Source organism: Mercenaria mercenaria, chromosome 15 (assembly GCF_021730395.1).
Source record: "Mercenaria mercenaria strain notata chromosome 15, MADL_Memer_1, whole genome shotgun sequence".
In the NCBI taxonomy this organism is placed as follows: Eukaryota; Metazoa; Mollusca; class Bivalvia; order Venerida; family Veneridae; genus Mercenaria; species Mercenaria mercenaria.
The window spans coordinates 19,868,510-20,012,688 of NC_069375.1; the positions used below are offsets into that span (position 1 = coordinate 19,868,510).

Here is a 144,179-nt window from a genome sequence, read left to right on the forward strand (position 1 = left end):
GACGTTTTTGAGCGTTCCCGGCCAAACACTAAAGTCCACCCTTGCTCGGAAACCAGACCTCAACCAGGATGGCCACCACCCGGGCGTGCACACTCTCTACAACGCTTACCCGGTGGCACCCCAGTTTCTTCTACTGTTGCGGACTGGACCCCGACACCGAAACTCGCCATTTTACGTTCTGCCCAGACTTTGACGCACGCTCACGAAATAACCAGACCTTAACCGGGATGGCCGCTATGCCGGGTCCGCATGCATGGACCCCTGTACAACGCCCACCCGGTGGCACCCCAGTTTCTTCTACGGTTACGGCCAGGCAGTCAACTGCTGGAGGCGAAATGGCGTTTTCGAGCGTTCCCGGCCAAACACTAAAGTCCACCCTTGCTCGGAAACCAGACCTTAACCAGGATGGCCACCACCCGGGCCTGTCGGGCGTCCACCCTCACTACAACGCCCACCCGGTGGCACCCCAGTTTCTTCTACTGTTTCGGGACTGGACCCAGACACCGAAACTCGCCATTTTACGTTATGCCCCGACACGCTCACGAAATAACCAGGCCTTAACCGGTATGGCCGCTATGCCGGGTCCGCATTCACGGACTATTCAACGCCCTCCCGGTGGCACCCCAGTTTCTTCTACGGTTATAACCAGGCAAAATAATATACTCCTTATATATAACAAGAAATATCTTTAAAAATGATGGTCGGCGAATTATAATAAGGAAAGAAATTTATGAATTTTTCATCTAACATTCATCTTTCATCTAACATTTTTCAAATTGCAAAACAAAACACCGCACTTTAACAATTTGAATGGTTCTCTTTTAATTTTTCGCAAAGGTTTCGTAGGGTTGCAATTTTGTTTCGTTTTTCCTTAGACGAATTATTACAGCAGTAGTTTGATGAAGATTCAAGAAGCGGTTCATGAGAAGAGGTCATTAAACGTATTTATATTTTTAGCTAAATTAGTCCCTATCCCCATTTGTAACAAAATAGCAGGAGACCTTACGATATTGTTACACATCGAGTTTGATAAAAATCCATTACATTTTAGTGGTTAATGCGAAGAAAGGCATATCTACTTTTAGCTATAGTGGTCCCTAATAGGGCCCAAGTTCCTATATAAATAAATTTGGAAGAGGACCTTATAATGATGCTCCAGACCAAGTATGACAAAGATCCACCAAGCTGTTCATGAGACGCTGTATAAAGGCATTTCTAGTTTTAGTTCTAGCAGCCCCTAAAATGGGTTAAATGTCCCAGCTGAACAAAGTTGTCTGCGGGCCTAATAAAGATGCTACAAATCAAGTTTGATTAGAATACATGAGAAAAAAATCAATTAAAGGATGTTTTTTATTTATTATCTTTATTTATTTCTAAAATAGGCCAACTGATCCCGCTTTAACAAATGCATATTCGCTATTCGTGAATCTTTGGACAATGACGTCACACTTATAAAAAGTGAAGGTCAAGCAAAATATACAATTGTAATTATTTCAATATTTCTGTTTCATAAGCAAAGTTTGACCGTAGTCATATCACATAGATAAACTGTATGCAGCGTACCTTCATTTCGGTGTAATGAGATTCAGTCATTATATAGCATATATATAACAAAACAGATTTCAACTGAGTTCAATATTTGCATACCATACTAAAGAAAAATATTCATATATAATAAATCAGTTAAATAATTTATAACAAATATATCAAAGCAAACAAGTACTCATTTTAATATGCAATCTGAATAAGTCACAAAAGCAAGAAACCTTTTCATATACAGACGACAATTGTAACAAGGAAAATCTTTTAAAAAGCACTTCTCTGCATAAACGACTCTTATCACATCCTTATTCATGTGATACGCAGACCGTATTCAGCTCTTTCTTTAGTTTGATATATGTTGGTATTTGAACAGGTTTTTATCATATTTATTAAACTTACTTATCATTTTGAGATATATCAATATTCTTGCTAAATATACTGAGCCAAAGTTAGCTTTAAAACTGTGAACAGCGTCGTTTAGGATAAACGCCTTGTCTAAATTTCACTCAGCGTAGCACAATCAACAGAGTGAAAGAAATTGACACTCTCGTCCAATCAGGCAGAGTGTTGCATAAATCTTCCATTTTGATAAATTATCTATAATGCGTTATCAAGTAGTTTGATTTGCAAACTGAAGTCACGTGGCATAGGTAACGAAAACGAATTTAGACGGCGTCGCCGAAAAATAGTGCCCGGAACACATGCGAAACTATCAAAATATTTTCAATTCCACTTTACTATTTGGAATTCCCTACTTTTCGTTTTTATAAGGGGAAGCAATTCCGAGGAATTCTTTCTGATTAATTTCGTTTTTATGAACAATAACTTACAACGGGTAATACCGGTAGCTGTAAACTGCTGCAAATGCCAGCAGTTCTAGCAGTTAACTGCTGTAACTGCTAACTGCTCACTTCACACCGATTTTTGATGAGAGCTATGAGAAAGCGTGTGCGACGGGAGAGGCGAATTACGATAGTAATCACGATACAGATTCCGGTCTCAGAATGCAACATTGCTATTGGTACATTCAAACAACCAATCAGGACGTGAGGTTTTAAAGCCCAATTCGGAGTCTGGCGCATATGAATGCGCAGTTTTAAAATTGATCAATTTCACACGGAAGCGTTTTGAGACTGGTGTCCAAATTTCCATTTGAAGTATCTTGGACCGAGGATACCAGGCCATTTACTAAATATTCTGTTATATTTCTATCTCCAATCCAGGCCATTCACTTTATATACATATATTGTTATATTTCTAACCTCCCCTCCCCCGAAAAAAAATCACATTTATCAGAAACCACGTTAAAGTGACCTTTAGATATATTTTGAAATTATTGAATATCTTGATGTAAATACCCCGATAATCATTTTAATGTTGCTTTTTCGGCGTGCCGTATTAAGCACGATGTTATGACCTCGTATGACCTTATGCCGCCTGAATAATCTACCAATCGGATTGCTTGGTAAGGTATTCTCGGTATTTTCAGCCATAATGAGAGATTTTGTAAGAATGGCGCTGATTGGAGGAAAGACTGAAAATGCTTCACTCTGAGTCACGTGTGACACTGAGTGAAATGACAACGCGTTCGTTATCTATAACCTATATAAGTACAGCACCATCGGGTTGTATGCGTACCACTTGAACAGGTGTGCGTAACCAAATATTCATCTGCTCATCAGGACATATTTCTGTTTTGTTAAGTTTTCTTGTTAAGTTATTTCTGTTTTGTTAAGTTTCCTTAAGTTTTGTTTTTACAAAAAGGTTATTTGTTTTATACAGTCATTAACTCTTACCCTGCATTACAGCAACAATTTCTAACCAGTGCAAATCATTACGTAACCTGCAACAACATGTCCGATACTGTTAAATTTTAGACTCTAAATTTTAAATTAATCTTTCCGGTGAAAACAGTACTGTACATATTCTGAATGATAGACAAATTTGATAATAAGCTGAAGTAGGGTAAGGGTTCATGTTGCTTCCAACAATTCCAGAAATAAAATATAGAACGTATTTCAATATTTTTTGCTTACTGTTACCATCTTTTTAAGCACCAAAAGCACAAAGTGAGCTTTTGTGATTGTTTGGTGTCCGTCGTGTGTCCCTCTTCAATTTCTAAACACAGTCTTCTTCAGAACTACTGTCCTTATTTATACAAAACTTCACAGAGGCCCCTTTCAACATTGCCAAAAGATTTAAAATACAGGTTTCTGACCATATATTACTTGTGCTTCAGTTACATCACGCCGACCATCTTTTTAAAGATATTTCTTGTTTGTGTTGTGTTGACGTGAATGCACACTTTATCATGACCTTGATTACAAAATAACCAAAAAGCCCCGAGGCTAAAATACATCCATTTCTGCTTTTGTAATTTGACCACTCAAACACACGAGCTATACGTGAGTCTTCGCTCACTGGTCAAAAAGTGGGAAACAGTTGAGTTGACTGACTGACAACAATGCTAAAGGTTAGAAAATGGTGAAGAAGTAATGCCGACGACGGCCTGGTAGCAGCATGTTTCATGAACGCAGGTATGTTATAGCTTGATTACTTTAAAACTTGGTAAAAACTAGGTGGGATTCTGACATATAGTCATGTCAAACGTAAGAGTTGTGCTTGAAATGCTTCTCCTGACAAAATTTGAACCCTCGTTCAGTTCTCCTCAGGTCCGATCCTGAAATGAGCCGTGCCATGAGAAAACCAACATAGTGGGTTTGCGACCAGCATGGATCTAGACTGGTCAGGATCCATCCTGTTCGCTAACAGTTTCTCTAATTGCAATAGGATCTGAAAGCGAACAGCATGGATCCTGACCGGACTGTGCGGATGCACAGGCTGGTCTGGATCCGTGCTGGTCGCAAACCCACTATGTTTTCTCATGGCGTGGCTCAAATGATAACTTCCTTCAGTTTTGTTTTAATTTATGCATCTCTTCTGCTTTTTTTGCTGATTCGGTTTTTTATATTTCTCATTTCTGGCAGTTTTTAGGTCTTGACCTGGAACAGCAGCTACCACATGTTTTTTAATTTGTCATTATTACATTTAAAATTGTTGTTGCTATGTAATCTCATGTTCTGCTATGTGCTAGAAATGTGTTTAGGTTCGACTTACAAACTAGATCTCTTAATGCTTGTAGTTATTACAGTATTTGTCTTTCTGTTACAGGTCTTTTTTTAGCTCCACTATTCGGAGAATGGTGGGAGGGGGGGGGGGCGGGGGGGAACTATTCTACTCGCCCCGGCGTCGGCGTGACCTTTCTTAGTTAAAGTTTTTCGGCAACCTTTGTTTTTCTGTCATATATTTGTTACTATTGCTTATATCTTATTGTAACTTCACATAAACATTGTCCAGTATACAAACAAAGTACGTTTAGGGGCTGAGCCCATTATACCAAAGGTCAAGGTCACCAATGTGTTTTACTTAGGTTATTTATAAGGTTAAAGTTTTTCGGCAACCTTTGTTTTTCTGTGATATCTTTGTTACTGTTGCTTATATCTTACTGTAACTTTACATAAACATTATCCAGCGTACAAAGTATGTACAGGGGCTGGGCCCATTATTCCCAAGGTCAAGGTCACCAAGGTGTTATACTTAGGTTATTTCTAAGGTTAAAGTTTTTCGGCAACCTTTGTTTTTCTGTCATATCTTTGTTATTATTGCTTATATCTTACTGTAAGTTCACATAAACATTGTACAGCATACAAACAAAGTATGTGCAGGGCTGGGCCCATTATAACCAAGGTCATTTCACAAAGTTGTTATACTTGGAATTATTTTCATGTAATTTTTTTTTCGAAAGCTTCGTTTATAGACATATCTTTGATACTTTAAAAGATAATGACTTGAAATTAAAAATATTTCTTTATAATCAAACTGTAATTGTATTTTTGACAGAATTATGCCCCATTTGTACGTTTTTTTGCAATCTTTGCTTTCTGGATATAACTTTAATGCAATATAATATAAAGACTTGAAACTTAAAATGTATCTGTATTATCATCATCTGCATGTGCGGTAATAATCCCCATAACTCTAATTTGTATTTTTGACCAAATTATGCTCTTTTCATACTTAAATCTTTTAACAAACTTCGTTTTCTAGACATAACTTTGGTGCTATATAAGATAATGACTTGAAACTCAAAATATATCTCTACCATCATCATCTGCATGTGTGGTAGCAATCTCTATAACTCTAATTTGTGTTCTTGACAGAATTATGCCCCTTGGGGTATCTTCCCTTTAAAGTTTAGGTCCCTTATTGAGACATATATTCATTTTACTGTCAAATCCCCGAATAGTGGAGCGCGCTGTCTTACGGACAGCCCTTGTTTACTTTTGTTCCTGATAAATTTGTTAATAATACATAGTCAGTTCAAAAGCACCTGGGGTGCTTATGTTATTGTTGCGTGTTTTGCCGACTAAAAATAAATTTGTCTTCACTTATCTTATTAGCTCGACTATTCAAAGAATAAGTAGAGCTATCCTACTCATCCCGGCGTCGGCGCCGGCGTCACACCTTGGTTACGTTTTTCGTACCTGTTCATATTTGGACCAAGCCTTTTGAGATAAAGCTTTGAAACTATCAACACATATGTACCATCACCTTGTACAGTTTTAGGCAAGAGTACATAACTCTATCAAGGATTTTGACTGAATTATGGCCCCTTTTAAATATTTTGTGTAAACTGTTTCACATATGGCTTTAAATATTTTATCACTTGTTTATTATAACAATCTCTATCTGTAGTAGTCAAGAGTACATAATTTTGTCAACTATTTTGGCTGATTTATGGCCCTTTTAGTAGGTGAATTTTGATACAAGGCCATGTTTTGTCAAAATTGTTTGACATGTGGCTTTGAAACGAAACTTTGAACACTTGTGTATCATCATGATTTCCATCTACATGCAAGAGTACATTACCCTGTTAAATATTTTGGTGGAATTATGGCCCTTTTTGGACATATGTGCTAATAAGTTGTCATGTTTAAGAAAATATTATTTATTTGCCTCTAAAGTAAAAGAAATCGAAAAATTGAGCGATTTTCACTATATGCTCAATATAAGTGATGATGAAGATGACGACGGTGATACTTTTAAAACAAAATTGGAAGCAAGAAGATGTTCAGTTTAGAATAACTATTTTCAAATCAAATTGAAGAGGAGAAATTGGGGTATACTGTCATATCTGCTAAAATATTCACAAATTAAAAGACATATTTGAAATTAATCATTGCAAATAGTTTCCTATATAATCTATTAATAATTTTCAAGGGAGACAACCTACCATGATATGCAAAACTCCATCACAGTGTTATCTCCCCTGATCGGTATAGTATATTGTTTGGCAATGTTCCTGCGCGGAGGTTTATGATGTGCCAGTTCAAATATAATAATAGCTCGGGATGTACCTATGTATAATAAATAAAAAAAAATACATTTTGAATTCGTTATATATGTATACACATAACTTATACCTAGCCATTCCCTTATTTAATAATCTGTGCTATTAAACAGTAGATTTACAGGGCTTCAGTAATTAAAGTCTTTAAACCTTGAGGAGTAAAATGCGTTCAGAGCTGGGGGGTTTTCAACAGTATTTCAGTACAGATAGTCTAACCATCGTTCATGCAATCTCTAGCAGCTCAAGTAACTGCCAAATTCTACATTCAGACACGACGTATTAAATAACACAGCATCACAGAGAACATGTCACCCGTAGATCTGCGCTCTCCCTACAGAGATATTTCCGAAGTTTGGCAATAAAACAATTATTGACCGGCAAAACATTCAATAACTGTGTATGATTACATGATTTTCTCTATAAAGCACCGGTTCATAGTTTTTGTTGTATGACCGGTTAAAATTCAACACAGTATTTTGTCACAGTGGGCTACAGTCAACATTTGAAACACTCTAACTAATCAAAATTCATTTTTCATGCCTTTTGTCGAACACCGGGTAATAGTTTTTACTATTGACCGGCAAGGCATTCCTATTGTGTACACTATATGGTTCGTTGATTTATTATAAAAAGCCATGTAGAAGTTATTTATGTGGACTAATTTGAACCTTTGACTTTCAGATGGCGTTGCCGGTTTTAACCAGTATCGAGTAAGCGGCAGATCGGGAGAGGAAGGACTAGCAACGTTCTGACTGAGTGGTGCAAGTACAGCATACGTATCTAGAACTGCGGAGGTAATGTAACTTTTATGATACAGCAATATTAAATACTATTCTTTGGCAATTTTAAAAACTCACATTCAAATATAAATTATTGTGGTCATGGTCAACTTCTGCTCATGGTAAAATCCGAACTCCAACCTCACGTTCATTACCTAACACAGCATGTTAGAATATTACACGAATAAGGTAAGCAAATCTTAGCTTCTGTTACTCAGGCTTTAGCTAGACTATTCGAAAAATAATGGGTGCTGTTCTTCTATTGGGCGCCACACTTTAGTTAAAGTTTTACGTGCATTACATATATCCACATTCACAGTCATGGTGTGGATTGTAATTATCGGGGCTGAATTCAAAGACATGCAATTATAGCCCTCTTCCGTGGATTACAGTTTTCGTGCAAAGAACTATCAACTTACAAAATGGTTTTAGTTTTGTATGCAAAAAACGCCACATGTCATTAAACTTTGTTAATGGATGTGTATTTTCACAACTGTGTAAGCTCAAAACAGTAAACTAATTAATTTTAAAAAGTCTCAGATTCTCGTCCGATCCCTGTTCTATTAACATGATTCATTAATTAATCAATATTTTTAAGAAAATTCATTTTTCTTAGAGGTATTTTTGATGTTTTAGCTCGATTGATTTTTTAGCTCATCTGATTTTTTGAAAAAAAAATGATGAGTTATTGTCATCACTTGAGCGGTTGTCGGCGTCGGCGTTACCTGGTTAAGTTTTATGTTTAGGTCAGCTTTTCTCCTAAACTATCAAAGCTATTGCTTTGAAACTTGGAATACTTGTTCACCATCATAAGCTGACCCTGTATAGCAAGGAACATAACTCCATCTTGCTTTTTGCAAGATTTATGGCCCCTTTTGTACTTAGAAAATATCAGATTTCTTGGTTAAGTTTTATGTTTAGGTCAACTTTTCTCCTAAACTATCAAAGCTATTGCTTTGAAACTTGGAATACTTGTTCACCATCATAAGCAGACTCTGTACATCAAGAAACATAACTCCATCTTGCTTTTTGTAAGATTTATTGCCCCTTTTGGACTTAGAAAATCAGTTTTCTTGGTTAAGTTTTATGTTTAGGTCAGCTTTTATCCTAAACTATCAAAGCTATTGCTTTAAAAGTTGCAACACTTGTTCACCATCATAAGTTGACCCTGTACAGCAAGAAACATAACTCCATCCTGCTTTTTGCAAGATTTATGGCCCCTTTTGGACTTAGAAAATATCAAATTTCTTGGTTAAGTTTTATGTTTAGGTCAACTTTTTCTCTTAAACTATCTAAGCTATTGCTTTGAAACTTGCAACACTTGTTCACCATCATAAGCTGACCCTGTACAGCAAGCAACATAACTCCATCCTGCTTTTTGCAATAATTATTGCCCTTTTTGGACTTAGAAAATCATTTTCTTGGTTGAGTATTATGTTTAAGTCAATTTTTCTCATAAACTATCAAAGTTATTGCTTTAAAACTTGCAACAGTTTTTCACCATCATAAGTGGACACTGTACATCAAGAAACATAACTCTATTCTGCTTTTTGCAAGAATGATGGCCCTTTTTAGACTTAGAAAATCATGGGTAGGACAATATTTCTATTACACAAAAAAAAATCAGATGAGCGTCAGCACCCGCAAGGCGGTGCTGTTGTTTAACTCGATCCTTTAAAGCTATCCTACTCGACCCGGCGTCGGCGTCCTTCTGCGTCCGCATTTCTCTTTTTCTTTGTTATTACTTGATGGATTTGCTTCGAACTTAAAATAGTTGTTCCTCATCATCACCCACATCATACGGCACAAGGGTAATAACTCTGGCACCGCTATTTCATGAATTATCCCCCTTTCTACTAAGAATTTGAGGTTAAAGTTTTCGTGCACTTTCACTTTATCTCAGTTATTTCTGAATGGATTTGATTAAAACTTAAGATATTTGTTTCCCAACATCACCCACATCATATGACACAAGGTCCATAACTCTGGCACCAATTTTTCATGAATTATGCCCCCTTTTTACTTATTTTATGTAAATTTTGATGCATTTTTATTACATCTCTGTTACTTTACAAGGGATTTGATTCAAACTTAAAATAATTGTTCAGCATCACTACCTACATCATTTGACACAAGGCGAATATATGTGACACCAATATTTTATGAGACTATCCAGCATCGAAATAGTCGAGCGCCCTGTCTCCTGTGACAGCTCTTGTTAAAAATATCTATGAGGTCTTATCGTCATTTGATCGTCGGCGCCGGTTAAGATTTTTTGCATACGCCCACTTTTTCTCATACACTATATCAAATTAGATAACAGCAATTGATAATTTTAGCTTGACTACAGTCTAGTTATTCTACTCACCCTGGCGTCGGCGTCGGCGTCACACATTGGTTACGTCTCCTTCACCGAATGTTTCGGTGCTTTTCACAGCACTCTGCAGAGGTACGCTGACTGAGGTGATCAGCCTCAGCCCTGAACCACCAGCTAGCTCTTCCATGCACCGTTCTGACAAGTATTTTGGCCAAGTTATGCCCCTTTTGGACTTAAAAAATCCTGGTTAAATCTTTTACAAGCAAATTACTATCTCCAAAACTGATGCAAATTTTGAATTGAAACTGCACATGTGTTTTCGGGGTTATAAAACTAGTAGTAGGCGATAACATCAAGTCTCATATCTCTGGCATGCTTTTTGGTCAAATTGTCACCTTTTGGACTTAAAAAATCTTGGTTAAAGTTTTACATGCAGGAACATATAGCTATTACATACAGGAATATAGCGTTGAGACTTACTTTTTCTTTTTCTAAGTCAGTTTCCAATATCACTGGGTCAAGTCCTATAACTCTGACTTGTATTTTGGGATGCTCCCATTTAGACTTAGAAAATCCTGGTTAAAGATTTGTAAGAAAGTTACTTTCCCCAAAACTAATGCAGATATTGAACTGAAACGTCAGATGTGTCTTTTGGGTTATAAAACTAGGCAGTAGCATCAAGTCCTAAAACTCTGACATGCATTATGGCCATATCATGCCCCATTTTGAACTTTTACAATATGTATTTCATTATGTTTATTTTGAAACTCATTACACTACAACATGTAAATCTCGAAGCTGTGCTTTTGTCCGAGTCTGTCTTGGAACTTGGAACTTTTATTCCTGGAAACATTTTGTACTAAATTTCGATGAAAAAATAAATGCAAACACGATTTCTGACACGTTCATGTATGAGATCTAAATATTTTGGTAACAGTTGCCGAAATATTTAGCTCGGCTATACGAAGTAAGAGCTATCCTACTGACGTCTGCGTCCTTCCGGGTCCGCACCTTGTTTAAGGTTTTCATGCACTTTCTCTTTATCTCTATTATTACTTGATGGATTTGTTTCAAACTTAAAAAAGTTATTTCTCATCATCGCCCACATCATATGACACAAGGGCCATAACTCTCGCATTAATGTTTCATGAATTATCCCCTATTCAAAAATTACTTAGAATCTCTATTGGACTCGCCCGTGCATCGGCGTCGGCGCCTTCGTCGGCGTCCCGATTTTGTTAAGTTTTTGTATGTAAGCTGATATCTCAGTAACCACATGTGGGAATAGATTGAAACGTCACACACTTATTCACTGTGATAAACTGGCTTACAATGCACAAGTTCCATAACTCTATTTTGCTTTTTTACAAAATTATGCCCCTTTTTCGACTTAGACATTTTTTGTAAAGGTTTTGTAAGTAAGCTGGTATCTTAGAACCCACTAATGGGAATGGATTGAAACTTCACACACTTGTTCACTGTCGTCATCTGACATGCACTAAGCAGGTTCTATAACTTTACTTTGCCTTTTTTCAAAATTATGCCCATTTTTCGACTTAGCAGTTTTTGTATGTAAGCTGGTATCTCAGTATCCACTAATGGGTATGGATTGAAACTTCACACACTTGTTCACTGTCATGATATGACATGTACACTGTGCAGGTTCCATAACTCTACTTCGCATTTTGTTTTCAAAATCATGCCCCTTTTTCGACTTTTTTATGGTCAAGCTTTTGTATCTAAGCTGGTATCTCAGTATCCACTAATGGGGAAGGATTGAAGCTTCACACACTTGTTCACTGTCATGATGTGACATGCAGTGCAAAGGTTCAATAATTCTACTTTGCATTTTTACAAAATTGTGACCCTTTATCAACTTAGCTGTTTTTGCTTAAATTCTTACCCTTACGAAATGAGAAGGTTAATGTGAATGCTCAGTGAGTATAATGTGAATACAAAGTGAACAACAGTGTTCACAGGAAGTATTCGTTAGATGTTCGCAGCTTGCCGCGAATACAAAGTGAACAATTAAGCAACTGTTCACATTATGTTCGCAAGAAACTACCTGTTCACTTATAGTTCGCAGTGTTGTTGACTGGAACATGATAGGTAAAAGAAAACCAAATATGATGTAAAATTGAAGAAAAATACAAAAAACCTTCTCGCACATGGGGCAGTCATTACGGTGGACACAATGTGATCATAAACAGAAGTCACGTGATCACCCGCCCTGAGATTTGTTTTTCGAATCGTAAATGCATGTATGAAATTTCTTTGTGTTCAGTAAGTGTGCAGGCACTCGCTGGTGTAGTCGCGTGATGAAAATATCCGGAAGTGAAATACAGACTGCAAGACAAATGCTTCCAATAGTATAGAACTGAACATTAATACTTAAATTAATTCTTAAATTGATCTAATTAAGTTGCACCAAAAATGACAAAATATGTTTTTCTTATTGCATTATTAAACGTTTACATTATGCTAAAACAATATCCCTTAAAAAGAATATTTTACTTGCGCTATAAGGAACCTTTTGGTAAGCTAAATCTTGTTTCACTATCTAGCATCGAAATGGTCGAGAACGCTGTCGAGGTGTGTTGATACTGCCGCTGTCAAGTCAAGCTCCTTACAAAGTTAAAACCCTGAACATTTGGGCTAGAAGTAGGCCAATTTACACTCTCCTGGACCTGAGACAGAGTTGGTCTTAGGCTTGCGAAAGGGACACACAAAAGATGTTGCACACGATAACTAGTACCATCTGGATGCGAGTAATGCAATCTAAAAAACAATCTGGTTAAACAATGGAATGTGCTGTAAGGGGAAGTAATCGCTACGGAAAATTTGGTGGATAGATTCGTGTTTGTCCCGGGTACGTTTTCTAGATAAAACAGATAGATGCATTTTAAAGCGGTTTATATTCAATTGATTATTTATGATGCTTTTTAAACTAAAGATTTTCGCGAATGAGTCATTATTGCATAAAATAAATAAATGTGTGAATTGAATCTTCTAGCTCCTTAATGGAGACGGCTGGGTCTAAAACTTACCTAAGGTATCGGAAGTCAGTTAATAACGGAAACGGTCATGCATCTGTCTAGATTAAGCTCAAATTTGAGAAAATCTAAATTGTTATGAGACACTTATGCTGCCACTATCGTGCAACATACACAATATTTTAGGTCATTACGGTAGAGGCTTCGCTAGCTGTGCAACTAAGCCTTTTTGCCACATAATTTTGTCTCCTGAAACCAATATTTTACTTGAAACGACCGTATTTGCAGGCTTTGCACTCCCATAGCATTTCGCAAAATTTTATTTGTACTAGTTTTTTCAATGGTATCAACACATTTTTTTCAAAATCTGCTATCCTTTCCCCGGTAAAAAGCTTTTTTTTCATATGTAATACACTTGTTTACAGTTACTGTTGCTGTTATAATCTGACACATAATGTACTGTAAGTGCCACAGCTCTTTCAATGTTTGCATTGTTTTACGAAGTTATGCATTTGTTTTGGCCTTTGGTATAAATTTCTTAAACTTACACCAGTAACAGTGCTTTTGAATAGTCGAGCGTTGCTGTCCTTGTTACATATACATTGTTTCTTGATTGAAAACGATTCTAAACATTTTCGTCACACACATGATAACTGGTTATTTCTGTGGGTAGGTAATTTCTGAGATATTTTGCGGGTCTCTTCCAGCCGCAGAAATTAAATTCCCAAATATTTCGTAGTTTCGTACATCAGATCGCCCGTTGTCGCCTCTTTTTCCCTTTGTACTTGAAATTAGAGTATAAACAGTGTCAAAATGAATTAGTGAGTGGTGGTGAAATATATTTGTATTTTAAATGGAGATTTTAAATGTGTTTCAAGATATTGTGCAAAAACTGTTGAACTGAGTGCATGTACATTATCGTAATACATGTAATACATGGTATTTTAACATGTGTGTTTTTTAACTGTATTTTATGCATGAAATATTTTTTTTTTAAAAACACCTTGTAACTTGTACCTCACTATACAATGCCATGCCCCAAACATTAAAGCAACTCTTCATGGATAAACGCAGAAATCAAATTAACCTCTCTACAGAAATCCGCAGAAATTAAAATCGCAGAAATTAGTTTACCCATTTTCATGCCCAAAACTCAAAAAAATTGCACCCGCGGAAATAACCAGTTATACGGTGTACAAAATTCAAAAGTACTATTAAGGTTTTCATTTTAGCTCGACTATACGAAAGCCCGTCCGCTTAGCTCAATAGGGAGAGCGCAGATCTACGGATAGCGGGTTCGCGAGTTCGAGCCCTGGGTGAGGCAATATTCTCCGTGACGATTTGATAAAAGACATTCGTCCTTCACCTCTGGTTAGCAGTAACTTGGATTTTAAAAAATGCACAGAACAGGTTTGTATTGGTGCAGAATCCAGAAAAACTGGTTAGGTTAACTGCCCGCCCTTACATAACTGACATTTATACTGTTGAAAAATGGCGTTAAATGCAAAACAAACAAAGATAGACATACTTAGTAGACGGAGGGCTATCCTACTCACCCCGGCGTCGGAGTCTGTTCGTGTCCCCGCCATGGTTATGTTTTTTTTTTTCACATTGTCTTTTTTCTCCTTATCTCTGTTATTACTTGATGGATTGAAACTTGAAATAGTTATTTCTCATCACAACCCACATCATATGGCAAAAGGGCCATAACTCTTACATCAATATTTTTTGAATTATCCCCCTTTTTACTTAGAATTTAAAGGTTAAAGTTTTGATGCAATTTCACTCTATTTCAGTTATTTCTAAATAGATTTAATTCAGACTGAAAGTAGTCGTTCCACATCATCTCCCACATCATACGATACAAGGCTCATAAATCTGGAACCACTATTTACCTAATTATCCCCCTTTTACTTAGAATTTCAGGTTAAAGTTTTGATGCACTCTCAGTTATTACCAAATGGATTTGATTTAAACTTAGAAAAGTTGTTCAACATCATCACTCACACCATATGACACAAGGGCCAAAACTCTTGTACCAATTCCTTTTTACTTAGAATTTCAGGTTAAAGTTTTAATACACTTTCACTCTATCTCAGTCATTACTGAATGGATTTGATTCAGAATTGAAAGATTTATTCCATCTTATCACCCACATCATAAGACACAAGGTGCATAAATCTGACACCATTTTTTATGAATTATACTTCTTTTTACTTAGAATATTTAAGGTTAGTGTTGATACATTTTCACTCTATCTCACCTATTACCAAATGGATTTGATTCATACTTAAAACAGTTGTTCCACATCTTCACTTACATCATATAACACAAGGTGCAAAACTCTTGCACCAACATTTCATAAATTATGCATTATGTTTGCATAGAATTACACTTAATATATATATATAGTGTTTTGATACACTTTATCTTAACTCTCTTATAAATTAATACTTTTACACAGACTCTAGTTATTGTGCAATCTATTCATCTACAATTGAAATCATTAAACATTCCAATGACTGCTCCAGTTTCCTCAGGTATGCCCAGATTCACTATCCAGAATCGATATTGTCGAGCGCATGGTCTTCTACGACAGCACTTGTTTGTGTGTTGCCCCATACACATCCATATTGAAATAAAACTGACTGACATTTTTGTTTCCTTCATTTAAGTAGTACAACAAAATTCAATGTCATGAATCTGCTATCTATTTCAGGACAAACAACAAGTATCCCTCCCATCAGAACACTTCCTCCAGATGCCTCCGCCAACATCCTGGGGATCAACCAATCACAGCACAGCAAGCAGTGGGCAACAAGTGTACATGTGTCATATGAAATTACAAGATAAACTACTCAAAGTGCGAATAAATCGGGCCATAAAGGCCTACCGGGTACGCGTGCGCGTTGTTTTCAAACTTTTTCATTTATTCTTGTGTGTTTCCCCTATACAATACTTAGGAGTTTTCCAAAGTGCGTTGCCCCATACAATACTTAAAGGTTTTCATTTCTATGTGTGTTGTCCCATAAAAAACTTAATTTTTTTCATTTTTGTGTGAGTTGACCCATATAAAACATAAAATTTTTCATTTTTATGTGTGTTGTCCCATATGAAACTTAAACTTTTTTCATTTTTAGCACCAAACAATAAGATTAAGTATGAACACAAACACCTCAAACTAGGTGGCGGCAGGGGTTGGTAAGGAGGGTACGCGCGCGGCGCATTTTTTTCATTTTTTTTTTTCATTTTTATATGTGTTGCCCATTCAATACTTCATTTTTTATCATTTTTCAGTGTGTTCCCCATATAAAATTTAAAATTTTTCATTTTTATGTTTGTTATCCCATATAATACTTAAACTTTTTCATTTTTATGTGAGTTGACCCAAATAAAACGTAAAATTTTTCATTTTTATGTGTGTTGTCCCATATAAAACTTAAACTTTTTCATTTTTATGTGTGTTGTCCCATATAAAACGTAAAATTTTTCATTTTTATATGTGTTATCCCATATAAAACTTAAACATTTTCATCATACGCATGCGCGTTGTTTTCAAACTTTTTCATTTTCTGTGTGTTTCTCCTAAGCAATACATGTGTTCTCACAAAACTTAAACTTTTTCATTTTTATGTGTCTTGTCCCATATAAAACTTAAACTTTTTCATTTTTATGTGTGTTGTCCCATATAAAACTTAAACATTTTCATCATACGCATGCGCTTTGTTTTCAAACTTTTTCATTTTCTGTGTGTTTCTCCTAAGCAATACATGTGTTCTCATAAAACTTAAATTTTTTCATTTTTATGTGTCTTGTCCCATATAAAACTTAAAGTTTTTTATTTTTATGTGTATTGTCCCATAAAAAAAACATAAAATGTTTCATTTTTATGTGAGCTGACCCATATAAAACATAAATTTTTCATTTTTATATGTGTTTTGCCATATAAAACTTGAACTTTTTTAATTTTTTAGCACCAAACAATAAGATGAAGTATGAACTCAAACTAGGTGGCGGCAGGGGTTGGTTAGGAGGGTACGCGCGCGGCGCATTTTTTCATTACATTTTTTTCATTTTTCAGTGTGTTCCCCAATACAAAACTTAAAATTTTTCATTTTTATGTGTGATGTCCCATATAAAACTTAAACTTTTTCATTTTTATGTGAGTTGACCCATATAGAACGTAAAATATTTCATTTTTATGTGTGTTGTCCCATATAAAACTTAAACTTTTTCATTTTTATGTGAGTTGACCCATATAAAACGTACAATTTTTCAATTTTATGTGTGTTGTCCCTTATAAAACTTAAACTTTTTCATTTTTGTGTGTGCTGTCCCATATAAAACTTAAAATATTTCATTTTCATGTGTATTGTCCCACATAAAACTTAAACATTTTCATCGTACGCATGCGCATTGTTTTCAAACCTTTTTTTCTATTCTTGTGTGTTTCCCCTAAACAATACTTATGAGTTTTCCAGTGTTTCTGGTCCCGTTCAATACTTAAAAGTTTTCATTTTTGTGTGTTGCCCCATACAAATCCATATTGAAACAAAACTGACTGACATTTTTGTTTCCTTCATTTAAGTAGTACAACAAAATTCAATGTCATGAATCTGCTATCTATTTCAGGACAAACAACAAGTATCCCTCCCATCAGAACACTTCCTCCAGATGCCTCCGCCAACATCCTGGGGATCAACCAATCACAGCACAGCAAGCAGTGGGCAACAAGTGTACATGTGTCATATGAAATTACAAGATAAACTACTCAAAGTGCGAATAAATCGGGCCATAAAGGCCTACCGGGTACGCGTGCGCGTTGTTTTCAAACTTTTTCATTTATTCTTGTGTGTTTCCCCTATACAATACTTAGGAGTTTTCCAAAGTGCGTTGCCCCATACAATACTTAAAGGTTTTCATTTCTATGTGTGTTGTCCCATAAAAAACTTAATTTTTTTCATTTTTGTGTGAGTTGACCCATATAAAACATAAAATTTTTCATTTTTATGTGTGTTGTCCCATATGAAACTTAAACTTTTTTCATTTTTAGCACCAAACAATAAGATTAAGTATGAACACAAACACCTCAAACTAGGTGGCGGCAGGGGTTGGTAAGGAGGGTACGCGCGCGGCGCATTTTTTTCATTTTTTTTTTCATTTTTATATGTGTTGCCCATTCAATACTTCATTTTTTATCATTTTTCAGTGTGTTCCCCATATAAAATTTAAAATTTTTCATTTTTATGTTTGTTATCCCATATAATACTTAAACTTTTTCATTTTTATGTGAGTTGACCCAAATAAAACGTAAAATTTTTCATTTTTATGTGTGTTGTCCCATATAAAACTTAAACTTTTTCATTTTTATGTGTGTTGTCCCATATAAAACGTAAAATTTTTCATTTTTATATGTGTTATCCCATATAAAACTTAAACATTTTCATCATACGCATGCGCGTTGTTTTCAAACTTTTTCATTTTCTGTGTGTTTCTCCTAAGCAATACATGTGTTCTCACAAAACTTAAACTTTTTCATTTTTATGTGTCTTGTCCCATATAAAACTTAAACTTTTTCATTTTTATGTGTGTTGTCCCATATAAAACTTAAACATTTTCATCGTACGCATGCGCTTTGTTTTCAAACTTTTTCATTTTCTGTGTGTTTCTCCTAAGCAATACATGTGTTCTCATAAAACTTAAATTTTTTCATTTTTATGTGTCTTGTCCCATATAAAACTTAAAGTTTTTTATTTTTATGTGTATTGTCCCATAAAAAAAACATAAAATGTTTCATTTTTATGTGAGCTGACCCATATAAAACATAAATTTTTCATTTTTATATGTGTTTTGCCATATAAAACTTGAACTTTTTTAATTTTTTAGCACCAAACAATAAGATGAAGTATGAACTCAAACTAGGTGGCGGCAGGGGTTGGTTAGGAGGGTACGCGCGCGGCGCATTTTTTCATTACATTTTTTTCATTTTTCAGTGTGTTCCCCAATACAAAACTTAAAATTTTTCATTTTTATGTGTGATGTCCCATATAAAACTTAAACTTTTTCATTTTTATGTGAGTTGACCCATATAAAACGTAAAATATTTCATTTTTATGTGTGTTGTCCCATATAAAACTTAAACTTTTTCATTTTTATGTGAGTTGACCCATATAGAACGTAAAATATTTCATTTTTATGTGTGTTGTCCCATATAAAACTTAAACTTTTTCATTTTTATGTGAGTTTTACCATATTTAAAAAGTTTCAATTTTTCCAATTTTATGTTGTGTTGGGCCTTATAAAACTTAAACTTTTTCATTTTTGTGTGTGCTGTCCCATTAAAAACTTAAATTTTTTCATTTTCATGTGTATTGTCCCACATAAAACTTAAACATTTTCATCGTACGCATTTCGCATTGTTTTCAAACCTTTTTTTTCTATTCTTGTGTGTTCCCCTAAACAATACTTATGAGTTTTCCGTGGTTTTTGGTCCCCTTCAATACTTAAAAGTTTTCATTTTTGTGTGTTGCCCCATACAAATCCATATTGAAACAAAACTGACTGACATTTTTGTTTCCTTCATTTAAGTAGTACAACAAAATTCAATGTCATGAATCTGCTATCTATTTCAGGACAAACAACAAGATCCCTCCCATCAGAACACTTCCCCAGATGCCTCCGCCAACATCCTGGGGATCAACCAATCACAGCACAGCAAGCAGGGGCAACAAGTGTACATTGTCATATGAAATTACAAGATAACTACTCAAAGTGCGATAAATCGGGCCATAAAGGCCTACCGGGTACGCGTGCGCGTTGTTTTCAAACTTTTTCATTTATTCTTGTGTGTTTCCCCTATACAATACTTAGGAGTTTTCCAAAGTGCGTTGCCCATACAATACTTAAAGGTTTTCATTTCTATGTGTGTTGTCCCATAAAAAACTTAATTTTTTCATTTTTGTGTGAGTTGACCCATATAAAACATAAAATTTTTCATTTTTATGTGTGTTGTCCCATATGAAACTTAAACTTTTTTCATTTTTAGCACCAAACAATAAGATTAAGTATGAACACAAACACCTCAAACTAGGTGGCGGCAGGGGTTGGTAAGGAGGGTACGCGCGCGGCGCATTTTTTTCTTTTTTTTTTTCATTTTTATATGTGTTGCCCATTCAATACTTCATTTTTTATCATTTTTCAGTGTGTTCCCCATATTTAAAATTTAAAATTTTTCATTTTTTATGTTTGTTATCCCCTATAATACTTAAACTTTTTCCTTTTTATGTGAGTGACCCAAAAAATAAAACAAGTTTTTAAATTAAATTTATTTTTTTTTCCTTAAATAATTTTATGTGTGGTTTTTTTTTCCTTATAAAACTTAAAAATTTTTTTCATTTTTTTGTGTTGGCCCCTGTTTCCCCTATAAAATTTAATTTTTTATTTCATTTTCAATGTTTTTTTTTTTTATTGGTCCCAAACAAAATAAAAACTTATTAACCAAAATTTTTCATCGTTTTTACGCATGCCCCCATTTTTTTTTGTTCCTTAAATAAACCTTTTTTTTTCTATTCTATGTGTGTTTCCCCTAAATTTTTTTAAATTACTTAAATAAATTTTCAAAGGGGTTTTTATCTTTCCGTTCAATAAAAATTAAATTTAAAAGGGTTTTCATTTTTTGTGTGGTTGCCCCATAAAAAAATTAATTTTCCATTTTTGAAACAAACAATCCTTTAAAAAATGACTGACATTTTTGTTTCCTTCATTTAAGTAGTACAACCAAATTCAATGTCATGAATCTGGCTATCTATTTCAGGACAAACAACAAGTATCCCTCCCATCAGAACACTTCCTCCAGATGCCTCCGCCAACATCCTGGGGATCAACCAATCACAGCACAGCAAGCAGTGGGCAACAAGTGTACATGTGTCATATGAAATTACAAGAATAAACTACTCAAAGTGCGGAATAAATCGGGCCATAAAAGCCTACCGGGTACGCGTGCCCCGTTGTTTTCAAACTTTTTCATTTATTCTTGTGTGTTTCCCCTATACAATACTTAGGGTTTTTCCAAAGTGCGTTGCCCCATACAATACTTAAAGGTTTTCATTTCTATGTGTGTTGTCCCATAAAAAACTTAATTTTTTTCATTTCTGTGTGAGCTGACCCATATAAAACATAAAAATTTTCATTTTTATGTGTGTTGTCCTATATAAAACTTAAACTTTTTCATTTTTAGCACCAAACAATAAGATTAAGTATGAACACAAACATCTCAAACTAGGTGGCGGCATGGGTTGGTAAGGTGGGTACGCGTGCGGCGCATTTTTTTCATTATTTTTTTCACTTTTATATGTGTTGCCCATTCAATACTTCATTTTTTTTCATTTTTCAGTGTGTTCACCATATAAAATTTAAAATTTTTCATTTTTATGTTTGTTATCCCATTTAATACTGAAACTTTTTCATTTTTATGTGAGTTGACCCAAATAAAATGTAAAATTTTTCATTTTTATGTGTTTTGTCCCATATAAAACTTAAACTTTTCATTTTTATGTGTGTTGTCCCATATAAAACGTAAAATTTTTCATTTTTATATGTGTTATCCCATATAAAACTTAAACATTTTCATCGTACGCATGCGCGTTGTTTTCAAACTTTTTCATTTTCTGTGTGTTTCTCCTAAGCAATACATGTGTTCTCATAAAACTTAAAATTTTTCATTTTTATGTGTCTTGTCCCATATAAAACTTAAACTTTTTCATTTTTATGTGTGTTGTCCCATATAAAACTTAAACGTTTTCATCGTACGCATGCGCGTTGTTTTCAAACTTTTTCATTTTATGTGTGTTTCACCTAAGCAGTACATGTGATCTCATAAAACTTTTTTTTTTCATTTTTATGTGTCTTGTCCCATATAAAACTTAAAGTTTTTTATTTTTATGTGTATTGTCCCATAAAAAAAAACATAAAATGTTTCATTTTTATGTGAGCTGACCCATATAAAACATATTTTTTTTCATTTTTATGTGAATTGTCCCATATAAAACATAAATTTTTCATTTTTATGTGTGTTTTGCCATATAAAACTTGAAGTTTTTAATTTTTTAGCACCAAACAATAAGATGAAGTATGAACTCAAACTAGGTGGCGGCAGGGGTTGGTTAGGAGGGTACGCGCGCGGCGCATTTTTTCATTATTTTTTTTTCATTTTTCAGTGTGTTCCCAAATATAAAACTTAAAATTTTTCATTTTTATGTGTGGTGTCCCATATAAAACTTAAACTTTTTCATTTTTATGTGAGTTGACCCATATAAAACGTAAAATATTTCATTTTTATGTGTGTTGTCCCATATAAAACTTAAACTTTTTCATTTTTATGTGAGTTGACCCATATAAAACGTACAATTTTTCAATTTTATGTGTGTTGTCCCTTATAAAACTTAAACTTTTTCATTTTTATGTGTGCTGTCCCATATAAAACTTAAAATATTTCATTTTTATGTGTATTGTCCCACATAAAACTTAAACATTTTCATCGTACGCATGCGCATTGTTTTCAAACCTTTTTTTCTATTCTTGTGTGTTTCCCCTAAACAATACTTATGAGTTTTCCAGTGTTTCTGGTCCCGTTCAATACTTAAAAGTTTTCATTTTTGTGTGTTGCCCCATACAAATCCATATTGAAACAAAACTGACTGACATTTTTGTTTCCTTCATTTAAGTAGTACAACAAAATTCAATGTCATGAATCTGCTATCTATTTCAGGACAAACAACAAGTATCCCTCCCATCAGAACACTTCCTCCAGATGCCTCCGCCAACATCCTGGGGATCAACCAATCACAGCACAGCAAGCAGTGGGCAACAAGTGTACATGTGTCATATGAAATTACAAGATAAACTACTCAAAGTGCGAATAAATCGGGCCATAAAGGCCTACCTTGTATGTGTGCGCGTTGTTTTCAAACTTTTTCATTTATTCTTGTGTGTTTCCCCTATACAATACTTAGGAGTTTTCCAAAGTGCGTTGCCCCATACAATACTTAAAGGTTTTCATTTCTATGTGTGTTGTCCCATAAAAAACTTAATTTTTTTCATTTTTGTGTGAGTTGACCCATATAAAACATAAAATTTTTCATTTTTATGTGTGTTGTCCCATATAAAACTTAAACTTTTTCATTTTTAGCACCAAACAATAAGATTAAGTATGAACACAAACATCTCAAACTAGGTGGCGGCAGGGGTTGGTAAGGAGGGTACGCGCGCGGCGCATTTTTTTCATTTTTTTTTTTCATTTTTATATGTGTTGCCCATTCAATACTTCATTTTTTTTTTCATTTTTCAGTGTGTTCCCCATATAAAATTTAAAATTTTTCATTTTTATGTTTGTTATCCCATATAATACTTAAACTTTTTCATTTTTATGTGAGTTGACCCAAATAAAACGTAAAATTTTTCATTTTTATGTGTGTTGTCCCATATAAAACTTAAACTTTTTCATTTTTATGTGTGTTGTCCCATATAAAACGTAAAATTTTTCATTTTTATATGTGTTATCCCATATAAAACTTAAACATTTTCATCGTACGCATGCGCGTTGTTTTCAAACTTTTTCATTTTCTGTGTGTTTCTCCTAAGCAATACATGTGTTCTCATAAAACTTAAAATTTTTCATTTTTATGTGTCTTGTCCCACATAAAAACATAAAATGTTTCATTTTTATGTTTGTTGTGCCATATAAAACTTGAACTTTTTAATTTTTTAGCACCAAACAATAAGATGAAGTATGAACTCAAACTAAATGGCGGCAGGTGTTGGTTAGGAGGGTACACGCACGGCGCATTTTTTTCATTTTTTTATTTTTTATTTTTTTTTTTCAGTGTGTTCCCCCATATAAAACATAAAATTTTTCATTTTTAGCTCATCTGATTTTTTGAAAAAAAAATTATGAGTTATTGTCATCACTTGAGCGGTTGTCGGCGTCGGCGTCTGCGTCGGCGTTGCCTGGTTAAGTTTTATGTTTAGGTCAGCTTTTCTCCTAAACTATCAAAGCTATTGCTTTGAAACTTGGGATACTTGTTCACCATCATAAGCAGACCCTGTACATCAAGAAACATAACTCCAGCTTGCTTTTTGCAAGATTTATTGCCCCTTTTGGACTTAGAAAATCAGTTTTCTTGGTTAAGTTTTATGTTTAGGTCAGCTTTTATCCTAAACTATCAAAGCTATTGCTTTAAAACTTGCAACACTTGTTCACCATCATATGTTGACCCTGTACAGCAAGAAACATAACTCCATCCTGCTTTTTGCAAGATTTATGGCCTCTTTTGGACTTAGAAAATATCAGATTTCTTGGTTAAGTTTTATGTTTAGGTCAACTTTTTCTCTTAAACTATCAAAGCTATTGCTTTGAAACTTGCAACACTTGTTGACCATCATAAGCTGACCCTGTACAGCAAGCAGCATAACTCCATCCTGCTTTTTGCAATAATTATTGCCCCTTTTTGACTTAGAAAATCATTTTCTTGGTTGAGTATTATGTTTAAGTCAACTTTTCTCATAAACTATCGAAGCTATTGCTTTAAGACTTGCAACAGTTTTTCACCATCATAAATGGACACTGAACATCAAGAAACATAACTCTATCCTGCTTTTTGCAAGAATGATGGCCCTTTTTAGACTTAGAAAATCATGGGTAGGACAATATTTCTATTACACAAAAAAAATCAGATGAGCGTCAGCACCCGCAAGGCGGTGCTCTTGTTATGTGTGTTGTCCCATATAAAACTTAAACTTTTTCATTTTTATGTGAGTTGACCCATATAAAACTTAAAAGTTTTCATTTTTATGTGTGTTGTCCCATATAAAACTAAAACGTTTTCATTTTTAAGTGTGTTGTTCCATATAAAACTTAAATATTTTTCATTTTTATGTATGTTATCCCACATAAAACTTAAACATTTTCATCGTACGCATGTGCGTTGTTTTCAATCTTTTTCATTTGCTGTGTATTTTCCCTAAGCAATATATGTGTTCTCATCAAACTTGAAATTTTTCATTTTTATGTGTCTTGTATTGTGCCTTAAAAAACATAAAATGTTTCATTTTTATGTGAGCTGATCCATATAAAACATTTTTTTTTTTCATTTTTATCTGAAGTTCCCCATATAAAGCATAAATGTTTCATTTTTATGTGTGTTGTGCCGTATAAAACTTGAATTTTTTCAGTTTTAGCACCAAACAACAAGATGATGAACAAGTAATATACCGTGCACATGCAATGAAAAGTGACCTTGATATTGTATAAAAATTAAAGAGGTATATATTAAATGGTAACTTTTCAATGACGCCCGGTATGTTTCTGCATAGTGATTGGCATAACTTACTTAGTAATAAGTATTTTGGATAAAATAGTCTTGCAGATACCAAGTGATCATTTTATTGTAACAGAAAATATTGAGGTATTTCTTTAATACAAGGTAGTCCAGAAACCTGTAGCCTAAACACCAAACCTACTTAAAAGGTCCAAAGTTTTGGGTCTGCAATCATTTTCACAATGTGTATTGTATAAAAAACTTCAAAATTGGTTATGCTATGTCTCCCAATATAATGTATACAGTAGAATGCATTTAAGCTTTTGTTCAGTTCAAATATCTTCAAAGGGATCATGCCCCCAGACACTCTGCTCCAAAAGTTTTTTCCTCTTTCCAGGTTTTTTGTTTCAAACGGAAGTCCCAGTCTTCATTCTTGAACAGTAATGAAGATATTATTAAGAGTTCAAGGTTAAGTACAAATATGTTTTGTTGTGGTCTTTCTACAGATATTTTTATTTTTTATTTGTGTTTGAGCTGTGAGATTGTGTTGCTAATCATTCTGACCGGTGAGGAGATGCTTCTGCGAGGCAGTCTTATCTCCTGGACTGTACTGCGGACTGTACTGTTTCATAACTTGACTGTCAAACTTGGCAGTCTGATTACACTAAGAGTACAATATTATAATTGCTCAACTGTGTAACTGCAGCCAGAGAAAATCCTCAGCTGACAAACTTTATTGAATGCTGATTACTTCTGTTAATGAAATCTATGTTGTATCAATGATTCCAACTGTTTAAATGTAATATTGTATAAGAATGTTGTGTATTTTTGGACTAAATTTTAAGAAATATGGATGATGTGGTACAATAAAGGAAATAATTAGTTTAAGAATGTTTGTTAAAACAGCAATCTTTTGAAGAATAAAAATCTACAGTATTTATCATGAGGTGAATGTTAAATGAAAATAGTTACTAGGATATTGTTGTAAATGTAATGTTTTTGTGCATTGAATGATAATCAATGAATTACCTCGTACTATAATGTAGTGAAAAAATGTGCAATGAATGAATGCGAAAGCAATTATATTGTAAACACAATTGAATGAATTATTTTTGTAAAATTGTGTGAGTGAATATTGAATTCAAAATGTTTTAAGTAAATTGCATTTTAAATCACAACGAGCAGACAGTAAAATTACTGATTTTGTAAAGCAGTGGCAGGGTTAGTTTATTTTGTTAAAGACATTGGCATGGTATATAAGTATTTTTTGTTGTGTAACGTGGCAAGAACTGAGTGTTAATTTGTAAAACATAGTGGCAAGGTTAGTCAATTTATTTTTTGTAACACAAAGTGGCAAGGTATTTTTTAAGTGGATTTAATTTCTAATAAAGAGTTCTCAAGCTACAGTGGAAAATGCACAAAACTTGAGTATTAAAGTTTGCAATTTTTTCTTTCCATATAATGAGACTCCCAAGGCAAAATAGGATATAGTATATCCTGGTATTTAATATAGTATAGAAGGGTTGTACAGTAGCCTAATTTTTTCTTCAGTGAAGTGAAAGTTTTATAACGATACTTGAAATCAGTTACATAATTAGCCTGGTTCAATTTTAATCTGTTTTAGTATTAAGTAAGTTAATGGTATTGAGATATAAGATGGCTTAGAAAAGTACGTTTCGAAATAAATTACATGTGGCCAGTATCCAGTTTACAGTTTGTTTTTCAGACGTTAAAGCCAGTATTGCAGTAAAAATTAAAGTTTTGTAGCATTTTTAAATAACCAGCTCCTAACAGTATTTCCAGGATATTTGCCAGTATTGTGAAAATTGACAGTATCTCTTGATCACTTGATACCAATTAGATTTGAATATTGAATTTAGGTGATGTTTCTTTCTTTCATTTTTTTTTTTATTGATAATTTCAGGCATGTGAATGGTTGTATTCCAATGGCTGTGAGCATGAAATCACCTGGCCTTGTGCTGAAGTCATCTTCTGTGAACTGATCAACCAGATGTATACCTCTAATTAAGTGAGTATTGTGTTACAGAACTTATTTACATGGTTGGCTAAATCAATTGTCCAACTTACAGACACATGCCTTTCACCACATTTTTAGCTTGACTATTTATAGAACAGTAGAGACTATTCATAGAATAGTAGAGCTATTGGACACGCCCGTGCGCCGGCGTCCGCGTCTGCATCCCGATTTGGTTAAGCTTTTGTAAGTATACATATATAAGCTGGTATCTCAGTAACCACTTATGGGAATGGCTTGAAACTTCACACACTTATTAACTGTGATAAACTGACTTACACTTCACAGGTTCCATAACTCTATTTGCTTTTTTACAAAATTATGCCCCTTTTTCGACATAGAAAGTTTTGGTTAAGGTTTTGCATGTATGCTGGTATCTCAGTAGCCACTAATGGGAATGGATTGAAACTCCACACACTTGTTCACTGTCATGATCTGACATGCACTGTGCAGGTCCCATAACTCTACTCTACATGTTTTTAATTATGCCCCTCTTTTGACTTAGCAGTTTTTTGTTAAGTTTTTTTATGTAAGCTGGTATCTCGGTATCCGCTAATGGGAATGTATTGAAACTTGACACACTTATTCACTGTAATAAACTGACTTACACTGCACTGGTTCCATAAATCTATTTTGCTTTATTACAAAATTGTGCCCCTTTTTCGACTTGGAAATTTTTGGTTAAAGTTTTGTATGTAAGCTGGTATCTTAATTAGTACCCACTAACGTGAATGGATTGAAACTTCACCAACTTGTTCACTGTCATCATCTGACATGTACTGAGCAGGTCCCATAACTGTACTTTATTTTGTTTTTTCAAATTATGACCCTTTTTCCACTTAGCAGTTTTTGGTTAAGTTTTTGTATGTAAGCTGGTATCTCAGTATACACTAATGGGAAAGGAATGAAACTTCACATACTTGTTCACTGTCCTGATCTGACATGCAGTGCAAAGGTTCAATTACTCTACTTTGCATTTTTACAAAAGTATGCCCCTTTTTTCAACTTAGCAGTTTTTGGTTAAATTCTTATATGTAAGGTAGTATCTCAGTACCCACTAATGGAAATGGATTGAAACTTCATGCACACTTGTCCGCTGCCATGAGCTGATAAGCACTGTGCAGGTTCCTTAATCCTGTTTCCATTTTTTACAAAATTATGCCCCATTTTCAACTTTTGTATTCATTCAGTTCACAAGGCTGTTGAATAGTCGAGCATTGCTGTCCTCCGACAGCTCTTGTTAAAAATTTGTTTCACAGTAACTACTTAAAAGTCAATGATACCTTACATATTTTGATGAAATTGTTTGCTGTTTGATAGCTCCGGTTTGAATTCTTCTTGTCCGTAATTATTAGAACATTTACAACTGAAAGATTGTTTCCTCAGGTAAAGAATTATTTTGTGGGTATTGCTTACTCAAGTGATAGCTGTAGTGTCCTCGACATGTCTAAAGCGGTCCTCTACAGGGTTGTTGTATCTTTCTTATCTGTTTATCTATGTTAGTTAGTTGGATGTCGTTGTGTGTATTTATTGTCAAGCCCGCTTGCGGTGAGCTCGATATAGTCGCCACTTTCGGTGTAGGCGCGTGCGTCCATCCGATTTTGTCTGGACCATAACTTTGACATGCATAGACCAGTCTTGTTTATATTTGGTATGAATGTATACCTCAATGAGAAGGCGTGTCATGCGCAAACCGCATGTTCCTTTCTCAAAGGTCAGGTCACAGTTGGAGGTCAAAGGTCAAATTGAAGTTTGTCCGGAGCATTTCTTCTTCATGCATGGTGGGATTTTGATGTAATTTGACCTGAATGTTCACCATTATGAGACAGAGTGCAATGCGCAAGAACCAGGTCCCTAGGTCCAAGGACAAGGTCACACTTAACAGCTGGAGGGCTCGACATTCTGCGCTTGGGCATACTTGTCTTTGGTACATGTCTGCGCTACTGTGGTTATGATGTAGTGTAACTGTGATTAAGGAACGTAGCATTCCCTTTGTATATTCATCCTTGTTTTACTTTCCAATTCAACCTCCTCCTCCACCCCACTTTCTACCCCTTACCCCTTCCTCCCCATCTAACTATATTTTGCATAAAATTTAAATGTACTTGTTCGATTATTGAAGCAACCCGTCAGTAATATTTTTCCATTACAGCTTCTTTTTGTTGTGGGCCTACTTTGCAAATACATGGCTCTGAGGCTGTGTTTTTAGTGCTCTGTGCTTCCAAGAAATCTACCCTAACTGATTATTTTTATTTCACTGTCGAGCTAAGTGTAGAGACCTTGTCTTCTCTATCAGCTACAAGGCTTAGAGTTTCTCTTACTGAGTAATATTATTGCATCATTTCAGTTGTGTCTTAGCCAAGATAACTTGGACCTGCGTCACAGAGAGTCATTGATGATCAACTAGGTAGTAGGACACACTTCACAGATGGGACCTCTTTACATTATCTGGCTGGAATTTAAAGAGCCGAGACTACCATCAGGAATATCTTCCATGTAATAACACTAACCCTGATTGTTGCTACCATGACTTCCACACAGTAACATTGAAACGGAACATTGTTGCTGAGTCTACTGCACAGTAATGCTGATTAGGACATTGCTATTTTGTGTTTTCACGCAGTAACACTTATCCAGATTGTTGCTACTGAGTAGTCCACACAGGAAAAACACACAGTAACGCCGACTTAGGATGTTGCTAAAAAGTCTTCCATGCAGTAACAAGAACCCGAAAGTTTGTTTTGTTTTTCTATCATCTGGAAAATTCAGACAGATGATAGAAGTAATACCAGTCATGTCAATAAGCATAATACACTCTTTAGTATCTGTTAATATTAACACTCCCGATACTGAAAGCTCGGATCTGCTAAACATTGGAAAGAAAGCCAAGATTAACTATTTTGCAATTCACTGTGTGTGACATAAAGTAACATTTAGTTCGAAGGTGATTGTGAAAACTCACTGAATGTGACAGATGACAGTGAAAGAAAGACGGTTATACTCACTAGTAAAACTCAAATCATGTTTAAAAGTGACTGTAGGTATAGTAAAATTGAGAATACATGTTTTCATTGTTAAATGTCAAAAAATAAAGTGTAACTGATTGTTCCAATGTATTTATATCATTTGGTTGAAACAATTATCTAAAGACAAAAACTAGACCAACCTTTTGATTTTTGAGTGGTTAGTAGTTGCATACATTTCCCACAAAAGACCAAGGGATCCCCCTTTTGGAAGTCTGCAATCTCCCTTGATTCACACACACATGTATGCTGGCATTCATACAGTACAATGTGCTAAACGTACAGAACAAACCTGTTATGTATGCATTTTTACATTTATTATGTCTCCCACATGTAGTGAGGGTGACATATTGATTAAGTGCTGTCTGTCATAAAGTTTGTCCACCTAACTCCAACACCAGTGGGGGATTTACACCAAACTTCCCAGGAGCAATCATTTCAAAGCTTAGTTGTGCATATTGTTGGTATTTTCCCGATTGATGATTTTCAGCAGAGTTATGGTCCTTGATTCAGCAAATGTTATCTTTTGGCCACTTAAATTATTGGGTGGATTTCCACCAAATCTCACAGGAGTAGTCAGTGCCAAGCATCATTGTGCAAATTTTCCAATTCGATGATTTTCAGCTGGGTTACGGCCCTCAATTCGCCCAGTCTTATGTTTCGGCTACTTCCCTTATATTTTTGGGTGGAATGCCACAAATCCTTGCAGGCAATATCAGTACCAAGCCTCATTGTGCATACTGTCAGCATGTTGTGGTTCAGTGAGTTTCAGTGGAATTATGGTCCTTGATTGGTCTATTTTACCTTGTGCGGGCAACTACTCCAATACCACAAGGAGGAATTTCACGAAACTTCACATGAGTGATTATTGCCAAGCCTAGTTGTGCATAGCGTTAGTACGTTCCAGTCTGGTGTTTTCCAGCTGAGTTGTGGCCCCTGATTTGTCAAATTTAATGATGTTATAACCACCTATCCTAAATAATAGGCCGGATTTCCACCAAACCTTAGATTTATCATTGCCAAGTCTTATTATGCATATTATTGACATGTTCTGCTTCAGTGAAATTCAGCAAGGTTATAGCCCTTGAAGTGTCATATTTTATATAGCTTACACTACTTAATTGCTACATACAATAATGCTGAATTTCACCAAACCGCACAAGTAATTAGTGTGAATCATAGTTGTGCATATTATCATTTTCTGATTATATGATTTTCAGTTCTTTATAATTCTAAAGAAAAACATAAAATCTCTTTTATCAATTTCATCCTTGCTTCTTTAATTCTCTGAGCTGCCGTTTGGTAAAGTTTCAAAGCAAAGCAATCTAAATAGTGTTTGGTAGACATGGTAAATTTACAGACAAAAGTATGACCATGAAGGGGTATTCTGTTCTTCAAGTGTGTCATTTACATGCAGATCAGTGAGAAAATGTTGACACTTTGAGTATAAACAGGGTTTTTTGTCGTTTGACTTAGTAACGAAGTTGTTTTTTTTTACCCTAAATGAGCTAGCTTCGCAATAGACATAACTTAGTAAGGACAGAAAAAGTGGCCTCAAGAATGTTTAACTTTTTCTGTGACCATGTGACATTGTTTTTGGTTACCTAGTTTCAAACTAAACCTATAATCCATAGATACATTCTGACAAGAATTCATGTGGATCTGGAAGAAAATATGGCTTTTGGTGTATTATACAAGAAGTTGTTCACAAAAGTCTGTTTCAGCTCTGGTCATGCCTAAATGAAGTCAAGCAGAGTCATTTGAACAAATTGGAAATGGTCATTATGTCGGTAAATAGCTAAACATAGCTAATGTTTTCCTGTTTATATATATATATATGCACCGACTTTAAATAAAATTTGTGTCGTATTGTATTGTATGTATTGTATTATTATTCGAAGGATACTACCAATCAAGCTTGATGAAGATGAAACAAGCTGTTCATAACATGAAATTGATTTCAGTTTTTCTTCGCCACTAAAGGCATGTCAAATGGTGCTATCTGAACAGACATGAAAAAGATCTTTTGAAGGATACTACAGACCAAGTTTGATGAAGACATAAGTAAAGGTTTTTCAAGCACTGGCTGTCTTTAAAAGGTCAAAAGGCTTTTAATTTTTATGTTAAATTTTTATGTTACAAAACAGATAAAAATGCTGTCCAAATAGATATTACGCAGAATTACATGGTAAAAAAGCATATTACTTTCATTACTACACACGAACTTATACAGTTAGAACCCCCACCAAATTAGCTCAGTAGGTAAAAGTGTTGGTCTAAGGATCGCGGGGTCATGAGTTCGATCCTCGGGCGGGGCGTATGTTCTCTGTGACTATTTGATAAACAACATTGTGTCTAAAATCATTAGTTCTCCACCTCTGATTCATGTGGGGAAGTTGGCAGTTACTCGTAGAGAACAGCTATGTACTGGTACAGAATCCAGGAACACTGGTTAGGTTAACTGCCCGCCGTTACATGGCTGAAATACTGTTGAAAAACGGCATTAAACCCAAAACAAACAAACATATACAGTTAGAGCCATTATAGAAGCCCATCCACTTACGGGCACCAGTATCGGACCTGGGACCCAAAACATATGACCAGACTGATATAAAACCCTGTTTTCATCTTAGATATGTCCAAATGAAAAATACATAGCAAAATATGAGCCCCCTTCAAATAATACATATGTCTAGAGAAGGCCAGAATCTCGAGATTTGAGCCTGCGAGCAATGGGTTCACTTTCCGGACCGTTGTGAATTTTTCATTTTGGACATATCTAAGATGAAAACAGTGTTTCATATCAGTCTGGTCATATTTTTTGGGCCCCAGGTCCGATACTGGTGCCTGTGTATCCACTTAGCTCAATAGGGAGAGGCTTTTTTGCCCATTTTTGACTTAGAATTTTAGGTTCAAGCTTATGATAAAGTCTAATATCTCTATTACTATCAAAGCTTTTGACTTGAAACTTAAAAATACTTATTTACTATCAAAGTCTACACCAGGAGAAACAATCCCCATAACTTTGTTTGAATTTTGATGGAGTTATGCCCCTTTTTGACTTAAAATTTTGGTTCACATTTATGATAGTCAAATATCTCTTGATCACTATCAAAGCTTTTGACTTGAAACTTAAATAGTTAGTTATTTACTATCAAAGTCTACAACAGGAGAAACAATTCCCATAACTCTGATTTGAATTTTGACAGATTTATGCCCTTTTTTTGTTTAGAATTTTTTGTTAAAATTTTAAAAAGTTTTTACTGGCAAAACTCTAATCAAGCACTGAGAAAAGTCGAGCATGCTGTCTTACGGACAGCTCTTGTTATTTCATTGATTAATATTTACATTTGTCGTGAAATCACGAGTATGGTTATGATTTAACGTATTGATTATTCTCTAAAATATTAATTGCTTTGATATATGAAGTAAAGTTGCTCCTCATAAATTTAGGTCATACATGTGTTCTAAGGAGCTAATATTATTTTGCTCCAACATAATTAAATTATTGTTATATGCTCCTAAATATTGTTTGTATTATATAAGGTCTTTGAGGAGTAGTCATGTGATTTCATATTGTATTATATGATTTTGAATTCACGAAGAAAGCGTGCATAATTAAAAGTACTATAAAAGGTCTAGAAGTTAGATTTTTTGATGACATTACAATGTATTAGTGGTGAAAGAACTATACACTTGGATTTAAATGGATTTACGAATAAAAATTAATAAAAATTAAAAAGTTATAGTTATAATATTCATTGTGGAAAGGACAAGAAAGGAATATAATATTATTCAGTCTAAGATAAATCCAAATCCACCACAACATTCACCCTATTCTTTTTCTTTTGAACATTGTGGCATTCCTGTAATATGAACAGCAAAAGGAAATGCGCGAAAGTTACATCATCGCTACTTAGTGATTATGGACAGCTGTTTGGACGATGTCTGCAAGGTCAGGGAGAATGTTTCTTAGATATCATCGCAGTTGTTCCGTCTCGTGAACAGAATGACTCAGTGCACATAGAAGCTGATTTAATTGTTAAATGCAACAAAACGTGTGCAGTTGCAATTTATATTATCTTGTTTAATAATGTAAATATTTTTTTTTTTTGGTGTTTATATGAAATGAATAACAAGATTAGCAAATTAAAAATGAATAATTTTGCCGATCCTATTCCTTCGTTAATTTTACATAAACACTGAAAAAAGTCATTTCTTGAGTGCAACCATGAACTCAACAAATATTAGACCCTGGTGGATAGTTTTGATTTTACAGGATATTCCTAAATATCAATTCCAACCTCTTCAAGTTACTGACATTTTTTCTACATAAAACCTGCTCTCTCTTAAAAGAAACAGACAACTTCTCTACTCTTAAGTACTAACCCATTCTTTGAAAGAAACTGACCTCTCGAGATGAAACACTTGCCTGTTCTCTGCAAGTAACTTACAACTTCTCCACATGAAACACCAGTTCTCTGTAAGTAACTGACAACTGACAACTCAACAGTTCTCTGTAATAAACTGACAACTGCTTCTCATGAAGCACTCACCTGTTCTCTGCAAGTCATGACAACATCTCCACATGAAGCACCAGTTCTCTGTAAGTAACTGACAACTCAACTGTTCTCTGTAATAAACTGACAACTTCTTCTCATGAAGCACTCACCTGTTCTCTGCAAGTAATGACAACATCTCCACATGAAGCACTCACCTGTTCTCTACATGAAGAATCTCTGCAAGAAACTGACAACTTCTCTTATGAAATATTACAATTTATTTATTACTAATATTCTGTGCAGGTGATGTCTCCATCACAATATCTTCAGGTGTATATTTCAGGATCATAAACTAGAACATGGTATAAAGTAAAATAAAGTGTTTGTTTATCATAGTGTCACCTTTACTGAAAGGGCCAACTAAGTTGGCTTATGAGACACCTACATATTTTGAACATTATTACTTCCCAATTCCTATTCTTTTAATGCCAGGCACCAGGCAGGTAGGTAGGCAACAGGTAACCATTATTTTACTAGCTGGCAGCTCACCAACTAGTCTCTCATCAGTAACAAGACCCGCCCCTTGACAGGGCTTTAACCCCTGACCTACCAATCGCAGGGCAGGTGCCTTATTCGTTAGGCCACCGTAACTCTGTATAATTATGGTTTTGTTAATAAAGCTGAAATATTCCGAATTTTAGAACACCTGAGCCCTACTTGCTTTGGGCGAGCTGCAGTCACCTTTGGCAAAAGTCAAAACTTGACGATGATGTTCAATGGATGGTCTCAAAATTGCTTACAGTAGTTCTGCATATTCAGATAAAGTTTTTCTACAATTTAGAATTTGATTAAATCATGATTTTTTAGTTTGACTACTCTCGTCGGCATTCGCAGTAAAAGCTGTTGGTTAGTTTATGATAAAGTCTATTATCTTGACCACTATCAAAGATATTCAACCGAGACTTGGAATAGTTGCATATAGATAGCGACAGTGTGCACATGTATGACAACGGACAGTACTCTGTCAGCAATATTTTTAGAACATAAAATACATTAATTTCTTGTTAAATCCTATTTCTGACAATTACGTTCTTTACTTATTTGTCAAAGGTTTGAATATTGCTGAATGTACTAGAATGTTTTATTGACTCTATTGTTTTTATTACCTCCCTTTATGGCTCTAACTATAATATTTCATGTGCAGTATTACAAGTAGTGCCTTTCTAACGATGTAAGTACATATAACATCTATTTGGAAAGTTGTAGCATTTGTTTCCAAGATAAAAAATTTAAGCATTATGGACCTAATGAACCAAAATGTTTAAGTTAAGAAGTCATTAGACAGCTCTTATTTAACTTCAGATTACATTAAGAAAATTTGACAAATGAAAAAGATAATGTCATGTGCTTAATTTTTTGCTAGACAAATTTAAAAGAGGACCTCATGCAAGTTTAATCAAAATGGAAGTCTATGTGAAAATCTTAATTTTGATGGCATTGTCCCAATTGTAAACTTTTTTACAGATTAATTAATGTAGACTTTATTGCAACTTCCATTCCAAAGTTGTAAATAAACATAATGAGAATATATATGACCACAATTGCTAGACACATAACCAAATATTTTACTCATAGACCTATATATGTATATATAAGACTTATATATACATATATAGGTCTATGAGTAAAATATTTGGTTATGTGTCTAGCACCTGTGTATATGACAAGGTGCTTCTTTTCGAGATATTTGCCCAGGACAAGAGCATATTTCAGGTTGATTTTAAAACCTTATATAAAATAATTGAATGTGACATTTGTAATAACATATTACATCATAAGAAATATAGTCATAAGGATCAGTAGGCAAAAGCTGGAACAACTGATACGTAGGCCTATTAGACCTTCCTGGCAAAAGTCATGGTCTACTTAAATGACCAACTTTTACTTTTCCAAGATATCTGTCCGTTATGGTCTACTTAGATGCATTTAAATGTAATAGCATGCTTAATTATCAGCGTTAGTACATAGCCTTGTATTCAGATTTAGTGTGTTGATACCTACAGACATAGTGTAAATATCACGTTGCATCAAAACATACATTTCACCATCCGGGCCGAGGAGAAACAACAACAACAATCGACATAAAAAAGAAACAAAGATAATTTGGTATTTTGCAAATTAAAGGCATCAAATACTAAAAGTTGTAATTGTTAATCAGATTAATTAAGGTTTTGTCTATTTCCAAGGTTAACGGGTCTGAAAATATTGTTAACTGCAGCCGGGAAGAGACTAGTTCTATAAATAAACGTGGGACTTCAATATTTTACGATTTTGACATTTCATATAGTCCGACGTTTTATCGAAAGTATGAATTTCCCGGTAGAGCTTTCCGCAAAAGTTCTTGCGGAAGGTTTTACAAGTTCACGGTAGAAGTGACTTGAAAGCGATAGCTAAATACCAACAACGGACAAAGAAACCTAATTTACACATCCATTGAACATACTGTCTTACTGAAGATATTGAAGATCAGTCCGCACTTTGAAAATGAAATTTACATCCATTCACTTTCACAACACAACACGAACTGTCAAATCTTCTTTATTATAAAGATTAATTTTAGACGAAAAAATATTCTCACGGTCGGATTTGAAAAGAAATGCTGCCCGTTACTAACGTATTGTCTATGTAGTATGCATATGTTTATAATAGATGGGTGTAATCAGCATTTATTGGTGGTAATTTTATTGAAAGTTACTTAAATTAATTGTAAAGTCCTATCAAAGCAGTTTAAAAGGCTAGTCCACATGCGTTCGGCGTGCCCATGCGTTAAATAATGGCCGCAGATTTTTTACAAGTGTCGTAGGCTCAACGTATTTGTTTTCGTCTAAGCATGTATAATTGATTCTATATATTTATTCAGTGTTGTATTGTTCGTGATATTTCAATAAATTACGCTAGAAGTTTCTGTGAAATGCGTCGGGGAAGTGATTGGTGGTGCAGTTTTAGTTACGGTAAACCAATGTTTCACGTGTCTGAGAGTTTTCCTACATTACACTTCAATAAAATAAAGTCGTAATCTGTGCTATGCAAATGGCTGACATTCGATTAAACTTGACACAGGGACATGTTGAACGTCCAAATATTAAAAGGCGCCCTGTGCAAGTTTAATGTTATTGAACTAGGAAGAGACATCAACCATGTCAACAGAATTTTTAGAATGGGTTACCGGTTATTGTGTGAAAAAGAAATGCATAAACTTTAGTCTTTGCGATTTTATCTATTTTCAAGATTGGTTTTACATTCATTGTGTCTCTGTGTTATTTTGTTGATGAAAATACTCAAATCGTTGACCACTGTTAATATGTTCATCTGCATCTAGTGTTTGACATTTTATCAGGTAGAGCACACACGGTAATTAACAGATCATATATAAATCAATATATCACCTGTAAATTTAAATATCAACACATCTTTTAATCAATATATCAGTCGCTTCATAACCATTATTTTCTAATGCAAATAATTTCCGCAAAGAATTCAACGATGGAGACACAACAAAAAACTGTAAATTTTCATTTTATGATTAAAACAAATGTTTGACATGATGCGTTTGTAAAATAAACTGCATTAGCATATCTGTATTAAACCACATATGCATGTTTAACAGTTTCAAATGCTATGAATATGTCAAAATATAACTTATTCAACAGTCAGGGGTGTAACTGTTTTAAGTTATATAACCTATTTCAGTTACTTTTTCAAGCATTTTATAACCTGTATTAGTTATAAAATATATATATATAGTTAACTCAGGTAAGTTATTCCAAAAATGTCTTTTTACTGTTCTCGCAAAGTGACCTTTAAAGTGAAATTAGTAGCAAACTGAGGTTAATCAAATTCTCTTTTAGTCTGAGCATGACCTGATAAGCATAATGGGATAATAATGAGATATTAAGAGTTTTGTGACTAAAGCTTTTGCGTAAAACTTTATCAGCCTTGCGTAAAAAATTTTGCTGCATAGCTGGAAAGATAAAAGTTCAAGGATTCAGGAAATAACTGCATTAGTCTCATTCAAAATGAGGAATTGGCACAGGAGGGCTTTGTAATATTTTATGATAACTGAAACAAGTTATGAAAGTTTAACCAATAACTCAAATGGGTTATAAACTGCGATAACTTGAAACAGTTACACCCCTGACTGTTCAACTAATAATGTCGAAATTCTTCTCCTACTTTTCCAAGGTGAAGGTCACGATTGACTGGTTTAACATCGTCATTCAGTTTCATCAGCAGATTCTTAGTAATGAATAGCATCTCTTTGTCAGCATCAATCATGGCGCTTGTTAAAATAAATGATGGAAAAGTACCAGTCAACATCAAAATGCTTCCGGTGAATAAGAAAGGCAGAGAAACAAAACTGTAGACTTATTTTTGCTTTTTCTGGGATATATTTTATAATCCTGAAGTCCTTCACTTGTATAGTTCTTTGAAAATATGTCCCTAAAGGCAAAATTCGCAGCATTCAAAGTTGAAATTACCTTCACAAATGTGCAGGTGTAAACAAAAATAAACCCCGGATGTGCGTTTTATGGTGCGGATTTGACTGTGAATTTTTTTTTAAACAATTTTACTTAGTAATATATTGATTAAAAGATGTGTTGATATATAAATTTACAGGCGATATATTGATTTATATATGATCTGTTAATTACTGTGTGTGTTCTACCTGTTTATAGTCCAAATAATTGGACATTTCTGGACAGCGTGATAACTGTTTCCAAACACATATTCTGCATATTTCTTTAAGATTATTATTGCTAGCTATTGTTTACTGTTAGGTTGAAATAAAATATGTTAAAAGTTACTGGTGTTATTTGTTTTGATGTGGCAATGGTAATTTATTAATATGTTTTTTTCCTTCTTTGTAGGGCAGCGTGAAATTGAAAACTAACGGACAAGTCACAAGAGAGGTATACATCTGGTGGGAATGCATGCTCCAACTCGGTTCTGAAAATAATGAAAATGACTCAAAATTTCAAAAGTTATTTTTGATAATATTTATCAGAGCTGAGGAGGTTCGGTGTTCCTTATCAGATATTGTGGGTTTAATTCTAAACAGTGGTTGCTGAAGTGTTGATTTTCTTGCTACGTTTTTTTGTGTTTACAGTAAGCAGTGCATTAGTTTGGCATTATTCTGCTTTCTTGTATGACTAGCTAAATCAACAAATCAGTTCCTGTTGCTTAGAATAATTTGGTTTTGTATGAATACATGATTTGGTTTTTGTAGTATTGTTAGTGTCTTGTTATGATTTTGATAATAGTTTTAAAAATCTGAATACACAACTAGGAGGTTTATAAGTGACTGAAGAACTGTGTGCTAGTAGTATAATTTAGATTTATATATAAGACATACAAAACTGAATAAGTTAACATAGCTAAAATCATTTTTGAGCTATTGTGGTGTGACATTGTCCGTTCCTCTGTCAGTTGTTAGTTTCTGACTGTAGAACTGAACAGATTCATCATTATAATGTTTAGAAAAAGATATGTCAAGTGAAAAGAGAAACCTTTTGTTTAAACATTCTTTGTCAGGGGTTAAAAATTACACTTGTTGGCTCACATTGGAGTGAAACTTCCTGTAAATGCAACATAAGCTTTCTGCAACAGTTTTTTGAAAATTTATGAGAATATGTTCTTAACGTCCTCACGAAAAAAACAATAACAATGTTCAAGTTGGCAGACACTTCAAGATCATCATTAATAGGTTTATGTAAGTTGCTTGGTTATGACATCAAGATTGTGCTTCTCTTCTCAGTTAGTTTTTTTTGTCACCATCTATACAGTGAATATTTATGAGCTGGATGGACATAGAGATGTTTTGTTTTCCTTTATTTTATTATATACAAGTAACAACACTGTATATCCTTTACTTTCATATCTTTGTTATGGTTTTAAACTTTAACTAGGAAAGAGACAGAGTAGGGTGATGAAATAAATTATTTTACGAAGGAAAGTAGATTTTACTAGATCTAGTCCTACAAAGCAGTGGTGAAAAAATATTACACTCCTTTTTATTGCAGCCAGTTTGTCCTCCAGTCTATTATACTTTTTGTACTCTCCAATTTACAGATTGACAGGCCTTTGTTATGCCCCCCTTTGAAGAAGGTTGGGTGTGTTGTTTTGCAGATGTCAGTATGTTAGTCGGTCAGTCAGTCTGTCTGTCCGTAGGCCAATCCGTTTCCGGATGATAACTCAAGAACACTTGGGCCTAGGATCATGAAAGTTGATAAGGAGGGTGGTCATGACCAGCAGATGACTCCTATTGATTTTGAGATCACAGGTCAAGGTCACAGTGACCCAGAACAGTTAAACAGTTTCTGGATGATAACTCAAGAACACTTGAGCCTATTAGGGCCTATTATCATGAAAGTTTATAGGGAGGTTGTTCATGACCAGCAGATGACCACAATTACCCTGAACAATGAAACTGTTTCTGGGTGGTAACTTGAGAATGCTTGGGTCTAGGATCATGAAAATTGATAGGGAGGTACATCATGACCTGCAGATGACCACTATTGATTTTGAGGTCAGTAGGTCAAAGGTCAAGGTCACAGCGACCCGTAGCAATTAAACTGTTTCCGGGCAATAACTTGATAATGATTGGGCCTAAGATCACAAAACTTAATAGGAAGGTTGATCATGACCAGCAGATGACCCCTGTTGATTTTGAGGTCAGTAGGTCAAAGGTCAAGGTCACATTGACCCAGAACAGTAGAACATTTTTTGCCAAATAACTAGAGAATACTTTGGTCCAAGATCACATTTGATACGGAGTTTACATGTGACTGGTAAATGACCCATAATTATTGATTAGTCAAACATCCAGTGCACAGTGACCAAATAATTTCTGTTCCTTGTGCAATTACTGAATGCATCAAGGGGGGCATTTATGTTCTACAAGCTCTTGTTATATATTTGCTTTAAAGGATATTATGCAAATCATTTTTGTATTAACAAAGATATTATATTCTAACAGTGGGGCATATATTGTGACTAATGAGAAAAAATATATGACCATTTGTTCAGTTACTTTAAGCACACTCTACACAATCATGTACATGTGGTGTAGTATACCTCTCTTTGCTATAGTTAATGTGTTGATTTGCCAGTGTTCACTGTAATTGAAGTGTTTGTGGGTGTGAGACAGTGTCTAGGACTGTAATCTATAAAACAAGTAAGACCATTGCCTGATGTCCAGATTCTAATTGCTACTGTCAACATATTGCGAAAACAAAAATTAGAAAAGCTCGGAAATGTAGCTATAAATCTTCAATAAGCTTTTGTCAGGGAGTCTTCAGGTAGCAAGTCATATTTGAAAGGGTTGTCATTTTAATGTAATTATTATCAGTTGTTGTGAAATCGTCATATGCATGAAATTCTGTTGTTTAAAATAATGAGAACATTATAATTATGGGGATGTGAATTTGTGGATATAGGTGGGTATTTCACTTGTGTTTGTTGGTATTTACTTTTATGGATTGACTCAGCCAAGAAATCCAGCAAAATTGTTCTCCCACAAATATATAAGATTGTGTTAAGAAATATGCATGAGTTCCTTGCTGGAAAATTTGCAAAACTTGAGGATTGCAATAATAGTCCACAAAAGAATGAGTGCATATTTCTAAATACAAAGCTACTTATCTTATATACGTATGTATCTAGACTTGTAAGTATTACATAAATGAATTAAATTTGTTCCTTAGCATGGGTAAAACTTAAAACAAGCATGAGCCACTCAGTATGATATTTTTACATCCGTATTGAAAAATATTTCTTGTATGATGTTCCCTTGTATCTTAGTGTCAGAATAAGTATAGAATAATAGTAGTGCTTAGAAACAATTCTAAACTTGTTAGCCATGTTTTATCATCTCTTGTGAGGGCTGAAAGTTTGAAACTGAAAGATTTTAATGTGTACTCTCTGTACATAGGATTCATTAAAAATATGTCGTGGAAATGAAAGTTAACATAGTTCTTAAAACATGCATTACAAACGTAGTTATTTCATTATTTTTTTTAGGTCAGTTGCATATAACCAGAAATGTCAGTAATTTATTCAGGTGTGTCATGTCACAATTGTTTTGTAAATATTGACAGTGTTCAAAACTTGTTCAACTTTATATCTGCTTTAAACTACCCTTGCATGTAGTACAGAAATTACTATTTTATTAGTCTGCTAATTCAGATATCAAAATTTCATACATGGCTGTTTGTAGTCTGCAACATGTTCCCTTAAAATATCTGTTCATTGTAAGCTTTATGATCAAAGATGACAAGCAAAAGTTATTGCCTGTTCAACTTCTCAGATGATACATTTTACAACACACCTTATCAAACGTGACTTTGCTCCTTGCATAGAAGTTATCATTTGAATTGATTGTTTCATTTAGCATCCCCAACTGTCCTTGATAGTAGCTTGGTGCAAGATTTTAAGAGCTTGGAGACAAGTCTCGAAATGCTGTGGTATCAAAAATTTGTTAAGTTTAAAGGTAGTGCTTAGAAAAAATTCTTAACTTGTTACTGCATGCAGTTTGAGACTGATCTCCAGTTATAACCTTGGACCAAGGACTTTAGTGACTTGTACACGTTTGATCAGTTATGAAGAGGGTATAGATGGTATTTTAAAATCACTTGAAATAATTGTGATCATTCTTGGAAATGAAAACTATCCAGCACACTGATTTACCATTATGGATATTCCAGAAAGGAATTTTACAAAAAAAGGTGAGTTGACGAGGTCTTTTATTTCTTTATTCAGTGTAGGGGCTACATGCTGGAGGTTGGGCCAGTTTAAGTTGCACAAATTTTTACACTTTTATGTTATCCAAATTCTTGTATTCTAGTGCATTTCTAAGAAATAATCACAACTCCATAGTGTATCCCCAACATTGGTATTGTTTCTGTGAAGTGACTATAATATATGTGAGGTGCCTTGTCTTGCTAATAGTTTTAATATTTATATATAATGTATAATAAGGTAGTTCTGCGTGTTTGATAAACCAGAAGTAATGGCGTAATGTTGTTTATCCAGATAATGTAGCATTAAGCCTGGACTCATATATGACTTATATTCCCCTAAAGAACTATAGAAAAAGAAACAAGTAACTTTCATATAATAAATACAATTCGTTCATCAGCTGACTTTGTAAGCAAGACAGGAATTGTTTTCTTTAATATTTTGTTAGAAATAGAACAGACGATGTACATATTTTCTTGTCGCTGTCGTCAAGAATGTTATGTTATTTTGTTGCTCCGTAAGACATACAGTCATAACTACATTTTTTTAGCTCACCTGTCACAAAGTGACAAGGTGAGCTTTTGTGATCGCGTGGCGTCCGTCGTCCGTCGTGCGTGCGTTCGTGCGTGCGTAAACTTTTTCTTGTGACCACTCTAGAGGTCACATTTTTCATGGGATCTTTATGAAAGTTGGTCAGAATGTTCATCTTGATGATATCTAGGTTAAGTTCGAAACTGGGTCACGTGCGGTCAAAAACTAGGTCAGTAGGTCTAAAAATAGAAAAACCTTGTGACCTCTCTAGAGGCCATATTTTTCATGAGATCTTCATGAAAATTGGTCAGAATGTTCACCTTGATGATATCTAGGTCAAGTTCGAAACTGGGTCACGTGGGGTCAAAAACTAGGTCAGTAGGTCTAAAAATAGAAAAACCTTGTGACCTCTCTAGAGGCCATATTTCTCAATGGATCTTCATGAAAATTGGTCAGAATGTTCACCTTGATGATATCTAGGTCAAGTTCGAAACTGGGTCATGTGAGGTCAAAAACTAGGTCAGTAGGTCTAAAAATAGAAAAACCTTGTGATCTCTTTAGAGGCCATATTTCTCAATGGATCTTCATGAAAATTGGTCAGAATGTTCACCTTGATGATATCTAGGTCAAGTTCAAAACTGGGTCACGTGCGGTCAAAAACTAGGTCAGTAGGTCTAAAAATAGAAAAACCTTGTGACCTCTGTAGAGGCCATATTTCTCAATGGATCTTCATGAAAAATGGTGAGAATGTTCACCTAGATGATATCTAGGTCAGGTTTGAAACTGGGTTACGTGCGGTCAAAAACTAGGTCAGTAGGTCTAAAAATAGAAAAACCTTGTGACGTCTCTAGAGGCCATGTTTCTCAATGGATCTTCATGAAAATTGATCAGAATGTTCCTCTTGATGATATCTAGGTCAAGTTCGAAACTGGGTCGCGTGCGGTCAAAAACTAGGTCAGTAGGTCGAAAAATAGAAAAACCTTGTGACCTCTCTAGAGGCCATATTTTTCATGAGATCTTCATGAAAATTGGTGAGAATGTTCACCTTGATGATATCTAGGTCAGATTCAGAAGTGGGTCACGTGCCTTCAAAAACTAGGTCATTAGGTCAAATAATAGAAAAACCTTGTGACCTCTCTAGAGGTCATATTTTTCAATGGATCTTCATGAAAATTGGTCAGAATTTTTTATCTTGATGATATCTAGGTCACATGTGCTCAAAAACTAGGTCACTATGTCAAATAATAGAAATAACGACGTCGTACTCAGTTCAACACTAGGTCATGTGGGGATAGGTGAGCGATTCAGGACCATCATGGTCCTCTTGTTTCTTGTTGCTTTAATTTTTCTTGTCCCTCCGTTAAAATTCAAGACAGATTTTCAAGATACCATAACTTGTATACATTTGATCAACGTATTGCGATATTAGCCTACATCACATACTTACAAATGAACAAACAACACAATGTTGTTGTTGTCTTTTTTATATGAACTGTGGGAAACGCAGACCGACTGTTATTTATCTCATACTTCACAATTCATTATATCATTCCAAAACTTTTTAACGTATAATATAATATATAATCATACAAACAAGAAAACCATTTTACGAGTTAACTGCAACCCAAGATTAAATCCAATAAATTGGCAAATTTTCTGTCTTTCTGAAGATAAAATATGATACTAAGCCAATGACAGATTAAATAATTCTAAATAATGTCTTAAAATCAGCTTGAAGAGCGCAGATCTTTTAATCATTGGCAAATGTGTTAAAAAACAAGCGCATGGACCTATACATTTTGTTTCACCATATTATAGACGTATATTTATGATTGTCAGAAGTTTAAACAAAATGTACATCATGAAAAAAAATGCTATTAGCATAAATGTCATCAAAATTGTAATTTTCCTATAGACTACCATTTCGAAAACTTCAACTTTCAAACCAGTGTAGTACAAAATCAATGTACATATATTGACCATATTTCTTTTATTTATTTATTGTACTAAGTATATTCTGTAGTTTTAAAAAAAATCAGAGTTTAGTCAAATTCTACATTGTAGAAAAATATTTGATCCAAAATGTGCAGAACTACCTTAAGGCAGTATATTTTCTAAGAAGGCAGTATGATCTACAATCAGTGACTTAAGAGAATTATTTTTTAAGCTAGTAGGTTAATTTAGATGGTTTAAGTAGGTTAAAAGTGAGAGGTCTGTCAAAACTGTAATGCTTAGAAATTTCTGAGACATAACAGTGAACATGTAAGTACATTGTAGATAGTACATGCCAGATTGGGGCTCAGTAGGTTGAAAATGTTTAAGTTACAGACAGAAAAAGATTTGCAGTAAAGAGCAGACAATATTTGTGATCATGCTGGCTAAAACCATATTCTAATATATTTGTGTTTAACATCATATTTAACAGTATAACATTTATTCAATGCTGATCAGTTAGGCAAACCAGCATGACTAGATTCTTCTACAGTAAAAACCTGTTCTCAGCATTCAAGTTATGGGCAGCTTCATACAGGAATGAATGTATTAACCCATATCATGCCGGACAAAATTTGTTCTGCCTTTGGGACCAGTGTAGATCATGATCAGCCTGCACATCTGTGCAGTCTCAGGGGTCAAATTTAACAATAGTTTGTACTAGCTGAAATTAGCTAGTGTCCTTTTTGATCACTAGCTAAAATGAAAAGCTACCGGCTAAAGTTAATAATATTTAATTACTCTATTAATATTTTACTGGTCAAAACTTACTGACTGATCTCTGTTAGTAGCCAGTCACAAACAAATTTGTTTTCTATTAGCTTAAAATAGCTTGTGCCATTTTTGTTGAACAATAAAATATAAACATAAATGATAACATTCCTTTCATGAAGAAAAATGTGAACATTCAAACCAATTAGAGTTTATTAAAGCTCTGGAGACATTTTTGCTTGTAATATTATTGACTAGCTGAATTAGCCAGTACATTTCAAACCCACTAGCATTTAGCTTGTATGCTTGTCTAAATTTGAACCCTTGAGTCTGATCATGATCTGCACTGTTCGCCATTCATTCAGTATCTTTTTGGTAAGCACCCCTTTTAATAGTTAATGGTACTGTCCAAATTGGAAGATGGACAAGTTCATTATAGAAATGATAGAAACATTGATAAGTCTTATGCTTTTCCTACTAAGCTGAGTAGACTTGCAGCTTCTGTAAACTGAAAATTACATAAAAATTTTCCCATATAACATTCACAGATCAAATTTAAATCTGATTTGAAGGTATGTCTCTTTAATGTTGATATTTTGTTATCTACAGTAACTATTGAAATATGGCTTATGCTCCGCCACCTCCACCACCCTTGAAGCGACCTTACCCAGGAGATTGGGCTTCGCCAAGGCCAGCAAAGGAGCCAAGACCTCCTGGAACAGATGATTTCTCCGGCCCTGGAGGTCCCTGGGGTCCTAGTTACTCAGAATATGGATATTACGGTTGGGGAAATCCAGACTACTCGGAAAATTTAGGTTACCGTGGCAGTAATACGAGCAGTAACAATATCAGTGTTGATTTCACAGATGACTACTCAGCATTCTATGGCAATGGTAAGATTTTTTATTCTTAATAATTGTCACTTGTTTAAAAAGGAAGATGATACACATAATGTAAAAAAAACTTGGCAATTAAAATTAAGTGCTGAAAATAATTGATTTGATATACTGTAGAGCTATACACAGTGACCAAGTTATATTCATATCTCGAGGTTAAATTTAGTACAATTCTTGTTTTATTTGCAAGTTAATAAGTTTGCTTCATCATGTGTCTATGGCATTCTGGTTGTTTGCTTGCATCTTGTAATCTACTCTGTTCTTAAATGTTTTCATCGTGTTACCGCTGAAGAAGCTTAGATGTCATCTTCACTTGAATTCGGTGTTATCATGTGTTCTATGGAGATATTGAAATCTGTCTTGATCATGTTACCTCTGGAGATACTGAAATTTGTCTTCATCATTTTACTTCTGGAGATACTGAAATTTGTCTTTATCATGTTACCTCTGGAGATACTGAAATTTGTCTTTATCATGTTACCTCTGGAGATACAGAAATTTGTCTTTATCATCATGTTACCTCTGGAGATACAGAAATTTGTCTTTATCATGTTACCTCTGGAGATACTGCAATTTGTCATCATCATGTTACCTCTGGAAATACCAGTAATGAAAATTTGTCTTTATCATGTTGCCTCTGGAGATACAGAAATTTGTCTTGATCATGTTACATGTTTATCTGGAGATACTGAAATTTGTCTTCATGATATCTCTGGAGGTATTGAATAAGAACATAGCTACCTTTATGCAAAATACACTTTCCTAAAACCAATTGGAAACAAAATGTCTAATAATGAAGTTTAAACAGAAATAAGGGCTGGTATCTTGTGTCATAACATTACAGTTCATTCCATTTGGATACCTATGTGGAATATTTATCGCTACTATACATGTATGAGCAAGCATTGATGATATGGCCTTGGATTGCTTCTTTATCTCTTCAATGGTGCTTGTTCTTATTAACCAGGTTTTCAACGAAAACCAGAGTTATTAGATTGGGGTATGTCGTTGGTCGGGTGGGCGGGCGGCGGCGTCAAACTTGTGTTTCCGGTCAATAACTTTTGTTTCGGTAAAGATATTTGAATAAAACTTGGTGTGTATGTAGCTTATATCAAGACAAAGGCTGGGATTGATTTTGGGGTTTCTAGGGTCAAGGTCAAGGTCACTGTTACTTAAAATAGAAAAAGAGTTTCCAGTCAATAACTTATGTTTCGGTAAAGATATTTGAATAAAACTTGGTATGTATGTCGCTCATATCAAGACAAAGGCTGGGATTGATTTTGGGGTTTCTGGGTTCAAGGTCAAGGTCACTGTTACTTAAAATAGAAAAAGGGTTTCCGGTCAATAACTTAACTTAGGAATGAGCTATCATGATGAAACTTGGTGTATAGAAATTTTATATTATGTGGTAGCTTGGGATTGATTTTGGGGTTTCTGGGATCAAGGTCAAGGTCATTGTTACTAAAAATAGGGTTAGGGTTAGGTTAGGGTTAGGGTTGTGCTTTAAAGTGGTGCACTGTGATTCAGTATACTTTTTTATTCTTATGAAAAGTGTTGAAAACCTGGTTTCGTGGCATTGCCGCGTTTCTTGTTCCAAAAATGTACTAGTATCCAACTTTGCAAAAGGCACATTTGTATTATTGTTTTAACCTAAACATATTTTGAATGCAGGTGGAAGAGTCCTAGAGTTGTTGTAACACAAAATGTTTGCTTCAGTATCAATGCATGCTATGTATATCATCTGTTATTGTTATTTTAAGATGCCCCAAAACAACGTGGAGGGGGCAATCAGAGAGGAAATAAAGCAGGATTTGGTAGAGGACAGTTTCAGACTGCCATGAAGTCACCACAAGGCGGTATGCAAAGAGGTCAAGGTCACCAGAATAGGGGTCAATTTAGTAGAGGTCAGGGAAACCAGAATCGAGGCCAAGGGAACCAGAATAGAGGTCAGGGAAATCAGAATAGAGGTCAAGGCAACCAGAATAGAGGTGGCAACCAGCAGAACCGGGGAGGAAACAGAGGTGTACAGAGAGGACAGTTTAGGGGAAGAGGAAGAGGTGTGCAAAGAGGTAACATTGAGTTATATTTTAAAAGATATTTGAGCCATGCCATTAGAAAACCAACATAGTGGCTTTGCGACCAGCGTGGATCCAGACCAGCCTGCGCATCCACTGTTTGCTAATGGTTTCTCTCATTGCAAAAGGCTTTGAAGGCGAACAGCATGAATCCTGACCAGAGTGCGCGGATGCGCAGGCTGGTCTTGATCCATGCTGGTCGCAAAGCCACTATGTTGGTTTTCTCATGGCATGGCTCATTTAATTTTAAAACTAATAGTGATGTTGTGTAAAGGTCATATTTTTCCAAATTTTACCTACTGCGAACTTAGGTCTTGGGTATAGATAGAGTAAAAGCTGTAAAGAAGTTTTCTTGGCAAAAGTCTATGGTGAGTGTTTTATTGAATGAGTTGATACTGTAGTATGCATTACTATGCAGACCTGTGTAGTCTGACCTACACTGTTTATACTTCATGTTTTTGCTTTGCACAAGATATTATCTTAAATAATACATATTATAACACCATTAAGTAACTACTTAAAAATATTTTTGACACGATGGTATGGTAAAGTTAAAGAGAAGTCAATCTCGTTTCATAAAATGAATAAATGAAATACAAATGATTGATAAGTCTGTTATTGAGACATTATATAAATATTGCATTCCTGAGAGGGTGATATGAAAAATGTTCACCGCGAGATATATGAATATCGACCGAGGTGCCAGCCGAGGTCTATATTCATGTTTCGAGGGGTGAACATTTTTCATATCACCCTCTCAGGAATGCAATATTTATTTTATTATACAGAAAGAAGATTATAAGGGTCAAAACATTTACTGGAAAATCAACATAATTTATTTAACATTAAAAAGTAATTACTAACCAGATAATGAAGACAGAATTAAAGAGTATTTACTTGTTATGGCAACTTTGCTGTTTAATAAGACTTTTTTGATAGATTTAGACGGGGCGTTTACATATCGCTGACCCCTACAGTATATTTATTCTAATATTTCAACATTGCGTCAATCAGTAGGCCTAACATTCGAAAAACGGCGATAACTTTTTTTTTCTAAACAAAACATATAAGTGCGAGTACTCATTTTCTTAGTTAGATCATTTCCAATCTTATGGTGGTAGTTTCGATTCAATATTAGATGAAAAGTTGTTTTCGAAATATTTTGCACGTAGCATAAAAAAGAAAATTCGGCTGGATTCGCACATGCAAGAGCACCAGAAAAGGGTAATTTAATCCTTAAGTATAATTATATAAGCGCCTCGTCTGAAAATTTATCGACTCATTCTTTTAATAAATGCGTAAGTATCAATCTCTCAACGGGTGATAGGAAAAAATAATATCACATGCGCAGAAAAACAAAATAACGCTGTTGCGCATGTGATATGAAATCATGGATCATATCACCTGCGCAGAAATTGAAAATAACGGTTTTGCGCATGAGTTATAAAATCATTGGGGAATATGATATAATATTCAAGTTAAACTAATGGGAAATTTGCATTGGACATTTATGTGAGGTATAATAATATAAATTGCTTTTGGATATGACTGATGCAAAAAAATTTTCAGATAACCTTTAACAAGCCCAACATGTACAGGAAGTTGCCATATGACCTATAATTGTGTCAGTGTGACTCTAAACCCAACAAAAACAAAATAATGTACAGAACAAGTAATTGTGCGATTTGATGCAGCTTATATCAAGGCTTTAAAAGTATTTTTAAATCAGACTATATATAAGTCATTTATTTGTCCCTGTTAAGTTCTGTGCCTTTTACATTCGTTACAACATGAGAAATTAACTTGAAATCGTGGGTAGAACAAGCGGTGTTATGGTACAAGGATGAAAGTTTCACATTTAATTTCATACCAAATTTTTGTTTGCTTGATTTAACAACTACAGGGATGCCACCAAATGTGTTCAGTAATCCACGGGGTCGAGGCAGGGGAGGTAATAAAGCTGCAGGAGCTGTTTTGGCAGTTGTTCCCCCAGTGCATACTCTTGCCTCTGCAAAACCAGATGTTCTGGATATCCAAAATATGTCCATGGCAGAAAAGGTAAAAATAGATTTTGGATTTTGTAATTTTATGTTGACTGAACATTCCATTTTTTTGGTCATTGTGGAAACATCTAAACTTTTTTTTCATTTTGATTGAAGATACCATAATATTGCAATTTTTCATGGTGCGCTAAATTTTATATGGATTAATGTAGATAAATAGGTTTTGTCAAACCACAAAAAAAATTTACTTCCTTCTGTGCGTACATACCTCCCAAAATCTTGTATGTCCAACTCCTCCCACACTATTAGCCTCATTTGCATAAAACGTTAACAGATCAACAAGTTTGATGTTCCTATGATCATAAAGGAAAGAACTTTGCTGTGAATACTTTTACTGCAGTTATGGCCCTTTGATAGTTTTGCTGTTATAGAATGTTGAGAAAAATCTTAGATATCCAACTCATCTGACACTGTTGAAAGGATATGCTTGAAAGTTTCAGAGGTAAAGGATCTTGATGCAGAGATAACCATAAATAATGGATTTTCATCTTTGGTTATTTTTCCAGGAATATGGCCCTTTTTTATGTATTTCACAAAATAGGTCATAGTGAAGAAATTTTGGTGTTCAACTCATTATTATGCTCCCAAAGGGAGGCATATTAGTTTTCAACTGTCTGTCCGCTCGTTAGTTAATTCATTCGTCACAACGTTAACTTTTTGCATGAAGGCACTTCACTCATGAACGACTGCACCCAGGACCTTCAGACATCACATGCTGATAGTACTTATTGAGTACATGAGCCCTGTTGACTTTGGGGTAACCAGGTCAAAGGTCAAGGCGCTGTGGGTGCATTTGTCACCATTAGTGACAGCTCTTGTTTTCTGGTGGAATGGATTCTAAGTTGCTCAGATGCACATCCGTTTCTGAATACAATTAAAATTCTGCTTCAAACTTTTAGTTGATATATTTCTTCATATGAAGATGGTGTTTACTAAAATCTTTGCTATTTTGAGGATGGAGCAGTGTATTGGGTGCATCCATGTCCAATGGACACAATTCAAGTTAATTCTCAAATGTCATTGCAAGTTGTTACTGTCCTACTAGTACAAAACCATTCTTATATATAGGTTTGCATTTAACTTCAGTTGGAGCAACCTATAATTTTCTGTCCCACGAGTTGTTGAGTTATCGTGATGCAAACAATTGTCATAGGAAAATATGCAGTTGATCCGGGACAATATAAGGACAGTGCTATATTTTAAATGTCAATGAATTTCTGGTCTATAACTCTGTTATACAGTTTTCCTACATATTTGAGCTATAATTTTAAGGTCTTTTTCAGCTACACAGGTTCTGTCTGTTCCTGAGGAATGATGATTCTATCAAGATAAATGCTATACAAACCATCATGAATGCTATTACAAGTTCAAAACTCGGACTCAAGGTAAGAGTTGTCTGTTTAAGGCTCGAAGTTACCTGGATGTGAGGTTTATAAGACAGAGTTTGGAGATCAGTCTCAAAACTCCAGTATCTGATTGGTTGAATTTTAGCTTAAGTCTTGTATTGACCAATGAGAAAGCAGCATTGTGAGACTGGTCTCCAGACTCAACTTTAATTCCCTGGACCAAGGTTCGTCTGCATTTCTCAGTTTTTCAAGCTGCCTTAATTGATTTGTAGACCTTCTGGTAACTGTAGGAACTTTGATACAGGAACTTCTACATGAAATTTGATACCCACAAGAGACTTAATATCTACAGAAAATTTGATATCTGCAGGAACTTTGATCTTTACCACAAATTTGATATCTACAGAAAATTTGATATCTGCAGGAACTTTGATCTTTACCACAAATTTGATATCTACAGAAAATTTGATATCTGCAGGAACTTTGATCTTTACCACAAATTTGATATCTACAGATATAAATGTTAGAATACGTGCACCAACATTGTTTTATTTTCACTAGGCTGTTTACGAGTCTGAAGAGCTTGCTAAGGTAGCAGGAAAGGCAATGTATACTGGTGTTCTGAAGCTGGATGATGTGTTCCTGGCTCGTGCAATAAGGCCCAACAAGAAGGATCTGAAACAGGAAGTGTTCCAGAAAGCTCTCAATGTGATGCTGTCAATGACTGTGGCGGAGATATACAATCTAGTGGATCCTGGCACAGAAGCTATAAGGTATATTCATGGTGCATGGCTCATGCTGTCTGTTGTCATTAATAGTAATAATTTCATCAAATTTGTGAATATTGTTGGCTCACCTGAGAACATAGTGTTCCCAAATATCACATTCTATGAATAGGTGTCCCAAATACATTCTATGAATAGGTGTTCTAATACATAACAAGTAGGATTAGTAATGGTGTAGTTATAGTGATCTGTAATATCTTTGTCCCCATTTGGTCTCGTCTTACTTTTGGTTTCAGTACCCAAATAAGCCAGTTACAGCTGTAATGACATAAGGATGTAATAAGTAAAATTTAACAGTCCGCTGAAAATTGGAGCAGAATTTACTATATCTTAATGTGCACACTTCCAGTAAGTACGAACATGTGCGCCAAAATTCTGTTAAAATAGCATTATTGTACACAAAATTGTCACATATGAAATATGACTTTAAGTCGTATGACCTGATATTTTTCTAGGGAAGAATTGGACCGCCAGATGAAGGCAGAAGAAGAGATTAAGAATGAAGGTGACAAGGACATTGGAAGTGCCGAAGCGAAATCTCTGGTTGGTGGAGACGTCAAAACAGTCTTGATCCAGCTTATCAGTGCTATACAGGTAAGCTCTGTAAAGAGTCCAGTGCAAAATACTAGCATATGGAGTGAAATAGATTGAATGTTACATTACATGTAACTGTTTATCATATTCTTTATAAAAAAGAAAAGAAATCTGCAAATTTTTATTGCTTGTAACTTGATTATAGCTGTCAGCTGAAATTCTTGTTCAGGACAACTTTTATGAAAAGCTATAAGATCTGCAGCTTTGAAACTGTGCACATTAGTTTATCATTAATACCCAGTAGGTAAGTAAGGAAGTTAAGAATCAAAACTCTCTCTTGCATTTTGTTATAACTGTGACCCTTCTTATCCTGAACATTACTATTTTTGGTTTAAAATTTTCGTTTAGGTCCCTTTTAGATCACATAAGCATGAAATGGATGTACAGCTTTTAGAATCATTGAATGTCTGTCAGGGTGTCTGTCATCTGTCAGTCTATGTCTATCTGTCCAACCATCTGTAATCTTGCTGTCTAACGATCTATGGTCTGTCTGTCCTCAATGCCTTTTATTATCTGTCTTATTGTCTTGTCACCTGTCGTCTGTCTAGGAGCATTTGAGGCCCAGTGGTTAAGGTCCCTGACTTCAGGTCACTTGTTCCACACCTATGGGGGGTTCAAGCCTCAGTGAGAAAATATAATTCTTCATGTAAGTATCTACCTGGCTTATGAAAGTTGGTGATTTTACCCAGGTGTCTGCCAGTGACGAAATAATTCAAGGAGGGACACCTTGGGATTTTCCTCTATCCATGAAGAGGGCCTCTGGGCCCGAGTGGTTAAAGTCGCCAACTTCAAATCACTTACCCCTCACTCGGGACATTGAATTCTTCATGTGAAGAAGCAATCCAGCTGACTTATGGAAGGTCGTGGTTATGTACAGGTGCCCGCTCATGATGAAATAATGCACGGAGGGGCACCTGGGGTCTTCTTCCATCATGAAAGCTGGAAAGTCGCCATTTGAGTGTGATATCAAACCCAACAAAATAAATAAATCCATGAAAAGCTGGGAAAATGCCGCGTAACCTATACCTGATCCATAACCTTCTATAACTTTTTTCCCCTCATGTAATTGATTCATTCCATAAAGGTCTTTGAATTTTGTGGGTACTAATATGGGCATTTTATGGAATGAATGTGATTTGTTACAGAAAAAGAATGAAGGAACGGAAAATATCATCACGCTGTGTATAATCCGGTCTAAAGGTCTGATGCGTTTTTCACCATTCAAATATGATTTAAGTTAAAGTCCCAGGGAATATTTTTTTTTCTATCAATAATGAGATTCAATATGTAAAATGCCCATTTAAAGATACTCTCCCCTGGCAAATCCAAGCCTCATTTTCTGATGCATGATGGCCCTTAAAGAAAACCCTTTTCCAATTGCCCCCATTTGAACAAACCTGATAGAGGAACTCACCCGAATGCTGCAGACCAAATTTGTTTTATTCTGACCAGTAGTTTCAGAGGAGGAGATGTTTAAGTAAAAATGTGGATGATGGACAATGGACCTATGCCGGACCATCCACCCCATACTAATAGCTCAGCCTGAGCTAAAAATGAGTTGAACATACAAAATTTCTTCCCAGGGATTATCCTAGGTCAAAACTTTAGGGAAGATTGACTTCTTTCTCCACAGAATCTAGGGAGAAGTCGAGGAATTTAGGGAGAAGATTAGGATAGTATTTAGTTTTGCGCCTATATATCCACTTTCAGTGGGTCTTGCTATTATTTACAAACAGTAATAATTTAAGGAAATTTAATATTGCATTTTAATCATGAATTTCTAAATAAAGTACAAATTGAGCTATGGAAAAAGTTGCCTTTAAATTTTTAACATCCTTAGATGCTATCCCTCAAAGAATTCCAATCCCCATTTTTCTGATGCATGATAGCCCCTAAAGAAAACCCTTTTCCCCGAGAGAAACTTCCCTCTAGTAGCACTGAATGAATGAATAGAAAATATTGTCGCAATATACATAATCCCACCTGCATAACCTCTATTGATTTTGCCATAAAACAAAATCTTTACTGAAAAAAAAAATCAAACATCAGTATATAATAGTATTTACTGAACGAATGACGTGATTATATTCAATTCATAATTATCATAAACTCTATTTAAACAGGTTGCATTAATTACGTCTTTAATAACCCTATCACATAGTAATGCTTGTTTGCTCGATGCTTGAAGCGTCTTGGTGATCCAAATAAATGACAACACACGCAGAAACTGTTTACTCCAGAAAAACATTTAGGGGAAGATAATTATCATCCTCGCGAGGACGTAGACAGGATATTGCCCAATAACTGTACTAAAGCTCTGTCTTTCATATTTCTTAATATCTTGAAGGTATGAGTCAATTGTTGGTAAACAGATATAGTACTCAGATACAGTGAAGCTGTTATTATATAAATTTTGTTTGTTCTCTTTTTATTATAGAAGATGAAAACTATCCCAGATAGTCCAATTTCTGTCATTGAACAAGCATCTACTCAGGCTCATATACTTATCAAACATGAGTACCAGGTAGATATTACAAGAATGAAGAATGGCCGTCTCTACTGTAGAGGAAAGCTCAGTATTGGACCGGTAGTGATTGGTCGAGGGGCAGCAGTTACCAAGAAGCAATGTAAGACAGACACTTATGACAAAACACTGCAACGACTGAAAACTTTAGAAATTCCAGAATTGCTGGAATCTGTACCAGAGGAACCAATACCTGATACTGTAAGTAGCTCTGTGTCTGTCTGTTAAATTTAAATAGGTATAAATGTCTGGTATAGCTTAGTAGGTTGAATTGTCTTGTTGGCTAAAGAGGTAAAGCTGTCTGGTTAGCCAAGTAGGTAGAGCTGTCTGGTTAGCCAAGTAGGTAGAGCTGTCTGGTTAGCCAAGTAGGTAGAGCTGTCTGGATAGCCAAGTAGGTATAGCAGCCTGGTTAGCTAAGTAGGTAGAACTGTCAGGTTAGCCAAGTAGATAGAGCTGTATGGTTAGGCAAGTAGAGAACTGATGGTTAGCCATGTACGTAGAGCTGTCTGGTTAGCCAAGAAGGTAGAGTTGTCAGGTTAGCAAAGTAGGTAGAACTGTCTGTTTAACCAAGTAGGTAGAGCTGTCTGGTTAGTCGAGTAGGTAGAGCTGTCTAGTTAGCTGGGTAGGTAGAGCTGTCTGGTTAGCTGGGTAGGTAGAACTTTTGGTTAGCTAAGTAGGTAGAGCTGTCTGGTTAACCAAGTAGGTAGAGCTCTGTCTGGTTAGCTGGGTAGGTAGAGCTGTCTGGTTAGCTGGGTAGGTAGAGCTGTTAGTTAGCTAAGTAGGTAGAGCTGTCTGGTTAGCCAAGTAGGTAGAGCTCTGTCTGGTTAGCCATGTAGGTAGAGCTCTGTCTGGTTAGCCAAGTAGGTGGAGCTCTGTCTGGTTAGCCAAGTAGGTAGAGCTCTGTCTGGTTAGCCAAGTAGGTAGAGCTGTCTGGTTAGCTGGGTAGGTAGAACTGTTAGTTAGCTAAGTAGGTAGAGCTGTCTGGTTAGCCAAGTAGGTAGAGCTGTCTGGTTAGCCAAGTAGGTAGAGCTGTCTGGTTAGCCAAGTAGGTAGAGCTCTGTCTGGTTAGCCAAGTAATGCTGTCTGGTTAACCAAGTAGATGGAGCTTTTTGGTTAGCCAAGTAGGTAGATCTGTTTGGTTAGTCAAGTATTTAGAACTGTCTGGTTAGCTAAGTAGGTAGAGCTGTCTGGTTAGCCAAGTAATTAGAATGTCTGGTCGGCCAAGTGAGTAGAACTGTCACTTAGCAAAGTTTAGATGTATAAAAGGAGTGTGGTGAACAATAACAATCTTGTGCAACGTCACCTCAGGTTTGTGAATGAGTCCAGAATCAACCAGTCGCATGGTGCAGTTTTAAACTAGTCTCTAGTGTTCAGTTTTATTACTTTGTACCTTTGGCCTGGAGATTCGGAAAGCAGCATTGCCATTGATCAATTTCAGGATTGAACTCAGAATAAACATATCAGTGCCAGTATTCATCAAAGTTTTAAGCCTGAAGTTTAGACTTAGACTTAGAAATACTAAATTTTCTTTTCGCTCTTCCTTAACAGATAGTATAAACTGTGATAGGGTTTATGTGACATTCCTTTCTCCCAGCAATGAATCCTATGATTTATAAATTTATTAAATTAAATGTAGTTTTAAATTATATGAGAGAGCTTTTTCTACCTTTTGCTAAAAAAAAAAAATCAGCTGTCTCTGTGGTTAGGTTTACTTCTTGAATCAGTTGATCCTAACAACTTCAGGTTCTAACTGTGCCTAGTGGAACTGTATCATATGAGAAAACCATCCCAATTGCTAGTTAAGGTGATTGCATATACCTGAAACAATGCCTCTAGGATCACAGTAGCCTTTCAGTGGTCATCTAGATTGTAGTAATTCATTTTAGGTTCATTGTGATTTTATGTGAAGCAAGTTCTACAGCTTATATTAATCGCTCTTGACATCTTATTCCTGATGGACTGTATTGCCACGAGGGTACGAGATAAGAGAAACCAGTTTCCATTTTAATGCAGAGTGCCAATCAAGAGAGCTACTGATACCACTTTCATATCTCTGGTATGACACGGCTGGTATTGAACCCAAGACCTCCCTCACACAAAGCGGACATGTGATCATCTGAATTTGCAGTCTTTTTTACTTGCTTTGGACTTTGAACAAAGTTTATTTGAAGCTCTACATGTATTAATATAATTGCTGAAGAAGTTGAAGAACTGTTCATACTTTTCACTTTTCAGTTGTACAATTGAGGAAAGAACCATTGGTATTTTACAGCTGTAGTATTTAAAATTGATTGAAAATTTATTCTGAATATACATATGCATATTGTTTTATAGTGGATGGCAAACAAATCTAAAAGCAGTCTGCCATTGGAAGAAAAGTTTGCTGAATTGATTCGATGTTTGGGAACAATGTCGTTCCGAGAAAGTAATATCAATCAGATAGACGTTGCAGCAATGCAGAATGGGATCATCCCGATGGTCATTTTTAAAATGGATACAAAGAAAGCTGACCAGAGTAGTAATATTATCTGTGAACTTTACATGGAGAAAGTGTTCATCACGTCGAGTAAGTATACTGAAAACAGAGACTTTTATCTATGATAAAGATCAGCCTTGATTATCCACCCAGTTAAGGATAACTGTTGAATTTTAAACATATCTGTATTCTTTCTTGTTTATTATGTACAGCTTTATCCCTGTTTTTTCAACGCTTTTTGTGTTCCACAAATGAGTTTACATATATACATATGTGATATACAGCATTAAAATTACAGTAGGAAGATAAGTGACGTCTATCACATCTTCACAGAGAAATGGTCTTGCACAGGGTACTAGAATATGAATTTCTGAGCAGTGATTGATTCCTCAAGAAATGTTCTATTTGAAACTATATAGCTATATAAGCACTTGAATTTCTGACTATAGCTGAGGGGACATCGAGACGTGAGTGTATGGCAAATGTATATAACACTGCCTGGGAGGTGTTGACGTCGACAAGCGTTGATACCCTGATTACACAACACAAACAGATAACTGATGAGGAAATTAAAGATCCAGCATTACTTGATGTCATTATAAAAGGATCAGGTAAACACTTTACAATCTTAAATCGTCAATAGCACACCTTTCTTAACACTCAGACAAAGGTGATCTTAATATCATTAAATGATTTTCAGTGTGTTTTTTTAAACTCTCATCATTTAATAGAATTTGAGGAAGAGTTCAGAGGGTCAGTCTAACAGCACTTTAGGAAGCAGTTTGATGTAGTCATATGATCAAAGAAGTCTGTTTGAATATATGATTTACAGATGGTTTAAATGTCAATGAAGATTTAATGCTAATATGTGTTAATAGTCACTTAAAAAGTGGAAATATTTATTATACTCGCAGCTATAAAGTATATGGGAGCTATTTTGGGTTTAGGTATGTTCTGTCCATCTGTCTGTCAGTTGCTTCTATCTTTTTTATTGCTGGAAAGATTTCAATAAAAATAGCATCAGTAGTTCACCTCAACAAGATGACTTTTATAGCGCACATTCCAGGTCTCTAGGCAAAAGGTCATGGTTATACTTGAAGGCCAAAGGACATAGGTCAAATAGCTTAACTTCATGTCTGTTCCAAAACGTCTAAGCCACCTGGAAGATTTTCTTGAAATTAGCATTAAGCGTTTGCCTTTAAGACAATATGCAGAGCACACAACCCAGATCATTAGGTCCAGCGGTAACAGAGGTTAAAGGTCAAATAACCGTGTTTGCTCTATGTCTTCTGAAACAGAAGATTTTTATAGTACATGATTGTGCTAGCATCTGTAGTTAACCTTGTGCATATGACATGCAGAGCATACAACCCGGGTCACTAGGTTCAAGTCACACTTGGAGATCTCCTAAACCACTTCACTGAATTTTATAAGATTAGTATCAGTTTTTTAGCTCATCCATTCAACATGCATATTGCACATTACCAATATCACACTTAGCAGCAAAGTTCTAGTAGCTTAAATTTGAATATAAATTTACTTTCTTTGTGTCCAAGTGGTGTCTGGCTGGGGGTATTATTTGCATTAAGCTCTAGATTTACCTATTAACTTATTTTTGCAGGAAGAACGGTTGAATCTAACACAGCTGGACTGAGACGATTTGGGTACCAGATAAAAGACATCGAGGACCGCAAGCTCGAGGACCTGGTTATAATGGAGCACAGTGATTGGTCGAAAGATCGTGTGAGGAATGCATTCTGTATACTACAGTTCAGCTGTAATCAGAATGGCATGATTCTACAATGGGAAACAGATGCCATAAAGAATAGCTACAGGTGAACTGACTTCTGTATCAGAATACAGTGTAACCTCCTTTAACCTTTACACTGCTAAGTTTTGAATGGTTCATCATTAAATTTGGGTTGTTCCATTTATTATTTGTAGGGATGTTCACTGAATATTTACAGATATGCAGGCTGATCTTGATCTGCACTGGTCACAAAGGCAAAATAACTTGCTGCCAGAAGGCTAAAGGTTAATAACACCACTATAGAGCAAACACTTCTCTTCAGACAGATATTTACTTAACTTTTAGATAGAAATCTTCGTCAATAAACCTCTCAAGAGCAAAAATCTTTTGGAACAAACACATTTTAGTCTTCCTAGTCAGGTTCACTGTGGAGAGCTACACTGTATTTAACTAGATGAAAAAATGCATGCACCATACAGAAATAACCAAATTAGATAACTCTTGTTGAAATTATTGTTGTCATTTTTACTTGAAAAATTTGGTTGACATTTTGCATGCAATTTTCAAGTTGTATCCCAATAATAAATGACTTTACAGATTTACTGGATTTTAACTTTAAATCATACTGCACAAACATTTCAAAGCAGGATAACTGTTGCTTGAAATTATTTAATACTGTGGCTGTTTTTTCTGTCGGCAAATTTGGTAAAAGTTTTCTGTGTAAGTCATTATTGTTGCAATAGTGAAAATTCAATTTTGTAATAAATTATAATAAAACAAATCATAATAGCATAATTTGCTTACATATGTCTCGATTAGGGTTGAACACCGTTGCCCGTTATTGGTACAGTATCGAATAATCTCTTCAAAAAGTACCGGATTATACCGTTTCGAAAAGAACTGGTTCTGATTTCGATATTTCCTTAAAAATAATATTCTGATCAAATCTGTGGCAAAATAAAGCAGAAAATAAGCAAATATCATCATTGTTTACTGTGACACCGTTCTGTGTTACCTCCTTTGAGGTCAGTTGGTCAAAAGTCATTGTCACAATGACTCTGAAAAGTTAAAAGGTTTCCAGATGATAACTTGAGAACGCCTGGGCATAGGATCATAAAGTTTGATGCACAGGTGTAACATCACAAAATAAAGGTCAAATTCAACTTTGAGGTCAGTAGGTCAAAGGACAGGGTCACAGAGACCTGGAACAGTTAAACGGTTTCCAGATAATAACTTGAGAACCCTTGGGCCCAGGATCATATATTTTGGTACACAGGTGTAACATGATAAAATACAAGTCAGCTTTGACGTAAGTAGGTCAAAGATCGAGGTCACAGTGACACAAAACAGTTAAATGGTTTCCAGATGATAACTTGAGAATGCTTAGGCTTAGTGTCATGTCACCAGTAGGTTACAGGTCAAGGTCACAGTGACCCGGAAAAATTTAAAGGGTTTTTGGACAATAACTTCAGAATGCTTGGGCCTAGGATCACGAAACTTAATAGGGAGGTTGGTAATGACCAGCAGATGACCCCTATAGATTCCGAGTTCAAAAGGTCAAAGGTCATAGTGACCCCGAACATTTAAGCTATTTACGTACAATAACTTGAGAACGCTTAGGTCAAGGATCATGAAATTTCATAGGGAGGTTGATCATGACCACCAGATGACCCCTATTGATTTTTAGGTCAGTACGTCAAAGGTCAAGCAAGTTTGGCTTTGGCAATGACTCAATTTTGTGACAAGGCCATATTGTGGGGGTATAATTTGTCACTCTTGTGACAAATGAAATTTGTTTTAAAATTTTGACAAAGTGAAATAGCTTCAGTAACTACTGTTTGATTTCTTCTAATGTGTTCAATTTCAGTGCTAAGTATAAGTAACTATCTGCCTTTCTATGAAAAGGACAAGAAAAAATATGTATTTGTGAATAAAATACCCTTTGTTTGCCAATTTATAAAATGAAACTTAATCTATATATTTATGTATTTTTAGATGTGTGTTTTCTGTGCAGAAACAGCTTCTAGGAGAAAGTTACGGTCACAAAAAAATTCATGCACGAAATCTCGCAGCAACTGATGCCCTCTTCAAGCTGTATGAGACCCAGGATGTGATCAAGGTATTTCAACATTTCCTCATTGATATGTATTGCAGGCTTTATGAGCTTAAAAATCTTTAATGAGGCCCCAGTCTTCATTTTAGTTTAAACCCATAGTTTATGGTTGAGTGGTACACAATTTATTTAAGTTTAAACTCACAAGTTTATTATACAAGAAGTATGAACTTTATCTAGGTTTAAACCCACAATTTATGGTTGAGCAGTGCACTCTTCATTTGGGTTTAACACCCTAATTTGTTGTTGATCAGTGCATAGTTCATCCAGTTTGCTGTTGCTACACCTGTATTTGTTATTTCAACTCTTTTTATCCCCCGACGAAAGTCTGAGGGATATAGTTTTGGCGTTGTCCGTCCGTCTATCCGGAGCCATATCTAGGAAATGGTTGGGAATATTTATATAAAACTTCATATACATGTTCACCACTATGAGTTTTTGCAGCCCGCCAAGTTTCAGTAACACCAGAGTTATGGCCCTTAGAAGTTTCTAGTGTTAACTATATAGGGTACTATAAATATGGCAATTTCTGCATCATAACTTTTGATATATTTGACTTAAAACTATGAAACTTAAACAGACTTTAGATCACCATAATGTGGTTGTGTACACACAATTTTGTTCAGATTTATTTTGTAAATTAAGAGTTATTGCCCTTTAATTGTATAAAAATCCACATATTTGTACATAACAAACTTACATGTACCATTTGGTAGAATTTCATTAAATTTCTTTCATTCTTTTCCATGAACATCTATTGTAAACATGTTTGTGTACCCACACCTGGTCACCCCCTAACCTTGATCACAACCACGCCCCCCCCCCCCCCCCACCCCCCTCCCAAAAAAAAAAGAATAAAATAAAATTATTCCTTATTTTAGATTTTTTTCAAACAAACGTCATATACATGTTCACCACTATGAGGTTATGGGGCCCATCAAGTTTCAGTCTGATTGCCCAAGTAACACCAGGGTTGTGGCCCTTAGAAGTTTCTAGTGTTAACTATATAGGGTACTATAAATATGGCAATTTCTGCATCATAACTTTGATATATTTGACCTAGAACTATGAAACTTAAACTGAATTTAGAGCACAATAATGTGGTTGTGCACACACAATTTCGTGTGGATTTCTTCTGTAACTTCAGAGTTATTGCCCTTTAATTGTCTGAAAATCAACATATTAGTACATAACAAACTTACCATTTGGCAGAATTTCATTAAATTTCTTTCATTTCTTTTCCTGGTGTCACAGTCTGTTATTAACATGTGAAGTTGTTCACCCACACCTGGTCACCCACTTACCTTGGTCACATCCCCCCCCCCCCCCCCCCCCCCCCCCCCCACCCTAAAAAAAAACAATTTTTTTTTTCATGCTTTATTTTAGATTTTTTTCAAACCTTCCATGAATATTTATCAACATGCAAGTTGTACCATTCCCCCACCTCGCATTTCAATTAACTGCATTTAATTTTAAAAGCTAAGCTTATTACAGTAAGCATATCCCATTTAAAAAAAATTCTTTAGCCAGGATCAAAGTATCATACATTTATTATGTACTCTTTAATTAAACATTTGGTTTCTGTTAAATTGATTTTGACTAATGAAATTATTTGCTTCTTATTAACATCCTTAACTTTTTGCCGGATATATTTTTTTGCCATTCCTCACCACAAACCCTTTCGGCGGGGGATACCAATTTATCGATTTTGCTTGTTGAACTTGGTTATAAGAGAGAGAGTTCTAGTTTTGGATTTTGAATTTCAGATATCAACTAGAAGTGATGATGAGAACAGATGGATACCTTGGGAGACTATAACGGCTGCAGCTGATAAACTGAGAGATGAGAATATTGGAGAAGAACCTATCATCAAAAATGACGAGTTTGGAAATCCACTTCCAGATGCTTTCTTGATGAAAGTCCTTAAAAATAAGTTAGATGAATTTGTGAAGAATAAGGAGAAAGATGAACTTATCATCGGGCCAGGAATTGAGCTCACAGAAGGACGGGAGTTGAGGAGCTATGCCCATAGCTTCAAATTGAAATGTGACACAATGCAGTATCAGGGAAAGCCTTACTTATTGATTTACGAGAAACTAGGCTGGAAGGAACTTGTTGCTGTTCTTAAAGGTAGGGACAGGCCATATGGGAAATTTGTTCTAGTAGACAAAGCAGAGTTACCCAAGTATGAAGATGTGATGAAGAATATTATGAAAGATATACCAAAAATTGATGAAGAGTCAAATACAGAATCTGAGAGCACAAAAGAATCTGAGGGCACAAAAGAATCAGAGAGCATAGAAATGGAAACAAGTTGAGTATGTAATAAGTTACTGGAAACTTATAAAGGACATCCTGGAAAGTTTTAAGTATTTGGATGAAACATGTTTTGTAATAGGGATTTAAGAGTTGATTTAACTATGTTCTTTGAACATTGTATCTGTTGGGAAAAGTGTTTTATCATAGATTTTCTATTTGAACATTAGAAAGTTATTTTAGATAATTACAGAACATTCATTTTTTTAATATTTGAAAAATTTTCTCATCTTATTTTGGAAATATTTTACTGTACACATCAGTTTATAAAGTGGTTTTTATGTAATTGTTCATTTAAGTTTAATTTCTGTTCAAGAAACAATCATGAAATGATTGTTAAATCTGTGTACTATTGAAAATTTCCAAATGAAAAATCTGTGTTGTGAGTGAATGATAAATAAATTATCTAAAAGATTTAGTTGTTATTTTTAGCTTATTGGTATATAAAACAGTTGTGCATTCCTTCACTGATGTCCATATTGTGTATATTTATCCCATGCCTTTTTCGAAGAAAAAAATGGGACATAGAAATAGGCTGTGTCCTGTCCGTCCATCAGTTTATCCGTCAACCTAATCTTCCTGCAGTCCACCACACTTTGTGTCCGGTCAGTAACTCTGCCATCCTTGAAGGGATTTTGAAATAACTTGGTATATATGTTTCCTATAATAAGATGATGTGTCATGCATAAGGCCCAGACCCCTAGCTCCAAGGTCAAGGTCACACTTAGAGTATTTGGTTAACAGGGTCTGTTTTGTGTCCGATTGATAACTCTAACATTCATCAAAGGATTTTGAAATTATTTGGTACAAATGTTCCCCATGATGAGACGAAGTGTCGTGCACAAGACCCAGACCTGTACCTCTAAGGTCAAGGTCACACTTAGAAGCCAATGTCAGATACAAGAATGATTTTGTCCAGAGCATTTCTTCTTCATGCATGGAGGGATTTTGATGTTACTTGGCACAATTGTTCGCCATTATGAGACAGAGTGTCATGCACATGAACCAGGTCCCCAATTTAGAATTACTTCCCTTTGTTGTTACTATTAATAGCTTACATAGTAACTATTTTAGTACCGGTACTGGCCGAAGGGAAAAATTGAGACCTCTTTTCTGTAGTATAAGATGCATATTACATTCAAGTTTTAGGTGTATTTTGACCTATCGCTACCTGGTAAGGATTTTTGTGTGGACTTAGAAGGTTTTTTGTTAAGATTAACTTTCCTTTGTTGTTACTATAAATAACTTTTTTATGATTAACTGTAGGGAAAAGTCAAGACCACTTTTCTGTGGTACAACATGTGTTACTTTCAAATTTTAGGTGTATTTTAAGGTATCTCTACCTGGTATAGAGTTTTTTTTTTGCAGACTTAGAAAAGCAGAGCTTACTTCCTGTTGTTGCTACTATAAATAACTTATTCTTAAAACTTTTTAAGGATAACATGGTGTAATAGCCATATTTCATATCTTGTAACTGGATGGTAATATTTAAATGAAATTTGGTCACTTAAAGACATCCAAAATTAAAAACGTTTCACCAAGAGATTTTCAAATTTTATCATTTTTTGGGGAGATAATCAGTATTGAAGTTAACGGAGATAATCAGTATTGAAGTTAACATTGATGCCTATGAGAAATATATAATTTCTTTGATTATAAGGATCTGAACTTGAGTTTCAAGAAAATTTTGTGGTAGAAAACTGCATTATATGATTTTGATACAAATATCAAAAAGAAATCTAAAATTCCCCGTAGGGAAAAGGAGATTTTTTTTTTCTAGTTTTCAGGGAAGATAACTCATGAAAAACCAAAATTATCAGGGGAGGTAATTTAAAGGAAATTTTTGAGAACTTCTGTCACTATATAATTTGTCAATATGCACCTTGTTTCTATCGTTTGACATTTTCAAAGCTTACAATATCAAGTTGTATGTGCACTTTTGGTGAAATTGAGGCCTATTACGGGTAGTCATCCTTAACCTGGTTGTTAGAATTGAATGCGTTATTGTTTTGGCTTACTGTCTACTGTCTTAGTGTCTACAGAATACGTTTTACTGTTACATCTACATGATGGGTGTATATTGTGACATTCTGTCACTCTTGTTATTCTTTGTTCATGCCAAGATCTTGTATTGGCATGCAGTATGTTTTATGAAAAATGTCCTTGGGCAGGGGACGTTAGTAACTCTGTTGCAAATTTCTTGTTTAGTTTAGTTGTTGCTGCCTGTGGTTACCCATATAAATTATTCCTCAAGAAAAGAAGTCATTTTACCTCTAAATACAATGTTTAGGGAAGTAGGAGGGAGTCATCTCCCAGCTTGTTGGCTGGCCAATCATGCAGATGTTTTACCATGCTGTCAGTCGGTCATGTGGTCAGTTGATCCAGCACTACATTCAGTTTAAAAAGGATTCCAATGAAACTTCAAACAGGTAATCACCATGAAATACAATTGCGTATGACATAGCAGTATTGATTTCTTGGGTGGATGAAGTGGGGAGCACTTGGGCACTCATACCCTCTAAATTTGTAGAAAGTGGAGCCAACTAGCTTCACAATTTTAAAGATATTCCAGTGAGTCTTCATTTACGCGTTCTGCTTGAAGTGTTGTACAGTACATATTTATGTCTCCCCACACCCCTGACTTTGAGCCACATTGTTTTTGCCTTATCCATCACACTTCATTTTGGTTTCAGTAACTGGAGAATCATTTGACCTAGAATCTTCAAACTTCATAGGAAAATAGGGCTTACAGAGAAGATGACCCTTATTGTTTTTGGGGTCACTCGATGAAATGTCAAGGTCCCAGAGGCATGAACATGGAAAACCGTATCTGGTCACGCAGAGTAGCTGACTGGGGGGTCACTCAATCAAAGGTCAAGGTCACAGGGGTCAGAACATGGACTGTTGTTTCCAATCAATAACTTTAGAACCATTTGACGCAGAACCTTCAAACTTCATAGGTTGATAGGACTTGCGGAGTAGATGACACTTATTGTTTTTTGGGTCACTGGATCAAAGGTCAATGCCATAGGGGACTGAACATTGAAAACCAGTAGCTTCTGAATCATTTGACCCAAAACCTTCAAAGTTTGTTGCATTTCAGTCACTAAGCCAACCATCAGTGTCTCTTCGACTTTCCCTCCTGTCCCCAGTTGACTTCTGGTCTGTTACTACTATGCTTAAGGGGGAGACATGCTTTTCTACAAAAGAGTCTTACTGGTTGGACAAAGGCAGGGGCAGCTGTACACCCTTCCATTTTTAGCTCACCTGAACTTTGTTATGCCCCCCTTTGAGGAAGCAGGGGTAAATTGCTGTGCCCCAGTCGATCAAGTCAGTCAGCAGAGCAAACAGTTTCTGCCAAATATCTTTAGAAACACTTGACCCAGAACATTCAGTTGGTACCGGTATCAAGATAAGGCTTATGAAGTAGATGACCCCTGTGGTTTTGGGGGTCAGTAGGTCAAGGTCACTGGGACCTGAACAGTGAAAACTGTTTCTGCATAGTAACTTGAGAACCACTTGACCTAGAACCTTCAAACTTGATAGCATAATTGGGCTTATTAAGTAGATGACCCATATTATTTTTAGCTCACCTGTCACAAAGTGACAAGGTGAGCTTTTGTGATCGCGCAGCGTCCGTCGTCCGTCCGTCAGTCCGTTCGTGCGTGCGTGCGTGCATGCATAAACTTTTGCTTGTGACCACTCTAGAGGTCACATTTTTCATGGGATCTTTATGAAAATTGGTCAGAATGTTCCCCTTGATGATATCTAGGTCAAGTTCGAAACTGGGTCACGTGCAGTCAAAAACAAGGTCAGATCTAAAAATAGAAAAACCTTGTGACCTCTCTAGAGACCATATATTTCACAAGATCTTCATGAAAATTGGTCAGAATGTTCATCTTGATGATATCTAGGTCAAGTTCGAAACTGGGTCACGTGGCATCAAAAACTAGGTCAGTAGGTCAAATAATAGAAAAACCTTGTGACCTCTCTAGAGGCAATATTTTTCATGGGATCTGTATGAAAGTTGGTCTTAATGTTCACCTTGATGATATCTAGGTCAAGTTCGAAACTGGGTCACGTGCGGTCAAAAACTAGGTCAGTATGTCTAAAAATAGAAAAACCTTGTGACCTCTCTAGGGGCCATACTTGTGAATGGATCTTCATAAAAATTAGTCAGAATGTTCACCTTGATGATATCTAAGTCAAGTTCAAAACTGGGTCATGTGCGGTCAAAAACTAGGTCAGTAGGTCTAAAAATAGAAAAACCTTATGACCTCTCTAGAGGCCATATACAATGTATTTCATGAGATCTTCATGAAAATTGGTCAGAATGTTCATCTTGATGATATCTAGGTCAAGTTCGAAAGTGGGTCACGTGCCATCAAAAACTAGGTCAGTAGGTCAAATAATAGAAAAACCTTGTGACCTCTCTAGAGGCCATATTTTTCATGAGATCTGTATGAAAGTTGGTCTGAGTGTTCATCTTGATGATATCTAGGTCAAGTTCAAAAGTGGGTCACGTGCCATCAAAAAGTAGGTCAGTAGGTCAAATAATAGAAAAACCTTGTGACTTCTCTAGAGGCCATATTTTTCATGGGATCTGTATAAAAGTTGGTCTGAATGTTTATCTTGATGATATCTAGATCAAGTTCGGAACAGGGTCATGTGCGGTCAAAAACTAGGTCAGTAGGTCTAAAAATAGAAAAACCTTGTGACCTCTCTAGAGGCCATACTTGTGAATGGATCTCCATAAAAATTGGTCAGAGTGTTCATCTTGATGATATCTAGGTCAAGTTTGAAAGTGGGTCACGTGCCTTCAAAAAGTAGGTCAGTAGGTCAAATTATGAAAAAATGTTGTGACCTCTCTAGAGGCAATATTTTTCATGGGATCTGTATGAAAGTTGGTCTGAATGTTTATCTTGATGATATATAGGTCAAGTTTGAAACTGGGTCAACTGCGTTCAAAAACTAGGTCAGTAGGTCTTAAAATAGAAAAACCTTGTGACCTCTCTAGAGGCCATACCCTTGAATGGATCTTCATGAAAATTGGTCAGAATGTTCACCTTGATGATATCTAGGTAAAGTTCAAAACAGGGTCACGTACCTTCGAAAACTAGGTCAATAGGTCAAATAATAGAAAAACCTTGTGACCTCTCTAGAGACCATATTTTTCAATAGATCTTCATGAAAATTGGGCAGAATTTTTATCTTGATAATATCTAGGTCAAGTTCAAAACTGGGTCACATGAGCTCAAAAACTAGGTCACTATGTCAAATAATAGAAAAAACTACGTCATACTCAAAACTGGGTCATGTGGGAACAGGTGAGCGATTCAGGACCATCATGGTCCTCTTGTTTAGAGATAGTATGTCCAAGGACATGGCCACAGGGGCCTGAAATTTGAACACGGTTTCTTCTCAATAACATGAGAACCACTTGACCCTGAACTTTCAAACTTGATAGCATGATGTGCTTATGAAGTAGATGACCCCAGTTGTTTTTAGTGTCAATAGATCAAGTCAAGGTCACAGGAACCTGAACACCAAAAATTATTTCTGCATTTTTTATTTTTTAATGAGAAACACTTTATCCAGAACCTTTTAACTTGAAACCATGATTGGAGTTATGAAGCAGATCACTCTTACTGGTTTTGGGGTCAGTAAGTCGAAAGTCAAGGTCACAGGGGCTTGAACCTTGAAAATTGTATCTGCTCGATAACTTTCTCCAAACTTTAAAATTATTGGGCTTATAAAGTAGATGACCCCTTATGTTTAGGGACCAGTAAAGCAAGGTAATGGTGATAAAGGGATTGAAAATGGGACAACCCAACATGGGGGCATACATGTTTTACAAACTGCTCTTGTTCAGGGTGAGTTTTTTGTATGGGCGGATTGTCTTCTATCGTCCACAGCAAATCATCTTTCTCCAAGATATTTATTTAAAAATCTCATCTGAAAGTACTGGTGAGATTTACACCAAACTTGGTATGTGGCATCTTGACATGGACCTCTAACAAGTTTGTTAAAGTGGTTTAACTTGGCCTCTAAGAACTATAAACAGAAAAACCTTCTAACAAAACTTGCCCTCTTGAACCACTCAGCGGATCTTCACCAAAACTGGTCTGTAGTATCGTCATAAGGTCTTTTCCCAGTTTTGTTCAAATGGGTACACCTTGCCTCATTTAGGGGATGTTTGAAATAAAAGTAGAAATACCTTAAAACAACTTTTTATAAACTGCATGTTGGACCTTCATCAATCTTGAACTGGAGCATCATCAAATGGTCCTGAATGAGTTCAAATGGGGGCATTTAGCCCATTTTAAGGGCTGCTAGAGCTAAAAGTAGAAATATTTTAAATGACTTTTCCTCATGAATTGTTTCATGAAATTTAGTTTGTAACATCATATAAAGTTCTGTCCTAGACTTATTTGAATAAGGACACTTGGCTTATTTTAGAGACTGCTAGAGCTGAAAATAGAAATACCTTTACATGACTTCTTTTACACGCTTTTGATTGATTCTGTTCTATGCTTCCATTGGATATCTTACAGAGTTTATGCCCAGGTGGGCACATTGTATGCCGCATAAAGGACTTATTGCCTTGAACTGCTTGATTGATCTTCATCAAACTTTGTCTGCTGCATCTCTATATGGTCCTCTTCCAATTTTGTTCAAATAGGAGCACTTGGCCCATTTTAGAGCCACAATAGCTCAAAATAGAAATATCTTAAAATTACCATAAACAACTTGATGGATTTTTCATCAAACTTAGTTTGTAAAATTATTATAAGGTTCCCTTGGAATTTTGTTCAATTGTGAGTGCTTTGCCCCTTTTATTGGTTGTTACAGCTAAAAATATATAAAAACTATAAAACAAAGTCTTTTCATGAACTGCTTGATGGATCTTCATCAAACTTAGTGTGTAGCATCATTTACAAAGTCCTCTTCAAATTTTTTCTAATGGGGGTATTTTTCCCATATAGAGGCATCCAGTGCTAAATATAGATAAGACATGTCTTTTAAAAAGACAAACGGCATTGAGGTATGTTTGGTGCATGGAAAATTCAGAATTAAACCAGATGTACAGACAGAAATTATTTGGATATGCATATATGAACACCCAATTTATTTGCAAATATTTCAACTAAGCAGCAAATTTAAATGATCAATAGGTATCCGAGATACTAGTAGGTCAAAATGATTTGGCGTCCTGTGCTGATTCTGAAATAATTTCATGTTGGATCAGAAATCCCCATAAGTAACCCACTAGTACAATATCTCAATCTGCATACAATTAATTGTGCTAAAAATAAAAATAAATACCTAGAGGCTTTTGAATCACAAGTGACCTCAACAATTCTAATTACTCGATTAAGTTCTTTCGATTATAAATTACATGCAATTACTCCAGATTTTGTAATTAGCCCACCATATTCAAATCACACTGCGTCCGTGGTCCATCGTCCTTCCGCCTCTCCTCAGAAACTACTGGGGGAATTTGACCAAACTTTGTCAGAATGATGTATTGGTACCCTAGTTGTGTCCCCCTGAAAATCAGACTGGTTCAACAACTTTTGAGTGAGTTATGGCCCTTGGTTTATTTTTATAATTTACATAGATTTATATAGGGAAAAACTTTGAATATCTTCTTGTCCAAAACCACAGAGCCTAGGGCTTTGATATTTGGTATGTAGCATCATCTAGTGGTCCTCTACCAAGAGAATTCAAATTATTTCTCTGGGGTCAAATATGGCCCCGCCCCAGGGGTCACATGGTTTATATAGACTTATATAGGGAAAAACTTTGAAAAACCTCGTCCAAAACCACAGGGCCTAGGGCTTTGATATTTTGTATGTGACATCATCTAGTGGTCTTCTACTAAAAAAAATGTTCAAATTATTCCCCTAGGGTCAAATATGGCCCGCCCTGGGAGTCACATGGTTTACATAGACTTATATAGGGAAAAACTTTGAAAATCTTCTTGTCCAAACCACAAAACCTAAGGCTTTGATATTTGTAATGTAGCATCATCTAGTGGTTCTCTACCAAGTTTGTTCAAATTATCCCCCTAGGGTAAAATATGGCCCCGCCCCGGGGGTCACATTGTTCATATAGACTTATATAGGGAAAAGCTTTTAAAATCTTCTTGTCAATAACCTACAACATTCAAATTTGGACCACATGTATAATTTTGAGTGGCAAGATGAACCTTGACATGAGTTGACCTTGATTTTGACCTAGTGACCTACTTCCACATTGCTGTAGCTACAGCATTCAAATTTGGACCATGTGCATATTTTTCTGCATCGAAAAAACTTTGACCTTGACATTGACCTAGTGACCTACTTTCACATTTTTGAAGGTACAGGCTTCAAATTTGGACCACATGCATAGTTTTGTGTTTGGAAATGAAATTTGACCTTGATCTTGACCTAGTGACCTACTTTCACATTTCTCAAGCTACAGCCTTCAAATTTGGAACAAATGCAGTTTTGTGCACCGGAAAAAACTTTGACCTTGACATTGACCTAGTGACCTACTTTCACATTTCTCAAGCTACAGGCTTCAAATTTGGACCACGTGCATATTTTTGTGTTCCGAAATGAAATTTGACATTGATATTTACCTAGTACCTACTTTCACATTTCTCAAGCTACAGCCTCCAAATTTGGGCCACATGCACATTGTTGTGTACCGAAATGAAATTTGACCTTGAGCTAGTCTTGAAATTTGGACCATTCAAAAATGGCTCAATTGTGGGCGCCAAGATCACTCTGTGATCTCTTGTTAATTACAAAAAACTACCATTACATTCTTCAGGTTAGATAAACAGTCATCAGTTGTGTCAGACCTGGGATTTGATATGATCAAGCAAAACTTTCCTATAGAGAAGAAGTGTAGTAATAATGTTCTTGTATGTGGTTGTATTATTTTATATAGTAGAATTCCATAAAAGCCAGGGTCAAGGGGTGTCAGGGGTATTGCATACTGTGAAATCATTAATATTCGTGTCAGACTAATCTTCGTGGGTTTCAAGGTTGAGTCAATTCATGAAATTTAATCCAAACAAACAAGTAAAATTCCCATTCATTTTATGTTTAAAAATCGAAATCCACGAACTCATATCCCCATGAAATTGCCATTTTGACCAATACCACGAAACTTCATGCCCTAAAAATTAAATGATTTTACAGTATTTCATTACCTCATGTGAACCAACTCTTATTTTGATTGATTCTATTCTATGCTTCCACTGGATATCTTAGAGTTTATGCCCAGGTGGGCACCTTGAGTCTTCCTCCTCCATTAAAAGCTGCAAAAGTCACCACATGACCTACATTGTGACTCAAAACCCGAAAGAAATAAAAAGAAAATCTTGTAGATTTATAACAAAAGCCTAACAAGAGGGCCATGATGGCCCTATATCGCTCACCTGTTATCATTGCACTTGAGGACAAGAAGGTCCCCAGAAAAAATATCTAAGTCCAAAGGACAGTAACAACAAAGGGAAGAAATTTAACCTAAATGAAAAAAAATTCTTACAAGGTACAGATATGTCAAAATACACCTAAAAATTGGAGGTATCATCGATGTTGTACCACAGAAAAGTGGTCTCGGTTTTTCCCTACGGCCAATAATAAAAAAGTTACTAAATATAAGCTATTTATAGTAATGTAAAAGGAAAGTAATTAAAACAAAAATTATTGTAAGTGAACAAAAGAAGGATCTATCAAATAAATCTGTTGAAATAAATGAAATTTCAGATCAGTATCTTCATTAGTTACGAAGATATACCCATTTTAATTTGAAATAAAGGGAGGTAATTTGACATAAAATCAGTCCAGTTATCTACCCTGATTGGCTCAGTCCAACTGATGACAATACTGAAATTTCAAATAAGTACTATAAGTACTTACTGATATAAATCCATTTTGATTACAATCAAGGGAGGTAATCAGATATAAAAATAACTCTGAACCTATGCTTGGATCTGATTTGTCATGGAATCCAAGAATTATTGTTGTTGAAGTTATTTTGGAAGTTTGTATCAAATTAAACCATAAATTAATGAAGTCTCTATATGGCTACAAAAGCCATAATAGCCAATTTTGGACCTTTAAGGGGCCATAACTCTGGAACCCATAATGAAATATGGCCAGTTCAAGAAAGGAACCAAGATCTTGTGGTGATACAAGTTGTGTGCAAGTTTGGTTAAGATTGAATCATAAATGAAGCAGCTATTTTGCAGACAAGGTCAAAATAGCTAATTTTGGCCCTTTCAGGGGCCATAACTCTGGAACCCATAATGGAATCTGGCCAGTTCAAGAAAGGAACCAAGATCTTATTGTGATACAAGTTGTGTGCAAGTTTGGTTAAAATAAAATCATAAATGAAGCTGCTATTGTGCAGACAAGGTCAAAATAGCTAATTCTGGCCCTTTTAGGGGCCATAACTCTGGAACCCATAATGGAATCTGGCCAGTTCAAGAAAGGAACCAAGATCTTATGTTGATACAAGTTGTGTGCCAGTTTGGTAAAAATCAAATCATAAATAAAGCTGCTATTGTGCAGACAAGGTCAAAGTAGCTAATTTTGGCCCTTTCAGGGGCCATAACTCTGGAACCCATAATGGGATCTGGCCAGTTCAAGAAAGGAACCGAGATCTTATGGTGATACAAGTTGTGTGCAAGTTTGGTTAAAATAAAATCATAAATGAAGCCACTATCGTGCAGACAAGAAATTGTTGACGCACGCACACACGCACGGACGACGGACAAAGGGTGATCACAAAAGCTCACCTTGTCACTATGTGACAGGTGAGCTAAAAATAAGGCATCATATTACTGTGAAAGGATTTACATTTTTATCTAATAACTAGGTATTTCTGTCACAAAAATGTATATCTGCCCCTTATGTATACCTTTAGCTCTGGTGGCCATTTTGTTCAGCGAAGCAGAACGTGCCAGCGATATGCGCAACTAAGCTTGGTACTAATCGCTCCTGTGAAGTTTTGTCGAAATCCAGCCAGCAGTTTGACATGTGAAAGCAGGACAAGCTTAATGCGGACCGATGGACAGACAGACGCCGAAGGCAAAAACAATATGTCTTCCCCACCTATGCGGGAGACATAATTTACCTGTGTAAACCTTTAAGATCTATCAGTGAAAAACAGACTTCTAAATCCTGCAGTCTAATTCTATAGTAAGGTGCTATAATATTGGATTATTTGTAAAATGTATTTGTTACAACTTGTATCACCACAGAACCCTTATAACGCCATCTGAGTAGCTGCAGATGTTGGATCTGTTTTTCATACTGGCCAATTTTCTCATGTAAAGCAAGAAGCTAATCTGCTTGGTAGATAGTTAAACCACTTTTCAAACATGCATTGTTTAAGGAGGTAGGTGACCTTCATATTTGTATGTGCGCATGTCCAACCGGAAGCTAACGTGACGACTTACGATGACGTTTACGACAAACTAAATGTGTTTGTATATTCATTCTTCTGAAAACAAATCATGAACTTGTTTTCGATCTGATGCTTTATGGTTTAATAATGCAGAAATAATGGATAAATTGCCGCAGAAACGCTTCAAAACAATGCTGCCTTAAAATGACGTCATTGACGTCATGACGTTACGTGTCAGTTACCGCGCAAAATTAATAGCTTTTATCTTGAAAGTACGTAATTTTGTACATTTTCTTTATTTTAACTATTTTCAAATAACCATTATTTGCTGAAATATTTTTTATGAGTCTTTTGCTCTGAATAATAATCAATATTTTGCTTCTTTTATGTAGTTATATTGAAATGTTATGCGGAATGTAAGAAAATGGATGATGGCAACCGATGTTATTTGGAATATAGTTGGGTGAAAGGTTACTTGTTACCGCCATTTTCAAATAAAAAGTCTAGCCGTTTGATTTGTAATACCTATTTTTCAGGTTCCGTTGATAATTTGTTACTTATATACTAAAACTAAGATCTAAAATTGTTCAAATGTCAGTAGAAAATTGTTGTTTCATGAATTGAATTGATGTTACCATGGAAACGAAGCCCGTGACCTATGTATCTAAATGTAAAATTCAAAAGCGCTGACACTGGTCTATTTAAGAAACACAGTTCCGGCTTTTTATTTTCATTTCAACAATAGCCATGAGAATAATAGCAGCACGCTGAACGATTTTGCCATGAAAAATAGCAGACGAGGGGTACTGCTGTACGTATTCTAAGCTGTGAAATTTGTTTGAATAAATGCAAAAAACACGAAAATGTAACTTACGTTAGAAATAATATGTTTTAAAGCTACATCAACTAGAAAGATAATCTTATTCAATATTTTTTAAAAAGAAATTACGACAAACAGCAAGATATAAGTCACTTTAAACATCTCTGTTGCCATGGTTACTTTAAAATTTAAGAAAAATAGAGTACCATGTAAAGTGCTTGGTATTTTGCTAATAATATTACCCAAACATTTCATGTTGGTCATTAACAGAATGGCACTGAAGCCGTCGAAAACCCCTATTTTTATACATAGTTGTTTAAAAATGAGAGAAAATGCGTTACCATGGAAACACGAGCCCCGCGACATATACATTTTAAGCTTATATTAGAAAGATAACGTGCATACCAGTAAAATTATCAATTATGCAGACTTCTACAGATATCAGTGAAACTAAAATACACTGAAAAGTGTTAAATATCCGTATTTTCCTTCTTCTTTCAATATGAAATACCTTTGGAGGGTCATGTTCTTCAAACCTGGATAAAAATTGAACTTGAAGGGGCAGAGACAAACGAAATTGAGATTGTAGCAGTTAAAACTTCATATAACACGAAATACAAAAACATGCTGCGGTTCAACTAATTTGAATTTACCCTTGTAACAAGGTAACCTACCTCCTTAAGGACAGATAAAGGCGTTTCTTTTACTCCCTGTTTATCTATATGTAAAGAATTAATAACATCATCTATACAATTTATTTTCACATTCACATACAACATAAATCTATCATTTCTTGTTCCACCTATTCTTTGAGTAAGTGTAATGGCAATTTATCCTGAATGACTGTGACTTAATCAGTTATATAATATGATTGAACAGTAGCTTGTAAACTGCTAAAATATGTCATCTTTTTACAAGTAAAATATTCCTTTTTACAAAATATATTCCTCTAAAAAAAATATTGTGAAAAAGAACACTATCCTGTTGCAGTTTTTTTTTCCGTCATTTATGTAAATTAAATAAGTTCTTGTTCTTAAGTCACATTCACTATCTAAATCAGTTTTGAAGAACATAGTGAGCTAAACACATAAATTCCCCGTTATAAAAAAATCCTTAGCCATATCTTATCCTAAATACTTCCTCTCAGTCAAAAAGAATTACAAATTCCTTAATTCTTTACAATCATCAGATGTTTTACTTTTATTTCCTCTGAGTAAAAAAGAATCGTGTCCCGTCATCAGAAATTTACTCCTTCTTTCTATTGGTCAAACTGAATCTCCAAGTTCTTCATCATTTCCTATGGAATCTAGCTTTGTGACCTCAGAATCTGCACTGGTCTCTACCTCATTTTTGGATAAATCTTTAATGATTTTGTTCATTTCCTCATACTTCGGCAATGTTTCTTTGTTTACAAGAACAAATTTTCCATATGGCCTATCCCTTCCTTTCAGAATATTGACAAGTTCCCTCCAGCTTTTTTTTTCATAAAACAACATATATGGCTCACCCTTAAACTGCATTAAGTCACACCTTAAATTGAAGTCTGCTGCATAGTCCCTAATGGCATGTCTTTCAGCCATAGCAGACCCTGGCCCAATTATAAGTTCATCTTCATCTTTGTTCCCTACGAAATCATCAACTTTACGTCTAAGTACTTCCATCAAAAAATAATCTGGAGGAGGATTTCCAAACTCATCAGGTTCGATGATAGGAGGTTCTTCTAGAACATTCTCATCTTTCAGTTTTTCAGCCTCAGCTGTTATGGACTCCCAAGGAATCCAGTCATTTTCATCCTCGCTTCTAGCAGCTATCTGAAATAAAAATTCAAACCAGAACTTAATGCTTGTTTTTATGTCTCCTTCTTCCCTATGTTTCAAATACATAAAATACAAAAATATATGAAGTGTGCACAGCTCCGCAAGTTGTAGGTTCAACTCAAATGGAGTTCAGCGCCTTGTCAAATGTCACTGAATGATTTGCCAAAACATCAGCAAAACTGTACTTTCAGAGAGTTGGAAATAACACCCAGGTTTTAATCTATTCAGACAGGTAACTGATAACTGAAGTATCTTGGGAAAGTCATCAAGTGACCAATATTGTCTGACTGATACACAGGTGTACTAATACTTGTACTGATCAAGAAAATGGGACCTATACAAGCATGATCTGTTTGATAAACACATATCACAACCCATGATACTGTCCGTGGCAAAGGGGTATGTAATATTCTGTCTAAAGTAAGCTGTGACCTTGACATTTAAGTACAGAACTAGAAAATTACAGGGGTCACTAACTGATTATAGTCATTCACCCACAAGAAGTCTGAGGGCCACAGCCCCAAGTGTTCTCCATAAATTGATCAATAACCATTCCTTAATATTTGACATCTGAAGTACCATAGGCATAAAATTTGACTAACTGAAGTCTAAAATCACTACAAATATTAATCAAAATCAGTCACAAGGTCACTGTGACACAATGACATCAAAACCATTAGGAATACCTTGATAACCACATCAGTCTACCAAACAACTGATAAAGAAAATTATAAAAACTGAAATTACCCTGATCACATCCTGAGTTTCGTACAGCTTGAGTAGGACATCAGTTGCTGCGAGATATCGTGCATTGGTTTTTCTAGGCCCAAAACTCTGTCCTAGTACTTGTTTCTGTACTGACATTATACACCTAAAGGCATACAAATACATATTTTTAAATGCCATACCAATAATAATGGTTTTTAATTTATATACTCAGCTCCTGAGATACTGAATGCTTATATTAACGTTGTAAGTTCATAACTTCATGGCATTCTATATTGTTATATCATAAAAACTAATTATGTGTTTTGTTTTAAGCTAAATAAGGCATTATTAAAGTTTTTGGTTTAATCCTCAACCTTATGAAATTGTCCATCTTTTTAAAAAAAGTTTTTCATATAGCCATTTATTGAAACCTAGTGCCGCCTTTTGCACTGGCAGTTATTTTTTGACAAATCAACATAGCTTGAAGGAATATGGTAAAAGCTTTTAATAAGTTTTTCAATTGGCAATATAAAATAAGTAACCATACTGGATGGTGACCATATTATTATAACAAATCAGCTTGGTTTGTAGGAACTGCTTGAGGGTCAACAAGCAAATTCGATGAATTGGTATCCCCCGCCGAAAGGGTTTGTGGTGAGGAATGGCAAAAAAATATATCCGGCAAAAAGTTAAGGATTTTAATAAGAAGCAAATAATTTCATTAGTCAAAATCAATTTAACCTTTAGCATGCTAGATAAATTGTCGTCTGCTGGAAATGTCCTTTGCTTAAATTGTAAAGTTCATTCAATTTGCTCCAAAATTGGAAGAAAAATTGTCAGAGTAGCAAACAGCTTGGAACCTGATCAGACGCCGATTTAATCGGCGTCTGATCTGGTTCCAAGCTGTTTGCAAAGGCTGTTAAATTCGCCTGCAGCAGGCTAAGAGTTAACAGAAAACAAATGTTTAATTAAAGAGTACATAATAAATGTATGATACTTTGATCCTGACTAAAGAATTTATTTTGAATGGGATATGCTTACTGTAATAAGCTTAGCTTTTAAAATTAAATGCAGTTAATTGAAATATGAGCTTGAAGTTTAACTGGAACGAAATATTGTCTTTGAGTGTTTGGCACCAGGTGTTGTTTAACATGTACATTTGAACTTAAAAAAACAGATGTCCTTATGAGAACACTGGTAAGATATCTTGAACATGACTGAGGGCAAGGCTTGTGCAGTTACAACTTAACATGTTGAAGGTTTGAACATTTAAAAAAAAAAAAGGAATGGAAATATATATAACATGTTGAAGGTTTGAACATTTAAAAAAAAAAAAGGAATGGAAATATATATATATATATATATATATATATTTATTTATTTTTTAAGGGTGTGGGGATGCGGGGGAACGGGAGAGAAAACAAAATTTCACATGTTGATTATAAATATTGATGGAAAATTAACAAGAGCACCGCCTTGCGGGTGCTGACGCTCATCTGATTTTTTTTTTGTATAATAGAAATATTGTCCTACCCATGATTTTTTAAGTCTAAAAAGGGCCATCATTCTTGCAAAAAGCAGGATAGAGTTATGTTTCTTGATGTACAGTGTCCACTTATGATTGTGAAAAACTGTTGCAAGTTTTAAAGCAATAGCTTTGATAGTTTATGATAAAAGTTGCCTTAAACATAATACTCAACCAAGAAAATGATTTTCTAAGTCCAAAAGGGGCAATAATTATTGCAAAAAGCAGGATGGAGTTATGTTGCTTGCTGTACAGGGTCAGCTTATGATGGTCAACAAGTGTTGCAAGTTTCAAAGCAATAGCTTTGATAGTTTAAGAGAAAAAGTTGACCTAAACATAAAACTTAACCAAGAAATCTGATATTTTCTAAGTCCAAAAGGGGCCATAAATCTTGCAAAAAGCAGGATGGAGTTATGTTTCTTGCTGTACAGGGTCAGCTTATGATGGTGAACAAGTGTTGCAAGTTTCAAAGCAATAGCTTTGATAGTTTAGGATAAAAGCTGACCTAAACATAAAACTTAACCAAGAAAATTGATTTTCTAAGTCCAAAAGGGGCAATAATTCTTGCAAAAAGCAAGATGGAGTTATGTTTCTTGATGTACAGGGTCTGCTTATGATGGTTAACAAGTATTCCAAGTTTCAAAGCAATAGCTTTGATAGTTTAGGAGAAAAGTTGACCTAAACATAAAACTTAACCAAGAAATCTGATATTTTCTAAGTACAAAAGGGGCCATAAATCTTGCAAAAAGCAAGATGGAGTTATGTTTCTTGCTATACAGGGTCAGCTTATGATGGTGAACAAGTCTTCCAAGTTTCAAAGCAATAGCTTTGATAGTTTAGGAGAAAAGCTGACCTAAACATAAAACTTAACCAGGCAACGCCGACGCCGACGCCGACAACCGCTCAAGTGATGACAATAACTCATCATTTCTTTTCAAAAAATCAGATGAGCTAAAAATGAAAAACAAGAGGGTCTAATGTCAAACTGATAATTTTTAGAAATTTTTTGGAAGATTTTCCGATGTACAATCAAGTAACCCCTGGGGCGGGGTCAATTTTACCCCGGGGGTCATGATTTGAACAAAGTTTGTAGAAGTCTACTAGGAAATGTTAGATATCAAATATCTAAGATCTAGGCCTTCTGGTTTATTTCTAGCAAATTTATGAAGATTTCCCTATGTACAATCAAGTAACCCCTGGGGCTGGGTCAATTTGACCCTGGGGTGTCAAGATTTGAACCAATTTTGTAGAGGTCCACTAGGCAATGCTACATGTCAAATATCTAAGCTCTAGGCCTTCGAGTTTATTTTTAGAAAATTTTGAAGATTTTTCTATGTACAATCAAGTAACCCCATGCGGCAGGGTCAATTTGACCCCGGGGGTCATGATTTGAACAAATTTTGTAGAAGTCTACATGTCAAATATCTAAGATCTAGGCCTTCTAGTTTATTTTTAGAAATTTTTTGAAGGTTTTCCTATGTAAAATCAAGTGACCCCTGGAGCGGGGTCAATTTTGACCCAGGGGGTCATGATTTGAACAAATTTTGTAGAGGTCCACTAGGCAATGCTACATGTGAAATATCTAAGCTCTAGGCCTTCTGGTTTATTTTAAGAAAATTTTTAATGATTTTCCTAAGTAAAATCAAGTGACCCCTGGGGCAGGGTTAATTTTGACCCCAGGGGTCATGATTTGAACAAATTTTGTAGAGGTTCACTAGGCAATGCTACATGTGAAATATCTAAGATCTAGGCCTTCTGGTTTATTTTTAGAAAATTTTAAAGATTTTTCTATGTACAATGAAGTAACCCCATGGGGCAGGGTCATTTTGACCCTTGGGGTCATGATTTGAACAAATTTTGTAGAAGTCTATTAGGCAATGCTACATGTCAAATACCTAAGATCTAGGCCTTCTGGTTTATATTTAGAAATTTTTTGAAGATTTTCCTATGTAAAATCCAGTGACCCCTGGAGCGGGGTCAATTTTGACCCAGGGGGTCATGATTTGAACAAATTTTGTAGCGGTCCACTAGGCAATGCTACATGTGAAATATCTAAGCTCTAGGCCTTCTGGTTTATTTTAAGAAAGTTTTCAATGATTTTCCTAAGTAAATTCAAGTGACCCCTGGGGAGGGGTTAATTTTGACCCCAGGGGTCATGATTTGAACAGATTTTGTAGAGGTCCACTAGGCAATGCTACATGTGAAATATCTAAGCTCTAGGCCTTCTGGTTTATTTTTAGAAAATTTTAAAGATTTTTCTATGTACAATGAAGTAACCCCATGGGGCAGGGTCATTTTGACCCTGGGGGTCATGATTTGAACAAATTTTGTAGAAGTCTATTAGGCAATGCTATATGTCAAATACCTAAGATCTAGGCCTTCTGGTTTATATTTAGAAATTTTTTGAAGATTTTCCTATGTAAAATCAAGTGACCACTGAAGCGGGGTCAATTTTGACCCCGGGGTCATGATTTGAACAAATTTTGTAGAGGTCCACTAGGCAATGCTACACGTGAAATATCTAAGCTCTAGGCCTTCTGGTTTATTTTAAGAAAATTTTTAATGATTTTCCTAAGTAAAATCAAGTGACCCCTGGGGTGGGGTCAATTTTGACCCCAGGGGTCATGATTTGAACAAATTTTGTAGAGGTCCACTAGGCAATGCTACATGTGAAATATCTAAGATCTAGGCCTTCTGGTTTATTTTTAGAAAATTTTTGAAGATTTTCCTATGTAAAATCAAGTGACCCCTGGGGCAGGGTCAATTTTGACCCTGGGGTCATGATTTGAACAAATTTTGTAGAGGTCTACTAGGCAATTCTACATGTGAAATATCTAAGCTCTAGGCCTTCTGGTTTATTTTTAGAATTTTTTTTAAGATTTTCCTATGTAAAATCAAGTGACCCATGGGGCGGGGTCAATTTTGACCCTGGGGTCGTGATTTGAACAACTTTAGTAGAGGTCCACTAGGCAATGCTACAAGTCAAATATCTAAGCTCTAGGGCTTCTGGTTTTTGAGAAGAAGATTTTTAAAGATTTTCCTATGTAAAAATCAAGTGACCCCTGGGGCGGGGTCAATTTTGACCCCGGGGTCACCCCGGGTGACCAAGGCAAGTAGGCGACCAGGTGTGGGTGCGCAACTTCACATGTTTATAATAAATGTTCACAGAAAAGAATGAAAGAAATTTAATGAAATTCTGCCAAATGGCAAGTTCGTTATGTATAAATATGTGGATTTTTAGACAATTAAAGGGCAATAACTCTGCAGTTACAAAAGAAATCCATACGAAATTGTGTGTGCACAACCACATTATAGTGCTCTAAATTCTGTTAAAGTTTCATAGTTCAAGGTCAAATATATCAAAAGTTATGATGCAGAAATTGCCATATTTATAGTACCCTATATAGTTAACACCAGAAACTTCTAAGGGCCATAACTCTGGTGTTACTTGGGCAATCTGACTGAAACTTGACGGGCCGCAAGAACTCATAGTGGTGAACACGTATATGAAGCTTTAAATAAATATTCCCAACCATTTCCTAGATATGGCTCTGGACGGACGGACGGACGAAAGGACAGACGGACGGAAAGACGGACAACGCCAAAACTATATCCCTCCGACTTTGGTCGGGGGATAATAAATTGGCAATTCAGTGAGATCATTTTGAAATTGGATCATTGGTTTCAGAGAAGAAAAGCTATGTATATATATATACAGCCCTGTCTAATGGTCTTCATGTCTATTTTCCAACCAACAAGGTTTACAGGAATTTGGTTGAGGGTCATCAAAGGAAAGTTGCTTTAAACCTAAACTGTAATCAGGCCAACAAAGAAGACCATTTCTATTTTGGTTGCCATAGCAACCAGATTTCTGCATGGATGATCTAGATTTGAAGGACTGTGAAAAGAACTCACGAAAAGAACTCAGAGGGTCAACAGACAGATATGCAATGATCCTAAAAGCTCACCATAAGCATTTTGTGCTAAGGAACATGTAAGGTGAGCCAATAAAAAATTAGAACGGATCATAAGTGTAAGAATATACAGCTTGAAGTACCCTGTCAAAGTTAAAGGATGCTTCTAGCCAAATCTTACTGAACTCCATAATGTACTTCAAAGGCAGAAGATAAATATTATATCTCTAAGACAATGTGACAGATTTACCAAAGTATGAACGGACAACATTTCAACAAAAGTCCATCCTGTTCTTCCAGGCACAGGTGAGAAAAGCAAACTATGAAACTGATAAATAAATGTTTATGATATTTCAAAGTAACTGTCATCTTATTCATCTAAAATTTAGACAGACTCTGAAATGCTGAAATAACTTTTTACTTAATATAGCATTATGAAGAACCAGAGTGTTATAAAAAGTTTCAACAATATAGATTTACTGAAAAGGGAGTTTGAAACTGTTTCGGCAATTTTTCACAAATTTCATTCTTAAAAGATTGATGAAGACAAGCCCTGTTTTAAAACATGATACTAAAGATGTATGTTTGTATACATGCAGGATTTCATCTTTACCTAGAGGCAAGAACCTTCACATTTCTCTTAACATTTTTATTCCTATATAATGTAAAAATCTAACCTGTAGTTTCTCTCTATGGTATTTGTTTCCCATTGTAGCAGCATACCATTCTGATTACAACTGAACTGAAGTATACAGAATGCATTACGTATGCGATCTCTGGACCAGCCACCATGCTCAATGATAACGAGATCTTCCACCTTGTTGCCCTCAATCTCATTTAAGTGATACCCGAGTCGTCTCAGGCCAGGCGCGTTTGACTCTATTGTTTTTCCTACAAAAAAGAGGAACATTAGCACAGAGTTAGAAAAACTTCATCAACTCATTTTGTTTCTTTCCCTACATGAAGCAAAAAATGGAAATAGCTTCTTGATGGTCCATATCTCATAAATGCATAAATCTTTAAAAAGTACAGAGGAAATGACACAGATTTATTAAAGTTCAAGAAGGCTCTTAATGTCATGTTAAATACAGGATAATGTTGCTGTCCAAAAGGAGACTACATGTAAGTGAACAGTTAGAAAAATGCTACTTTCAATAACACACATGAAATTGTGAAGTTAAGGTCACAAAGGGAGATAATCAAAACAGTGCATTTTATAGTACTTTCTATTATGTTAATCAAATAGTCAAACCTATGACAAATACATGAGAAAACAATTATCAGACATCGTAGTTAGCAAGAAAATGATATATTTTATGTTTGTTAAAAAAACTGCAGCAGCCACATTTTAATTAAAGGCATTATGACCCTTCAAGGAATATAGGATTTTTTCAATGGCTCAAGGTACTTATAAGAAAATCGGGCTTGACGGTAACTGTTCAGATGGATGTGCAGACTGATCTTGGTCTGCACTGGTCACAAAGGCAGAATCCCTTTCTGCCAGCAGGAGGGTTAACCCTTGCTTATCTACCACAGTGAATATTACCTTGGTTAGGTCCATAAACTTGGATATCCAGCACATCATCATATAGCACGTGCATGAAAAATACACAACATAAGTTCTGTCTTTCAACCAGCATGGTCGACAGCTTGCATCTGCCATCTGTTCAGGATCCAGCTGTTTGCTTTCAAAGCCTATTGCAATTAGAGAAACCGTTAGCGAACAGCATGGATCCTGACCAGACTGCGCGGATGCGCAGGCTGGTCTGGATCCATGCTGGTTGCAAACTCACTATGTTGGTTTTCCCATGGCACAGCTCATATATTAACTGTTTATTTATATATTATTTATACCGACAATGATCGTAGGGAGTAAGATATTTACCTGTTCCTTTTATAACAACATCAAGTAATGTTGGATCTTTGACTTCCTCGTCTGTGATGCGTTTATGTTTTGTAAGGAGTACTTCCACACTTGTTGATGTCAAGGTCTCCAAAGCCTGTGCATAAACTCTACCCATACAGTCACGTCTCCATGTTCCCTCACCTGTTCAAATAAATTCCAATAAATATTAATTAGGTGACATGGTTCTGTATCAGTTTACATGATGTATTTTCATTCCCCTACCAAGGTAAGGCCAATTTTCTCTCTGAAGATAGAATAGAAGAAGCTACACATGAATTCAGACATACGGCTCAGATTTAAACCTTTACCCTACTATATTTCTAAAATGGACTGGTCCATCATTCAATATGGGCAGTACCACTTATTCAAAGGGGTGTTCACTGAAAATATACCGACTGAATAGTGAACAGTGCAGACATTGATCAGCCTGCATGGATGTGCAGGCTGATCTTGGTCTGCACTGGTCGCAAAGGCAAAATTACTTGCTGACAGCAGGCTAAAGGTTTAAAGAGGGCAGCTTATCTGTCAAGCAAGTTCTGTGTACTGGTATCTCCTGCCAACAGGAAAGAGGGAACATTTAAACAGCATTCTATTATTAGTAACAGCAACCAAGACCTTGACCAAAGCAGCCTAACATGTAAATGAATATTTGTCTTAATGAAAGCTACTTATAAAGCAAGTGTGGTTGCAATTCACCTTTCCTAAATTACAGAGTAAAAACCAGTCTTTTATATTAGTGACAGTAACCTTAACCCAAGCTATCCTTTCTAAGGCATTCATACACTAACCTTTAGCTTCCTGCAGGTGGCCAGTTATTCTGCCTTTGAGACCAGTGCAGACCAAGATTAGCCTGCACATGTTAACATGTGAAGATGTCAATGTTTTTGTTGCGACCTAGAAAGAGTGCTTTTATAGTGTATCGACTAGGGTGCTTATCAAATAGATACTGACTGAATAGCAAACAGTGTAGATCATGATCAGACTGCATGGATGTGCAGTCTGATCATAATCTGCACTGACTGCAAAGGCATAATCAATCATGTACAGCATGCTTAGGGCTAATATAATTTTTTTTACTGCATGTAGCATCATATTAAATAAAGAATTCTGATTAAAATAGACTCACATGAAGCAATTAACACTTTCTCCAGATAAAATTCACATATCATGTTACGGCTCTTTCCTTCTGTAGTTGTATCTGGTCTAAATATGAGCATTGGTATGATCCCATTCTGTATAGCTGCTACGTCTATCTGCATCATGTTACTATCCTTGAAAGCCATTTCTCCCAAACACTGAATGAATGCCGAAAACCTTTCCTCTAATGACAGACAGGTTTTAGATTCGTCTGTCAAACACTGTATTAAGAAAACATATAATTTAATAAATTTCATATAAGTTAAATCATATTAAATCCATATGATAGTTTGGAAGAATAATGATATAGTCTAGGTTACTAAGAAACAACACTGAACAAAAAGATTTTTTAAAGTATTTTTTTTACTACATACATATAGAAAAAAGTGACCACACCCCCTGGCAGCCACACCCCCTGGCAGCCACACCCCCTGGTAGCCAGACAATCAATATTTTCAGATCAATATAATATTTTATGAATCAGAATAATTTTAATCAGCTTGGTAGACATCCACACAAGACAATTTGTGTGAAATTACTTCAAAACCAAATACGCAGTTTAGGCAGATATGTTGTTTGTGTCAGTTTCTATTTTTAACTCTGCTGACCCACATGTGTAACCAAGTGGAAAGGTTTGAACAACTTTGGAAGAAGGCTATCCAAGGTACATCCGAACCAAGTTATACCAAGTTTCATCAACTTCCACCACATGCTTTCAGAAAGATGGGATGGGATGGGATGGATGGAAGGACAGTGGGTGATCAAGTAAGCTAAAAAAGAATAGTCTAAATAAAACAAGAGCTGCCCATGAGACAGCCAATGCTTGACTATTTGAAATGTTGTCCCAGGAACAGGAATATTACCCTAAATGTTAAAATATCATTAAAGTTTCAATGCAATGTCCGCATTAGCTTTGGAGATTAAACTTGCATGAAAAACTTTATCCAGGATTTTCTAAGGTCAAAAGGGGGCATAATTTGCCCAAAATACATGTTACAGTTATGGGACTTGATCTAGAACTAGACTGACAAAGAAAAAGAGAAAACAAGTGTCAAAGCTATATGCCTTTAAATAGTAGCTATATCTACTTGCATGCAAAACTTTAACCAGGATTTTTTGGCATAATGGGGCATAATTTTGCAAAAATGCACATCAGAGTTTTGGGACGTGATAACCCCACAAATGAAGTTTCAATTCAATATTATTATTATTATTATTATTATTATTATTATTATTATTATACCAGATTTATATAGCGCCCTTTTCAAGATATATGTATTAGTTTTGGAGACAGTTACTTGTATGCATTATAAATCTTCAACAAGGACTTTCTTAGTCCAAAAGGGGCATAATTTTGCCAAAATAAATGTCACAGTTACAGGACTTGACCCAGTGAGGTAAATATTGAAACAGAAAAAGAAAAAAAAACTAGAAATGTGTCCATAGGACACAGATGCCCCCGCTACATAACAAAGGACACAAATATTTTCCTAGGTCAGGGGCCATAACTCCTACAATACTGAATGAATCCGGACGCAAAACCCTAGGTGCACAACTGCACATGCTGACCAACATTCCTGTAAACTTTGGTGACTAGGTCAAATACTTTTGGAGCTACGCGCGATACAACATTAAAATGACCTATTTTTAACTATGTCAGGGGCCATAACTCCTACACGACTGAATGAATCCGGACGCAAAACCCCAGGTGCACAACTGCACATGCTGACCAACATTCCTGTAAACTTCGGTGACTCTAGGTCAAATACTTTTGGAGGTACGCGCAACACAACATTAAAATGACCAATTTTTTACTAAGTCTGGGGCCATAACTCCTACACGACTGAATGAATCCGGATGCAATACCCCAGGTGCACAACTACACATGCTGACCAACATTCCTGTAAAGTTTTGTGACTCTACATCAAATACTTTTGGAGCTAGGCGCGACACAACACTAAAATGACCAATTTTTACAAAGTCAGGGGCCATAACTCCTACACGACTGAATGAATCCGGACGCAATACCCCAGGTGCACAACTACACATGCTGACCAACACTCCTGTAAAGTTTTGTGACTCTACGTCAAATACTTTTGGAGCTAGGCACGACACATTCTCGGACGGCTGGGCGGACAAGAGCAAATCTATATGCACCCCCCCCCCACAAAGTGAATGCATAATAAGTCTCAAAGCTATATGCCTTTAAATAATAGCTATATGTACTTTCATGCAAAACTTTAACCAAGGTGTGATGCCAATGCCAGGGTGAATAAAACAGCTTAGACTATTCTTTGACTAGTCAAGCTAAAATAGATTGTATGCATATATCTGAGTTTAATATCATTTTTCAACAGTTTTCATTTGGGTTACAGCTGCCAATTAGAGCTGCTTTTGAGAAAAAGCGCATGTCTCCCACAACTGCCTTATAATCTAGATTGGCAATTCTTCTCTATTATGTATCTGAGTCAACCATGCACAAAGACCCGTATCACTGGAACCAGCATTTGTGATTTACCTACCTAACAATCTTACACATAATCCTTACAATAATCCACACTATCAAGACTTAAACACTTACAATATCAGGTACAGGTTCCTCCGGTACAGATTCCATCAATTCTGAAATGGGCAATGTTTTCAGGCGTTGCAGTGCATTTTGGTATGTTTCAGCTTTACATTTCTTTTTACTTATTCCTCTACCTCGACCAATCACTAAGGGTCCGACACTGACTTTCCCTCTACAGTAGAGAAGACCATTCTCCATTCTTGTTACGTCAACTTGGTACTCATGCTTGATAAGTATATGTGCCTGCGTTGATGCTTGTTCAAGGATACAGATAGGATTGTCCGGCAATCTTTTCATATTCTGAAATGAACAACACAACATTTGTTTTGTTTTTATTGAGTTTAACACCACACTGACGCAACTGTAGGTGATATGCTGACTTTCCAGCTTTGATGGTAGAGAAAGACCTCAGGTGAACTTATGTGTATTATTTCATCACAAGTGTGCACCTGGATAGAACCATCAACCTTCCGTAAGCCAGCTTGATGGTTTCCTCAATGAGAGAATTCAACTATTCACACTAGGGAGGGGTAAGTGATTTGAAGTCAACCACCTTAACCACTCAGCCATGCAGGCCCTGAACAACATAACATATTCATACAGCAACAACAGTTTTACTGTTACAAGAGCACAGGCTTTGTTTGTAAGAGGTTTTCTCAGAGAGGTGTCTATAATACATTTCGCTTGACTATACCAAAACCTCTAAATAAAAGGGTCATAACTTGGCAACATATGTATGTAACTGAGTTATTTTACTGCAATTTATTACAAAACTAGATGTGTGCTCACAGGACACTGGTGACCCTACTTCCTATCACTACACTGTTAAATGTCACTTGTTGAAAATAGAAGACTACATTAACTTTCATATTACTATATTACTGTGTGTTGGGGTTGTGAGCACTAGGGAGGAATTGTATGGATACATCAGGTAAACAAATTCAAATACTCAACAACATTCATAAAAGTTTCATGACTCAAGGTCACAGGTCACATACTTTTTTGAGATATATGGTACATAAACTTTTAGGACCTCAATAAATATTTTTGACAAAGTCAAGGGCTATTCTGGTAACTCTGGTCTTGCAGTGTAAAATCCCAAACGGATCCCCAGGTGCATAATTTCGAATGCTGAATAATACAGGAATTCTTAAGTTTATGTTTTCATGACACGAATATTCGAATACCGTTTCACTATTCGAATATTCGGAAAAAATATAACATCATAAGAAATAAATAAAAACCAAATGAAAGAACCAGTATGTTCGTCTATCTAATTAAAAAATTCGCTTTCATATACACGCGATAATGGCTTCTGTCGCTCTCAGACGTGTCACTTTGTATATTAGCGTGCCGAGATTGTACATCGCTATGGTGATGACATCGTACCCTGTAGTAAGTACCGCTAATTGCTTACCTTTAGAAATTTTATTGGTCCCCAACTGATGTAAATCCGTTACAAATCGCCTTGTTTTCTATAGGTGCGAACCGCATGTAATTAAAACTCATCAGAAAGCACTTGAACTAATAACTGGGATTTCAATCAAAGTCAATTTAAGATGTAGTTGAGTAAAGAAAAATACCTATTTTCATGTAAAACAGATCATCCTCCTGATAATAAATGTGTTTCGTATGGAAAAAAATAGTAGAACCTACTCAATATTCAGACAAAGGGTAAAGTTAAGCAAAATATATCTTTTATTAGACTCCCCCTACTCCACAGTCTTAATTTTACACCTCGTTTAATTGAAAATATTGTTCATGCTACTACATGAATCTACTGTCAAAATGCAAGCAATGCCGCCTGTCTTTTTAAAGAATTGCACACGATCATCTTATAGTAAGCCGGCTACATGTAATATATCAAGGTAAAACTAAGTAAAACCTATATTAATTATATGTAAATGAAGGCAAATTTATGAAAAGTATTTTATATTCAAAAAGATAAACAAGCAATGAGAACGATAAGTCAATCTTAATTCGCCAATGTCTGAATTACTTCCGGTGTAAACGAAAGTAGAATTAATGTAGATCGCTGCTAAGGGTACGATAAATTCGTAAGATTTTGAGTTGATTTGTTGATCATTGGATGACCGAATATTCGAATATTCATTCGGAAGGTTGACCGAATATTCGAATACCAAAATTGCTATTCGTTGCCATCCCTACAAGGAACAGAAAATATTTGGTCACTGTGCACAAATGTTCTACTGTTTTTGGTCAAAGTGACCTTGACCTTTGTTCTATTGGCCTCAAAATCAATAGGGGTCATCTGCTGGATATGATAAACCTTACATTTAAGTTTCATGATCCTAGGCCAAAGTGTTTTCAAGTTATTGTCCTGACACATTTTAACTGTTCCTGGTCAAAGTGACCTTGACCTTTGACCTACTGACCTCAAAATCAATAGGGGTCATCTGCTGGTCATGATCAACCTCCCTATTTAGTTCTGTGATCCTAGGCCCAAGCATTCTCAAGTTATAATCTGACCTCAAAGTCAATAAGGATAATCTGCTGGTCATGACCGAACTCCCTATCAACTTTCGTGATCCTAGGCTGCGTTCTTGAATAATCATCCGGAAACCGTTTAACTGTTCTGGGTCACTGTCACCCTGACCTCTGACCTACTGAACTCAAAATCATTAGGGGTCATCTGCTGGTTATGACCAACCACCATATCAACTTCAATGATCCTAGGCCAAAGCATTCTTGAGTTATCATCCAGAAACTGTTAAACTGTTCCTGGTCACTGTGACCTTGACTTTTGACCTACTGACCTCAAAATCAATAGGGGTCATCTGCTTGTCATGACAAACCTCTCTATCAGCTTTCATGATCCTAGGCTAAAGAGTTCTTGAGTTATCATCCGGAAACTGTTTAATGGTTCTGGGTCACTGTGACCTTAACCTTCAACCTACTGACCTCAAAATCAATAGGGGTCATCTGCTGGTTTAACCAACCATCCTACCAACTTTCATGATCCTAGGCCCAAGTGTTCTTGAGTTATCATCTGGAAACGGATTGGTCTACGTACCGACGGACTGACCGACATCTATAAAACAGTATACCCCTCCTTCTTCAAAAGAGGGCATGACAAAATTGATCTTATCTCATCATAGAGATATGCTCAATTAAGCTTACACTAGTGACTTGGAGCCCAAACTTGTTTGCCTGTTCGTGACCTGTTCACTTGAATATAATTACATCAAGCAAACTTGTACAAGAGGACCTGAGTAATATGAGCCACATGTTAAAAATGGCGAACCGATGCTAAAATTTTAGAAAGTAGGTCAGTAGGTCAAATTCATGGTCAATGAAAGTCAGTTTTAAGATGGGTGTGCAAAACTGAACATGTCATCAGTATTCTAAATTTCAAGGCTGTATCTTAAGAACAAGAAAGTAGGTCAGTAGGTCAAGTTTACAGTAAAGTGACCCTTAATTGCTTGGGGTCATCAGGTAATTATAATTAAACAGTCTAGGAAATAAGATCTAATAATTTTTAAGTATTTGTTCCTATATAACTCATATAACAAGTGACCCCTAGGGCGGGCCTCTTTTCATCCCAAGGTGGCATAATTTGAACAATCTTGTCAGAGATCCACTAGGCAATGCTACATACCAAATACCAAAGGCCTTGAACTCTCAGACAAGAAGATTTTTTTTCCCTGTATGTCTATATTAAATTTGGGACCCCAAGGGCAGGGCCTCTTTTCACCCCAGGGGCATTATTTGAACAAATTTGGTAGAGGACCACAAGGCAATGCAACATACCAAATATCAAAAGCCTAGGCTTTACAGTTTCAAGCAAGAAGATTTTTGAAATTGTTTCCCATACAAGTCTATGTAAAACTTGAGACCCCCTGCCCCCGTGACAGGGCCTCTTTTCATCAAAGGGTTATAATTTGAACAATTTTGGACCACAAGGCAATGCTAAATATCAAAGGCCTAGGTCCTGTGATTTAGACAAGAAAATTTTTGAATTTCGTTCCTATATAACTCTATGTTGAACTTGTGACACCCCCACCCTCCAGGGAGGTGCCTCTTTTCACCCCAAGGGCACAATTGCAATAATCTTCTTAGAGGACCATTACATGATACCACATGCCAAATATCAAGGCTCTAAGCCTTGCAGTTTTGGACAAGAATATTTTTTTAGTTTTTCCTTTCAGTTGCCATGGTAACCAGAGTTCTGCATGGAATTAAATTCTTTGAACAATTTTGAAAGTGGGCCACCCAAGGATCATTCCTGTGAAGTTTGGTTAATTCTGCCCACTGGTTTTCAAGAAGAAGAGTTTTTTATAAAATGTTGACAGACGGATGACGCACGACACACGACGACAATTGAGCGGTCACAAAAGCTCACCATGTACCTTTGGCTCAGGTAAGCTAAAAATATTAAGAAAAGTTACAGTATTATACAGAATGAGCAACTTTCATCCTGCAATGATAGATATGTCCCAGACAAAAAGACGCAGTCAAGCAGAAACAGTGGAACAAAGCTGAATAATGTCTATGGAAGGTTTCGAAGGATTCCAACCAAGTTTAGCAAACACCAGAGACCATCAAGTCACTGATTACAGATACAATGTGTATTTCTTTAATAGGTTTCTCTGTCTTTTGCTCTGGTGACCCGTAAGTGCAGTCATTTGAACATACTTGATAAAGGTCCATATTGGGATAGTTTTGAAAAAATTTAATACACATCCAGAGTGGATTAAAGGTTTACTATTTGTAGCTCTTGACACTACTAAGTGGTTCATGAGAAGATGAAGTTTATATGCTTTTCTATTTCTAGCTGTAGCAGCCCTTTTGTACGAATTTGAAAAAGGTCCACATAAGGATGTACACACTTAGCTTGTGGATATACATTAAGAAGTGTTTTAAGGGTTTCTCATTTTTAGCTGTGGTGGTCCCATTGTAAAAGCAGATACCAGTATTTTTGATGGGTCCAAATTTAGCAAATCTAAAATCTATAAATCAAGTATGTTCACAAGATTTATATCTGCAAGGTAGTTAACCTGCTTGTTTACGCTTTTTAATCAATTGTGTTTGCAAAAGATACACAGCATAAAATGTTTCCTATAAACAGGTATGTTTTAAATATCTACCATAAAGATTGATCACTATTTGGTGTATGGAGGTTTTAATACCTCTTTATACCTGTAAACTATGACAACTCTATACCTGTAACAAACACTACTTTACATATAATTTAATAACCTAAGTGTTTATTAAATTAACATACATGTCAAAGTTTATTAAATTAAACATAATTACAAATTTATCATATCATTCTAAATAAAACACTTAATATGTGGTTTTGTTCTGTTTGTCTTATACCGTATAGCAGGTTAATTCTGCGGGCTTTTATTTCTGCTAAATCTGCGGGATGAGGCTGTCGCGCAGAAATAAATTCCGCACATTTAAACTATCAGCAGAATTTTTTGATGCAGAAATAAACTATTTCGCTTCATATAATGACTCGTTATCTTCATCTCATGAGTTTTTTGTCTGCTGTCAAGTTATTCACACCGTATCAATTGTGGCTGATTGCTTTTGTTATTGTACAAATCTATTGTCTACGAATGAATGGTTACCGTTTCGGGCATGTAATCTTTACAAGTGTATATCACAAAACACTCTAGATTTATGAAAAGTTAAACTAATTAATGTGTGTTGTAACAGTTGTAAATGAATGGACTGTGAACAGACTATGTACTAGATTTTGCATTTGTATTTGTAAATATATCGTAAATTTTTCTACCAGCAGTGTTACATTTTATGAAAATGTCTTTCAAAATGAATTACCAGTTCCAGACCTACAGTAATTATTTTTAACTCTTGACTTTTTTATTATGCACGGTAATATCAGATTTAAACATAAAATCAGCTGCACCAACATCACTGTCCTAGATTCCGATCTAGATATGCCACCAAGACATAACTGACAAGAACGATATGCATTTGAGTCATTAATTATGACATAGTAAATGCGGTAGCTATTTCCCATGCACAGAATTTACTTCTGGTTTATGCAAACCGCAAAAAATTAATTCCTGCAGAAATAAAAAATGCAGAAATAAACTAGGCCCATTTTAGGACAAAACAGCAGAACTTTTTGCCCGCAGAATTAACCCGCTATATGGTAATTAAACTAAACTATTAAAAGGACAGTGCTGTTTAAGTTAAGTTCTGATAGATTAAGTGAACATCCAACTATTTTTATTCTTGTTCTCTGAAGGCCCCTATGTGCTATTAAGCAGAACCATTTGAATTTTCTTTGGAAAGGGTGCTGTAGACTCAAGTTTGGAAAAACATCCATTGTGTGGTTTATGAAATGCCACTTAAAGGTTTTCTCAACTAGTGTGTGAGTCCCTCAAGCGAATAAATGTAAGAAAGGTCCATCCAAGGATTTTACATATCAAGATTGGAGAAAATCCATCAAGCTGTATATGAAAAGAGCTATCCTAAAAGTGTTTCTATTTTAGGGTCTGATATCCCAATAAAGCAGCCAATTGAACAACAATTGGAACATTTTTGTGGAAGTTCCATCCATATATGCACCAAACCAAATTTGTTGAAGATCTATCAACCAATTCATGAAAAGGCATACATGTACGAACATTTTTTTCTAACTCTTGCCCTTGCCTTATCCTGCTGAATATTAGGAGTTGATAACTGTACTAAAGTCCTTATTTGACAGGCATTTCACTAAAATCACATTATTCTGGGTTTTAACAGCAAAGATTTAGTAGCAGTAAATTACTGAATTCATCCAAGTAATCTTCATTAAAATATACTGAATTCACCCCAGTAATTTTCCTTGAAGATATTGAATTTACTCCAGTAATTTTCCTTGGACAATGTTCTCAACATTTTTATAAAACTTACTGTTATAGCTTGGATAAGCTGAGTCAGAACAGACTCTGTTTCCCCACACACCAGGTTATAGGCTTCTTTATTTGCTATGTCATCTTTAATCTTCTTCTCTTCCTCTGCTTTTTTCATTTGCCGGTCCAATTCTTCCCTGAAAAAATGTTATGAGCAGCTCATAAACACATTTCTAGAGGGGAGATTTGATATTCCAAGCAAAAGAACAGTATTCATTAGAAAGGTGTTAACATGTTTGAAAAATACTTAAAACCAATAGACTTGTGTACATTCATTTGTAGATGCACACTTGGTTAACTTTATATGTTTTTCACAAAACCTTACAACTACTGTAGATTATATAATGTTTTTGTGACAATTTATTTCTGCTAACATTTCAAGATGAAAAAACTAATAAAATATTAACACTTATTATGCTGGGCACGCTTATGACTTTGCGACCAGTGTAGATCATGATCAGCCTGCAAATCCCTGCAGTCTGATCATAATCTGCACTGTTGGCCATTCAGTCAGTATCTATTTGGTAAGCACCCCTTTTAACAGCTTAAACACCTCTTTTAACAGTTAATGGTAATGTCCAAATTGAATAATGGACAAGTTCATTATAGAAATTAAGCGGGGTACCAGTTTACATTAACCTAATAGCTTGCAGTTCAACACTGTAAAATAATTCAATTTTATGAGCATGAATCTCACGCTATGGGCCAAAACGGTTGTTTCATGAGGATATGACTTTGTCGATTTATATTCTGCTCATAAAACTAATTGGATTATTACTCATTCAATTGTATATAATAGACTGTTCCATTATTCAATTTTGGACATACCACTTAATATCCAAAGAGGTGTTCACTGAAAATTTACTGTCTGAATAGCGAACAGTGATACTGGTCTGCACTGGTCGCAAAGGCGTCGCCAACAGGCTTAATATTTATTTTATGGATTCACTCAACCATGAAATCCACAAGAATTAGTCCACCACAAATATGAATCAATTCACAGTGACTGAAACTATGTTTTGACTGTTGAGTGGTAAGGCACTTAATATGTTTTCTATAGCAACATTAGTAATAAACTTTCATAATTTGTTTTCCTCCTTTTGACTTAAGCCCAGTAAATTATAGTTCTGAATATAGACCTATCATATAGCAGCAATGATGGCATAAGAGTCGAATAAAAATTCAACACATAGTTCAACACAGGTTTGCTGTGTTTAACCCTTACCATGCTAAACTTCTATTAATGAACTTGTCCATCTTCCAATTTGAACAGTACCATTAGCTGTTAAAAGGGGTGCTTACCAAACAGATACTGACCGAATGGCGAATATTGCAGATCTTAATCAGACTGCATGGACATGCTGGCTGATCATGATCTACACTTGCCGTAAAGGCAGAATCAATTGTGTCTAGCATGATAAAGGTTAAACCGAAACTCAAGTTACTTTTCAAATAGCCTGTGGGACCTCAATCAAATAGTTTCAACTTCAGACCTAAAGCCGCATTATCTCTTACTACTTTCATAAAAGTATCACAAGACACAAAGTGTAAATTCTTAGTAACAAGAGCTGTCTCTAATGGTGACAAATGCCCCCGCAGCACCTTGACCTTTGACCTGGTGACCCCAAAGTCAGTAGGGGTCGTGTACTCAATAAGTACTATCAGCATGTGAAGTCTGAAGGTCCTGGGTGCAGTGGTTCGCGAGTAAAGTGCCTTCATGCAAAAAGTTAACGTTGTGACGAACGAACAAACGATCGAATGGATGAACAGTTGAAAACTAATATGCCTCCCTTCAGGAGCATAAAAATGCAAAAGTGTTAACTTTTATCAACATAAATACTGCTTTGTCTCTGAATTCATGGATATAAAGCAAAAGCATTCCCAAATTACCATCAGTTCAATGTCTATAGGGTTATTTCTATTGAACAACAATAAACTCAGCCAATATAGTTTGCAAAGAGCTGTGTATTATTTTCACAAGTCATTAGAATTTTATGCTGAGAATAAAAGCAAACAGTAAAATGGATCTCTACAGCTGGGTTTCTCTGACAAGACTGGATAGCTGCATGCTTAGCAAGTAGCATTGTACTATAGTTCCCTTGCTGGATAATCTCTTCTTCATGAATTACTTTATAGTTAAAAATAATACTACTTTTTTAAAACAAAAACTGCATGTTAAACACCTACACCACCACCATCATGACTGAAAGACAAAGGGACAGACAAAAGTAAGAGAATTTTCAGACTCGAGCATGCTTCACCTTTGTCCAGCTGGCCTTAAGCTCATTGCCAACTATGCAATGAAGTCTGATGGTGCTGCCAAAGTGTTCTCTACAAATATTTTCATTCTCTGCCAATGTCACTGTCACCTTGACCTCTGACCTCCTGACAGATAATGATGTACCGACCTCAAGTAACTGACAATCCCAGGCCACAACAAGACATTAAGACATCAATCAGAAGCCATTCAATCTAAAGTTAAATGAATGTCATCTATTCCCCTTTGAAATTTAATTGCCACATGCCCAAGTGTTTTCTAGAAAATGCCCAGAATCCAACTTTTAGTCTCTGTGTTCCTGACCTTTGCTCTACTGATTCCAAAAATCTATAAGGGTCATTTTCTAAACACAGAAAATTATCCAATGAAGATTGACAGTTCTAGGTTAAATCATTCCCAAGTTACTGATCAGGACAATTTTCTGTTTCGAGGCCAGTGATTTAACCCTTACCCTGCTAAATTTCTAAAATGGACTGGTCTATCAATTAATTTGGGCAATACTATTTATTATTTGAAGGGGAGTTCACTGAACATTTACTCATTGAATAGCGAACAGTGGATGTGCAGGCTGATCTTGGTCTGCCCTAGCCACAAAGGTAGAATCACTTGCCACCAGCAGGCTAAAGGCTTAAATCCTGCAAAGCACTCTGGGTTATCTACATGACATTCACCCTATGTAGTAGGACCACTGTATGTCAAAGAATTCTTAATAATTAATCAAACACAACTATCAACCCACCGACAGATTGACTGTGAGCAAAACAATATACCAACTTTTCGTCAAAGGCAATATGATAAATAAAGTTAATTCAATCACATAACCAAGATTTCGACATTATTCAGATAGTATTATCAACCCATTACAAACAAACATTAAACACTGTGAACATACCTTATAGCATCTGCGCCGGGATCCACCAGATTATATACCTCATCTACAGTCTTTGTGGACAACACTTTGAATGCTTTCTGAAACACTTCCTGCTTTAATTCTTTTTTGCTTGGCCTGACTGCACGTGCAATGAACACATCGTCCACCATCAGAACACCTGTATACATTGCCTTCTCTCTAGCTTTAGCAAGGTCTTTAAAGTCATAATCAGGCTAAAGAATATGAAAAAATTCTGCTGAATACTTAGTATAATTTTCAAGGCTTAAAATCAATTAACACAAGAATGCTTTATAGAGGATGGGACTCTTGTAAAGTATATAAATCTCCAGTGGATAGACAATTATAAATCGTTTTACACCGTATGACCATATTGTGTTGGTGTGTCGTTAAACAAAACCAATATAAACAAAATATAAACACCTATAACCTTGAGATTGTGTTTTGAACTTATTTATAGACAACTCTTACCACGAGTTAAAGTTCTGAATTTCAGATAGCAATCATACTGGTCTGTTCAGTTATAACATTAAGACCATGTTTTGAACTTATATAAAGAGAGCAAAAGTTTTGAACTTATATGCAATTCTTACCTTCAGACCAAGTTTTAAACCTGCGATACCATTCATGATAGTCTGTACAATATTATCCCGGACACTTTCAGGTTTCTTCATATATTCACACAGTCTGTGTATCTATAATATAATTGAGCCATGCCATGTGAAAACCAACATAATGGCTTTGCAAGCTCAAGTAATTACATGCATTGGCATAACAAAAATCAAACAATAGCTGTCTCATAACAGTATGCTCTACTATTCAAAGGTTTGTCAGTAAAGTAGATTTCTTTCTTTGAATAGTTATGTTGTCCAAATTCAAGTAAGAGTTATGGAACTTGATTCTGTGATCTTGTGTGAAGTTTCAACTAAATATAATTATGCATATACCAGTAATTACAATGCAAAATTTTAACCTGCATTTTCCATGTCCAAATCTGGACAAAACTTTGCCAAAATACAATTTAGAGTTATCAGCCTCAATAAATTGTATAGTTTCTATTCAATATCTGCACTGACTTTTGTGAGAGTAATTTGTAAGCAAAATTTCAACCTAGATTTTCTATGTTCAAGAATAACATTTACCTTTTCTTTTGTAGACATATTCTCGATATCAGGAATATCTGGTTTTGCTGCTTTAGCGGGGGTGGGACCAGCAGCTGCTTTGTTACTTCCCCTACCTCGACCTCGCTGATCTGGTGGCATTCCTGTTAAAATGAAATAAAGCAATCAATACAGTTGTGGAATTATAAATTGGAAAAAACAAACAAACAGACAAACAAACAAACATTTTCTTGCACGTTTACAGCTTGAACATAATGCTTTCAAACTTATACAGGTTACCTTGTATCTTATTTTTTCTTAAACATAGAAATGGCGCCTATGGTGGAAATGATTAAACACTCATTAACTGTTGCTGTGATATTCTGTTTCAAGGCAGTTAACAAGGTATCATTAAATAACTGTATCTGAAGAGAGTTTTCATAATTTAGATGCCTATAGAATGAAGAGAATTTTACCTTTACTCAAGATTACAGTAATGGAAATTCTAGATGAATCATTTTACCTCTTTGCACACCTCTCCCTCTTCCCCTAAACTGTCCTCTGTCTCCACCTCTGTCTCCTCCACGATATTGTTCATATCCACCTCTATTCTGATTTCCTCGACCCCTGGCCTGCTGACCTTGGCCTCTATACTGATTACCCCGACCTCTGTTTGGGTTTCCTTGTCCTCTATTCTGATAAAATTGACCTCTGTCTGAGTTCCCTTGGCCTCTATTTTGATTAAACTGACCTCTGTTTAGATTCCTTTGGCCTCGTCCCTGATTCCCTCTACCTCTATTCCATCTGCCCCTATTTTGATGACCTTGACCTCTGTTTTGCATAGCACCTTGTGACTCATCCATTTGAAACTCTCCCTCTCCCAACCATGCATTGTTGCCATTTTCATTTTGAATCTGGGCTTCTGAAAACAAATCTAAAAATAAATAAATTTGCACACACTCAAATACTTCTTAATTCACTAACAGCTAATATAGTCAGCAAATTTCTGCTGAGATATTTAATGACTTGTTGATAAGGAAAATCTCAACCAGTTTACTGAGATTTATGACTTACTTCAAACCACTGAAGCCAAGGGAATGGTTAAAGTTTTCCATATTAGTACAACTTATGTGAAATGGTAGATATATTTTCTCCGCCTTCCAACCATTAAAGTTCAAACAAATTACTCTGCATTATTGGAAACTGATACCAGCCAGTAACAATGACATCATTAAATAAGAAGCTGCATTCAATAAACGCTTGATGCCCCTGGTGGCATCCTTGTCGATACAAAGCAACCTAAGTCCAAAATGAGGTCAAGGTCAAGATCCAACTGAGGTCAGGTGATGTCTGAAGATGAGAAATGGTCACAGGTTACATCTGCATTAGTATCAAGTCATTCTAATAAGGGGTATTGATGCTAGATGAAACGGGCCCATTTGGTTAACCAAGAGAAATTCATGAAACATATGGACAAGCAAGTCAAAATCAAATTTCGCCACCTCTGAAGTAGAGAGTCTGTACTAGGGTGAGTCAAGCAATATGAAACAAGACTAACACTTGTGTTTTATTAAATATGCACTGTCCTGTAAGAAAGAAAACATGACAAAATACTGAGAAGATAATGGTTATACTAAATCTAGATCCAAAATATAACATAATACAGCTCGGGTTCAAGTGTAAAGCTCTTCAGCATATTTTTTTTCTCATTTTCTGCTCTCAAATAAGATACCAACTTTATTTAAGTTTTATGAAGTATAAAACCTTTACCATTGCCATAAAAAGCTGTGTAATCATCCGTGAAATCAACTCCGGCACTGTCACTACCAGTATTGTTGTCACGGTAACCTGAATTTTCAGAGTAGCCTGGACTTCCCCAATCTCTATAATCCCTCGTATTGCTGTCTGGATCTTTCCAATCATAGTTTCTGTACTTTGAGTAGCTGGGGCCCCATGGAGATCCAGGTTCTGAGAAATTGTCTGTTCCAACAGATCTTGGCTCATACTCTGGCCTAGGAGGGGCCCAATCCTCTGGGTATGGTCTCTTCAATGGTGGTGGAGGTGGCGGAACCCAATCCTCTGGGTAGGGATGCTTCAAGGGTGGTGGCGGAGCCCAATCTCCTGGGTAAGGTCGTTCTGTGGGAGGTGGAGGTGGTGGAGCCCAATCTTCTGCGTAAGGTCGATTCACAGGTGGTGGTGGGGGCCAATCGCCTGGTCGATCATAGGGATATGGTGGGGCATAAGCCATACTTCACCTGCAGATAACAAGTATGTACATGTAATACAGAGTACCACAGCTTTGTCTAGATGAATTTACATCAACTGAACAAAATACAGTAGCTGAACATCCAGAATCAGTATGCAGTAGTAGGCCTGCACACTGAATGCAAAAGCTAATATGTTAACTACTGTAACCTGTAAAAGCTACAACATAACAGAGCCAAATAAAAACAAAAATATTAGGTACGCTCATTGTGCATCTATAAACTGTCCAAAATAATTTCTTCTGATTTTAAACTACCTGGAAAAGTAGTAAAGTAGTTGTTACAGTACTTCCTTTTTCGATTTATAACAGCCGAAAACTGACAAAAGTCATTCCACATTCTGACCCTTAATGTAATCAAGCTGAACTATCTGGAAACATTTTAGAAAGGTCTTTCTACAGAAGCTACAGGACATCAATTAAGATATCATTTACAACCTACAATATAAATAATAAGTACTGCAACAAAAGTTCTTTATTTTACCTTCATTCTTTAAATTACATATTGTGGAAAAAATGCAGGTAGGTTTTACTTCTGCCCCATGGTTATTTTTTAATGAAGTGAGCAACATTCAAAACAGACCCACAGGATTCGACCTTAATTTTTCAATGTTGGAGTTAGAATTCTGTCTCATTAAATCTGTTTACTTGAGACATCCTAGAAAAAATGATATTTACCGTTTTATTTTGTGTTTTATAATTGTTTAACAATAGTTTGATGTTTCTTTTAGTTTTATCAAAATTAATGCTGTAATGAATTCTCTGCAAACATTTTAGATAGTGGCCACAACACTGAAATTTGTCTGTACTTGAGCTCGTGGAAATACCATGAATTATACAAAATTTACAAAATATGGCATTGGTAAAAGTTGTTTAAAAATTGCAACACAGTGCAAAACATGGTCAACTTTAAGAATATACCAAGCAAATACTAATTTTTAAACATTTCTATTTGGGGTCCAATACCTTAAGTAAATAACAGCTAAAATTATATCAGATCATTACTTTTTCAATAAGAAATTGATTACCGGATGGCTAGAAAATCCCCTGAAGATTTGCTAACCGGACGGTCAAAATGCAGGCTAGGTATCCAGTTACCGGACGGCTAGGCGAAAACATACTGACATACATGGAGTTTAAAAGTGTTTTGGCTAAAAAACAGAGATTTTCTCATTTGTTAGGATATATAATGATTGTATTTGGAATGAGCTTTATTTATAAATGTATCTGAAGCCTCCAATGTTAGTGACAAATCATGTCACTGGTTACATACACACAGAAGGAAAAATTTCCACATTGTTTTGAATGGTAAATGGGTTGCATGTGGGGGGGAGATATTGACCTGTGCAAAAATTATCAAAATATCGTGACTTGCATACAATTAGTTGAACTACTGCTACAATTAGACTAATACTAATCCAAATAATAGGACGTTTCAGGACAGCGTGATAACTTTTGATGGTCTATGTCTCTGTCACTTCCAAACTTATTCTGCATATTTCTGTTAGGAAATCCACCAATATAAATCCGCTGGGAAAGTTTTCTGGTACATGTACAAAGTATTTGTAATGATTATATATCTGAAAACAGTGCTTTTTTCTGGCCAATTTGGGGCAGAAATTGGGCCCCAACCCTAAAGGCAAATAATATGTTTTTTTCCCCCAATTTCAAAGTTAAAACTCCCAAAGTTAAATTTATTGCCTTTTTTTCAACTTTTTCAAACAAGTCTGAAACCTTCAATATTTGAAACACAAAACAGTTTGTTAACAAAATGCATAATGATAAATTATGGCATTTTTTCCCTTAAATTGACATTTTTTTAAAAAAATATGACTTTTAACAATTCCCAATTTTAAAGGCATTTTACAACACATTTTTCCCAATTGTAAAGGCCCCGGCCACACTCCCAAATTAGTGGGGGAAAACACTGGAAAATGAATTTATGTTGACATTAAATTATAAACTTGCCTCACTGACATTTTAAGAATGTATATTTTGAGTTTTGTTTCTGCAATTTATTGTCAACGGCAGTTTGTTGTTTATTGATTGAAACCAATGTCTGGGTAGATATCTCCTTGCACCTGTCACAACATATTTTCGAAGATTTAAGTCTCTTATTTAAAAATATGGATTAATTTCAACCCATTTTAAGTTCTATATAAGTATTAAATTAATGTTTAATTTATATATGTTAAAGCAAGTAAGTCTGATGGTCTGACCTAGTATATATTATGACTTTTTTTGGCTTTTTAAATGTCTCTGTTTTGAAAATTTCCTAAAAGTAAAATGCAGATACTGGTAAGGCTTAGTGGGATGATAATTATAAACTTTATGATAAAGTAAGTCATCCTGATAAATTTTGATTTACAGTCAACTCGTCCCCTAGTCAACTCGTCCCCGATTTGGTCATTTCGACCCCCTCGGCGATTTCAGATGAGTCATTTCGACCCCCCTTTTCGGCCCCCCTTTTTAAAACGCATTTTTGAAAAAAAAAATCAAAGTATGATAAAAATATACATAAGTTTTCGTTCGTTTTAAGAACTTTTTGTTTAAAAAATGATCGATTTAACAAGGAGGATTTTCTGGGATTTTTTTTTGTTTTTGTAAGTCTGCTATGTTGGACAACATGATTACTGTTTAAATGTCCGTATTTGATGCTGCTTATTTTCAAACTCTTGAATAAGATTTAACTTTTTATTAAACCTTTTTTATTATAAATAATTTCCTCACTTCAATCAACTATTAACACATTTAATTCTACTAGGGGAATTTTTTTGACACATTTCATTCGGACAATCAACAACTTCTCGTGCAATTAAATACCATTAACACCTTCAAATCAGCCCAATCAACGCCTTTTAATGTGATTAATAACCTTTAACCCCTTTCGTATGCAGGGATATGCTCATTCTACTTTTTTTTTAGAAACCACTGTCTCCCTACTTTTGAAGTATTTTTTTTTTATTTTAATGACAAAAATGAATATAGGAGAGATCGTGTTTGTATACAAATTCTATTTTTAGAACTGATAAGACAGTGATCGGGTGGGCAGAAGCCGACCGTCCATGTTTTTTGTAAACAGTGATGTTTTTCTAACAGTCTAAACTTTCTTAAAACACAAATTACATAAATAATTTTTTGATCAATGGAAAGGTTATAAAACAAGCAATTTATTGATTACTTTTAATTGTTATTTCGAAATAAAATGGATTAATTATGAACGCTTAACTTACACTGTTTTTCTAAAGGTTGTGAAAGTCACTACGCCGCTTTTAAAATTATATGTCATTTAAAACGGTTATTCATTGAAAAAAGATATTTGGATACAAAAATATGAAGACTGTTAGTATTTCAAATCTTTTTGAATTTTGAAAATCCATAAATGAGCAAAAAAGTTATTAAAAATTAAAAATTCTGATTCAATACGCAAACGGTGTTAAAATCATTTGTTTTGCCAACCACCAGATAAACAGATGTTAACGCGTGACGTCACGGCGATCTCTCCTATAAAGCATGTTGGTTATTTTTAGTAAAACGTATGTGACAGATATTAGTTGTTTATTTATTCTTTATTGTATTTCTAATTAAAACTTTCTTTTGTTATGACTTGGGGTAAGGATTTATTGCTCTCTCTTTTCTTACTATGATTTTTAAAAAAATAGATTTTCTATTATATTATATTTTAATACTAAGGGCATTGTATTTATTTTAATTTTATTTTATTTCAGTTAATTGTCTTATATTTTCAGTATATTTCTTTTATTATTTTATCAAACCTAATTATTTAAATTTAACTATTTCCAATATAACTCCTTCAAAACTCACGATGATTTTAAATACAAGTTTTCAAAGTCAAAAATATCATTAAAAAAACAAAAATGCCTAAAATATTAAGGGGAACAAAATTACCAAAAGGGGGACAAATTGACCGAAAGGGGGACGAGTTGACCAAATTTTTTCATGAGTGGGACGAAATGACCAATTTTGGGGGACGAAATGACCAATTCAGAGACGAGTTGACTGGGGGACGAGTTGACTAGGGGACGAGTTGACTTGATACCTAAATTTTCAGTAAGGCTACAATTAGTCTATAATTCATCAACACAAGACAGACTTCTGAAAAGAAAGAGTGCTGCTGTGGGTAAATATTTTCCTTTCATAGGAGATGTCCCATGACAGTGTACCAATCATTAGCTAAATCTTCATTTGTATTCAATAGTGCCTGCCTCACTAAAACACGTTTTATCCGAAATTACAGTCATATCCGGGTATAATTTAACATTCAAAATTATAATAGAAAGAAAACGGCATTCATTTCACCCTGTTAATAAATAAAACCTTTTCTTACTTTAGTAAACAATCTAACACTTTATGTATTTATTCTTTATTATTCACACAATGCTACTTTTGATTATATTGTGTATTGTTGTTGTTGTTTTTGTCGGTGATACTGTAATTTTTACCGTAAAATTATGTTCCACCCAAATAAGGTTGAACATACCTAAAAGAGCACATGCCGCCCAACGCAATAAAATAATTAGTCTGACTGAGCCTTAGTGAAGGTAACAGTGAAGGTTTCATGTATACTAACGTATAAACACATCTGTGGATGTCTCTAACATGTTTTTGGTACCATAATTAACTATACATATGGTGACATATTTTTCATTCAAGCTAGGTAGCTATCACGAGGAGGTAAACTTTCCAGGAGATGTGTGCATTTTGAAAACATTTCAGCAATAATTAAATTTTTTTTAAATATTTTTATTTATTTCATGAAAATGTTTTAGCGCAATATTTCACGTTAATGCATGGAACTGCCACAAGATGCTTGGTGGCTATCACGATGATATTTTAAACTTTCCAGTAAAGTTGTACATTTTCTGAAAATATTATCGCAACGAATTATTTTTTCTAGATATACTTCTTATTTCCATGAAACTTCAGGCTATTGGGATAATCCTCAGAAAAGTTCGAAGTTTCCAGGTAAGTAAATAAGTTCCAAAGTCTTCTTCAACATTATAAGATCACCCAATTATTTAACACACTTTTTAAAGACACTGCAGTAGGTCTCGTTAGTTGAAACCTACTTTTAACAACCTTAGAAATAATATGAGCCGCACCATGAGAAAACCAACATGGTGCATTTGCGACCAGCATGAATCCAGACCAACCTGCACATCCACGCAGTCTGGTCAGGATCCATGCTGTTTGCTAATGGTTTCTCTAATTGCAATATAGGCTTTGAAAGCGAACAGCATGGGTCCTGACCAGATATAGCAACTTAATCACAGCATTTGCAATTTATGTAATCCTGATATTACAGTGATCTCTATATCAGCAATTACTTTTGTATTAATTATCCTTACCCATCATACAGTTTGTTTTTCTATACTGCTAGTCAATGTTAGGAACTTGACTTTTCCGTTTTTACAGCAGTAAAATTAGTTTCCACATGTTTAACACAGCCTTTACAATATGAGGTAAGTTTACACCAATTTATTTTAGCTCGATTGCGATGAAAGCATTTACTTCTTTGAACCACTCTATGAGGTTGTTGTTGAATATTGTTAATCTTTGCAAATTCTATCCAATGGCGTCAACGACTTTGTATATTTCCCTTGTATGTTTCTCCGTATTCCATCTTCCGACATTGCCAATATTGAGTGAATAAATTAAACTGGTCCCAGTTTGCTTTTGAAAGTCGTTTACCTTTCCCAAATAGGAAATTGCAATTCGGAAATGCAGATTATGAAAGCCATATGTTTAACATTCATATGTAGAATTGTTTCATAAAACTTGGTAGGAATTTTAATTACTATATTGAAATTCTGATACTTAAAGAATACTGGAATTCTGGCCGTTAGGCTTATATAGAACAGTGGTTCTTAAAATATGTTGTCAGTTATTTGCATGCTTTGGCAATCGGTACTGGTAAACCGCTTAGATGGTAGAAACCTGTCCGGAAAAATGATGACATAGCTGATCGCCACAGTATGACTTAAATAATTTTGAAAACCAAACAAACAGTATATCTTTCCATATTAAAATATGCTTTAACATAATACTAATCATGTTTTCAACCTGGCGCCGTCAACCATTATTTAATTTAGGTAGTTTTCATTTTAAGAACGGTATTCCAACACCTTATCAGAGTAAATCATCCGTAAAAATAATCAAAAAAGTGTAAAAGAAGTATCGTTTGTTTGGAAACCTGGACATGGATATGGCCAAGTCCCTGAAAGAATAGTACATATGTTTGAAGATAAAGTGACCAGAGAAGGCGAAAACCATAGAAATAATTGGTGGTCATAACTTCAAAGAAGACAACAGAGAATATTCTGTTAAACTGATGGTTTTGAAAATGCTGAATCTATTCAGTGTCCTGATTGTGAAAAACAAGTACTATGAATAAAACAATAGTTTAATCTGTCGACTGTACATAGTGAATGCTTAGGACCATAGACGTAGAAGGTGATTGGGTTACGGTGATGCTTGGTTTGCAAGTGCATTTAAAGTGAATGAGCCAAAAATCAAAACTTTAAGGTTCCTAAATATTTGAACTGAAAATGCAACTGTCGATGAAAATTGCCGAAATCGAAAAGGAGCGTTATCAATATTTTACAAATAACACTAATAAGTCAGTTTCATTTCGCAGTTTATTTACCCGTATATAATATTTACAGAAGTTTGAAATCATGTAACGTTACAATGTACAAAAATTAGATATCTGTTCCTAGAATTCAGTTTTACATATAAATAGCACATTTCGTTTCTTCACAGGACTATCCATGCACAGCAAGGAGTTTCCCTTTTCAAACAAATTCAGTCAGTAACTTGTTTAAACGTTATAAAGGCTTAAAATGGTCTCCATGGAACTTCTTTAATCACGTGACCTATCTTGTTTTCCTCTCCGTTGCCAATGGTAACAACATCTTTACAACTTTCTGTTTCCTTCACTTCATTTTCTGTGGTAGAATCACCGTCTGTGCTGTTATCTGAATACGACAAGCACGATTCACTGGACAAATTGCTTACACTGGAATTGGTACTGGAAAATTCTGAGGATGGACTAGAGTTAAGGCCCGCGTGCACAAACGACGACGTAAATTCCGGCAAATTTTGTGTGCTGTTTAGAATAGGTGAATATCCGGTAAGATTCAATTCTGGTAAGGATGTGTTAAAACTGTCACAATGTCTAAGCGGAGTCGACAGGCGATCTGTTTTTCCATAAGAGTTATCGCCCCTTGCATAATTTTGCAGATGAGTTTCTGATTGCTGTCGTCTGCTGCACATCAAGAATGAACTGTGTAAATGATTACTCAGAGATCCTGTTACTTTAGAAGTTGTCATCTTATTGCTTGCCAAATACGTCACAGCTTCCCGTGCACACGCTTTGTATCCTGTACTGAATGCTGCAGCCTCTGTCGCCATGGTTACAGAGCGTTGTTGTTGTTGTAACTGTGTGAGATGGTAGACGGTAAGCTCAAGAATATCGGCTTTGTCAACTCGAATCATAGGAGCAGTCTGAAAAGATGTCAGAGGTCACATATTAGAGGTTTTACAAAAGGCAATGTGACAGGGTTCAGTTAAGAACATTGCTTTTCAAGATCATTTATAACTTATCTAAATTATCACTACGTATCAGTAGTCTTATCTGTTCTAATACCATTGAAAATTATTTATATTTGTAATGTTTCATTTGACTAATGTACTCTTCAGAAATATGTTAAATCTGCCATTTTCTCACTGTATTGTATTGTTGTAATGGCTATAAACATTGTAATATGTTTTATGCTCAATAAAATTCGTATTCGTATTCGAATTACCCAATGTGTGGACTTGTAGACAGGCTCTAGATCAAACCGCAAGCATTCAAAATTATTTTGTTCGAAAGTTTTGTTTAGTTTTATGTCGCACCGACACAATTATAGGCCATATGGCGACTTTCCAGCTTAGATGGTGGATGAAGATCCCAGATGCATTATTTCATCACGAGCTGGCACCTGTGTAGAACCACAACCTTCCGTGAGCTAGCAAAATTATCTTAGACGAGTATCATTTATGTACAAGCTATCAAATGTATGTTAAATGCCATCTTGTCACCGATAAAAATATAAAAGAGTAATGATCTATACTAACATTTTGTTTGATTGTCTGTGCGATAAGCGACTTCAGCTGTGAAATACTTGTGTTCATTCTTTCCCGTCTCTTTTTCTCTACCATCGGCTTCCGTATCTGTGAATAGCAAACATACAGTCATTATAGTGGTAATGAAAAAATAATATGGCACACAAACGTTCTCAAAATATATGCGCGTAGTGAATTAAGTCGAATATTAAATTCTACTCCTCATATAATAAATTTTGCTCTTGTTGAATAATATCAATTAAAGCTACTCGCCCGCAGCTTGGGGAAAATTTTTCAACATGTTTGGTATAGAATGCATACGACAATGAAAAATGATGAAGTGAACGAAAATAAAAGTTACTGTAGATATTGGTAAAAATGCAAGAAGAATGCAAAGTCTCTGTATCATTATAACGGTTGCAACTGTTTTCTACTTTCTACACGGTGTTTTGATTATTTATAAGAATATCTCCGAAAAAAATCTTATGTCAATAAGTTTGTACTACTATATACTCTTTCAGAGTACTCATTTTTATGGATTTTTTAGATAAAATATTTTTCGCCTAAAATTTGTTAACGGTTACTTTAAATTGATAAAAAAAAACTTTCAAAATTGCTTGCCTTTCTGAAGTAAGACATATCCTCGCCGTGTGTATGCTTCGTTCCAACCATTTTTTTACTAATGAAGTACTGTCTATGCTATAGAAAGTAAACTGTGTTATGAAATTCTACAGCAACGTGTTATATTTATACTCGTGTTTTTCACGTGTCAATACCAAAGTGTGCTCTAAATTACTCAAGGATGTCCGTAATTAAAGGTAACAATTTATAACTCGCACAAAACATGCTTGTAAATTACGTAATACACGTGTCACTCAATTTAGCTTTCAATAAATGATTATCATTACTTTCTCACATTAAGTATCAATTTAATACTTCGCTACTTTTGAAAAGCACGTGCTCTCAATTTCTCAATTAAGGTTGTTAGATGCCCTGTTGTCCTTTAAATTAACAATAAAATTAATTTCTTTATATAATTAGATCTTTTTGAGGGGTTCCGGAACGAGGCTGTAATGGTGTATTTTGAAAATCAACGTGGAACTTTATTTCTAAATAGTGCTTTTGAAAGTGTTTTGGACTATTTTTTGGATTTATAATAGTGACAATTTGAAGAGTAAACTTGCTGGAATTAACTATTTGGTGTATTTTTGCAAACGTTCAGCCTATTTTGGATAAATTGTCAAAAAATGTCAACCGATAATGTGGGTGTAATCGATAATGGCGGCCAAGGAGGTGTATTCAGTAGTGGCCAACATGATTCTCGAGCAGACGAACAATGGAGTACTGTAAGATCACAAAGTAAGAAACGTAAATTTAGTAAAAACAGTGTATCTGAGCAAAATATGAACCTAGAAGAATTTAAAATGTTATCGATGGACGATAAATTGATTGCTCTTTTCTCTAACATGACATCAAATAATGAGTCCGTGCAAAACATGAACAATAAAATAGATCAATGTGTTAACCTAGTTTCTAGAGTACAAGAGGTAGAGACCCAGCTATCGGACCATGACATGAGATTGCTCTTGTTGGAGTACAAATCTATTGACTTAGAGGCACGTAGCCGGCGTGACAATCTCATTTTTGGGGGCATTTCGGAGTCGAAAGGTGAGAACTGTCTTGAGACAATTGCTAACTTTCTTTATGACCATCTTAGAATTAACTCCGAACCCTGCATGTCAAGAGCCCATAGAATGGGTAAATTCAAACAGGGATCTACGAGATCAATAATTGTGAATTTTATAGACTCAAAGGACACGGAATATATTATTTCTCGTGCTCATATGCTTAAAGGCAAGGATTATCACATAAACCGAGATTTCCCTTCTGAAATTGAAAGTGCTCGTCGTAAATTGTGGCCAAAATTCAAAGAACTGAAGCGTGACTTTCCCGATAGTAAGGTAGCAATAGTGTACCCCGCCAAGTTAATTATCGACGGGCACTTGTTTGCCGATATGTTCCCTCATTGGAACCGGATTATGCAGCGTGACCGCTTGACAATAGGCAAACCGCAATACTCGTCATATGATCCATATGCTGCACGTGCCGCCCGTGCTATGCGGAACTCCCGCCCTGGGAATGACACTGTTATCAATACTGGAAGTATTCCTCCGCGGAGTGAAACAAGTAGTGCAGGAATCACTCCGCCTGACAACGAGTCGAGCGAATCGCAGGGGTGTACCCGTGGAAATACATCGAGGTCACCACGACGTGGGAGACGGGAATCTCGCTCACCCCAACGCCGTATCATCAGGGGCAAACCACCGGAAAGGTCGAACACAAACGTTATCAACGACGGATCGTTATTCAATCGTCCTTGGGCTGGTAATTCGAAATCGAACTGTGAACAAAAAACCTCTACATAGGCCAACCGGGGGTTAGACAGTGAAAATGTGTGTAACACTCTAAAATTTGGCAGTTTAAACGTAAATGGCCTTAAAAGGAAATTGAACTACCCCGACTTTATTGAATATGTGAATAGTTTTGATGTGTTTTGTGTTTCTGAAAACTCATATTGACTCCACAGATAATGTTGATATTGAAAATTTTGTGTTTTTTGCCAAACATCGTAGTCAAAAATATTTCAGGAAAAGTGGTGGTATTGGTGTGTACGTTAGAAAAGACATTGTGTCTTATGTTAAGGTTTTAGAAAATGACTCTGAATATATACTTTGGCTAAGCTTTGACAAAAGTTTGACCAATCTGTCTGATGATTTAGTACTTGGTGCAATTTATTTGCCGCCTGAAAATAGTAGATTTTTTAATGCCGAAGACTTAAATGTTTTGAAAATGAAATCACAGCCTTTTGTAGCCGGTATAAGTTTGTCCAGTTGGCAGGCGATACAAATTCAAGAGTAGCTAAACTGAAAGATTTTGTGCAAGCTGATAACTTCCTCTGTGACTATTTTGATATTGAAGAAGAGTCACAAGAGTTTTTAAATAAATTTTTAATTCTTGAACGGTTGTCTGTTCCGCTAGAACGTAATTCCTGTGACCTCAGAACAAATACACACGGTTATAGGCTAATAGAAATATGTCGTAATAATAACTCTTTTTCTTTAAATGGGCGTGTTTTTAAAGATAGAGATCACGGTTCTTTTACCTTTAAAAATCGATCGGTCATCGATTTTGTCATGTCTACAGCAGATTGTTTTGAGTACTTTACAGATTTTGAAATTCAGGAAACGGACAGCCTTTTTTCTGATGGTCATTGTGCCCTCTCGTGGGAGATGAAATGCTCACGCTATGCTAAATCGGATGTAAACAGTAACGTTCAGAATGTCCAAACACCCAAACCAAGTTGGGATAGTACATTAAAAGAAACATTTTATTGAAAATATCGATTTAGATCAGCTATCTTTATTAAACGATCATCTCGATTCTGACCTAATCAATGAGCAAACTATTGAAAAATTTACTGATGATTTGAAAAATTTATTCCACGGTTCGTCGATTAAAACATTTCCGCAGAAAAATAGTAACTTGTCACGGAAGCCATTGAATAATAAAAAATCATGGTTCGGTCCAAAATGTGCTAAAGCTAGAAAAAATTATCACGATGCCAAAAATACTTACCGCCTAGACAACAGTTTTAATAATAAGATACGACTTCGTGACGCAAGTAAGCAATACAAACGTACAATGGATTTTTATATTAAAAGAGAAAAATTTTCTAATGCGAGCAAATTACGAAATTTAAGCGAAAATAGCCCTAAAAGGTATTGGAAATTTCTGAATAATTTAAATCCGAAATCAAAACAAAATCAGTCTCCAAGTATTGATGACTTTTACAAACATTTTAAAGAAATAAACTCAAACGTTTCGATGGACGGAGCCGAAAACCCTGATGATATTTTACATATTCCTGAAGAATCAAATTTGCTGTTGAACTCGAGAGTAACTGAAGAAGAAATTTCGAAATGTATCAAAAATCTGAAAATGGTAAGCATCTAGTCCTGTAGATAACATTATTAACGAATACATAAAATCTTCTAAGGACTTACTTATTCCTACATACACCAAACTATTTAACCACGTTTTTGACTCTGGAATTATTCCAGACTCTTGGTTAGAAGGTATCATTATTCCTATCTTTAAAAATAAAGGCGACCCAAAACTTCCAAGTAATTACAGACCTATAACAATACTGAGTTGCCTGGGAAAACTTTTTACTTCTGTTCTAAACCAAAGATTAACTAGTTACCTAGAAAATAATAATATTATGAATGAAAACCAAGCGGGCTTCCGAAAAGGATACTCCACCTCTGACCATTTATTTACCCTACAATCAATTATAGAAATTTTAAGAAAGAAAAAGCAAAAGCTCTTCTGCGCCTTCGTAGATTTTTCTCAGGCTTTCGACAAGGTCTGGAGGGTCGGTTTGTGGAAAAAATTACTTGGAAATTTTATAAATGGAAAATTTTTCAAAGTTATACATAATATGTACTCCAATATCAAGTCTTGTATATCACATAATGGCGTTTCTTCAGCTTTTCTCATCTCAGAAATCGGTGTTCGTCAAGGGGAGAATTTATCCCCTGCTCTCTTTTCCATCTATTAAACGATCTGCAGACTTACTTGGAAGATAACGGTACTGTGGGGGTGGAACTACACGACTCTCCTGATTTTTCACTTTGGCTTAAGCTGCTAGTTCTACTCTAACGCGGACGATACCGTCCTTCTTGCTAGTACTTCAACAGATTACAAAACTGTCTTGACTCATTTAATATGTATTGCAATACTTGGCGCTTAAATGTTAATGTAGCCAAAACGAAAATCGTCATCTTCGGTGCTCGTCAACTTCGAAATTTTAATTTCAAGCTAGGAGATAGAGAAATCGAAATTACAGATAAATATCACTACTTGGGTCTAACTTTTTCTAGCAGCGGATCTTTCCTCAAAGCTAGAAAGCATGTTGTCGAACAGTCTAAGAAAGCGATGTTCATGCTACTATATAAATCCAATAACTCAGATCTGCCGATCGATCTCATTATTAAGCTGTTTAATCATACAGTGCTACCTATTTTAACCTATGGCTCAGAAATATTCGGATTTGAAAACCTTGAAATCTTAGAAAAAGTTCATAATGATTTTCTACGTAAAATTACCAAAGCGCGGATTTCAACGCCTTTGTATATGCTTTTCGGTGAACTAGGTCGATACCCAATCTCTATTGTCGTAAAAACGAGAATGATCTCATTCTGGAACAGACTGATAACGGGCAAATCATCAAAATTATCTACGCAGCTATATTATTATATGTTAAGTCAACCAAATGTAGAATACAAATGGTTAAAACATGTCAAACAAATCCTAAATTCTGTTGGTAGGCCGGATATATGGTTGAATCAGAACTTAATAACCAGTAAATGTATACATAAATTAGTCAAGCAAACACTTGTAGACCAATATAAACAATCGTGGTCATCTGAACTTACGGAATCCAGTAAGGGACGTACATACAATGTTTTTAAAGACCAACACTGTTTCGAAAATTACTTTAAAGTTCTAGATTTAGATGACGCCCTGACATTATTCAGGTTTAGAACTGCCAATTTCAAACTACCGGTTGAAAAATTAAGATATGAGAACATCCCTTATCATGATAGAATCTGTAATATCTGTGATAAAAACGAAATCGGTTCTGAGAGTCACTATATGTTTCAATGTGACTTCTTTCAACAACAAAGAGCGCGTTTCTTTGAGGAATCGCAGTCAAATAGACAAAACGTATCATTTAAAATGTTACTGTCATCTGAAAACACACAAATTCTTAAACCATTGTGTAAATTTCTAGGAACCATAATGAATAAATTTCGCTAAAATGTCTGTTTTAGTAAAGCACCAATTCCACCACCGATTCATCTTACTCGATACCATTGTTATAATGTTTATTTGGTTTATTAACCGTCAGCTAATATTATTTTTTATGTATGTAACCGCCAGCATTTAACTGCAGTTTAATATTTATCTGCTGCTAATTGAAAGTAATCTAAACGATGGATAAATTTCTGTTGTTAAGCAATGTATCTATTATCCATGATGTTCATGGTTTTTAAATTATTTTCCAAATCGTTTATAGGTAAACTCAAAGTATATTTACTTACAAAAGTTTCTTCTAAAATCCACTTCAACTTTTACATTTTATATTTTGACTATATATGTTGACTATATATAGTTTGACCTTTACTATAATTGGAACAGAACTACTTTCAGTTCTTTATTTAGAACTACTTTCGGAAAACCAATCTGATCACGAGCGTAGCTGATTCAATATTGTATGTCTCTCCCCCCTTCTAAGAATAACGTAATTTCTTGTTATAGTTATCATATAATTTCTTTCTAAAATTATGAAATTTATATCTATCTTGTTCCGGCACCACTGTCAGTATATTATAAAGACAATGTGTTTTGTTTTATGCCCTTGCTGTATATGTATATGTACCAGGGTTAAAATAAAAGAATAGTTGAGTTGAGTTGAGTTGATTGTTCGTTTGATAATATGTTAGCAGAATCAAAATCCGTTTTATTAAAGATGCCTTCACTATTTATATAATATATTATAACATATTTTCATTTAATTTTATTTGAGTCTCTTTCACATGTATTCATACTTTTTTTAAAATATAATTATCATCTATTAGTTTTAGATAGACTGGTTTATACTGGGTTCTCACAGTAATTTGAAAAAAAAAACACGAAGAAATAAAATAGACAAGTATTCCATGTTTTCTGTACAGATAAGAGTTTCAAAGCTTTAAAATGCTAAAGGCTTTGGCAGTACTTCTAATCATTGTTGTTTTGTGTGTGTGTGTGTGTTGGGGGGGGGGGGGGGGGGGGGGGGGGGAGAACAAAAAGTTGTTTTTTTCTGGATATCAGTTTGTATTAAAAGTCATCACAGAGAGATAAACATTTTACAAAAACTCATTTCTCACTGACTGACATATAGGACAATGTAGCAAGAAAAGTTTCTTCTCTTCCGTGCATTTTAACTAAACGGACATGTACGCTTGGACATTATTGCATACTCATGTTTTAATGATAAGGCATGGGGTGGGAGTGAGCTACCCGATATCTTCTGTTACAAAGTCGGTTTTAAATAGTTAATATGTTCTAACTTATTCCCACCGTTTCAGCGTACACTTGTCGGCCGGTCAACTAACTTTTTTTCTGCTGGAAAATGATATGGTTATTTAAGCCTCTGCCATTAGAACGGACGCAGCGGTCCAGCGATAACTAGAATACGAATTCAGGGGTCGGGAGCTGGAGCCCCGTCTCCTCTAACTAAAATTCTCTAATATTGGAATGTGAGTTCCGATTGTGGGTGCTTTACACCTGGCACGCTAAAGATTCGAGGAAGCGTCTGTGCCTTGCCCTGCACTCCCACTAAACATTACCAAAGCCGTAACTTGGGAAAGGCCAATTTGTAGACAATGATTTTCTAGACAGTCCGGGGTTATGCCCCCTTGGAAAATTCACCACAGCTACATTTTGATGGGTATTTTGAGACATAATTTGTACTTAATGTTGCAATTCTAGTCATACAAAATATTTTCTATGCAAATCCTCATAAAACAATTTTAATGCAGAAATGTAGAAAAGAATACATGTACGCACTACATGTATGCACTACATTTACATACAGACAATATAAAGAGCATTTCTAAAGAACGGCAAACAAGTCTGATCAAGAAGGACCTTTACGTTTTTTTATTAGATATTTTGTCGTTGTTATTGTATTAAATGCTCTTTTACATTGAGTCTGAATGGCACGAAAATAACTTGGTATTATATATAGGGATATTTTTTATTTTAGGCGAAATAATTGCAAATATTATATACCCTTCTCAAATGCGCCCATTTGATTGGTCGAAAGGGGTGCACGCGCGAGTCCGCAAAAAGCGATATTTACCCGCAAAAGTAATAATGACTCCTGTGATATCACTTTTTCTTATATGTATGAAATATGGGCCAGTAAAATTTGATTAACAATATAACACTATATATATCATTTTACGTCCGCTTCAGAAAAAAGTCCGCTTCTGAAAAACACTCAGTCTTTCTGCAACATTATTAATTTTGTCGTCCGTGCAATTGCACATGTGCAGTATAGCGAATGGTGACACCCTGTCTGTGTTAAATTCACGGTCGACGGGCGCGGAAATGCGAGTTCGAGCCCCGCTCCTCCAGCTGAAAACTACTAGCATTGAAATAAGAGTCCCCTGTACGGGGTGCTCTGTCCCTGGCACGCTAACGACCAAAGGGAGCTTCTGGAACTGGAACATCTTCTGTATCTTGCACTATTCTTCCACTAAAATCTGTTACATTCTTCTTGAGAATTAAGCCGCCTATATAGGTTGCCGACTATATATAAACTTACATCAAACAAACGAATGAAATGCGACCCGCTCCTCAAAATAAAATACTAACGTTGGGATAGAAGTCCCGTGTGTGGGTGCTTTACACAGGGCAGTCTAAAGAAACAGGTTATTATTATTACATATATTATTTATTTCATTATCCTCCAATAATGAAGATTACACACACACACACACACACACACACACACACACACACACACGCACAAAAAGATAGCGCATACATATAATTATACAGAAACATAAACAAACAGAAATACACAAATATTTACACATTGCCAAAAGCCATTACAGACATTATATATCTCAATGATAATAATGCTGATCTTTTGTTTCTTTCGTTCATATATATATCACAGAATGCCTATAGAAAAATACGGTTTTACAATCTTTCACGTTAATATTACTTATTGTATATCCATTGAGAGCAACATCATCTATAAGTAGTCTGGAATTGGTGCGAACTATCCTTCCACTAACATTACTAGCAATCTTCTGGATGAATCGCCCTTATGAGTTACCGGCGGGGACTATAAATAAGCAACAAACCCGGAAATGAATAATAAATTAATGACTGATATATACTAGCAGATTTTACTCTGATTGAAAAAATCCGGAACAAAATCTCAGGTGCATAACTTCACATGCTGAATAATAATCCTAGAATGTTTCATGAACCTAGGTCAAATACTTTTTGAGGTATGTGCGACACAAACTTTTAGACCTTTTTATATTTTTTTTTACTACGCTTGGGGCCATAGCTCTGGTCTGGCTGAGTAAATTCTCTTACAAACTGCAGGTGCACAACTTCACATGCTGAAACGTTTCATAATCCTGGGCCAAATACTTCTGAGAAAATACGACAATAACTTAGGCCTTTGTGTGTGCATATTTTCACTAAGTCAAGGGCCATAACTCTGACCTTGCTGTCTGTGATCCAAGTTAAAACATAAGGTGCACAACGTCCCGTGTCGAGTAAAAACCTTTTGAGGTTTGATGACTCTGGGTCAAATACTGGGCACGACACAAATTCAGACGGACGGACGGATGGACAAAGGCAACTTTAAGTGCCCCTTCCAATACATGCCCCCCCCCCCCCCCCCCTCAATCAACAACAAATAAATCGGGGGTCGGGCAGAAAAAAAATCGAAGAAGTTATTCCAATATTAAAAAAGTGACTGGAATCAGAATTCGGTAGAATAATGGCTCTAACTTGAGTAAACGTATGTTCGAGCATAATTAAGCACGATTGTCATGTTTTAGATGCCATTTGGAACGATGTAATTTATTACCAGTTGTAGTATAACAGGATATTTTTAGTTTATTTTTAAATCAACAAGGTACTGGGATTATAAGTTACTGCACTTCTTTTAGAATAAGTAGATTGTTTACATTGATACATGTTTTTTTCTAGAAACGAATTTACTTTATTTACTGTCAACATGCCAAAATGATTGTCACAAGGTTTTATCAATGTTTATATCCTTTTTTTTTTCGGAAAGAGGCTCAAATCTGGTTCAAAACTGCTTAAACTCGTAACATAACCAGGAAGTTGGCGTATTTTGCTGAAGCCTGTTTGGCACTTTTCTGTGTAGAATATAAGCCATAGCAGACAGAGAATAGCTTGAGATAGGGATAGAATTTTTTTTTTTACAAATGGTTGGCCGTCTTTTGGGCAAGTGAATACTCTTTCAGAAAAATCTTACTTCAAAGCCCAGGTGCAAACCGTTTACGCACAGCGAGCGAGCAACGGCATAAAAACGATAGTATTTTCCGCACCAAAGTCTTCCCCCTAAAACACATCAAGTACATCGTGTCAGTTAAAAATAGCGTTACAAGCGGTCAGAATGTGCTAAATGTAAACTAACAAGACGTAATAAACATGTGTTCCGCCCCCATAGCCTAGTGGTAGAGCGTCCGCTTCGAGTGCGTGAGGTCGTTGGTTCGATCCCGGCGGCGTCATACCAAAGACGTGAAAAATGGTACCAGTAGCTCCCTTGCTTGGTGCTCAACATCAAAAAGGGAAACTGGCCTCTTCTCTCATACCCTCGAGGTGCCGAAAATGATTAATATAAGTTGTATTACTTCCTTCACAATCGACCTAAAATAAATAATGTATACACTTTTATACCCGGAATAAGTTGACGTGTTTTCGTGATGTTAGCTGTTTACAAGTATAGGGTTGTCAATAAGTTTTTGGTGAAATAGAAAATTAGACAGGTCTAGGGGCATATCCCCCAGAACATTTTGAAATTCAGCGCTTCATTTCCGCATTCTGGGGCATTTTAGGAGCATTTAAGAACACCTTTTCCACTGCCATATTACATACTATATACCCCTTATTTTCTCATTTTTATGAGCTCTAAACTTCACCTGTTCAGTTTGGGAAAATTAATAAAATTAAGTTTTCTTAAAGGTAAAATTCTTTGATTCTTTAAGATAATTAACATGAATATGAATTACGTTGGGGTCGTACGTAGCAGCAGCCACATACACTTTGAATGCGGTCCTAATGTTGTCTTTTCGAAAACATTTTCTTTCCTTCTTCTCTTCTTTCCTTTTGTAGAATTTTCCATTGTGTGGGGGGAGGGGGTGGAGGTGGGGGTCCGGACCCCCGGACCCCGCCTTTAGATCCGCGCATGCACTTAGAGGCCAAATGTCAGATACAAAAATGACTTTGTCCGGAGCATTTCTTCTTCATGCATGGATGGATTTTGATGTAACTTGGCACAAATGTTCACCACCATGAGACGGATTGTCATGCGCAAGAACCAGATCCCTAGGTCTAAGATTAAGGTCATACTTAGAGGTAAAATGTTAAATCTAAAAATGACTTTGTCCGGAGAATTTCTTCTTCATGCTTGGAGGGATTTTGATGTAACTTGGCACAAATGTTCACCACCATGAGGCACCCTTGATTTTAGAATTATGTCCGTTTGTTTTACTATACATAGATTATAATGTTACTTTTTTATTACTGGCCGTAGGGAAAAATCCACCTTTTCTGTGGTACAACATGCATGTTACATCGAATTTTTAGGTGCATTTTGACCTATCTCTATCTGGTAAAGAGTTTTGTGTGGACTTTTAATAGATTCTTTTTTTTTTTTCATGATTAATTTCCCTTTGTTGTTACTACAAATAACTTGTATGATAACTTTTTTATAATTGGCCAAAAAAAATCCATATGAAAACAAAAGTGTAGGTTTTTATACATGCAAATTTAAATCCAAGTATTTTGTTATAACATATTGTATATATAGTATAATATTGTTTATACATCATTGACAGATATCAGTTTATTATGGTATACAGCATTAGACAAAAATAGGTGCCTTCCAGTAGGGGACTTTGTATTGCATGGCAATACTTCATTTACTTGTTTTTATAGCTCTCTGATTTTCAGAAGCGAAAAATAATACTTTATCAGTTATGTTTGGTTAAAACTCTTGAACAGTTATGATAAAAAATAAAGTACTAGATCTATTGAAACTTTGAAGTGGTTCTTGTGTTATTCCACTGATTACTCTAAGGCTATAATGGCGTCTTTCCAAGGAGGGATATTACGAAGACCTTAACTGAATATAAAACTGAAGTATTTCCTGCCTGCAAACACACTGACAAAACCTTTCTTTGTTTACTTGCATGCAGCTGCTTAATTCAAATTGTTCAAACGTTTTCTGTACCAACTGTACTTAGCGTAACAGACACACTTTTCACAATCCTTTTTTTTTGTGACAGTTCAGTGTCAGTTTGAAGATACGCAGGAGATTTCAAAAATAGTTATTGAAACCATTAGTAGTCAGATACTGTATTCCAGTGAAAAGAAACCCAATAAAGAAAAAACGACGGAAACCCTCACAGGATTCTGTAGATGATGGTCAGAAGTATTTGATTCAAATGAAAATAAAACGACCTTCTCATTAGTTTGAACTTTATCAGTTTTACCTAAGAAGTAAGTCCATTTCTGTACATTCAACTGTAGTCCCAATCCGTGACTCTAGTTACCTCCCCTGACGGTCCGTCCACAATATATCAAACTGAAATGAAATGAAAGTGATAATTACGCAACGGGTTGGACTAATTCAACTCCAGCAGAAGACTTCGGTCTTTTAGATTCACTATTCTCGTTAGATTGTCTACATAAACACACTATATGGAAAGTTTTGTGTTTTTAGGACATATCTAGCATTCTAGGAGATTGCCCGTCACAAATATTAAACTGTCTACTGTATTTGTATTTGAAAGCGTTTTTGCCGCATGGAAATTGATTTAGTTCGCTCTGACCTAGTGTCTTAGTCTCATTTTAGAATATTTTCACATTGCACCGGCGATTTGGCGGGTTGGCAGTTGAAAAAAGTAAAATTTGCCAATAAATGCTGTAATGAGGCCATAAAAAATCAATATCCCTGATGTATATTTAAAAACTCTTTATTGTGGTAGGTGCAAGAATTCATTTTTTGAATTATGTGTATATTGAAAATACAAATTGGTCATTGGCATATGTTTTCGCGAAGGTTGGTTCTAAGAAGCAGGGGAACTGACTGAATTTCCACAGACCTGTAGTGATTTGAGGCTTCTGGTTAACCAGGAGCCCAGTTTTCTCAGTTGGTAGAGCACCTGTCTGGCATGGTTCGAGACCTGCACTGGCATTAACTGTCGGTGTCGTATAGGCGCGATCTCTGCTCGAAATATGAAAGCGTCTCCATGAAATTTAATAAATATCTTTGAACCATTTATGCATGATGGCAAAGTGGAATCTTTGATTTGGGATGCAGTATATAGACAATAAAACAATGAAAAACAAGTTCTGTAAAGGCCAAGAAGATGAAAGTTTGAAAAACTTTGGCGAAATTTATATATCCTCGCGTGACCAGTTTTGATGCCCTTAAGGAATTATTTGTCACCTTACAGTGCTAATACCTAATTTCAATGAATAAATGTCTTATTCAGATTTAACAAACCTTGAACTAAAGAAAGATATTACAATCTAGCCAAATTATCCATTTATTTTTCATTGAGCTGACATATTCAGCCATGCATGAAAGCAGCCATATTTGTTGAGAGGGACCTGAAACGACGCCTCTGATTGGTTGCCTTATTATATCTTTATAACACAGTGTTGGATCAAGTACAAGATAAATGTGATGGGCAACCTGTCTCTGCAATATGTAAACACATACATAAATGGGTTTTCTAAATTTTATTGCTATGTTTACCTCATAGTTACAACATAGTTATACAAACATGTACATGATTTATCTATATTAACTTGTTTTACTTTTCATTTACTCTTCAGTAGAACAGTGTTTACATAAAAATTCATTCAGGTTGGGGAGTGACATCTGTACTTCCTCTGTGGAACCTGAAATAAATAAATCATATTTAAACTAACTCATCCCCAACCATTCATGCAACTACCAGCTATATACATCCAATTAAATTTCAATTAATAGTATTATAATGCACTTAACAGACATAACGCGTACCATATGCTTAAGGGTGAAAAAAATACAAAAATAGACTAGCTTGTCACATGACTGTCACGTGACCAAATAAAGAAAACAATGAGCGTAGCAGACGGAGGCCATGGATTTTCCCACGCTCATTTTTGCAAAGAAAATAGCTTTAAAAGTTTAAGAAATTTTTGCATTAGCTAAAACAGGTAAAAATCTAATGTATTAGATCAAATTTGATAATTCTTACTTTTGCATCCTCACTTTCCACATAATTTTCGGAAGCGATAGATATACGTGTGTACTACAGCATTCCCATTCACGCAAAAATCCGCGTAATTCACGCATAAAAAGTCACTTGCGCGCAAGTTTTAAAATTCCATGGGTACAATGCATGCATAAATAATCTGACAGAAAATACATTGTTCGTCCATAAAGAGCCGAAATTCAAGTAACCAGACATTATTTTTGATCCGCACACGCAAATTACCGCATTACACACCGTTGACAATTTACTATGTGTCAAGACGTGTTGAATTTACATGCCGATAGCATAATTTAAGCTCCGCCTACTCCAGGTACTTGTGAGATTTTCGCGAGAACTGTGACAGCGAATCAAATTATTCGTAAAACTAGACGCGATAGTATTCAGCCAATCAACGACGCTTTTACATCTTTGACACTTTCCGATAATTGTCAACATGTACAATGTTTTTGGACGTTTTTTTCAACAAGTTGTTGAATAATTAAGTGGTCAGCTGGCATCTACTACACAGTTATTTGGTCTCCATTGTAAAAGAAAGACTCGTAAGCTGCTTGTTTATTAATATTTACAAAATGACCGGCAGACTGACTTTCATTGGGTAATTTTCTACAAATTACTTTTCATTTTTATTCGAGTCCGATACTGTTCCTGCTAAATAAGTATTACCGTCCGAGTTTTTATAATTTTTTGTTGCTATATGTTGCAGCAAGATATAGCAGCAAAAAAAAAATGTTATAAAAAATCGGTGGGTGATACCTACCAGCGTCTGCTTGAATTTTTGAAAACAGCTTTTTTTTTCAGAATTATGGAATAAAGAAAAACTCATTGCATGTAAAAATGATGTATCTAAGAAAATGAATGGTCACATCAATAGTTTTTATCCATAAACAAGAAAATTATAGCCATCTTTTAAAATTGCTTCACAAGCTTGCTGGGTGTGTGGTGGTGGGGATGGGGAGAGTTAGAAATGATAAATTTCTATTTTTCAACTAGAAGTCTCTTCACTTTTCTGTAAGGAGAAGTGACTTCTACGCTGTATCCCTGTGGTGCATGTGTAAAACAAACCAAGTCATTATAACACAGGCTGAATAAAAGCACTTCCCATATACTTCTTTATAATTTTTTTTTGTTGGAACATTTTCTTCAATTTGTATGGTTTGCACCCAACTTTTTTATCATGTACCCACATTTTCTGAAGTATGTGGGTACATGTACCCACTTTTCAAAAAGTCAGTGGGAATGCTGTACTATATTATAGTAATGTGTATAGTAAGTGACGTCAGCGATGTCGCTTGTGCGATCAGGAAAGAAAACAAAGATGGCGTCAAAATAGGTCATCGTCAAAACAGGACCCGCGACGATAACGAAACTGTTACAGTGTCTCAAAATTTATATATGTTTAATAGAAAAACATTTGAAGATACACCCGACATAAATAACAATGGTAACATTGAATATGAATTTGACATGCCTTTGGGAGTTATTATTTGACATGGGGATATTGAGGTGACCCAAGGAGCAACAAAGTGCTGCCAAACAAAGGAATCATCTGTTTCAACTTTTGATATGCTTATGAAGCTATCAAAGACATAATTATCATTATGTTATTGTTAACTGGTTGTCTGCCTAATACTCCAAAAAACTCGAGAAATTATGTGTTCAATCAACACATTAACAAACTATCCATGCCTGGAGGTTTTTTTTTAAGGTTTAAAGTTTTTCGGCAACCTTTGTTTTTCTGTCATATCTTTGTTAATATTGCTTATATCTTTCTGTAACTTCACATAAACATTGTCCAATATATAAAGTATGTGTAGGGACTGAGCAGGGGTTCCACTAGACCCGAAAACCCAAGAGTCCCAGGGCCCTTGGGCCCAAATTTTGAAGGGTCCTTTTCCAAAATACAGGAGTCCTGTCCCAACACGTCCATATAATTGACTACCGGTATATTTTTTTATTCAGTAATACGTAGATCTTTACCTATATAAGAAAACAATAAACCCAAGATCATGTTACAGCATAATCAAAATGTCAGTTTCAGGTCATATAGTCTCATATTGTAAACTAATATTTATCAGAATTCATGTTATTTTGATTAGGGTTTTCTTCAATATTTCATTTCATTTTTAATAACAGAACAGTGCTAGAACACTCTATAAAAAAATTAAAAATGTATCCAAAATGTACTATCCGGATACTGGTACATTTTCAGAATGTCATCTGAAAGTAGTTTTGCTCAGTTTATTTGGCAAACTAAGCTAAATCAGCGATAGTTCCTCAAATAATGATGCTACTTATCATTAAAAACTGCATTGAAAGTCATTTTTTTTAAGGAATTTTGGAAATATGCATACGACATCGGGTGTAATTAGACCCGTGAACGGACATTCTTAACTTATTTTTGCTTTCAAAATTCATCAAAATTTGTGAAGTTTCTTGTTGAAATTACGATATGATCACTAACAATGGTCTATTTTAAAGTTGGCATGAAAAAATCTTGCAGGGCACTTTTCACATGCTCGGTAATCAGCTGCTTACGATACTTTAATACTTGGCGCCTTTTTTGACAGTACACAGGATTCGCTTTATCAATTAATTTCATCACTTCATTGATTCTTGTTACCTATGTGCACTCGCAGTGACGTAACTTGCTGATAAAAAAAATCAGCGAGGCATGTCTACAGGAGAAAGGGCGGGATTTAGCAGAGATCAAAGGCAGAAAGGCAGGAGGGCATGACCGCGAGTGTTTATTTTGAATACACGTGTCTATCGTGGAAATAGTTTTACTGAAGGAAATTAATGCTAAGAGAAAGGATTATCAAAGAAAAATGCCCCCGGGTCCCGAAGGACGCACAGGCAAGTATTCTACCGGGTCCTTTGAGCGTCTTTTGAAAATCTCCCGGGTCCGGACCCGGGGTCCCGGGTCAAATGGAACCCCTGCTGAGCCCATTATATCCAAGGTCAAGGTCACCAAGATGTTATGCTTTGGTTATTTTTAAGGTTAAAGTTTTTCGGCAACCTTTGTTTTTCTGTCATATCTTTGTTACTATTGCTTATATCTTACTGTAAGTTCATATAAACATTGTCCAGCATACAAAGTATTTGCAGGGGCTGGGCCCATTATACACAAGGTCAAGGTCACAAAGTTGTTATACTTGGAATTAGTTAAATTTTTTCGAAAGCTTTGTTTATAGACATATCTTTGGTACTTTAAAAGCAGGGCTTTTTCAGGGGTTTTTGGGAAAAAGGCCCCTGGTCGTATTGGGAATTTTTAACGCAGTAAATTGTCAAATTTGGGAAAATATACTGACAAATTAAGTGAGTTTTTAATCAATATATATTAGTTTAAATTTTCAGTTTCAAGTCTTACTGGTAGACAGTAGATCCCCTTGTGAAATTTTGAGAATTTTTTTTTTTTGGATTGTGTTCCAGTATTGCCTAAAAATACAGTAACTCTTTATTTGTCATGCTAAAGGTTTTGTTTACAGTTTGTTTTCACCAAAGTTATAACTGAAATTATCCAAAAAGTATAATGGCAAAGTGCGCGTATTTTCGAGAGTAAAAACTGGGTCGCGAAAATATGTGACAATTGATTTTAATGGTATAAAAACTACCGGTCAACATGTTTTGGGTACTTTATTCAATTAATATTTGTGTTTTTATGCACTCTGAGAGGTTTTTGCATACAAATCATACATTTCTTCAGCAAAATCTTGTAATCATTTTTTGCCGAGGTTGCAGACAGTCATGTTACTAAAAATAGAAACGAGTTGGGTTTTTTCAACATTTTGTTTGATTTACTTGGCAAACAAAACTAATTGTGCAAGAATTATTATTGAAAAACAGGAAGTAACTGATTTCAGTTGGGAAATTTTTCATTGGATTGGGAATTTTTTGCTCCAGATTGGGAAAAATAGAGCATATTTGGCATTGGGAATGGGGCCGAATATCGGCCCCGTGAGATAGGGTGAAAAAGCCCTGAAAAGATAATGACTTGAAATTAAAAATATTTCTTTATAATCATCATCTGCATGTGTGGTCACAAACGCCATATTAACTCTAATTGGCTTGCGGAAGGTCCGTGGTTCTACCCAGGTGCCCGCTCGTGATGAAATAATGCACTGAGGGGCACCTGGGGTCTTCCTCCACCATTAAAAAGCTGGAAAGTGACCATATGACCTATCATGTGTCGGTGCGACGTTAAATCAAACCAAAAAAAAATAACTCTAATTGTATTTTTGACAGAATTATGCCCCTTTTGTACTTAAAGTTTTTTTGCAATCTTTGCTTTCTGGATATAACTTTAATGCAATATAAGATGAAGACTTGAAACTTAAAATGTATCTTTATCATCATCATCTGCATGTGTGGTAACAATCCCCATAACTCTTATTTGTATTTTTGACCAAATTATGCCCCTTTCATACTTAATTTTTTTTAACAAACTTCGTTTTCTGGACATAACTTTGGTACTATATAAGATAATGACTTGACACTCAAAAATATACCTTTACCATCATCATCTGCATGTGTGGTAACAATCCCAATAACTCTAATTTGTGTTCTTGACAGAATTATGCCCCTTGGTGTATCTTACTTTTAAAGACTTATTGAGACATATATTCATTTTACTGTCCAATCCCCGAATACTGGAGCGCGCTGTCTTATGGACAGCTCTTGATTGTTTTTTTTTGTGTATGAGATAGAGGCTGTATTTTTCAACTGATCTTCATGAAATTTTGTCAGAATGATAACCTTGATGAATTCTAGGCCAAGTTCGAAAATGGGTTATCTGGGGCCAAAAACTAGGTCACTAGGTCAAATCGAAGAAAAACCTTGTCAGGGTTTTTTTTCGGCCGTTTTTATAGCCGTTATTGGGCTATATTCCCAATGCCAAAAAGTATGTTTTTTTCCCAAAATGAGTGCAAAAATTCCCAATCTACATTCTGAAAAAAAAATCATCAAAATTGCACAAACATTGACTGAAATATGGATAATTTTGTAATGGCAGTATGTTCAAGAGGTTGTACAATGTGAAGCAAGTGTATGAGAAAGTGCTTAAACACATCCTTACTATATCCAATGGGACTAAATATTTCCCAATCTGGAACATTTACGCGTCAAAATTCCCAAATTTGGGGGTATAGGCTATGTTCCCAAAACAGCAAGAAAAAACCCTGCTTGTGTATGCGATAGAGGCTGTATTTTTCAATTGATCTTCATGAATTTTGGTCAGAATGATTACCTTGATGAAATCTAGGCCAAGTTCAAAAATGGGACATCTGGGTTCAAAAATTAGGTCACTAGGTCAAATAAAAGAAAAACCTTGTGTATGCAATATAGGCTGTATTTTTCAATTGATCTTCATGAATTTTGGTCAGAATGATTATAACCTTGATGAAATCTAGGCCAAGTTCGAAAATGGGTCATCTGGGGTCAAAAACTAAGTCACTAGGTCAAATCAAAGAAAAGCCTTGTGTATATGTGTTAGAGGCTGTATTTTTCAACTGATCTTAATGAAATTTTGTCAGAATGATTACCTTGATGAAATCTAGGCCAAGTTTGAAAATGGGTCATCTGTGATCAAAAACTGGGTCACTAGGTCAAATTAAAGAAAAACCTTGTGTACGCGATAGAGGCTGTATTTTTTAATTGATCTTCATGAATTTTGGTCAGAATGATTGCCTTGATGAAATTTAGGTCAAGTTCGAATATGGGTCATCTTGGGTCAAAAACTTGGTCACTAGGTCATATGAAAGAAAAAGCTTGTGTATGCAATAGGGACTGCATTTTACACCGAATTTTCATGAAATTTGATCAGAATGTTTCTCTGGATGAAATGTAGGTCAAGTTTGAATCTGGGATCAAAAACTAGCTCACCCGGTCAAATTAAAAAAAAAACTTGTGTAGGCAATAGGGGCTGCATATTACACTAGATATTTATAAAATTTAGTCTGAATAATTACCTTGATGAAATCCAGGAGGATTTCCAATGGTCATCTGGGATCAAAAGCTAGGTCACTAGGTCAAATCAAAGAAAAACTTTGTATGCCTTGAGGCTGTATTTTTCAATTGATCTTCATGAATTTTGGTCAGAATGATTTCCTTGATGAAATCTAGGTCAAGTTCGAATGTGGGTCATCTTGGGTCAAAAACTAGGTCACTTGGTCAAATCAAAGAAAAACTTGTGTATGCAGTAGGGGCTGCATTTTACACCGGATCTTCATAACATTTGATCGGAGTATTTGTTTGGATGAAATCAAGGTTGAGTTTGAATATGGGTCATCTAGGGTCAAAAACTAGGTCACTCGGTCAAATTAAAGTAAAACCTTGTGTATGCAATAGGGGCTGCATTTTACACTGGATATTCATAAAATTTAGTCAGAATGATTGCCTTGATGAAATCTAGGCCAAGTTCAAATATGGGTCATCTGGGAAACATGTTTACACTGTTACGATGTGTTCCTCAGGTGAGTGACCTAGGGCCATCTTGGCCCTTTTGTTATATTTTTTCCCTTCTGTCAATATTTTTTGCCCAGAATCTGAGTAACAAAAAATAAAAATCTCTGGCCTAAAGTCAGTTCAACTTTGTACCTAGATGAAAAAAATACTTTAAAAAAAATGCTTCAGTTCTGCAAGGTTAAAATGATTTACACTCTATTAGTAATACATTGTAAAAAGCACTTGCCCGATCGGTTGAGTACACAGCAAGGTCCACTTGTCCTATCCTGACTAACTCGCAAATGCAAGTGGAATTTTACACCCTTGGGAAGTTAAGGTTCTTTTTTAAATTAATACACTTACTTTTTCAGGATTCGATAAATGAAAGATGGCCGAACGACCAGAAGATCTCAACCTTCCGAACGCTGTGATAACCAGGATTATTAAAGATGCAGTAAGTAATTACTGTCCAGACTTGGTCTTGGATCAGTATAAGATTTTCTGTTTCATGTGAATTCAAAAGTGCCATTCTTAGGGAATGTTTCCTTAATTTAAGTTTATCTGACTCCAGTCTGTCTACAGCTGAAAAAGTGTTTATTGTCCCCAAATGGAAGGCAACTTTACACTAGATTCAGTTGACAAAAAAATGTAAGGTTATGTTTTGTCCGAAAATTGCATCTGAAAACCATGATATAAACATACCTTTTAAGAAACATATTCAATGCTTACGTAAATTGCTCACAGCAGACAACACCTGGAGTGCGCTTCACATATCTGGGGATGATGTCGATGATAAAGTTTAGTCTTTTACGTTCCATACAATTTTGTAAACTTGCAGTAAACTAGAGGGAATAATTCATGACTAAAGTATTACTATTAGAATATATGGACAATGGGAATGCAAAGCTTTTGTATAATTGAAATAACTGAATAGCAGTTTATCCATGAAATGCCCACGAAAAAAAAACTGATCTAATTCTGTCTGCTTTAGGGTTGCTCTTGATGAAAGAACTTTTCAGTTTGTTAAAAAGATTTTTTAGTCTTGTGCATCAAAACATTGGCGCTGTCAATATCAGATATATCTTCAAGTTTAATGCCATCCCCAAACCCTTGAGTATCATAACTGCTGCCCCACCTGCAACTGTTAGTAATACTGCATCAGTTTCTTTTTATTTTTTTCAAAATCTGTAATTTACAATGCTTCCCCAACCCTCATTCACCGGTAGTATCATAGTCATGGCGAAATCTTGTGGAACTGTTGGACTTGTCCCGCACAAAATAACTAGGTAGGATGTGGAGGGTCAGGGCGCCGGACCATATTTTCGATAAGCTGGCCGGCTTTTACTACTGCCAAAGTTTTTTTTTTTTTACAATGCTCCTGTTCATTTGTCATTACCTTCGGCAGAACATCTCTTTACAACATGTTTTCGTTCAGATGAGTTCTAATTCAGTCAGACGGGTTATCCCTGGGTCGTCTGACTGAATAACAGACAAGTCCTGAGACTCTCATCGCCATGACGGCCATCTCAAAACCTGAGAAAAAAAATCCCTTATCATAAACAAGTATACTTGTTCTCATCACCAAACAAACTTTGTTTCTTACATAAAATACTTTGCATTCTTTAGCATTATTTGGACAAATTGATGATAAAATCATTTACCACTAAAATTGAGTGTCAGATTATAAAGCAAATGTAATACAGGAGATTTTAGAAATGCTAAAGTATGCAAGTGGGAACCACTCGGCTATTTTTGTCATAAATTTCTAGATGGAAAAATAATCCCCCTTGTATGATGCAAAAACACGCTTTGGAAAGCTCTGTGACCATTTCATAAAAACAGAAGGAGTGTATAACCAATATGCTTGCTTTCGAGTGCTCTAGTCTTATCTCGGAGACTCCCCTAGGGCCGTTGTAGCTACATTCCTGCATAATACTGTGAAAATCTATATATATATATTTACATTATTCATGTTATTTTAATAGATCCCGGATGGAGTAAATGTCTCAAAGGAAGCTAGGTTAGCAATTTCTAAGGCAGCAAGTGTTTTTGTGCTGTATGCAACATCATGGTGAGTGTTCTGTCCTGTTCATTATTAAATATTGTATTCGTTTACCTTTTGTAACTGTTAGATTCAAGTTTTTTAGTATTGGTGCATAATTTATTATGCTCCACTTAAAAAAGAGGGGGTATAATTGTTTAACTTTTGCTCTGTCCTTTGTTGTTGTTTGTGTGTGTGTGTGTGTGTGTGTGTTTTGAAAATGCTTGATCTAAACTTCATGGAATGATTGCTGGTCAGGTCAAAGGTCAAGGTCACAGTGACCTTGAGACTGAAAACAGTTTCTGCTTAATAAAAAAAAACAACAACAACACTGGCATCAAAGTTACAGGCTGGATGCCTTTAGGTTACACTATTTGGTGGGGTATGGGGGGCAGTAGGTCTAAGGCAAGGTGGTAGTGACCTCGGGAACTACTATGGGAAGGCCATGATGCATACACGCATGCTTTACAAATAGCTCTTGTTTTGTTCAGTTTAGTCAGTTAATTTTTTTGTGATTATTGATTAGGCAGCTTAAGCTTCTCAGAGGAATTGAGTAGTTTTACTGAAAAAGAAATTCTCCGTGAATTATACTTTTACCGTCTTCAGTGCATACATGCATGTATTACAGAATTATATGAGATACAGCTTCTCATAGGTTCTACATTTAATTGGCTCAGATTTCTGTGGCTACAAATCAAAATGTGATGTTTGAATTAACACACAAATAAAACATGGTAGATTTGACACAACTGTTCTTGTTGTAATGATAAATGAGACTGTTCAAAATGCTGTTATGATATTGCTGTGACGTCATCGCTACAAGTGCTCTCAGTTTTATTTTCAACATGGAAAACTTATCTTTTCAGTTCTAATAATTTTGCATTAAAAGCGAAGAGAAAAACGATCACAGCTAAAGATGTACTTGATGCCCTGGAAGACATGGAGTTTGATCAGTTTGTTGATCCACTGAAAGAGTGCTTAGAAGGTATAGTATATAAGTACCAGGTTATTCCCCGTTTTTACTAGAATTTCAGGTTAAAATTGTGATGCACTTCTGCTCTATCTCACTAAATTGATTCAAACTTTTAAATAGTTGCTCCGCATTATAGCCATATGATGTGACAATGTCATGGTGCATTAGTTTTGCAGATATTTTCCATGAATTATGTCCCTTTTGTACTTATTAAATCTTTTGATACACTTCTCTATCTCTTTTAACACTAATAACATATACTATTGCCCAATATCTTTCATCTATGTTGGAGCCCATTCGCTTTGCTCTGTAGGGAGAGCGTTGGTCTATGGATCGTGGCATCGCGAGTTCAATCCCCGAGCGGTGCGTATGTTTTCGTGAGGACTTGATAGAAGACTTTGTGTCTGAAATCATTCATCCTCCACCTCTGATAATTCATGTGGGGAAGTTGGCATTCACTTGTGGAGAACAGGTTTGTACTGGTACAGAATCCAAGAACACCGGTTAGGTTAACTGCCTGCCGTTACATGCCTGAAATATTGTTGAAAAATGGCGTTAAACCCAAAACAAACAAACCAATCATCTGTGTTGGAGAAATAAACACTACAGTGACAGCTCAAGGTTCCTCATAAGTGTCCAGTTTCACCATCCAGCATTGAAAGTCGAGGGCTGTCTCCTGTGACAGCTATTGTTTAAAGGTTACATTGTGTATTACACCCAGGGTCACTTCATAAATTATATTTTTCAAAATTTCTCACCTGAGAGGTGGTACGCATAATGAAATGATTAGAAATAATATATCCCGACACTGCTTGTCTCTCACCAATCACAGTTAGTTTTATTGCAAGTTAATAATCTGACTGCATTTAGGCCGTATTTTATACTAAATTCACTAAATCTACCATGTACAGTGTCAAGATAGCAGCTGTACAGTTATTTAAATAAAATTAACCATTTACACTTGAAGACATAACTGGTATAACATGTCTCTGTATTAGTCTGGTTTGTGTTATCAATACTGAATATTTAGATAAACAAAACTAAATTTAAGAAAAATAAATCTGCCATCCATTGTTGTGGTAGTAAAAAAAATAATCCAGTCTTCTATTTCAGGTTTGTCCAAAAACTTGGTAGAACCTAATTTTTGAAAAAAAAATCTCCATAATATTGATTAGGCCTTATGCACAACCCAAGGGCCTCATTTTAACGAAAAATTATTAGAGCTACAGATAAGGGGGAGTATGTGCTTAAATACCCAGTTATATTTTAGAAAAAGAAAATTTTTCAGAAAGGGCAGAAAAAAGCAAAGACAATATCTGTTCACTCCAGTTTTCAAATATTTCAGAGTATTGTGCCCAAACTGCTGACTGGTTTTGAGGGCATTTAACTACAAGTCAGTTCTTTTTGGTGACTTTGAAAGTACCTTTTCTTAATGCTTATGGTATTTTCCGCGAGTGAGTAACAATTTCAATGACGTTTTTGAGAGTTGCTTCTGAGATAACTCCCAGCTGGGACATTATTGATGAAAAAAGCAATTAAGAAAACTTTATGGGGTAAAGATTGTATTGTTACCCAATTCAAAATTTAAATACTACATTACCTGGGTATTTGAGGTGTAAATTACTAAGTAACTCAAAACAGGGTTCCCACGCTTCCTGGAAAACTGGAAAAGTCCTTGAATTTTTCATTTCATTTTCAAGGCCTTGAAAGTACTTGAATTTTAAAGAAAGTGCAAAAAACCTGGAAAAAGTCTGGAATTTTGTTCTTTCTGTATGCTCACAATATTGCCAGTGTATATAAAAAGCAAACATATTTAAATAGAGAAACACCGGCATTGCTATCCCTGTTCTTGAAAAATTCGCGTCTTCAACTCTTCACATCAGTTGAGATTTTAGTGGTGTTACACCTAGTTAGTCTATACGGTGTTGTCTTTCTTTGTAAAGCGTCTGGTGATTAAGATGAAAGAAAAACGTGGCACACTTAAAAAATGATTTCTTTCCTACAAAGAAGAGAAATTGGCAAAGCTAGTGTAAAATACGACCTCAAAAGTCTGAAAATTGTCAATAAATCGGTATTGCCATATGACTGCATTGTCCATGCTTATAATCTGACTGAAATACATCTGACAAATTGCAGAACACCCTTACAGTTGAATCACAATGTGAAGAGATGCTTATCAGCATAAGAAAATCTAAAAAGCAACCTACTGACAACTTTGAAAAGTCTTAAAAGCTTGGTGAAAATTGAGTCCTGTTTTTTAGTTTAATTAAATTTACATGTATTATACCCCCACCGATGAAGTTAAAAGGGGGTATATTGGAGTCTGTCCATCTGACCATTTATGTCTGTCCATGATTCTTGTGAACCTAACTCTAAACTATTTGAAGGGTTTTGTTGAAACTTTACAGACTGGTAGTATACGACATGAGGATGTTCATATTACAAGATAATCTAGCAAAGGGGAGATAACTCGGACCTAGATATTTTCCATTATGTCTCTTAAACAGTACGACTTTAACCAAGTGACAGTGAGCGAGGCAGAAGTATTTATCCCCTTTAGGGATAGCTCTAGCTTATTTTCTTAAAGTTCTAGCACCTATTAAAGATCTTAGAGGCAGTGAAAGAATTTCACTTCTGACGGGACTTGAACCTACAATGTCTGGATCAGGTTTGGGCGCTCTACCTTTGAACCACGAGGCGCTCTATTAGTCCTTGTATTTTGTGAAAATGTCCTGGAAAAGTCCTTGAAAAGTCCTTGAATTATTTCCACGGAAAAGAGTGGGAACCCTGTCAAAAGCTTATCTGTGGCCCTGATTAACCATCAGTTTTAGAAATATGTTTGTATTTCCAGCATTCAAGAAGAATCAGCAAGGAAAAAAGGACCAGAAGAAAAAGGAAAAAGAAACAGCAAATGTGTCAGGGGGTGGAGATGCTGAAGATGAGGGTGTGGTTGTATTAGAGGAGGAGTCAGCAGAAGAACATATGGAGGAAGGCGGAGCTTCAGAAGAAGGTGGACAAGTAGAAAAGACTGTGAATGGAGGGGAGGGGGAAGTTGTGGAGATTTCAGATACTAGTGATGAATGATAGATAGAAGAAATTTAGGTCAAAACATTTGTTAATTTCTCTGATTGTCTGATGATAACTTTGGACAGTTCAAGACTTTGGATTTTTAAGTAAGGTATATTCAATACCCAGAGAATATACACACAATATTGTGGTGAAGAGTTGACAGAAATTACATTGAGTAATTTCTGGTAATTTGTGTATGGAGAAATCAAAGTGCATGTTGCCTTTATGGGTTCTTTATGTGTGAAATAGACAATTCTGATGTAAACATTTATGTATGGTGTTCTAGAATGTGGGTATTTATTAATTTACAATTAAGATACATTGTTGTGTACTTCTACTCTACAGGAAAGGTAGTTTGTATGATGCCAATGCTTTCTATATAATGTAAATGTGGTCTCATTGTTGAAACTATGTACAATAAATAGGGATGGCAAAAATTAACTGGTTAACCGAGTACACTGTGTTCCGAGTATTGATTATGAAATTTAGTAATTGAGTACTCTTTAAAAAAAAGACTAGAAACAAGTCAGTTTTAACGCGGCCGTTTAAATGACACCAAAGTGTCCTGACAGTAAATTACTATGATATTTGCTTTGCACTGGAAGAAACAAAACACCTTCAGAATTTACTACGACAGTTCAAAGGACATCGTTGGTAATTATCTTGCAGTAGTCTTTACTGTGTGAGTTCAGCCAAGGCGCTTGCAACAGCTTACCAGCTAAGACAACATCAGACTGTCCTAGCTTAGGCATAGCCTATGTCTGCCTCGACCACAAGTTTTTCTCCAAATGTCTCGGATCGAAAATGATGTTGTCAGTGTGTCAAACGAATGCTTTGATCCTGGCGTGGCGTCTTCATGAGTGGAAGACCAGCACCTAAAAAATCGACTGTTGATTGCCTTCTGATATCTGAATTGTTGAGATGTAAAACAGACTTTAGCCCTCCAATAAATAGATACATTTTTAAATAGATATACATGTAAAATTCTGATCTGATCTTTGATTACACATTAATTTTCTATTGTTAATTGCATGAAAAGTGCCAGGTAAAACGTTCATATGGAGTACAAATTTATAAAACAACCAGATCTACATCCAGCCTAATAGGTCTTCTCTGACACTTCAAGATTTATTTACATACAATGTACAAAGAAGCATTTCACATTGACAATAAAAGCATATATACATCCATGTACAAACATTAGGCAAAATAGATGCTGTATATCTGTTATGTACATAAAATACACACAGATAAGAATGAAATGTTATTACTTGTTTTTATTAGCTCATCTGATTTTTTGAGAAAAAAATGAGTTACTGTCATCACTTGGTCGGCGTTTGCATTGCCTGGTTAAGTTTTATGTTTAGGTCAGCTTTTCTCCTAAACTATCAAAGCTCTTGTTTTGAAACTTGCAACTCCTGTTAACCATCGTAAGCTGACCCTGTACAGCAAGAAACATAACTCCATCCAGCTTTCTGCAAGAATTATTGCCCCATTTGGACTTAGAAGATCAGATTTCTTGGTTAAAACTTGTGTTTAGGTCAGTTTTTCTCCTAAACTATCAAAGCTACTGCTTTAAAACTTGCAACACTTGTTCATCATCACAAGCTGACCTCATACAGCAAGATCTGGCCTTTGATCTGGCCTACTGACCTAGTTTTTGACCCCACATGTCCCAGTTTTGAACTTTACCTAGAAATCATCAAGACAAACATTCTGACCAAGTTTCATACAGACTGGGTCACAAATGTAGCCTCTAGAGTGTTCTCAAGCTTTTCCTTTGATCTGGCCTACTGACCTAAGTTTTTGACCACACATGTCCCAGTTTCGAATATGACCTAGAAATCATCAAGACAAACATTCTGACCAAATTCCATAAAGACCGAGTCAAAACATTGGCCTCTAGAGTGTTCACAAGCTTTTCCTTTGATCTAACATACTTACCTACTTTTTGACCCCTTATGTCCCAGTTTCGAACTTGACCTAGAGGTCATCAAGACAAACATTCTGACCAAGTTTCATAAAGATTGGGTCACAAATGTGGCCTCTAGAATGTTCACAAGCTTTTTCTTTGATCTGGCCTACTGACCTAGTTTTTGACCCAACATGACCCAGTTTCAAACTTTACCTAGAGGTCATCAAGACAAACATTTTGACCAAGTTTCATTAAGACGGGGTCACAAATGTCGCCTCAACAGTGTTCACAAGCTTTTCCTTTGATCTGGCCTACTGACCTAGTTTTTGACCCCACATGACCCAGTTTCGAACTTGACCTAGAGATCATCAAGACACACATTCTGACCAAGTTTCATAAAGATTGGGTCATAAATGTGGCCTCCAGTGTTCACAGGCTTTTCCTTTGATCTTGCCTACTGACCTAGTTTTTGACCGAACATGACCCAGTTTTGAACTTGACCTAGATATCATCAAGACTAACATTCTGACCAAGTTTCATAAAGATTAGGCCACAAATGTGGCCTCTAGAGTGTTCACAAGGCAAATGTTGATGCACGATGGACGCCGGACAATGACCGGTCACAATAGCTCACCTTGAGCACTTTGTGCTCAGGTGAGCTAAAAATCAATTTAGCTGTTCACTTGAATTTGTTGAAAGGTATTTCATATTGTAGCTCAAGTGGCTCCTTTAAGGGGTTAAGTTCCACCATTTGAATAAATGTGGGAGAGGACCTTATGATGATGCTCCATTAAGCAGGTCGTGAGAAGTTATTCAAAGGTATTTCCATGTTCAACTCGGGCAGCCCCTAAAAGGGGCTAAGTGCCCCTTACTGAAAAAAGTTGGGAAAATAATGCTACCTGCCTTTCCAAGTTTGATGAAGTTCTGTCAAGTTGTTCATGTGAAGTTGTTACAAAGTGTGTTGTTTTTTATTTTTAGCCCTAGCAGTCTCTTAAAGGTGCTGACTACCCAAATTTGTACAGATTTCGAAGAGGACCTTACTAGGATGCAACAGACCCGGTTTGATGAACAATCATCTCTGTGGCCTTTTAAAATGGACCAAGTGCCACATTTGAACAAATTCTGTAGAGGACCTTATAATGTGCTTTAGACTAAATTTGATGAAGATCCTCAAAGTTCATGAAGGGATTTTCTAATTTTGGCTCTAGATGCCCCTAACTGAGGCCTAGTGCCACCATTTGAACAATCTTGGGGGAGGAGACCAAGTTTAGTGAAGATCAGTCTAGCTGTTCATGAAATCTTTAAAAGGCATTTCTATTTTTAGTTAATCTTCTTATAGGAATGGTCTCCTTCGTCTATAACATTTCGTGTCCGCTCTATCTCCTAAACCCCTCTGAGGATTTTCATGAAACTTTGGTCAAATGATCGCCTCATATTGATGATGTGCAGAACTCGTGTGTCAGCTCAAGGTCAAGGTCACAACACGACATTAAAGGTTTGAGCCTTCCATTTTGTGTCCGCTGTATCTCCTAAACCCATTAAATGACCTTCATGAAACTTTTGTCAAATGGTCACCTTGTCATGATTAAGACAATTAACAGAACTCGTGAGTAAGCTATGTCGACTCTAGGTCAAATGTTTGAGCCTTCCATTTTGTGTCTGCTCTTTATCTCCTACACCCCTTGAAGGACTTTCATGAAACTGGTCAAATGACCAACTCTTCAAGATGATGTGCAGAAGTTATGTCAGCCTTGTCAGCTCAAGGTAAGGCCGCAACTTGAGGTCAAATGTTTGAATTTTCATTAAATTTAGGTCACATGATTGCAATATCAAGACAATGTGCAGAACTCCCAAGTAAGGCATGCCGGCTCAAGGTTACAAATCTTTGGTTGAAGGTTTGAGTCTTCAATTTGTGTCCACTCTATCTTCTAAACCCCTTTAAGGGTTTTCATGAAACTGGTGAAAAGATCATCTCATCAAGACGATGTGCAGAATCCAGCATGTGTCAGCCATGTCAGCTCAAGGTTGAGATCTGTGTCTCCTAAACCCCTTGAAAGATTTTCAGGAAACATTAGTCAAGTGATCACCTAATCAAGACGATGTACACAACTCATGAGTCAGCCAATGTCTGCTCAAGATCAAGGTTACAACTCTAAGGTCAAATGTTTGAGCCTTCCATTTTGTGTATGCTCTGTATCTCCTAAAACCCTTTAAGGATTTTCAAATTCATTGTTGTTGTACATGGACTATATACAGTCGACATTGTATTAAGAGACCACCCAAGGGACTGCTAAGAAGTGGTCTCTTAATGGAATGGTCTCTTAATGAATTTCAGTCAGA

The 144,179-nt window shown here is 35.5% G+C and overlaps 4 protein-coding genes and 1 long non-coding RNA gene across 5 annotated transcripts; 3 read left to right on the top strand and 2 right to left on the bottom strand.

Annotated features, from left to right (window-relative positions):
- Positions 1-25,704: 25,704 nt before the first annotated feature.
- On the top strand, positions 25,705-31,395 carry LOC123548719 (uncharacterized). Its single transcript, XR_006685950.2, has 3 exons — positions 25,705-26,676; positions 27,280-27,384; positions 29,738-31,395. It is a non-coding gene; the product is annotated as an uncharacterized LOC123548719 (long non-coding RNA).
- A 5,634-nt stretch (positions 31,396-37,029) lies between these two features.
- On the top strand, positions 37,030-66,297 carry LOC123548699 (uncharacterized). The gene is made up of 14 exons (XM_053524720.1): positions 37,030-37,081; positions 39,844-39,885; positions 47,555-47,838; positions 49,602-49,910; positions 51,820-51,974; positions 53,263-53,364; positions 53,887-54,098; positions 54,566-54,704; positions 57,142-57,429; positions 59,563-59,794; positions 60,154-60,315; positions 61,326-61,539; positions 63,450-63,573; positions 65,334-66,297. Exons 3-14 carry the CDS (start codon positions 47,568-47,570, stop codon positions 65,883-65,885), a joined length of 2,760 nt encoding a protein of 919 aa, XP_053380695.1. The 5' UTR covers positions 37,030-37,081; positions 39,844-39,885; positions 47,555-47,567; the 3' UTR covers positions 65,886-66,297.
- Positions 66,298-78,856: 12,559 nt separating this feature from the next.
- On the bottom strand, positions 78,857-109,594 carry LOC123548693 (uncharacterized). The gene is made up of 13 exons (XM_045336177.2): positions 109,460-109,594; positions 104,619-105,103; positions 103,372-103,770; positions 102,891-103,012; positions 102,342-102,443; positions 101,752-101,963; positions 98,583-98,718; positions 91,704-91,991; positions 89,112-89,343; positions 87,965-88,126; positions 86,757-86,970; positions 80,680-80,803; positions 78,857-79,926 (listed from the first exon to the last, which is right to left on the bottom strand). The coding sequence occupies exons 2-13, from the start codon at positions 105,094-105,096 to the stop codon at positions 79,381-79,383; spliced, it is 3,015 nt and encodes a 1,004-aa protein (XP_045192112.2). The 5' UTR covers positions 105,097-105,103; positions 109,460-109,594; the 3' UTR covers positions 78,857-79,380.
- A 2,375-nt stretch (positions 109,595-111,969) lies between these two features.
- Positions 111,970-113,913, bottom strand: LOC128548724 (enhancer of split m3 protein-like). Its single transcript, XM_053524108.1, has 3 exons — positions 113,863-113,913; positions 113,254-113,349; positions 111,970-112,638 (listed from the first exon to the last, which is right to left on the bottom strand). The coding sequence occupies exons 1-3, from the start codon at positions 113,911-113,913 to the stop codon at positions 111,970-111,972; spliced, it is 816 nt and encodes a 271-aa protein (XP_053380083.1).
- Positions 113,914-125,983: 12,070 nt separating this feature from the next.
- Positions 125,984-141,186, top strand: LOC123548686 (DNA polymerase epsilon subunit 3-like). Its single transcript, XM_053524722.1, has 5 exons — positions 125,984-126,118; positions 134,213-134,295; positions 135,827-135,912; positions 136,749-136,867; positions 139,707-141,186. The coding sequence occupies exons 2-5, from the start codon at positions 134,230-134,232 to the stop codon at positions 139,937-139,939; spliced, it is 504 nt and encodes a 167-aa protein (XP_053380697.1). The 5' UTR covers positions 125,984-126,118; positions 134,213-134,229; the 3' UTR covers positions 139,940-141,186.
- The last annotated feature ends 2,993 nt before the right edge of the window (positions 141,187-144,179 follow it).

Bases quoted from the DNA above. Each gene is read 5' to 3' on its own strand.
- LOC123548699 (XM_053524720.1), top strand. From the start codon at position 47,568: ATGGCTTATGCTCCGCCACCTCCACCACCCTTGAAGCGACCTTACCCA. The intron at 51,975-53,262 runs GTAAAAATAGAT...GGTCTTTTTCAG, and splicing joins ATATGTCCATGGCAGAAAAG to CTACACAGGTTCTGTCTGTT. The intron at 53,365-53,886 runs GTAAGAGTTGTC...TATTTTCACTAG, and splicing joins GTTCAAAACTCGGACTCAAG to GCTGTTTACGAGTCTGAAGA.
- LOC123548686 (XM_053524722.1), top strand. From the start codon at position 134,230: ATGGCCGAACGACCAGAAGATCTCAACCTTCCGAACGCTGTGATAACC. The intron at 134,296-135,826 runs GTAAGTAATTAC...TTATTTTAATAG, and splicing joins CCAGGATTATTAAAGATGCA to ATCCCGGATGGAGTAAATGT. The intron at 135,913-136,748 runs GTGAGTGTTCTG...TTATCTTTTCAG, and splicing joins GTGCTGTATGCAACATCATG to TTCTAATAATTTTGCATTAA.
- LOC128548724 (XM_053524108.1), bottom strand. From the start codon at position 113,913: ATGGTTGGAACGAAGCATACACACGGCGAGGATATGTCTTACTTCAGA. The intron at 113,350-113,862 runs GCAAGCAATTTT...TGCTATTCACAG, and splicing joins ATATGTCTTACTTCAGAAAG to ATACGGAAGCCGATGGTAGA. The intron at 112,639-113,253 runs GTTAGTATAGAT...ACATCTTTTCAG, and splicing joins CACAGACAATCAAACAAAAT to ACTGCTCCTATGATTCGAGT.
- LOC123548693 (XM_045336177.2), bottom strand. From the start codon at position 105,096: ATGGCTTATGCCCCACCATATCCCTATGATCGACCAGGCGATTGGCCC. The intron at 98,719-101,751 runs GTATGTTCACAG...ACATTTTTTCAG, and splicing joins CCCGGCGCAGATGCTATAAG to GGAAGAATTGGACCGGCAAA. The intron at 86,971-87,964 runs GTAAATATCTTA...TCTTTTTTGTAG, and splicing joins TGTTGTTATAAAAGGAACAG to GAAAAACAATAGAGTCAAAC.